The sequence below is a fragment of the Mastacembelus armatus genome, chromosome 13, assembly GCF_900324485.2.
Source record: "Mastacembelus armatus chromosome 13, fMasArm1.2, whole genome shotgun sequence".
NCBI lineage: Eukaryota > Metazoa > Chordata > Actinopteri > Synbranchiformes > Mastacembelidae > Mastacembelus > Mastacembelus armatus.
In genome coordinates, this window is record NC_046645.1 from 18736686 (window position 1) to 18849500 (window position 112815).

At 39.5% G+C, this 112815-nt stretch overlaps 6 protein-coding genes across 12 annotated transcripts in view; 1 reads left to right on the forward strand and 5 right to left on the reverse strand.

Moving 5' to 3' along the window:
* Positions 1-16846: 16846 nt before the first annotated feature.
* Positions 16847-21420, reverse strand: LOC113142465 (tapasin-related protein-like). Of its 2 annotated transcripts, XM_026327491.1 has the most exons (8): positions 21276-21420; positions 20533-20709; positions 20176-20451; positions 19733-20062; positions 19044-19391; positions 18658-18750; positions 18343-18362; positions 16847-18239 (listed from the first exon to the last, which is right to left on the reverse strand). In XM_026327491.1, the coding sequence occupies exons 1-8, from the start codon at positions 21319-21321 to the stop codon at positions 18225-18227; spliced, it is 1305 nt and encodes a 434-aa protein (XP_026183276.1). In that variant the 5' UTR covers positions 21322-21420; the 3' UTR covers positions 16847-18224. The 2 variants fall into 2 exon arrangements, with proteins under 2 accessions (XP_026183276.1, XP_026183277.1); XM_026327492.1 differs by lacking the exon at positions 18658-18750.
* Positions 21421-21502: 82 nt separating this feature from the next.
* Positions 21503-27537, forward strand: gemin4 (gem (nuclear organelle) associated protein 4). Its single transcript, XM_026327490.2, has 6 exons — positions 21503-21754; positions 22191-24257; positions 24752-24908; positions 25058-25328; positions 25866-26570; positions 26820-27537. The coding sequence occupies exons 1-6, from the start codon at positions 21733-21735 to the stop codon at positions 27039-27041; spliced, it is 3444 nt and encodes a 1147-aa protein (XP_026183275.1). The 5' UTR covers positions 21503-21732; the 3' UTR covers positions 27042-27537.
* A 6249-nt stretch (positions 27538-33786) lies between these two features.
* Positions 33787-65629, reverse strand: usp2a (ubiquitin specific peptidase 2a). Of its 5 annotated transcripts, none has more exons than XM_026293153.1 (14): positions 64140-64413; positions 63314-63429; positions 55607-56414; positions 40105-40155; positions 39095-39218; positions 38721-38832; positions 38485-38595; positions 37805-37869; positions 37485-37588; positions 37208-37288; positions 36798-36876; positions 36048-36152; positions 35798-35918; positions 34786-35090 (listed from the first exon to the last, which is right to left on the reverse strand). In XM_026293153.1, exons 3-14 carry the CDS (start codon positions 56354-56356, stop codon positions 35006-35008), a joined length of 1788 nt encoding a protein of 595 aa, XP_026148938.1. In that variant the 5' UTR covers positions 56357-56414; positions 63314-63429; positions 64140-64413; the 3' UTR covers positions 34786-35005. The 5 variants fall into 5 exon arrangements, with proteins under 5 accessions (XP_026148976.1, XP_026148938.1, XP_026148958.1 ...); XM_026293173.1 differs by having other exon boundaries at positions 37208-37285; positions 64140-64410; XM_026293163.2 differs by lacking the exon at positions 64140-64413 and adding an exon at positions 65471-65629 and having other exon boundaries at positions 35006-35090.
* Positions 65630-66406: 777 nt separating this feature from the next.
* tbcela (tubulin folding cofactor E-like a) lies at positions 66407-76656 on the reverse strand. Of its 2 annotated transcripts, XM_026299072.1 has the most exons (11): positions 76592-76656; positions 75273-75343; positions 75037-75107; positions 73344-73523; positions 73056-73195; positions 72668-72849; positions 72125-72381; positions 70658-70784; positions 70366-70482; positions 70143-70254; positions 66407-69981 (listed from the first exon to the last, which is right to left on the reverse strand). In XM_026299072.1, the coding sequence occupies exons 2-11, from the start codon at positions 75299-75301 to the stop codon at positions 69775-69777; spliced, it is 1422 nt and encodes a 473-aa protein (XP_026154857.1). In that variant the 5' UTR covers positions 75302-75343; positions 76592-76656; the 3' UTR covers positions 66407-69774. The 2 variants fall into 2 exon arrangements, with proteins under 2 accessions (XP_026154857.1, XP_026154858.1); XM_026299073.1 differs by lacking the exon at positions 75273-75343.
* A 4311-nt stretch (positions 76657-80967) lies between these two features.
* On the reverse strand, positions 80968-100623 carry LOC113136458 (alpha-2-macroglobulin-like). The gene is made up of 36 exons (XM_026317309.1): positions 100541-100623; positions 100204-100399; positions 99925-100081; positions 99468-99520; positions 99167-99187; positions 98751-98916; positions 98588-98672; positions 98388-98514; positions 97354-97471; positions 97111-97220; positions 96864-97031; positions 96360-96587; positions 95786-95849; positions 94943-95088; positions 94356-94505; positions 93811-93957; positions 93625-93718; positions 93383-93563; positions 92845-93070; positions 92498-92624; positions 92221-92342; positions 92026-92077; positions 91655-91738; positions 91372-91548; positions 90232-90304; positions 89882-90038; positions 89689-89763; positions 87356-87518; positions 87089-87276; positions 82721-82933; positions 82117-82238; positions 81778-81868; positions 81598-81666; positions 81398-81503; positions 81241-81282; positions 80968-80987 (listed from the first exon to the last, which is right to left on the reverse strand). Exons 1-36 carry the CDS (start codon positions 100621-100623, stop codon positions 80983-80985), a joined length of 4386 nt encoding a protein of 1461 aa, XP_026173094.1. The 3' UTR covers positions 80968-80982.
* Positions 100624-104774: 4151 nt separating this feature from the next.
* LOC113134640 (alpha-2-macroglobulin-P-like) overlaps positions 104775-112815 on the reverse strand; it is a 178759-nt gene continuing 170718 nt past the window's right edge. Inside the window, 6 exon segments of the mRNA XM_033325534.1 lie at positions 104775-104833; positions 104936-105041; positions 111148-111216; positions 111328-111418; positions 111667-111788; positions 112280-112492. Coding sequence (XP_033181425.1) covers positions 104775-104833; positions 104936-105041; positions 111148-111216; positions 111328-111418; positions 111667-111788; positions 112280-112492 — 660 coding nt within the window.

Genomic DNA, 112815 nt, shown 5'->3' on the forward strand with positions numbered 1-112815 from the left:
TTATATAAAAATTGTTTATAAAAAAACATTAATATGCAGTTTCTGCTGTTGTATGTTTATGTAGTCATATCATACTACTTCTTATATGTGTGTAGCATTGATGTGCACAACAATGGGGTTGGGTGGAGGTTAAACTGATTTTAGGTGGGTTTCCATTACACTCTTCCCCTGTACATATTCTTTACATTTTTCTATTATGACCCATTGTATTGTGCTGTATTTGATGGCAGAAAGACACAGACAGAAAGACAAGCTGGCTGCTGAGGACCACCACCCTCCCCTTTGTAATGGGACCCCAACAGAGCAAACATTCCACACCAGATAGCAATTGTGTGTGTGTGTGTGTGTGTGTGTGTGCCCATGCAAGTACTTGGACACCCTCCTGCTTACTGTCAACAGTGCATGTGTGTGTGTGTTAAGGAGCATGTGTGAGACAGTGGTGCAGCAGGGAAAGCTGGGAGACGAGGAGGGGGTTTGGTGAGGTGATTTACTGGAAGAATGCTCCCCCACCTTTCACACACACGCTCAAAACTCCCCTCTGGGTCTTATGTGAGTCTGCTGGGGGCAGTACAAGACACAGACGGCAACAGACCACTGTAGAGGTCAGAGGTCACGGGTATCAGCTTCATCAGTCATGTGAGGTTCTTAAAACAGAGTGCTGCAGTATCTGAGATTGTGTATTAATGCTGATAAATCTCTAAATGTGTCTTTACATCTTGAAAGACGAGCTTTTTTAAAATTCTCCAGAGTGGAAATATCTGAAAACATAACAAAGCTGATCATAGATAGAAGTTTAATTTAGTGTGCTTTAGCCAGAAATTACTGTTAGCTCTGATTGACAGGTAAAACCTACAACCTGCAATCTGATATTTCTGCAGTTATCTGCCAACATAAAAAGAAATACATGTCAAGGGCAGCTCCTTTACTGTGTGTTTCAGCACATAAATCAGTGCATGACATCAGTCATGTTTGAATAGTCACTTGCCTGTAAAGGTTATGTTGGCAGAGTAGGCAGCCTTTTCAGACACAGAATCTATATCTCTGGGTTATCAAAATGTTAAAATAACAACTTAGTTCTCCAACTGGATTTCAAACTGGTTTTACCTCATTTCTGTGTGCATGCACAATAATACTTTGTTACTTCTTAAAATTACAGATTTACTACAGTGCTTTCAAGAAAGCAGAAAAAGATGTGAGTTTAATATCACTTTAGTGCAAACACGTAACATCCTGTCACATACTGGGTTAGGAACTAGCTACTAAACATAGTGAAGTATTTTGCAGTTAAGAGAAATTTTTTAATTAGAAGCAAAAGACAGCCAACACTGAGCTTAGATTTATTCACTACCTAAATGCTACTGTCTACTGGATAGGTAATTTGATATCTATAACATCCAGGTAATATATGTCACTGTTGTATTTACTGTGTGTTCCAAGTGACAAATTATCTTAATATTTCTGTGAAATTAAGTTTTGTTAAGTGTATTTGCTAAGCAAAATCATGATTTAGCCTGTTACATCATGATCTGGTTTATTACGTTATTGTTTTAAAATAAATTAAAACTAAATATAATGAAATTAAAATATTTCTGATTTTGCTTGGGGAACCCTGAAAGCACTATCTATCTGAAAGAACTATTTAAAAGATTCCTAAGGGCATCTGGACCCCACGTTGAGAAATAGTGCCTTCCAGTAACAGTGAGTCAGCAAGTAATATGTTATGACCGCATGAATCAGAGAGGTACGAAATGAAAAACCTCAGCTGTCGTCATAACAACAGATTTCTTTCTATGTTCCCAGAATCCAAACTGAGCTTTTTCATCATTTTAAAAGTGACCCAATATGTTTTACGTCTCTGGGTTTAGCTTCTCCTGTGCAGGCCTAAGGTTTTAAATGTCTAGTGTGATTATTGAAGATGCAAGGTCACACATTTTAATTGTCTTTTCATTTGGTCTTGAACCAGTAAAACTATTTGTTAATCTTGCAGAGACATTTGGAAACACATGTCCTCCTCTGTTCAGGAAGACTGCCTGAACTGAATAAATGGAGAGTGGATCAAGTAGCAAGGTAGAAGATATTTTGGGATATATAGTACATTGAAGGACTAAAATCAGTCTGTAGGAGATTGAAACCTGATTTAAGTCAAAGTGTAATTATTACTTTGTTTGCATACTAAAAACTACAGAGCCCATAAAAGTTGAATTAAAATGATTCAATGGGTTCATCAGATACAGGAGTCTACATTTTTCTCTGCTTGATTCAAGAGATAAAACACTTATTTATGCCACTGTATATTTGCTGCCAAAATTAAAAAGCACAATTACCTCTAGTACAATTAACAGGAGTGCAACTGCTCTGAACAAAACTGGAAAGTATTTGACGTTGAATATAACAAAAGTGAAACAAACCATAAAGAACATGGATGAAATCAGTCCAAAGACACATCTCTGGTAATAATAACAACTGCCTTCAGGTGCACGTAATGTTGCTCAATAAGTCAAAACAAAAGCAGAATGAAAAGATGACACACACTGATACTGCCTCTGTAGGTTTAACAGGAAAATATGATGACTGCATGATACAGTTCAAAAAATGTCAACATTCAAAGACAAAACAACTCCATTCAAACCTGTTGTATGACTGCAAAATGAATATATGGTATATTAGTTTATGACTCAACATTCATCACATTTCCAGTTAAAGATTTACACAAAGGTGATAACCATTGTTGTGTGTTCTCAAAAATTCCATTTGTACCTATACTAGTTTTGCATATGTAAACTTGTGGTGTACACCTTGTATTGTTGTTAAATAGAGGCTGCTCTACTATACTATTACTATAAATTTACATTCAGTCAGGAAACATGGAAATGACAAATGAAAATCTCCATTAAAGTCCATTTTTAAGTAAGCAGGAAGGGCTTGTTTCCATCTTTTTCTGGCTTTTCAAAGAATCACTTATTTATACACTTTTCATGGCTTCAGTTTGCAGCAGATAATAATGTTTGATAGCTACTCATTATGGACACACTGTTTAGATTTAAGTTAATTGTATGTATGTTAGTATAAAATAGTGGAACTGTACAGCTAAAAATGCCAAACCTAACCACATACTTCCTTGGTTGTCTTTAATTTGTCCTCCATCACCATCCACAGCACACACACAGTCCCATGATGATTTTGGTCCCCACAGTGTGAGTAATACCACACACATGCACAACCACAAATTTTTACAGCTATCTTTGTGCAACCTTGACCATTATAACTAAATGCCTAATCCTAACCCTAACTAACTATTGTACCTAACCCTGACTCTAATCCGAAATTAAACTTTTATCCTAAATCCTAAATCCTAATCTTCAGGCTGCCCTTTGCAGCAAGGACAAAATATCCCCAGTTCCCTGGTATAAAGATCAAACTGTTCCTCACAATGTATAGCCACACAAGTACACACTTACTTTACTGCCCTCTATGTCAGCATTATCCCCAGAATTTATCTTAATTACACCCACACACTAGGACTGCTGGTTACAGACTGTAAATATTAACAAGAGGGCTCTGAGTTCACCCACAGAAAATAGTGTATGTCAGTGCCGCTTTAAACAGAACACAAATATGTCTGCGTGCCCTCAAACCCCCATAAACACACAAGCACTTACAGATGCAAACACTGCATGCAGAAAGAGGAGCAGCTGTATAAGAGAAAACTGCACAAATGCTAAAACATTAAATTAAACATAATTAAACATTAAAATTAGTCAGCCTACATGTGGGTTAGCATAAAATGATAGTGCTACTGAAAATCAACACATATTACAGTAGTTATAAAAGTTGCCTGCATGTCTGCTGAAATAGAAATTCTGAATGTGCATTTAATGGACCTGGACTGTACAGAAATATTTTTAGTTATTTCATAAGAGTTCACATATTTCATGGTATATATACAGTATATATGTACACTACCAGTGGAGATGTGTCTGAGCATGAGAAAATTTTGCAGAAATGAATATTTGTATTGCATTTGAGTTGCATGCATTGTTTGAAAAGTTTATATTGAGTTTTATTGACATTTTGATTGCACGGTATGGAATCAACAAATTCTCCAAGGTCAGTAACATCTGCAACCAACCTGCAAGTAAACACAGACAAACCTCAGACACCTTGAGGATTTTAGACTGGGTTTGTCTGGAGGAGTCATCAAATGTTAGCTCACTGACTAGTCTACAATGTTTGACACGTCATGGCTGAGTAATTAACATTCATACATGTCTAATATCAACAACTGTTCTGTTTTTCTATAAAAAGCTAAAGCTAGTGGTGCTAGTCGCCTTCACAGTTTAATTTCTCTTTGTGGGATCACTTTCCAAGGCAAGCAGCCAGGTCATTCCTCTATATCTCAGGCTTTAGCCCACAGTTAGTAAATTCAGGACAGTTTGGTGCTGATATCTTTCCATGGAAACCAGCAGTGAGGCACAATAACATGCAGTCAGTCTGTTGATGACGCTGACAGGCTACCTGCTGACTTTCGATCCCAGTCTGATGGCACACAGCTCTGTTGCGTGTCTGTCACTGTGTTAACAGATATTACATTTCATTGAAAAACAGGCCTGAAAACATAATCTACTCTAACATGCCTCGCCTCGACCCCCCATGACATCAGTGTTTCCATGGGAAACTGTCATGTCTGAACACTGCAACAGGGATGGCAGCCAAGTCATGATGTCACTGACACTTCAAAGCACAACTGTAATTAACTGCATATGGAGGTAAGAGAGGGAGAAGAGCAAAAGAGAAAGAAATGTAATGTTTTGAGTGCAATTAGTACAAAATTATAATCACATTTTCATGATTAGAATAGTTGGCATGGTGGAGCAGTGGTTGGCACTGTGGCCTCACAGCAAAGAAGATTCTGGGTTTGAGCCTGTGGGAGTTTGCATGTTCTCCCGGTGTCTGCATGGGCAGTCTGTGTTCCCCCTGCAGTCCAAGAACATGCAGTTTGGGGTTAGGTTAAATGGTGACTCTAAATTACCTCAAATGCAGTGACAGTAACTAGTCTGAATAAAATGAGTTTGCTCCATTGTGCTTTCTTCATAAGGGATTTATTGGGTTGCTATGCAAAGTGCCTTTGGGTGATTTTATTATGATTTGGTGCTGTTCAAATAAATTAATTGGAAATTGGACTAATAAAATTAGAATTGCTCCTGAACAGAAACTTTCCAGTCACAATTTAGCAAGTGTAACTTTTTCCATATGCTCAAACATGCATGGGCTTATAGAGTTTAGTGTCTTTTGAAAATCACCTTACTACTTCAAGCATGTTTTACACCTATGCATGTGATGCAGAGGGGATGGGATCCTTCCCTGAGATGGTGAAACCACAAGCAGCAGAGCGAGGGCAGGAGAGTACATCCCTGCTTTTGCTGTCACTCGTTGCCCTGCACAATAGTGGCCATATAAGCTGATGAGAAAAGTGGTACATAGTGTGGTACCACGCTAACACACCCCGACATGTTTGCTTTCTTGGATAAATGAAGTTTCCTTTGTTGAAAAACAGGACAATAGGATGGAGGAGGATAAGGGGAAGAAAGGGTGAGGGATGTGGTGTAAAAGTGGGTAAGAAGGAGGGAGGCTGACATAGACCAGACAAAGGGAGTGATGACTGAAACTGGAGATTTGAACAGATTCAGGCAGAGCTCTGGGGAGTTTAGTGTGTCTGATATAGTGTGTGTTTTGGGAAGTTTAAAGAGATCTACAGGATGAGATGGGAGGAAGGGAATTTGTGTATATCAGGACTATAAAACAATCATGCATGCTCACCTAGAGAAACTCTGTGTCAGTATTTGGTTTGTTTTTACAGCACCATCTTTGGCCTTCAAAAACAGAAAGAAGCCACAGCTCTCATGTCACTCTGCTAGTGTCTTTAATGCTTTATTACTTTATTGCCTTAACAAGAAATGTTGATAGAATTACCCAACATGAACAATGCAGCTTTTCCATCCCCACTGTGTGTGGATCACACTGTACATGTAACTGAAGCCACCAGTAACATGTTTTATATTGAACATGTTTCCATGGACGTCTCAATTTTTTCTCTTACCAGATTACAAGTGGCACCTTACCCAGACTTTGAACACTAAAAAAGGAAAGAAGTATATATATATATATATATATATATATGTATATGGTAATATATATACATATATATATACATATACATCAAGTGCGGCCTCTTCCAAGGAGATGCTCTGTCCCCGCTGCTGTTCTGCATAGGCCTGAACCCCTTCAGCCAGATCATCACTAAGACTGGCTTCGGAAATGGCTACGAAATGGAGCAACCATCAGCCACCTCCTGTACATGGATGACATCAAGCTGTATGCCAGGAGTGAGTGAGACATCGACTCACTGATCCACACCACCAGGATATACAGCAACGACACTGGAATGTCATTTGGACTGGACAAGTGTGGTCGAATGATAACAAAGAGAGGGAAGGTTGTCAGGACTGAATGAATTGAACTGCCAGGAGGCTGCATAGTGGATGTTGAAGAAAGCTACAAGTACCTTGGAATCCCACAGGCAAATGGGAACCAAGAAGAAGCCACAAGGAAAGCAGCCACAGACAAATACCTACAGAGAGTAAGGCAAGTCCTAAAAAGTCAGCTAAATGGGAAGAACAAGGTCCAAGCTATTACCACCTACGCCCTGCCGGTCATCAGATACCCCGCTGGCATAATAATCTGGCCAAAAGAGGAGATAGAGGCCACTGATGTCAAGACAAGGAAGCTCCTCACAATGCATGGAGGGTTTCACCCCAAATCCAGCTTCCTGAGACTGAACACTAAAAGGAAGGAAGGAGGCTGAGGACTGGTGAGCGTCAGAGACACCATCTGAGATGAAACAGCAATGATCCATGAGTACATCAGGAAGATCCAGCACATAACAGCAGGTTGATGCGGTGGTGGTGCGGAAGTGGCCGGCATAGTGTACAGGAACATCTGTGCCATGTATGGGCTGGAGGTCCCAAGGTCAAAATGGGACACGCCTCCAAAGGTGGTGGAGAATGACCAAGCTAAGATCCTGTGGGTCTTCCAGATACAGACCTACAAACTGGTGATGGCTAACCAACTGGACATAGTAGTGGTGGACAAACAGAAGATCCCAGGAACAACATCAGAGCTCTCAGTTCAGAAGAGCGCAGTACTAGGAACAGCTAAGATACTGCGAAGAATCCTCAAACTCCCAGGCCTCTGGTAGAGGACCCGAGATTGAGGAAGACACACACACACCAGCCGTAGCGGTGAGAAAAGTTATCACAGCAAAAATAATTTTATGAAAACTATGAGGTACACACTAGAAATACTATAAAGTAATCTGCCAACCATATGTGCTTGCATGTATTTGATAAGCCAGTGCAGCCAGTTTGATTAGCCACTGAAATGAATGTATGTCCAAACGTTCAGCTGGTACTGTAGTGCACCTCATACCCACAAATGTCATCAAAACCATTTCTATTGTTTAGCAACAATTAAAGGCCAAAGTTCGATTAATATACTAGCAAAGGACCAAAGAGGTATTGGGATTATCTACTGTAGTTCAGAATTTAAAACCAGGGCATAGGAGGCGCTATTGTTCAAAGTTTCACACTGCAGCTTTAAAGTATTTAAACTGAAGCTGTCCATACAGAGGATGATTGTCTCTGTGTTTTATTGACATTTAACAGATGTTTCCCAACAGCTACTGTGGAAAACTGAATGTGTACTTCCAGTATTTTGGTCCCACATAAAAACTTGATAAAATACAGCTGATTTATATTTAGTGGAATCGTGTCTGAAGCATGAACCCAAACTGGTACTCTCACACTGGCTGACACTGTCCACAGAGGAGAATGATATCAGATACAGTGAGAAGACAGGCAGTGAAGGAGTCCAGATGAGGTGTCCTCTGTGGGATGGCGTCAAGATTAGATAGGTGTGGAAGGAGACAGGCCCCTAATGTCAACAATAGAAAGCATACTGTGAACTGCTGTGAGGATGTGGCCTCAAGAACCGAATGGGGCTTTGGGAAGTTAAGTACACACGAGTAACCAAGAAGAGGCACTAAAACGCACACTAACCACATGTTAGGAAATGTTTTATCAGACACATATTTATATGATTTTTCTTAACGCAAACATTTTTGCTGAAATATGATGTTTTCACTTTGGAAAATGTAGTGCAGCACTCACTTGATCCAGTGGAGTTACTGACCAAAGCAAGAACACACACACACACACACACACACACACACACACACACACACACACACACACACACACACACACACACGGTGCACACAGTGTGAGAAAGTCATTAATTCTTCCCAAGAGTCAAATTGCTCAATCAGTCAGAAACTTAAAACACACACACTGATTACTGATGACTGATTCTGAAACAAAAGGATGTGTACCTGTGTCAAGATGATGTCATTTAACTAGACTCAGCCAAAACCAACTCAGTCATATCCATCAATTGTTCTTTCTCTGCATTCTGCACACACACACACACACACACGCACACGCACGCACGCACGCACGCACGCACGCACACACACGCACACACACACACACACACACACACACACACGCACACACGCACACACACACACACACAATGTTCAGCTGTATCAAACCTCACAGCATGACCAGATCAACCGTTCATTTGGCAGCGAGGCCCTGATTCAGCATTACATCACCCTTTTCTTGTCCAGGCCCTGCAGCCAAACACACACACAATCAACCACACACTTGCATGCATACATGAACAGAACCAGTTAACAGGGCTTTTAGAGAACATCCATCAAACTTAACTATTTCTCCTCAAAGCTTAAGATTGGAAAGACAACATCATTAGCTCTGGACAGCATCAGCACAATGTGTAATCTGTGAGCATGTCTGAAAGCACAGAGGGAGATTTAAAGTTGCTGGCTTTAAATAGAAGTCAAACTGTACTGCACCACTGCTGCAAGGACACAGTTGCAAAAATGTAAAATGAAAAAGACTAAATGTGCATCTAATGCAATTTTAATTTTAATTTACATCCAGCCCCAGAGTTTTATCCTTTGCAGGTTTAAATAAAAGCAAAAGTTCTATCAGGATTTTCAATATTATCAATATCATTTACATTTGACATTTTATCATGTACATAATCAACTTTGAGCCTCAACATGAAAAGCCAGTGATTTTAAGTAGCCAAAGTAGACAAGTCAGAGTGCTCAGAGTGGAAATTTTAACCTCTAAAGTTAAATGACACCTGAACGAACTCCACGAGATTATGTTATGTGATCAAAAGCTCCAGATCAATCACTAAATTGACCTTTTGGTGCAATTGTGTGAGCGTGTAAACAATTAAATATTATGTTGGAGAACTTTCATGAGAAGCAGTGGAGCCAATGTTGCGTAATTTGTCTGCATTCAGTGAATGTTAATGACACATTGCCCCAAATAACACCCTTATGAAGTGGAAAGTGAAATGTATTGCTGTAGCCAGTGTTAATAAAAGAGGCTTCATTATGCTGTAAAATTTTATGGGTTAATTTTTTGTTCGTTTTTTTTTTTTGCTTTTAATTGCTACAGTACATGTGTGGGCAGTACCATAGATATTTGTTTTTTAATTAATTAAGGTTGAATTGTCATGGGCGTTAAGACATGCAGTGACATTTTTATCAGCTATAGCAAATGTTGAGAGGCTGAATGCGTGAGGCACTGACACCTGCAAGTGACTGTTTCTTCGTGTAACTTACTTTTGGCAATATATCTGAATCGATTATAGTTTGACAGTTAAATACACACGCTTGTACATCCCTACCATCGAAAAACATCCACTGCAGCACAAGATATGGTTGCATTTGCTCCAGCTCTTACAAGTTTATCTAAATGTGGTGTCAGTGCTGAACATAAAAGTCTGTGGTTGCTTTCATGAGCCTGTAAATCCAGCTGAACCCCCTACTCACCCAGACAAGATAATAACTAATGTTGCATCATATCTCTGTAATGTAATCCAGTGGCTCACGATGGGATCTGTAAACACTGGAGATTAGCATACTTCTCCAAGATCTCTGATTTATACCTAGTGGACCTAGTGGATAAGGCGAGGAGAGAGGCCAGTTGTACAAGTGAAAACATATACAAACATGGAAAAGGTCAGAATCTTAAGTTGTCTAAAAATGCTAATTGTTTTGTGGGACCACTTTCACTCTGCTAGTGCTATAGTCTTTGACATTTTTGGCCTTACATTGGTTAGTTATACAAGTAATGAGTCCTCCACTGTTTTATGCCAGTATCATCTTAATGCTGGGTGTTGGCAAATCATCATATATACCTGAGTTGAGGAACATTGTGTCTGTGCATATTTCACACCAATACCTCCTTTTTCAGGTATGAGTGCTTCATAATGACTGTTTATGGTGGCATGTGTTTCAGTTGACGATGTATCGATGTCCAAGAACGCATTTGCAGTACTTTATATTTGTTTATCACAAAGAAACGGAGTAAATTACCCGACGCCAGCCACATTAGCCTTGGTATGCTAACCGCGCCCTCGCCTGTGTAGTAGCCATCTTAGCAGCCGTTTGTAACACGGTCAGTGTCATAGTTACATTGTCAAAATGCTAATTACTGAGTGAATGTGCCACTATTATTGTATGTATTTAAAACAAGCTGAGACATGTCTTAAGCGGGAACATGCTGAGTTGCAGTGTCTTTTTGGGATTTCTGTTTGTTTATTTTATGTTTTCACATAATTACTGGGATTCAGAGATTGAAACATTAATATCAGTGTTAGTGTTTATTGACAATGAACATGTTGCCTTACTGTTGGATGTACGTTTGTAATTGCGATCTCTCAGTACAACTTCTAGTGGTATTTGCTGTGCTATTGGTTCCTATTGTATGAGATTGTTGATGAACTACTCATGAAGTACGTGAACTGAGGAGAGTTGTGTCCGTGCATCTTTCACACTAATACCTCCCTTTTTGGGGCTTTAAAACAAACATCTGGCACCATCGTTACCAATTAAAACTGAGCCTAATCGTGGAGTCAATGGCGATAACCATGTGGTTTATACATGCTCTATAACCACAAAGTATTTTTCTCCTCTGAACCTCCTACCCTTCGGTTTTTTAGATCATCTCTCAGTATTGGATTCACCCCAAATACCACCTCCCCAGCAACAGATTCCACTTAAGTAGGAGTTGGACGTCTGCTTTTAAATTATAGTGTACAACATGTGGAGAGATGCTGTTTGGAAAAGAGAAGACAATCTTCAATCTTTGAGCCTCATCTTTTTTTTTTGGACATCAGCCTTCCTGCTGATCAAAGGCTGTTTGATAATTTAATTAGAAAAATGTTGGATTTACAGAGGCTTCCAGAGAGGCTTGGAAAATGTATAGTTATCTTTATGTCAGAGTGCAGGTATTCACATGCATAAAAATGATGGAAAAGTGTTGAAGGATTAGCATCCTGAGTTATAGCCGTGGTCCAGGTAACTATGGAGACTTTGAATCACATAAAAAACTACATGGTTTATCACTCCCTAGCTCTGAAATGTAGTTTTGTCTTACAAACCACTTTAGAAAAAAATGCCAAATTGGATATCTGTATTTGAAGGGTGATGTAACTGCGTCTAAATTCTGACATCATACATAATTCCTGTCTCTGAAGTTGTCATGTTGTCTTTCTTTTGACATCCTCAAAGTAACTGCTTAGGCAATTCTTTCACTTCCTTCAGATTCACATTTGGTGTTTAACTCTGCAATTACAAATCTTCAGTGGGCACTCCACTGATTTTAAACAGTTTCCATCCCATTTAGTCATCACGCAGAACACTACTCAGCCTGTGAAAACCATTGTAAAATGTCTTCTGTGGTTCTGGAGGATCTCTATAGAGGCTAAGAAAACATCAGGGTTATCTCAGCCTGACCTTAGAGACTACAACTTTAATGGAAAGTACATGTACAAGTACACTGGAGGTTTGGAAAGTCACAGATATCTATTTGTCCCATTGAACCAATGAGGAAAGCTATTGAGTTGCAACATAGCCACAGTATTAACAGAAGCTAATGAAGATCATATAAACAACAGTCATGAAGTGAATAATTTCAGGCATAATTTGTGCTTATCTCAAGGCTTTATGTCTCCAGTGTATAATGAAAAAGGAACAAGGTGAGATGATTAAAAAAACGCATACAGATATACATATAGATATAAGCATATCTACATCACATCACCATGGTTGCTGATGTTTTTTGATAACATCCTTAAAGCAAATAACTCCAATCTTGGAAATAGAACTAACATTTTAATATGCAATAATACTTCTATTGCTGCTTCAGGAAACATTGCACAGTCTCACTTTAAAGTTAAGGTTGATAAAATATGCCAGAATCATCTGTTAAGGTTGATAAAATATAAGAAGTGATAATGTCATTCATTTCCACAGAGTCACAGCCAACTGGCATATCAGGCAGATCAGAGTTCAGTTTTCAAATGTTGATGACCAACTCAAGGACAGATCTGTTACTGTGTTGAAATCAACAAACAACAGTTTACAAAGCAGAGCATGGTAGCCATGGATCCCCTTCATCATCTAACACTTCCCCTCAGTGGGTGACAACCTCATTGAACTATCCATGACGCTTTCAAAACCAGTTCTGTCCTCAGAGTCTTTATGCTACGTGCTTTGCAAGTGTGTGTGTCTACTCCATTAAACCATTACAGATGTACGGCACACACAATGAGGATATTTAAAACTCCATCAAGGACTTCATAGAAGTGGTAGTTAGATGTTGTAAACAGGCACTCATACACAACGTCTCACACACACTTCTGTGTCTGAGGACCACTATCAATTACAGTTATTCCCCCTCAGTTTCCATGTAAACACAAACAGACGGGGAAATAAAAGTTAAAAATACTCACAGTGTCATTAATCTCAAAACATTTTCTTCTCCAGCATGGCCCACTTTGTTGCAAGTAAGTCACCAGTTCTCATCTCAACATTGTCACCACATAAACTGAATTGCTTTGTGCTTATGATAGCACTACCCAAAACGTGCACGTTCTCTTTTAGCAGCAGTTTCCCAAAAACACAACCCAGAAATTCCCTTGTGAACTGATCCAGCTATTTTCTTCAAAGATTTTCTTAACGCTCACTGCATACCTACGCAATGACACATCCTCATTTTACGATCTGACTTAATCTTAGTTCATTGCATTGTATAAATCATATTTCACTCTTATGCAATTATGTTTCAACATTAAAACCCAGTGTCCATCACTGCTGGCTGATAGGAACACATCATCAGCCAGGCCAGAAACTGCACAGATGAGCTCATTGCTTCCAAGTTGCTGCATGTATTTCTTTTAATACTTGTTGAGAGTTCATGCAAACTGACCTCACCAAAGAAACTGACAGCGTAAATAGTTGAGTTTTAACATAAACCAAGTGAGTCAGGGTCTGTCAGTGAGAACAGTGATGGCAATTAGCTGATTTGCTTTTCCAAACACCCTTCGTGGTGAAAATCAGTCCGGTGTTATTCCTAATCTGTCACAACAGCTCGGGAGAGGAGGGCCAGACGGTCAGACACTCATTAGAGCTGTATATTATTTAAAGCTCCTAGGAAAGCTACACTTTTCTCTCTGAGCTGAAGTCAAGAAGCAGAAACAGAGCAATAAACGATGAGGAAGACATAAAACTATTTGTGGTGAAGAGAGTTGAAGCCATAGACAGAAAGCTCAAACAGAAAGACCAAAACACATGCACTTTCAAAACACACTGTGAATTTTCCACTAACTACATGGATCTTCATTACAAGTGCCGTAGTTAAATGTGTGGCCAGTGGTTTCGTACATACACAATTATGGCTATTCCTATTCTGTTGGCATGAAATTTCCACTCCATTTAAGGTAATATCTGTGGGAACACACTGGGATCAGGGGGCAGTCTACTAACCTTAAGACACACATACTGTGACACAGACACATAAACACAATGACACAGACACATATAAACAATAGACTTACACATCAGCTGAGTGACACACTAAAATGACACACTGTGGAGGCTCAAATACTGGTATAGAGAGAAAAACCTGGCAACCAAAGGTAAGTATGTACTTGAATGTAGGGGAAACAGCAGGAGATGGATGACTGGTAATCCGGCTCTCGCATGATTATTAACAGAAATCCAAAAACTCATATTAACATAATAACAGCCAAAAAAAGAAAAAAAATGCTTATGAGGCTGAGCGTTTACTATGAGGTTTTCGAGGATATATTACAGAACATTCTTGGACTGCTAGACTGCAAAAAGACACCACATTTATTACGATTTAGATGGTTAGTTCAATTAGTAATAAATACCAGACCTGGTATTGGTTTTTAATTTTCTAATCAAAGAAACAAGCAACAGGGAGTAACATTTCTGAAGACATTACCTTATAATATGTTACTGTTTTGAACATGTTGAATTTGATTCACTACAATAAGTAATTTAAGCCTCATAAGCAAACATAAACTGTCAACACTAAGTTAAGCTAATTGTGAATAAAAATTGCCTCTTTATAAAAAAAAAAGATCAGCTGTGTGACTGTATAGGTTAATGTGTTAAGTAGCCTAAAAGGTGCAGTGTGTAAAATGTGAATGATTTAGTTGTGAGATTACAGAAGACAGCCTTCTGAGTCCCCCCTCACACCTCACCCTCTGTTTCCAGGGGTGAGGGAGGGTACAGCAGGCGTCAACTGTAAAACAAAATGCAATTCCTCATCTAGAGTCAGTGTTTAATTTGTCCATTCTGGGCTACTGTAGAAGCATAGCAGTGCAACATGGCTGCCTGTGTCAAAGGAGACCCCCTCCCCATTGAAGGCGTGTGGCTTGTGTGTACATGTTTATAGTGAGCATGTTAGTATGAACAGGAAACGCATAACAGATTCAAAGTGACAATAGTGTGACTGTACCCACGAATAAATCTTTTTCATAGAGAACTGCAGTACATTGTCTTAAGATTTATAAACATAGGCACAAATCAATACTAATTAGACTTTTAAAGTTTCTAGACCTGTAACACCTGGCCTAGAGAGACAAGTAAGTCTTTACAAAAGTAAAGCAACAAGGGCAATACATCTGAAGCAGCATTAAAACAATATACTGAGCTAATTGTTCTCAGTACAGTTACAACATCCAGGGATCAGTGTGTGTGTGTTGTCCGGTACATTTACAATGAAGTCAAACCACCTCCAGCACGAGCCCTGGCTTGCCTGCTGGCCTGTAAACCAGCATATCGTATTAAGATCTGATGCAACATGTAGTGTCTCAGCTGGCATGTTCATCTGTTTTTTCTGGAATAATGAAGGAGAACCAGCGAGATCCTATTGTTATGGTTTCACCCTTACTTGAAGCTGCATGGTTTGTTTCTAAGAAAGTGAGGTTTTCCCAGCAGAGCTTTATACTGTTATTTTAAAACTCTCTTCAAATGTTAGAAACAAACCATCCCGATACAGTCCTTCTATGGCTGTTTGCTGAAGGCTGATACCAATATAGATACAGTTTCCAGTAAAGCTGCCTTGGCCAAGATTTGTCTATCAATTTTAAGTAGGCAGTTTTCATGCCAAATAAAATATTCAGTGTTCCCACACCATTTTAGTCTTGTCTGTGTGGAAAAACCTCTGAAACAGTATGTAAAGAAGGATAAAGTTACATGATCTGTGCAGGTCTTTAGTCACATTCTGGTAATTGAATAGCATCGTGTGTCTTATTTCAGTATGTTGTTCCATTTTGGGTTTAGCCAGGCCACACTGACCATGTAGGTATTTTGGATATTTACATCATATAACTATGTTGAAAGCCTTGGTTTCTGCAGTACAGTACTTTTCAGGAATGATGTGTCGTGTCTAATAATTTGTAGTTGTTGCACAATATAACTTGAGAGATGGCCTTAGTAGTCCAGCCATCAAATCAAACTGTATGGGTTTAATCCTAAGACATTAAACCTTAGGCCTTTTTTGGCTTCTAATTAACATTTTGCATTATGTATCAAATAATCACCCATTGTGGCCATCACATGGCATCTGAAGGCCACTTCTTCTTTAACTTATGTGAAATGCAAATTTTAAATTGTTTTCCAAAATGCTACTTTTTTTCTGTAAAGGAGAAAACACCTGCACTCAGAAGAGGACGACTGATAACATCTTCCTTGAAGAAGACTGTGTTAGGATTGTGGTAAATTTGGTTGTGCAACTGAAACTAAAACATTGTCAAGCCTGGTACCTGAAATGCTACATTAGCACCTTTATTTTGAAATATTAAGAACATCTATTCAGGCTACCATAGCTACTGATGTTGGACTTTACTGTTAACATGTGTCTGTGTTTGGAAGCTATCTGTGAATTTTTAGGACCACGTTTTTGTTCTGTCTTTTTGTTTTGGCATGACATTTCCTGTGAACATTTGTGATCAAATCTGGCCCACACACACAGTTTTAGCCCTAAAGGCAAAGGGTGCTGGCAGCACACACTCAGAAACACATCTGGTATTAGTCTAAGACTGTTTATTTCTGTAAATGGACTCAGACCTGACTGACCAGGTTAGCTGTATCCTCTATGTCTGCTTCAAAGTTGACCGCTGACATGTCGCAGCAGTGAGGGTCAGTATGTTTTTTTTGTGGATGGGCATGTGTTTCTACTGAGAGGGCCACAACAAATATGTAACACAAAAGCAGAAGACTTCTAGAGGTAGTCATGCAGAGCTGAGTGTATGCAGAGGAGAAATCAACAGAATAAGAACTAATTAGACATAAAATTCTCATTACATGATGTACTGTAGGGCCTATTTTATTAAAATAATTACACCTCAGAATACTGCAATATTAACATATAGGAATAAGCAACGATTAGCTAAAATAAAATAAAATACATGAGTATGTTAACTTTATTTGTATATGAAGTGCTCTAAAGTGAAGACAGTTTTTTTATAATATATTCATAAAGATGAAATAATAAAAAATGTCTAAAAAGTGTTTTTGGACATAGTGGATGATATACAACACCAACTGCAAAAAGTGTACTAAAAATATGTTGTATCAAATATTGTAAATCACTTCAAAACATGTCAGATGTCCACTAGCATTAGCTTCTGTGCTTTATCTGTGTCAAAACGTCTCAGCTCTATTAAAATTGAAAACTTTTGTATGTTAAAATAAATCTGTAAAATATATTTCTTTATTAATGTAAATAAAAAGGTTAAAGATTTTAATTTTGACCTTTCACCTGAGTTTAAAAAAAAATCACAGCAATTTCATATATATGGACTGAGAGCTGGTGAGCAACAAAGAGAGAAGGACATTATAGACAATCCTATTCCAACAACACTTTATTCACTTACACGGTGAACTGGTGACTATTTTTACTTCCTCATAAAACCTCACCATGCTAATTGTTAAACATTTTAAAAATGTACATTGCTGTCTTCACTGCCTTTGTTGGAGCTTTGTATTTTGATGCATTAGCACCACCTGTAGATGATTGTGTGAAACTCGCTACAAGAAAGTAAAACAAGGATCCATTCATACTCCAATGCACTACACCCTGAATCCTTTTTGAGAAGGTTAAACTTAGAAACGTAAGATTCCCTCCACCTTGACTTTTTCAAAAGGTAAAACTAACTTTAAAAAAAAGTTCAATTAACTAAAGATATTAAGCTGATTCAACTGTTTTGTTCAGATAGTTTTGACAGACTTTTGACAGTTTAAACAGTCATTTCTTCTTTTTACATGAAAAATTTACAGCTGCAGGCGTTGAAGCCATTTTGTACCAGAACATTTGAAGTTGCTCCCATCCAGTTAATCTTATATCCAGAGTATGAGTTTAAGGCCTAAATTCAATACTAACCATCATTGTGACACTGTTTTTATTATTATGAAAAGAAACAATCATGAACTAATTTAACCCTTACCTAGGGACATAGAAAGCTTCCATCATGAATGAAATTATTCAAACTACAAAGTGTTTGAATTCTGAAACAATGCATGCTGGGAAGTCTGCAAGGTTTGTTTTTTTAAAAACTTAATGAGTTAAGCAAACTCTCAGTTTTATAGTGATTCATCTTATTCATTGTCCTTAACAGAGAAGAGAGGTGAGACAGCCAGTCTGCTGTTGCTGATGCTTGTGATGTTCTGCTTTGACCAACAAAGGCACTCAGTATGGTTTTTTCTGCTCAGAACAAAAAGACATATTCAGACACTAATATTAAATTTTGGTTTGCACTGATCACGATGGTTAAATGAGATTAGTTGATATTTTCATATCATCTTACCTGCACTGATTTTTCTCTTGCTGTTGGGAAAACAGATTAGAATTACTCTCTTGGTGATTAAGACTTAATGTGTCAAAATGATATGAACAAAGTAGTTACCAATGATTTGGTATTGTCTGTAATTTGCCTACAATCTACAAGACATGACTGTAGTGGTGAGAGTGATACTTCTAATTAATTATTCTTAAACATTCTTTTGTTTCTAGCGTGTTCAACTGAAATGAAAAGATGAAAGTATTGACTAACTCCTACAGGCTATCATCATGTTCTCATTTCTTTACCTCATCCAGTCTATCTAATGACCTCCACACCCACCTGTGTGCAGGTAGCGCAGCATCACACACAGCAAGACCACCAGTGTGACCAAAATGATGCCAACAGTGACGTTAAAAATCCCGCTGCTTGGCTCTGAGCAGAGAAAACAGGCAGGACAGAACATTAGATCCCAGAAATGCTCCTCTGCTGCCGCTTTGTGGTCGGTCAAAGTACTGCAGGAAAACTAGCATGACGGGATCCTGCACAACTGACTCTAGTACCAGCTACAAACTAGAACTTAGGTTGTGAATTTTGTCTGTGTCAATCCTGTGATATTCTGATGTCTTGTCCAGGTTGTACCCCATCTTTTGTCCATTGTCATTTGGGATTGGCTCCCCACACCCACAAGCATTACAGCTAATAGACAGATGGTTTCCTGCACTCACCTTGTACATTCAAGATGAAGCTCTTTTTGATTGGCACTCTCAAAGATTTGTGGGAGACCGTGCATGTAAACTGTCTCCCCGAGTCCCTGAGTGAAGCCTGGAGGTAGAAGAAAGCTGAGACTGAGTAGGTCTTGTCGTGGTTGTGTTTATGGCTGGACATCAGAAGGTTTTGCACAGCCTTGGGGAGAGGCGCACCGACTCTATGGCCTGATGCTGTAGGGTCCTGCTCGTACCAAGCTATCTCCACATCCAGAGGGTAGTAGCCTTCTGCATCACAAACAACCTTCTGCTCCCCACCCTCCTGCAGCGAGAGAATAGGTCCAATATTGATGGAGACACGGGGAGGTTCTGAGGAAGAAGGGAAATAAATCAATCAACTGAAAACAAAACTACTCTTTTATGTGAACTATCTCCATGATGTGTTTATGTGACCGTGGCTTCAGGACATTTTGTTCATTGGACTCTTGTGGTGAAAATGGTGTGGAGATAACCATTATTGATCAAACATGTTCCCACACTAACAATCAATAAAAGAAAAAGCAACTTTTCTTTGTGTGTACAAACTTCTGCAAAATAAAAAAAAGCTGTTGTAGTGACCTGAGTATCCTAATGCTTTGCCCAGATAGAATAAAACAAACCAAAATGCCAAAATGTCCCTGATTCACAAACGTTTTGTGACTCTTCCTCACCTTCAATGTGCAGATTTATATCCACATGGGCAAACAGTGGATTCACTAAAACTGAGCAAGCATATGTCCCCTCACTGGTCATCTTGCTGAAGGGGAGGGTATAGGAAGCATCCCCACCTGCCAGGCTCTTCAGCCCAACCCCACTCCCCTGTGTCTGCCCTGAGCGACTGGTATGGCTGAAGAGTCTGGTTCTCTCTCCGCGATTTTGCCAGTGCCACTCCACAGTGACATTCGGACCTCTGTGGTCAACAGCAAACTGGCAGTGGAGCTTTTGTTGGGAGCCCAGGCTTGCTTTCACTGATGTAGATTGTGTTTTAATGACCAGGGCAACTATGGAAACAGATGTGACAAAACAGAGGCAGATCAGATGGAGATACAGTTAAAGTAAAATATGGGGTTAACATTAACCTAAGAACTAAATTATTAAAGGGATTGGTTGTTACCTGTTGTTGTGAGTATCTCCTTGTCCCCAATAGCAGGCCAGCTGCGGTAGTCCTCCTGTCCTGAGGGGGGTTGGTCAGATGGATGTCTGAGGTAACCAGAGACCATGAACAGGCCTTTGCTGTCTTTTAGAGTGCAGCTAAACCAGCGGTTGTACTCCTGATCCCTCTGGACAGGCCAGTGAACATGGATGCCCTTTGTGCTGTACCTGCGCATCTCACACTCCAACTGCTCTCCCTCCACCGTCTCCACATACCGCCGCAGGTCCAACCTGGATCCTGCAGAGGAACAGACCACCATAGAAAACAAAAGAATAGAACAATACACAGACTGTTTACATAATAGACTACAGGTCTTACCAGTGACCAGGAAAGTGATGGCATCTGGGTTAACAGGAGCATCTCCTTTTTGACCAAACTGCACCATGGCCTCTCTGTGAATGAGCTTAGTCTCTGTGTGTCCTTCATTATTCTGAAATACATGCTCATCAGTGAACTTACACGGCAGCCATGATACCTCATGGACACACAGAGCCCCTAAGACACACAAAATCAGTACAGTCAGGTAACATATTGTAAAGTATACTATAGTACAGTAGAAATGTATGATATGGCAAATAAGGTGGTAAAATTCAAAGCCCACTAAAAATAATTTATAACATATCTATACAAATAAAACTATCATATGAAATATTTAAGTATAGACAAGATTAATGAGACTGAGTCTTATTAAGATGAAAATAGACACGTTTTACATTTTTATGTTATCTAAATTCTTTAAATCATTCTAGAAATTAAAAGTGAAAGTGGAATATTACAGTGTATTGTAGACTAATAGTAACCTACACAATAATACAGTGAGTACTGTATAGTATAGCACAGTACAGTAGCATAGTATAGCATAGTGAGTCCAGTCCATAGTGATAATGAAAATATAGTGATTATAGTGTAATCTGCCATAGTATATTTGAATATTATGCTACAATAAATCTAGTGTAGAACATGTACAAGTCATTTAATGTGTTATGTGTCGATCCAGTTAACGACTCGACACAGATTAGCTCAGAAATACGCCTCACTCTTTAACAAAGTCAACAACTTACCTGCACAAAGATGGAAGTAAATAAGTATCTTTAAGATTAAACCCATGACGATTCATTGGTAGAAGCCCCCTTGTTGCTGAACTCCGCTCAGTCGCTCACTTTCACTTTCATTTCACACGAAAAAAAAGAAACACTTGCCTATAGCTCCTCCCGTCACTTTAATGCGGGCCTAACCTGCAGTACTCGGCGGGTCCTGGTGTGGCGCTGTGAAACACCTTGCGCACCTTTCAGCATCGTGCCCTTTTCGTTTTAAACACGTTGATGCGGAACAGCAGAAGCGATTTATATGAATTGTTGACATGCTGCTATAAACCTGTAAAAGCTTTCTATGGTGACGAACTCTGTCTGCAGAACACACTGCATTGTTGTTTATTTAAAGTGTTATTGATTGATCGGACTCTTCTGACCGACACGCCCTGGAACAGCGCATGAACAGGAACTGAACACGGGGCTAACTATGACATTAATGATGGACAAAGGTAACGTAAACTTTATAATATAAACAAATCGGAAGCACATTACTCGAATCCATTAAACAGGACGACTGGAGCTGACAACAGCGTTGACACACATTGTTAATGTGTTTGTCGTGCTCCGGGCATTTTTGAGATTGTTGACAAACAGTGACTGTTTATTCCAGCAGACTGTTTTGTGAATGCAAAATGAGTAAATGGGTTTCTGTCTTGGTTTGTATTCTATCAAAAGAAAAAAATAGATTTTCTTGAAGCCATGGTGAACTATTGTTTCATGATACGCTGCTAAAAACGAGCAGAAATTTGTTGTGTATCATATGCTAGTAAAAATAATGAATTAATTAATTGGTTGTGTAAACACAGCAAAACCTCAGAACTGGATGAATGGCAGTGCATGAAGGACTTATTGCCTTGCCTTAGTTTTGAATCTGCTCTCTTTCAGATTCAGCCATTCTTCATGGTGCTTTCCTCCTGGCTAATAAGCTTTGCCTCCCCTCATCCTTGTCCTCCGTTCACAAAGCTGACTGGATCAGGGTGGGCCTCCCAGTCATGGAGGCAGTCAGAGAAGTCTGTAGACAGGATGAAATTGGTGGTCCTCCCAACACAACAGCTATCTGCTGGAAAAAGAAGATCATCTGTGTTGTGTGGCTGAAGCTGCTGTGCAGGGAGGCTGGAGAGGACATAGACACAGCATGGAGAGAGAATCCTTTTTTCCCTCTCCAGAATAGCCTCCCTGAGGTCAGTCATGTTGTCTTGCTGGAGCTGGTGAAGTCAATGGAAGCTGCAGATATTTTTGCCCGTTTCCTGCTGTGTCTTTCTCGGTCTCATATCTGCACTGAGCTTGAAAGGTTGATGCGACATGTCAGGAGCAGTCCCACGGCGGAAGATGATGTTCAACTTTTTCTGGATGTGTGGTGGGAACTCTGGAAGGGTAGCAATGATCAGAAAACAGGAGAAGATTGCATAGAGGCAATGTTTGCAAACCAGTTGGGTCGTCTATCCTGTAAGTCCTCTAGTCTGTCCCCTCAGGCTGCTAAGAGGTTAAAGCTAGACACCTCAGATGAACAAGCATCATCTCCACCCACTGGTCTCTTGCACATTCTCCTTCATGCACTTAAAGACATCAAGGATTACATATCCTCAACAGACCTGTGTCTCAAAGCCCTGTCCATTTCTCTTGATTCTCTTTACACAACCTTCCTAATAGACCAAGAAGTCACACTTCCAACTGAAGAGAAGATGCACATCCTGTCTAAAGTTATCAGCCTCAGAAAAAATCCGCATGAGAAACTGAGCCCTGAACTTATTCAGGATGCTCAGAGAGATTTACGTGCTTCTCATACACCTTCTCAATTTCAACCCAGCAAGATGAAGCTTGATGAAGCCTTGAAGATTATAACAGAGCTTGTTCAGTTTTGGCTTAACAGTGGGCTACTGGAAATGTATAATAGCTCTAAATCGAGCTATGCTGCATTCAAACTACAACAAAGTCTCCAGAGAGTCCTGACAGGCCTGGATGAAGCACAGATGACTGAAATTATGGCTGGAATTCCCATTCAGGAGAATGTTAAGAACATACTCAGAGGATTGCTGGAGTCACTGGCTTTCCCTGCCATACAGAGCAGCTCTGAAGTGGAGGTAGAGATCACCACAATTATCATCAGTCATCATCTGGAGGACTACCAGAACTTTGCTATGTTATTTGCCAGCGAGAAGTCATGGGCAGCTAGTAATGAATGCTGGCTGGACTGTCTGGAAAAGAACCAGGCGACTTTTCAGCAGCATGACACACTCCTCAACCTCGCCTCTACCCTCATTAGTAAAATCCAGAGGGATAGCTCAAATGTGAACCAGTGCAGGAAATTAATGAAAGTGATTGCAGACATTTTCTCTGCCCTTCCATTAGAAGACAAGAACAAATCATTGGCTGCCATGCTGAAATTATCCAGCAGGGGTTTCTTTGGGTGCCCTGTCCCTTCTTCTGTGACTGATGGATTTGAACAGGAGCTCAACATGGCCTTCAATTGCATCATCCAGGGAAGAGGTGGAATATCAGCATCGCAGGGCAGTCTGGACACAGCAACCTCTTTAGTAGCGAGAATGGCCTTTCAGAACCCAGAGGCTGCCTTGAAGTCTTGCTGCCATTTGGCTGTGTCCAACAAGGGATTGTTCTCTCTTATGGCAAAGATCCTGCAGCAGCTGCCTGGACTCAGAGGACAGAGGGGGAGAAAAGAAGAAGCTCAAAGTAATGACAAGGAAAGAAAAGAGGCAGAGGAAAATACAAATCAAGGAAACAATGAGATGAGGGCTAGCAGCCTAATTTGCAGGTGTCTCCAGGAGATGCTGAAGACCAAATTATTGTTAGCTAGTGAAAAAGAGCAATTCCTCAAGTTTCTGGGTCTGTTGATGATGCCAGTTGTGACAATTGAGGGAGAAGAGTTGAGGCAAAGTTTTCTTCGACCACAGGAGGTTATTAATATCTTCGTCCTTCCTAATCTCTTCACTAAGGGTGAGCATCCTCTGATATGAATGTTTTAAGCAACTAATGTATCACTTACCAGGCTTACATGTTTGATTGGGAATCCTTTCTGTTTATAGAGGTGCATTTATTTAACTATATTATTTAATAAGTGAACTAATATGATGTTGATAATGGCCTTTTAATGAAAGTAAAATATCAGCTATATCATCCCTGACAGTTTAGTATTTTTAATTTTGACTGTCATCACTTTCATTTAACAGGTGTCAGCATTGATTCAACTAATTAATCTGAGTCCACTCAGTAGTTTGTTTTCTGAAACCTCATCTCTTCGTCAGCAGATTTACTAAGTTGTCTTGAAGGCTGATTTAAATCAGGGACAATGATAAAGTTTGATTATTCTGTAGCATAGAGGTAGAGCAGTAAATTACACCATTAATGTAGGAAGTCCTTTCACATTATGTGCTTGAGTAAATAAAATCATTTTGAGTCACTCTTATCCAATGCACTTTGTTTCCCTCCAGGTCACAGCTCCTTTGATTCAGAACTGAGTGTGCAACTTCTCCACGCTACTTTGTGTGTTGACGTCCAGGATCCGGTCTCTTCACCACACTGGGTGTTGGACTGCTCTCCCTTTCCCCTGCTTTACGTCCTAGCCCAGCTTCACAACGAGGCTCTCAGGTTTGCATCATGAGTGTTCTTGTAAACCTATTCCTCTCAAATTGGCTGTTATTATATTGTTTTCATTTCTGAAGCATTCACTTTTTTGTAATGGCAATAAAGTTAAATACGACCTTCCTTTGAACTCATATTTGTGAAACCCCTAACAGGTGTTGGGAGCAGCCAGTAGAGGGCACTGTCCACCACTGGTCTATGGATACCAAGGAACTGCTGGTGTCTGTGCTGACCACACTGGGCCAGGTGGTGGGTGCTGAGGTGGCAGCGGCCCCCAGCAGCTGGTCCAGAGCTCTGTTCTGGCTCTACAACAAGATGGAGGAATTGGACTGGTCAGTTAGATTCTACCTGAAGCCTGTGTGGGGAGAACACTTTAAAAACGAAGTTCCCTCGTCTCTTCTGACTGTGTGTGAGCTTCCTGAGCAGGTAAAACTTGTCAGGATGTAACTTAATATTGAGAATTTTCCAAGATTGATAAGGTAAAAAGACCATTTCCACTGAGGTTTCAGATAGCCCCAAAATCTATTGATGGCTTATTTTGCTGTGATATGTTTACACAGAGACTGAGTTAATTATAAAGCTGCTGCTTCATGTATGTTAGCTAAGTAATTCATCTCAAGAACATATGCTGATGGTCTTCACTATGTGTATTTACATGTGCAGCAATTTAGAGGCATAATAATTGTCAGAATTGACATATCCACCCCTTGTTTGTGAGTCTAGTCTTGTGTTCCATGTTGTTTCAGAAATGCATTAAAATAATTTTTGAATAGCTTGTGATAAGCGGTATGCCCTTGTGCTTTGAGATAGCTCAGACCAGGCTGCCAGGCAAAGGGATTAATAACTACTTACCTCAGCATCATTTGCGTAGAAACAAGGCATTGTTTTTGTTTGTCTTTTGGTCTGTAGCAAATGGTTTGAGCTGATCTATCGTTCTGTGTGCCTTGTTTCGATCCTCTGTAGGAGTGGTCGGGTTTGGACCTACCTCAGTATGGCCATGGCACCGGCCTTTTGGCCTGGATGGAGTGTTGCTCTATATCGGACTCCCTGCGGTCCATCATGCTGTCCCATCTTTCTCTGGACCAGCACTGTGCCGACCATGTTAGCATGTTCAGCAAAGGCCTGCTAGTGGCTCTGACCCAGATCTTGCCCTGGTGCTCAGTCTCCCAGTGGTCCAGGCTGCTGGGAGCCCTGAGGGAGCTGATCACCTCTGGTCGCCTCTATGTTCCTTTCTCACTTGAGTATGTGGACTATCTACCCCTCCTGGATCTGAGGAAGTTTTCATGCGAGCTCCGTCTGTCAGTACTCCTGCTTCGAGTCCTTCAGCTCCTCTGTGGGTCCAGCTGCTCACACTGGCTGTCAGCGGACGGGTGGGCACACGTTGGCAGGTTATACGCCCACACTGTGAGGGAGATGCTGACCTCAGTAAGAGCCAAGCTGCCTCTTCCTTCATCAGGTGCTTTGACTGCATCTGTATCAACACCTCCTAGAACACCACCATCTAAAGACTCAAGCCATTCCTGCATTTCAGTCAAAGTCTCTAAAATGTCCAGAGACTCTTTGAAAGAATTATCTCTTATGAAACCAGCTGAAGAAGAGGAGACAGTTCCCAGCCAGGAAGTCCTTTTTGTTCTCAGCCAGTTTTTCTGCCACGTGCAACACGTCCAGGTAAGAATGATCAGTATCAATCAGTAACCACTGGGAATACTAGGTTTTAATTTAAAGTCATTTTTGCCTTTGTGTAGTTTAACTAAATATATCAGTGAAAGCCATGATACTAATATTTAAAATTTAGGGTACCAGTAGATGATCTTTTGATTGTAAATGGTTTCGAGACATTGCGCAATATAGTTTAAAAAAAAAAAAAAAATGGTACTAACTTCATTACATTTTGCTGGTTAAACTTACTCCTCCCAGGTGATGATGCCCGGAGGCCAGTGTGAACCATTGTTCCTGTCCAGCCTGGAGATCCTCAGTCACTATGAAGCCATAATGGTTGCCTTTCCAGACACCAGAATTGTGCTGGAGAGTGACAACACCCGACACTTCTTCTCCACCATCACAGACAACCTAGAGAATGAGCAGATGAAGGCTGTATTGCAGCAGAAAATTGCTCAGCTTGTGACTTCAGCTGCTTGATAAGAGTTTTTAAATATATATTTCACTGGAAAAAGCTAAAATTGCTTTTGTTGATAAACAAAGGAATAACTTTTTTTGTAAATGCCATATGTTGTACTTCCGACTTTATTTTATTGCACAGTGACATGTTAGGGATCTGAGTGAAAAAGCCAACATTTCATATTAAACATATTTTTGTGTTGCTTCAGTAATATTCTTTTGTACTCTGAAGTTGATCTGTGCTTTTGGGTTAAAGTCTGGCTGCTGATTAACTAAGTTTACCATGCCCAAAAAGCCTGCTGTTCCTGTGACCATAGTTTCTAGTGTTATTAAGAATAAAATCTGTGGGACTATAGCAAAAAATAAGGTGGCTGTAAGAGGAAAGCTCAGCCCAGACTGAAAAGCAGTTTGAAAAAAGTAAAGCTTACAGTGGTGTACAAGCTGACCTCCAATATTAAAGTAGAGCAATGTCCAGTTGCACTATAACATCACTTTCTGAATGAGACTGGTTTCTATGGAAGAAGACCCAGGAAATCTGCATAACGAGACACAAAGCAGCTGGAGTTCGGCTTTTCTAAGATGCATGCTGAAAGCCTTAGTGCTTCTGGGTCCCATCAGCTCTATATTCACAGAAATAAACATTAAGCAAGAAAGCTCTGTTAGATTATGGGGCTGCTTTTCTGCCTCTGGGCACAGACATCCTTGAATCTGCATGACACAATAAAAGCAAAGGATTATACAGATGTTCTGGAGAGAAACATACTTTCCAGTGTCACAGGTCTGTCTCAGCTGTAGGCCATGGCTCATCCAGTAGGATAATGAACAAAAACATACATCTAAACGCACCAAGAATGGATAAGAATAAAACACCTTTTCTGTAGTTGCCTGTTATGAGTTCTGATCTTAATCCAATCAAACATCTATAGAAGGAGCTGCAAGTCACAGCTGTGGGAAAGCCCACATCAACCCTGAGAAAAATGGAGCAGGTTGCTCATGAAAAGTTGAGAATTAAAAAGAAAATTCATCAGTAGCTACAAGAAGTTCTTGATCGCAATGATTTACTGTGTTTCAAAATATTAAGGGTCCCCATATTTTTATCCATGCCATTTTTATTTGTTATATTAATTAAAATGTATTACACAGAAAAGCTAAAACAACACATCTTATCTTTTTTAACTCAGAGAAAATCGTTTTTTCTTTTTAAAGTGACACATCTGACCAGTAGATCAGATCGTCTTGGTAGGGAAACTGACACAGCAAGATTAAGTAATGACGTTATCCACGAGATTTACCTTAATGACCTTTCCTATTAAGACAAAAGGTGCTGAACAGGCAGACAATGAAGAAAACTCTTCTGAAGAACTGCAAATAAGGCAGCAGAGTCAAAGCCTGTCCAAGTTAATTGTGTGTGTTCATATGAAACAGACCCAGCCTGTGTAAAAAAACACCAGGGTGATGGCATTGAAAATAAGAAACAATGGCAAGTGAAGGACCACTATCCAGTGACTTTAATAGCAAACTCAGGGTGAGACCTTTCTAATACATGACATCCCTGTAGGATGTTACAACTGTTACTCCAGCTGCAACACAAAGATGAACAGATGACCAACACCAGCCTTAAAAAACAGGGGTGGCGAAACCGATTAGCTAACGCGTCATGCACAGAACTGGAAAAAGATGTAGACTTTGTAGATATATTCAAAATTGCTTTGGAATATATGGTAATTTATTTGACTTCTCACTTATTTCACCCATTACCTATTCACACATGCAATAAAAAGTTATATTTGCTGTCCTTGGTTGACATAAACGAGTGCACAATTTAGTGAAAACCCATTAGTGCCCCATAGTGTTGGGTAAGGCGAGAATGGTTGTAACGCTATTTGCACCTTGCTCATTTTTTTCAGAGACCATGTACACTATACTTAAATAATGTTCATATGTTAAATATATGTAGCGGACCTTCTTATTCTTTTCCTTTCAGCTGCTCCCTTCAGGGGTCGCCACAGCGAATCATCTGCCTCCATTCAACCCTATCCTCTGTATCCTCCTCACCCACACCAACTATCCTCATGTCCTCCTTCACTACATCCAGGAACCTCCTCTTTGGTCTTCCTCTAGACCTCCTTCCTGGCAGCTCTAACCTCAGCATCCTTTTACCAATGTATTCACTGTCCCTCCTCTGAACATGTCCAAACCATCATAATCTGGCTTCCCTGGCTTTTTCTCCAAAACATCTAACATGAGCTGTCCCTCTGATGTCCTCATTAGTGGTCCTATCCATCCTCGTCACTCCCAGAGAGAACCTCAACATCTTCAGCTCTGCTACCTCCAGCTCTGCCTCCTGTCTTTTTCTCAGTGCCACTGTCTCTAAACCAGACAACATTGCTGGTCTCACCACTGTCTTGTCCACCTTTCCTTTCATTCTTGCTGACACTCTTTTGTCACACATCACACCTGACACTTTCCTCCACCTGTTCCAACCTGCTTGCACACGTCTCTTCACTTCTTTTCCACACTCTCCGTTGCTCTGGACTGTTGACCCTAGGTACTTAAAATCCTCCACCTTCTTCACCTCTACTCCCTGTAACCTCACCGTTCTACTTGAGTCCCTCTCATTTCCACACACTCTGTTTTACTGCAGCTAAGCTTCAGTCCTCTCCTTTCCAGAGCAAACCTCCACCTCTAGATTTTCCTCCACCTGCTCCCTGCTCTCACTACAGATGACAATGTCATCTGCAAACATCAGTCCACGGAGATTCCTGTCTAACCTCACCTGTCAGCCTGTCCATCACCACAGCAAACACCCCTACAGCACACCTCACCACTGTCTTACAGCTCTCATACATGTCCTGCACCACCCGAACATACTTCTCTGCCACTCCAGTACACTTCTCCTCCATTCCTCAGGCATCCTCTCACTCTCCAAGTTCTTGTTAAGTAGCCCAGTCAAAAACTCTACCTCCACCTCTCCTAAACACTTCCATACTTCCACAGGTATATCGTCAGGACCAACTGCCTTTCCACTCTTCATCCTCTTCAACACCTTCCTCACTTCATCCTTATTGATCTTTGCTACTTCCTGCTCCACAACAGTCACCTCTTCTGGGTGCAAAAAGAAATTATTGTTCCCATCTTAGAAAAACATTCTTAAATCTTACAACACAATAAGTTACTCTCTTAATTCACACATGACCAGTGAGATTTAAACCAATCACCAGCAAGAACGCAGCACTTCCTGCACCAATCGCATCGTGTTATGCACAATGAAGGACTAATCAGATGCATTTCCCGCCCAGCGTGGCAACACACAAAAGACAGTACACAGACAGACACACACTGAGAACACTTGGAACTGAACTCTGAAAGAATGGATTCTCTGAAAAATGAACACCCTGAATAACAGAACACACTGAACAGAAATTGACAGAGTTCCAGACAGACTCAGCAAAAGTTAAGAGATTTTCAGACCCATCGAGTCCCTCTCTCTCCCTGAGGAGAAGATGAGGTAGAGACTGTTTTACTGCCCAGCAGAGGAGAAACGAAGACATTCTCCTTGCGTGTGTCTGTCCTCCAGCTGACCATCTCACATCAACCAACTCCATCAGACGACCCTGCAGCAGCCCTACGAGGAAGCGAGGAGAGCGAGGAAAGGCAACAAACAGACCCAGGCCTGAGGCCCAAGACTCCAGGGAACATCTACTCTCTCCTACTCCTGCCAGCAGACTGCAGTCGGACCAGCCCACAGACGAATAGACCGAGCCTCAGTAAACCTGAGGACAAGCAAGTAACCTGTGGCTGTGCTGGTTGTCTCACACTAATCTAGTTGGTCTCAGGTTCAAATCAAGTCTCAAATCACTGGTCACAAGCCAAGTCTCCAGTCTCTGGTCACAAGTCCAAATAAAGTCTCCAGTCTCTGGTCACAAGTCCAAGTCAGGTCTCAAGTCTCTGGTCACAAGTCACGTCTCAAGTGTTACGGTTGCTATGAACAATGTTTATTGTATGCTATGCAGACTGCAAAGCTCTACACAGTTAGTAACAAGTATTAGACTGACTGACCTGTCTGGGTGTGTTTTGAGGTGCCTGATAAAATTAGATATTGTCAATCCAGCATGTTTTATTTTTATACTCCACATCTTTCATGATGTTGCTTGTTTAGGCTTTGCAAGAAGTCATAATAACCAAGTTTGATAACAAACATGACTATACTGACACCATGTTCACGACACTAATTTCAGTTTACTGCAATTTACAGTCACCTGTGGCAATGGGTTTGTCCTGCCTACTGATAGAGGGCAGCAACACACCTTTTCTGCGCCTAATCTGCCACTTATTTACCAGAAGAAGAAGAAACTAGTAAACACACTGCCTGTCAGAAATTTACCTTAATGCGGTAAAAGGAAATTTAATAGTTGGAAACAAGCAGGATAGTGGTATAATATACTGTGTAGTACTGTATAGTACTGTGTCAGTATTGTGCTGGAATCGTCCCTGCATCTTGATACAACTCTGGATGCTAGCTTGCCACAGTAACTGTAACATATGCTGTTGGAGGAATTAAAAATGTTTACCCTCCTGTGACCTAATCCACCTTACTTTAGTATAACTGAAACACTTGTGAATGGGGCCTATTGTTTATTGTGGAAATATAATTGTTGCTCTCAGTGAGAACAGTTTGCGCTAACATTGACTATTTGATAAGGGCCCAGATGTCTTTATGTGAGAAATCACCTCCCTTTTGTGTTACCATGAAAACTGATGTGTTGGGCTACAAGCAGCCAGTGACCCTCATGCTGTACTAAGGTGCTGTGTGACTATTACTCCTTGCAAGTAAAACTTCTGTATAATCTTACCGAAGTTTGTCCGCTATTTGTTGGAAGAATTTACCTAACACATACCATTTAAAAACCAACAAAAACAATGAAACTTAACATAGGTTTTTTTTCATGCACACACTCATGACTGTATAACAAGAAATATGATTATGAAAACAAAATAAATATAACCTCGTACCTGTTTCCACATTGTTCCAGCAGCTAGTGGAGAGTCTGACCTTGTTGTCTTATGTGCTCCTGGATGGGTAAGCCTCCTGCAGCACTAATGACCTCAGTAGACAGCAGAGCCGGAGTCACAACTGGAGTAACAAGAGAGACCTACAGTAAGTACCTCACCGAGGATACAGGGCAAAGATACAGACACATGGATGAATGTCTGAATAATCTAAAACTGAATGACCGAATGAAATAAATGAAATCAGTACCTAGTCTGTCTCCATGTATGAAGAGGACAGCAGCCAGATGGGGGTTTCAAGCAGTCTGAGCTGGGCCTTGTGGCATTCCACTCCTGTTGGCCTTTGGTGGTGGTGGTGGGCATCACCAGGAGGATGGCATGGGGTTCTGGGTGGCAGAGGGTCAGACCTCTGCAGAGCTCTGGGAAGACTCTCTGGAGTGGTGGAGTGGGACACCCACCCTGGGGTGTCTACCACTGTCACCTGGTTGATCAAATTTAGTCAGGGTCAGAAAAGACTTAAAGATTTAGTAAAGATGACGAAAGTTTAAACTTGTGTCTCCACCTGCTTTCTAAAAGCAGTACTATTCTCTTTAGAGCTGTGAGTTGTTTTTTGGTAAAAGCATTTTTGCCCAGGATGGTGTTTCCTGCTGAGGTGTCTCACCCAGTAACAGTGCAACCACAGGGGACAGGTTCAGCTCTGAACATTTATTACAGTATATCCCAGCCATATATGCACAGGTAGAATTGTCCACAGTCCCTTTAAACTGGTATATTAGTATCCAATTGAAAACATAACATATAAGGTTGCCATATAAACTTTTCTGTTTTTTAATTATGAAAGCAATTTTTAGAAAAAAATCCACAGTCAGATTGTGTGTCAAAATGTCAGTCTGAAATCTTTCTCAAGCTTTTGGTAATTCCAGCTCTGCATTTACTTCCCGCTGCTGATTCAGTGTTGTTCTATATAACTGAGAAAGAATCCACAAATCATTCTACAGGTGGATCAAGGCTGGATGGTGTATCAGGTCAGACAGTGATGTGGGACCCTCCACACTGTCAGCCTATGGAACAATTCCTGACTGCTCTACCCTTTCATGGTATGAGATCACACTATGGGCCGTAAAGTTCAGACTGCAGAAATAGGCCACTAATGGATAATGGAGCAGCAGGAAGTAAGCCAGACCACCACACTTCTATAATGATTACTGAGCAATGCATTATTAAGAAAATGGTGCATGTCTAGTGTTCGGCTGATAAAACAGAAGGCTTAGCTGCATATATCACGAAAATGTGATTTCACTATGTGTAACATAGCATTTACCCAGCCACTGATACTTTCAGATAAAATTAGAGCTCTGTGTGAATTTTCAAGTGACAGAACCAACTTTTGAGTTACACTCTCTGATAGCTGTTACTGAGCATAGTTAAGTTTGATTATCACTTGAAAAAGCTGGACAGTATTCATATAAATAGTTTAATTTATAAATTAGTTTTACCTTAGTTCTGCTTTTCTTTGTGTTCTTCTCACTAATCTGAAGAGGCGAGGCTCAAAAAATGGATATATGTACAGCAATCAACACTTGAATCACACAAGACATTATACAGCTATTGTCACTGGCTGAGTAGTACTCATGATCCATCGAATAAAGTGAATTTGATGTAAATCTGGTCGAGTGTTCCTTACACATACAGTATGGTATCATTGCAAAGGTAAATTGTAAATGTCAAACCAAGAAAGACAGACTCAAAGTAAAACCACTGTTCGTTCTCTTTTATTCATGTATATATATATTAATATATATATATATATACCTATGTGTTTGACTGCCACTGTTAAAAAGTGTGATTCATCACATTATCACCTGTAAGCATAAATAATAACTTTTTTTTCTCTCTTGAAACCTGGTAAATAAACCAACTGAAAACAGTTATGGGTCATTTTCAGCACCATTGAATAGTACATTCTCTATATTGCATCAGGATATAAAAATATACAGATATAGTGTTATGTCTTCTTTAAAACATTCTTTCCATGTTGTTCAATGGCATGAAACAAGAGAGGAAGAAAAGACCTCATACTGACGATGAGGATTGTTACCGTCTATATTGTATCATCTATATTATTAACCCATAGCACATCTGTACTGAACTGTCCATTCATCCATTCACAGCAGTTTTAAAACATGAGTAGCAGCCACACGTGGGAGAAACCAATGAAATAAAACACAAGTTAGAATCCTCTGAAACATGTAATGCTCACAGTGCCACTGGCCTCCCAACCACAGAAAGAAAAAGAGCACACAGACATAGGAGTGTTTCAGCGTAGTGGAAGGGAAAACCATGAAAACCACTCAGGTCAGTGGGCCGTAATCTTCTTTGAACCATGACCACTTGTGTTACAGTCACACTCTAAGCACAGTTTACCCACAATACAAAGTGATGGTGATGATCATGATGCTGATGGTGCTGGGGTAACAAACTTCCCCACCCCTTTCCCGAAAAACATAAAAACAATATAAATTCAAAACCGGAAAAGTCAGAAATAAAATGCAATAAGTCAGTTTTAATAGTTTGACAGACATGAAGAAGTGAAGGCGCAGTCAGAGTGAGACTTCGGTTTGCAGTGCATAGAGAGGGACTTCTGAGGTGGAGACAGATTCAGCGGTTGGTCGATCAGATGGGATTATTGCCTTGTGTCAGCCTGGCTCACACACACACAAACACAACCACACATGCACAGTAAACACCCACCCAGAATGAGCAAGACAGTGAGAGAAAGAGAGCAGGGCTTGTTGATCAGATTCCTGTGGTTGTTCTCTCTAGTAGCCTCCAGGGTCTGGGAGTGTGTACCTTTGTATATGTGTGAGATATATGTCCAAACAAGTCCAAAAGAGGCCTGGCTCCACCCACAGTCTCATTTTCCATCCATCCATCAGTCAGAGTGGTGCTGCGGCCTGCTGTCCTCCGACAAGGCTTCACATTCGTGATGAGGAAGCCAGCTCGTAGAACAAGACGTAGGCGTCGCTACTGCGAACTTGGCTGGAGGACATTGGTGTTACTCTGGAAGAAGAGAGAGAGGGGAAAAGGTTGCATTGTAAGAAACAGAATAGTTATGGTGAACGCACAGCAAGTCATATTTTAACCGTGACTGAAGTCTTTTGCCATCTATGAAGAGAATAACTAAGGTACTGTAGATATTAAAACCATGGGTTAGTTTCAGTTATTTTTTCTTTACTTTTCTTACAGATTGATGTCTGCGAAGATTCTCAGTCGTACAGGTGAAGTTTAGGTCAAAATGTTTCACTACTCATCCAAGTAGCTTCATCAGTCTATGAGAAAGCTGGTATGGAACCTCAAATTTATCCTTCAGGTTGGTTTTACTCTACCCCTAGTCCAAATAGGCTCGTTAAATGAACTATGTAAATGGGGTGAGAGTCGATAGACCCACACTCCTGAGTTGGTTTCATTTCACACCTGGTCTGAATAGGCTCGTTAGGTAAACTGTAGATGTTTTATACCAGCTTTCTCTTAGACCAATGAAGCTACTTGGATGAGTAGTGAAACATTTCAACCTAAAAACTAGAAGTCCAGTTACCATGACTCAACTTAGACTGATGGTCATCGCTACTATGTTATTGAGTTTTTCCCACTAGGGTTCCTGGTCATGCTCTTGGTGATAGAAGTAGTAGCAAATCTTTGCATCTCTTTTATTATGATATAAACTACATTAATAAACCCTGATGTCTTGATAAAGTCCTCAAACTTACCTGGAGTCATTAAAGGTGTACCATTCTCCCGAGTTGGGATTGCGGCAGTAGGCTGTGTAGTGACCACCCATAGTGGTGCCTGAGTGGTTGGACACTGCATACAGATTGTACACTGCATTTACTGCAACAGCAAAAAAACAAAAACAAACCCAAAGCCCATAGTTACTTTTTCTTGTATACTGACATATTACAGTCTCTGGCCTATTATATATTCAAACATCAAAATCTGTATTTTTGAATCAGTACTTACTGCTGTTTTCTGAGGCAAACTCCCGCAGGTCAAGATCCTTCATGGGAAAGTTAACAAAGGTGGACAGTTTGCTGGTTCTACGTGCTTCAGAGAAGCGTTTCAGGTCTGGACAGAAGGGGGAGTCAAGGAACTGCTCTATCCAGTATATGCCTTTCAATACATAAAATCAACATCTTTTAGAGTTGTGTACAATGTTTCTCATTGGGTGGAATATAGAAAAATAAAAATGGAAAAATATCTTCATTCACAGCGTGTGCTCAGGTCACTGAGGTTTCAAAATGAGACATCAGTCAATTTATTGATTTGACAAAGGAAGCAGGGTCAATTACTAGCTCGCACAAACATTTGGTCATTTATGGATGTCACTGCTCATTACAGCTGATTATGGTCTACTGGGCTTCAAACACACCAGAGTTTCCTGGTTGTATGTCAGAGCTGTCTTTCAATAATTGCTCAGAGCATTTCTCAAAGCACCACTCAACGTTTAGGTGAGGTGACATTTCTACAAATTGGTCGCACAAAACCACTGTGATTATTCACAGGGTTGACATTTTTATAATCCACTACAAAATACTAATGCCCTGGCAAGTCTCAATAATTTTTGAATTTCAGTCAACTAGTGTATACTACAGTATATCCATAAACCACACACAATATCCTCTTGACACAGATACTGTATACGTTCTCCTATACACTCATTGCAAATGCATAATGAAACACATCAGTATCAGACACTAAAGGAAAGGATACGCAGCACTAAAATCTTGGGGAACTTCTGTATTGTGAATTTCTTAGTGCATCTTCTTCGGGCTTTACATCTGTAGCACGTCTGTGTAGTGAAAATACAGAGTTTATTGAATCATGGTTTACAAGGAGTTTCTATTTAGTTACAATCCAGTAAAAACTGTATATGCGTACAACTAGTAAAATTATTTGTATATGACAGTAGCATTGATCAAATGATTTCTAATACTTTCAAAAACTAATTCATATTTAAAAACCAAATAGGCAGAATAAAAAAATAACTGCAGGATACTATTAAATAACATGCAATGTATTTATTAAGGAAGATACAATAGATATAGTTTAACTAGGCTTGTTCAGCATTACTCCTTGAGGAAGGATAGCCCTCCAGGCTTTTTGCTGTAATGAATACCTACCGGCTTCTCGTCCCCATCAAGGATGTCCTCTTTGGTGAAGAGCCGCATGCAGTCCATCAGACTTACCTCACCATAGCCCTTCTGAGCACAAACATAGGCGCATTCACATTAGCATGAACATGAGCAACCACACAACACACAGGCACACACACATAAGCAGGAAGCAAAGCAAAGCACAAGCAGAGACAGAGGAAACAGAAAGCTCATGTTAAGAGCTGTGAACAGATATTAATTAACAAAGGGCTAACTGTGTTAGTGTGTGTGTGTGTGTGTGTACCTTGGAGATAGGTAGAGAGAGATCCCAGAAAGGGTCGAAGACAGTGGAACAGAAACCACAGTAACTGCAAGTCAGAGAGCTCTTCAGCTGCCCTACAAACAAGTCTGGAATAGCGAACACAACATCAAATAAACAGGTCACTAGAACAATGACATATGATTTAGTTTAAAAAAAAAAAAAAAAAAATTATAATATATATATATATATATATATATATATATATATATATATATATATATATATATATATATATATATATATATATATGCATGGATTTAGATTCTTCTGTACCTTGGCCATCTGAAGAATGTTCTACTCACCTACGATCTTACTGTCTTCCCTCTCCAGGTATTTGCTCCACATCTTCTTCCCTTTCTCTTCATCCCTGATGAAACATTAGAGTCTTTAGTTCCTATTATTAAATACAGTACAGAGTGACTGAAAAGATGTCAGGAAGGCATAATGACGATACAGTAAAAGTTTAATGGGACCTGACCTACTTTACATTTTTTTATATCATCCAGGTGACAGAATGTGGCTAAGGGGATTAAAAAGGCACTTTTCAAACCCTGAAACACAATATCAAGCTGGAAATAAATGCATGTGCTTATTTTGAAATGTTGAATAGTAAAGTTGCAGAGATTAATTCTGACCCTTAAATAAGCCCCTGTTAGATAACTGGTAATCATATCCAAGAACTGGAGCATTAAGCTGATCTGGTCCATAGAAATGCCACAACTGAACAGAGGAGGTGAAACCATTGCACACAATCTTAAATTTAAGCCTTAATGACTCATGTTGCTTTAAGTTACATACATGTATAATATAATCTATACCATTCCAGCATAGTTCATATTCATATTTACAGCACTAATTATTTCCCTGTTTTACAATACATAATAGTAGTTTTCATCAGGTCTGCTGATCCTGGACAGAATCATTTGCACCAAAGCATCAGTGCAGGTACACATACACACTCGCTATCAGGCAGATTACTTACAGCAAGTGGTCAAAGTCCTCCACAGTGCCTCTGGGCCTGACGGTGACTCTGTTGACCTCATTGTGCAGGCCATCCAGGAGGAACCGCAGGAACTCCTGAGCGTCCTGTTGGCTGCAATTCACACAGACTGGCAATCAGGTGCGTTATTCTCAGACAGTTCTTAGAAAATCCAAATACATGAAAACAGATGTTTGACAGTATGTCAATCTTAAAGTGTAGAGAGTAACAAAGCTTACTTGTATCCCACAAATCTGGGTGCATATCTCTGGATCTGAGTTTTGAATTCAGATGGGCTGACTGCCTCGCTGCTGGATGACGCCCACATGGTTTGTATCAGCTTGGCAAATTCTACCAACACAGGTATGAAATTCATGTAGTTAATCTTACAAAAAGGTATTCAGGTTAGTGTGTCGAACGTGACCTATTATAGGTCGCATTTTTTTTGCATATTTTAAGGCAATTCCATGGCATGCACATAACTTGCCTTGTTTCCCTGATTTACACAAGTAGAGAGATGCAAATTTAGAGGGACAGACTTGTGCGTTACTGTGAGGAACTCTGAGGAGTTGTTGTTTTGGACTCTAGGGGGCCTGTGTGACATGTCTCTCACCTTCCATGAGGGCTGTGTTTGTGCGGCTGTTGTTGTTAAGGTCTCTGCGGTGAGAGTTGTGCAGGCAGTAGTCTCGCAGGCTGTGAGTGTTACTGAGACACTGCAGGATACTGTTCATAAAACACTGCAAGGGAAAAAAAAAAAATATATATATATATGTATATATTTTTGGCCTATCTGATTACAGTGCACAGGTCAAAACAATCCAGACTTCTTCACAGATTCAATTCTTCCAGTTTTAATATTTGTGCCCTGCTATAGCTCTTATATGTAAAATATATGTCTATACAAGCATTTGGTCATATATTCATGATAACTACATTTTTCATAATTGTGGTAATATTAAAAATATGCTTTGTAGATCTGAAAAAGTTTGGTGAGATCAAGAGGGAGGAGTCCTCCCTGTTCCATAGTTCAGAGCTCTCTGATTAGGTTACGCACACATGCACACACACACACACACACACACGCACACACGCACACACAGTGACAGCGACATGCACACAGACATACACACACACACACACACACACACACAGTGACAGCGACATGCACACATGCGCACACACACACACACACACGCACAGTGACAGCGACATGCACACATGCACACACAGTGACAGCGACATGCACACAGACACACACACACACACAAACACACAGTGACAGCGACATGCACACATGCACACACACACACACACAGTGACAGCGACATGCACACATGCGCACACACAGTGACAGCGACATGCACACACACACACACACACACACAGTGACAGCGACATGCACACACGTGCGCACACACACACACACACACACACACACACACACACACAGTGACAGCGACATGCACACAGACACACACACACACACACAGTGACAGCGACATGCACGCAGACACAGCACATACTGTTTATTTTAAGAGGTGTCTTTCTGCCTGTTGCCTGGCAGATACTCTGCTGGACCACCACTCTTGTGTGGACTCCACCAGGTATCAGTGTTGTACTTACAGTGTTTCCCAGGTTCTTTAGTCCCACCAGACCTTGGGCACTCTTGGAGTTCTGAAATGCAAAAGACACGATATTTAGATTAAAGTCCAAAGGCAAATGCAGTGACTGTTTTAAACTTTAAATTTCCTTTTGTCTTATCCTTGTGTTTATGTGCATGAATAATATTACAATAATAATAATAACAACTTTTAGGGATAAATAATGTCTATTGGAACATTTTCAACATCCAACATTTACTGAAATGTTCTTTTCTTAGCTACTTTTCTTCTAGTTAGCCTACACTTCCCAAAATACCTCTGGACAAACTTCATGGATGGGAACTATATCTATTTAGCTATGACTGTAGACTTTTCAGACTTTTATGTATTTGACAAACGTAAAATTGTAGCTAGGCATTTCTCCACAAATAATTTGGAGCACATAAATACCTGCATTTCCATTAATAAAAGAGGAATAATAAATTAAAAAGAGTTTTTAAATACTAGAAAATAGGTTTTCTTTAGAAAGATACTTTAATCTCTCATATATTGACGCCACAAGTGGTTGAAAATTGTTACACCTCTTCATTTACCAGAGACATATTTACATTGTTGTGTTTTTCCATAATATTCTTTTTTTTGAACTTTTTCCTGAATAACCCATATTTGTACTGTACTTTGCCACCAGCTGATTTCTAACACTGCTTAAGTGTACCGAATCAAGGAAACCAGGACATGTGACAAAGATGTGATCTATCTACACACAGTTGAATGTGTGTGAATGTTTTGCCTGTCTGGGAAAAAACAGGAGGTTTATCCTGGTGAACATCGGCTGTAGAGAGGAACTTGTTATCTCACAGTAAGTTCCTCTCTTGGTAATTGCTCCCAAATGGCAGAGATCTCATCAACAACACTAGATAATATGGAATCACAGCACGTGAAGGATTTTCTACACTGCAGCATTTACTGTTGCAAATTCTCAGTGCATGAAGAGCATGAAATATTCACATTTCCTCTCAGTGACACACAACAGATGGAAAATCATATTATCATGGTTTCAAAACCTTAAAATGGTGTAAAGGGCTTTGCAGAACTTATGTCATCACTTGCTGCAGTTAAATTTCATTACATAAGTTGAGTGGTTATATAATTGCATTGCCAGAGGAAGAAATAACACAGAGGTGGTGGATAAGGAATGCATTTGTGCCCTTGTAGAGGCAGTAGACAATTATGCTTTAAAAAAAAAAAAAAAAAGAAAGAAAAAAAAAAGAAGCAGTGCCAACTTCAAATCATTTTCACGTCCTTCCATTTCACTTATGTTTTTCTTCATGGCACAGTCATGGTGTGACAATAACTGCATGACAATACAGTGATTTTAAATAAGAAACCAAAAAAATGCATAAAACAGGGTAACCTGTGGTTAGCCCACTGTACACAGAAACTAACAGGCTGGTAATCTGAGCTTGTATTTTCTAGGCAAAGAGCAACTCTTCATGGCTGGCAGCTTAGCACCAGTCACCTGATCTCACTGGAAATGGAAATCCATCTTTTCCTCATACTACCTGGTACCCTCACCTCTAATGAGTCTAAAGCACATCACCACCATTAAAATTGGGCAAATTCAAGAGGAGACCATGCAAAAGCTGCACCCATTTAACTATAACCACAACATGGAAAGATAAAGAAAGATTGGTTCCAGAGTTGACTTCAAAAGCATTAATTGGGGAAAAGGGACATAAAACCATATAAGAAAAATGGTTTAAAACTTGTTACCTTAGTATGAGACCAATTTTATATCAAAGAAAAATAACATGCTACATAAATTTGACTAAAAAAAGCAATCCTTCATAATCTGGTTTCAGGTCTTCTGAACAAAATAAAATCTACAATACGTGCTAGAGAGGCAGGAGGCAGCTCATACATACTAAGTCTTGTGGTCAGCAGCCTGACCACACCCTGGATGTGACCTGACAAACACCACATTTCAATAGACTGCACAGATTCATTTGCATACACTTAATGACCTTGCTGACACAAGAGAGTTGTCCACTGAGATCTTACCATATCAAAAGATATAGACAGACTCAAAACACATTATATGAGTGTCCTGAGAATTGTATTCTCAGTCCCCAATCATTTGTTTCAAAGCAAAATGTTTTTTAAAAAAGCTGTTGCAGCAGCACTACCAGCTCTACACTGATAAAACTGGTGCCCATAATACATTGATCAACTTGAAGTCAATGTAATTTGTCGGCTATTATTTTTTGATTGATCAATGGTGCTATTAAAGGTCAAAAATGTTCTCACAATTCACAGGCAATTTTTTACATTGCTTATTTAGACAACAAACAGTCCAAAAACCAAAGCAATTTAAATGATACATGTTTTCTTCATTTAAATTTTGCACTAATTTTTAGTGATGAACTTTTTAAAGCTGTCTTATATTGAAACTTGTAAACACAACACTAACATACTTGTTACCTTAAGGTACTATCTGAACATCTTCAGCAGGTAAAATTTGCCTATTTATAAATCCAGCAGATACAGAGCAACACTAGTATTCATTTACAATCATAATTGTACCCACCTAATGAATGCAAATCCAATGTGTTTATCCCCACCAACTCCTGAGGGAATTACTTTAAGATTCCAAATGATCCACTATGGTACTAGCTAGTTGCTAAATTTGTCTGTCTCATATTTGGTATTGGGCAGGTAATGCACAGTTGGCTCTTTCTTGCTGAAAACAACGTCCTCAGGACAGATGTTCTGAGAGTGAACCAAAATAATAAATTGGGCATAAAAACCAAAACACTGATCACACACAGGTTTAGAAAAAGGACATGAATGTGACAGCAGGAAAAAAAAAAAAGTCCTGTCTTGAGCTCTCTCTCTGGAGGTTCACATGATTTGAAGCATGTCTGTTCATCAGGAAGGTAAGCCTGCAACTTATGTAGTTATATGAAGTGATAAGGGAAAGGCTTTTTACTATTATATAGCCTGCTGTCTGCTATTGAGGAGAAAGAATGTCAGTATAATAGATGGAGGGAAAACTCCACTGCTTAATTAACTATGGCTTATCTACAGTAAATCCTCCATTCTGTAAATTCCCTTCTGTTGAATAAAAAACTTAATTATGGCTACATAATGTAAATATACCAACACCCACTTCCTGTTGTATGTTCAGCCGCATATCTCAGCGATGGTTCAGACAACATGCAGGACAAATCCTCTCTGGTCACCTCATATTTTATATCATAACACACCCAGCCACACAGGATCTTCCCTCACCACTGGAATGTGTATGACTGGCTTTGCTGCACTCTGCTGAGTAATGCAATGGCTGTTCCCAAAAATAGCAGCTTGCCTTTTAATAACGCCTGCTTGTCCACTTGCAATTGGCTGATCCTTTGGACAGCTTGGCAAACGTCACAATGATGAAACAACATTGCAGCTCTGTCTCCATAGCAACGTTTTTCTTACTTTTTCACAGATGCAAAGCTAGAGGACATGGTGACATCACAGTGACAGGGTTGAGTGTTGAGAGGTCGTGTGTATGAGAGGTAAGCGTATGCAGAGCTACAGTAGCTGGGAATGACAAGGAGAAGATGTGACTTAAATACTGAGAATATTTTTAGATTGAAGCTGAAAGACAATATTTTATTCTGATATTCAGCATTTCAATTTTACAATCACACACTAAAAAAAGGAACTGCAAAAGATCAGTCTCCATCCATTATTATAAAAAACAAAATCACAGGAGTTGCCTCATCCAAATAAACAACTGGTGACGCTAATTTTCCAGTTGGATGCCATTACAAATACAAAATGACCTAACAAAGAGTGCCAGTCAAACCTCAAACCATATGAAAACATGATGTACATATGGGATTTTGTTCTGCCCCCCCCGGAGCAGTACTGCTCTGGTATTTCCCTTCTCTTCAGTGGAAGCCACATGATTTGTGTATTCAGATCTAAAGCAGTGTGTTTTAGACCCTTTAATATATGTGTGCACTGATCCATGAATCACTGGCTCAAGCTATAATACCACCCTGTAGCATGACTATAATGCTATAAAGGTACTTCTGTTGTGGAAGTTCTGCTGGGAGTCAGACACTCAGGCTGGGTTTTTCAAGCAAGTAGAGATGGAAAAGATGGAAGCATAATATTTATATTGTTACTGAGCACTTAGAGCTCATGACTGCAGTATCACATGCTCCTGGGATTCATCCATTGTCTAAATTACCAAATAAAATACACAAATTATCACTGTTATAAGAGACCACTGGAGATCTTATATGTATCAGTATTGGGTGTAATTGTAACTGTATTATAAGATTTCAGTTTGACTGTTGTGACCATGTGCTACCAGATACTGTATTTTGACTCAAGGTAACCCCCTACATTAAGTGCAGAATTGGGAAGCAGCCACTGGCTGATCATGAGCCTGATCAAAACAAATACATTAATTACAATTAATACAGCTAAAGTATTTAACAATATAATAATATGGTTTAGCAAATAACAACCTTACATGTCAAAAGTAAACATTAGTTTATCCATCTAATTTTCTTGGTGGCAATAAAATTGAAGTAGAGTATTAAAGTAGAGGAGTTCCATCACAGTATCACTGCATGACAGAAAATGACTTTTTTTGGTCAGAAAAAGATATGAAAAGGTGGATGAAATAAAGTAAGAGGAAAGATATACAAAACCACCAATCACATGAAGGAATATACATGCTCTGGCCATTTTCCAGCAAGGCAGCCTAGAGAGGGTAGGTTTATATAAATACTTTATTTATAAATGACGGGAACAGCATAGGCAACTAGCAAGCTACTTTGGAAATTCTACTCCTTTGAGGCTAAAAACACATCTTGAATAGAGAGATGGCGTTAAAAAGCATTCCAGGGACCAGGTTGAATTGCTTCCTAAAGCCGGGAATATGAGACAGCGGAAATGTCCATTTGGCATGTGCCCAGCTCAGTGGAAGTAAAATCTGTTCATCCACTGCTCAGTTAAATGTGGGACTGTTGTTCTGAGAGATGGAGTGTGGTGTTAGAGAAAATGGGTCAAAGCGAGGTAAAGAGCCTGGAAGAAATGAATAATCCCTGATTCTGGCTCTGCGAGCTGTAACGTAAGAAAACCTAAGACATTTAATTACTACAGTTTTTTTAGAACGCATTCAACACCTTTGATATGTCTGACAGATACAGTATAGGCAATCAGATTTGATGAGAAACATAAACATAACATTTCTTTGTTGACATAGGGTACTGAACATTTAATTCCTACTTTGGCAAGAAATGTTTCAGCAGATATGTTTGATAGAGTGACATTAAAGCATGACTCCTACGCTATTAAACTACACTGGCTAGTAACAATTTGTGTATGTTGCATTTTGTCATACATTGGTTGCTAGCACCAAAGGACAAAAATGTTTCTTTGCTGTTTGCACTGAAGAGAAGCTAACATTAAACCTAACCTTTTAAAGACACACATCCTCCAACAACCTGCACACACTTGTTGCTACAGCACCTCCTTAGTAATTTAAACCTTGTGGAGGCTGGAGGTGGCATGAGAAAATAACAAGCTCAGAGCTCAAGTGATATAGCCTAATGAAATCCCAGAGGGAAGCTAATTCCAACCTACAAATGCATGAAACTCACTGTACCATCTGCTATTAGATTCAACTTCTCTTTGGCCAATGAAATTATGACCATTTTTTATCTCTGTATGTGTGCCCATAATTAGAGTTTAAGTAGAAAGCAAGTCTGCGTAATATAGAAAATAGTATGGAAAATCTTGGGTGACTGACATTTATATTGTCTCACGGCAACAAATTTTGGACCACTCAAGTAGTCTAGAAACCCCATGAAACAACTTCTAGACCATCATGGGACACCAGAACACATAAAACATTAATATTAAAAATATTAATGGATCCTGACAGGAGCTCAAAATGTTAATACACAATCGTTGTGGATGACTAATATCTAATTGCAGCTGTTGCATTGTTATAATAACATGCTGCCCAGCTCAAAAGCAATAACTAGTGCCACTTCCCTTCCTCTGCTCTGCTGTGTCTCTGGGATTGTAAACTAAACTTCACACTACCAGCAGCAGGATGCCGAGGTCCACCTGGCAGTGCAGAATGCCAACTGCTGATTGTCTGGCAAAGACACGTGAGAGAGAGCAACAGAACAGACTGTTCTAACCTGTCTCTCCGTTTGGCAGATCGTCATAAACAATCCATCTCACCGTCTCTCAGAGAGTTACTTCTTTTGCTGCTATTGTTTCTCCCATGTGACATGTTTGCTCACACACCAATTAGTGTGTGAATGTGCGCACACACACACGCGCACACACACACGCACACACACCATTTGATAAAGAGAGGTAGTCTATGAATTTCCCCCTTCCAAAAAGCACAGAGGAATGAATTCAGTAATCAGAGCTTGTTGAGCCAGTATTTCCAGTGACATGGAGCCACAGTTCATCTCTCTCACACACGCTCACATGCAAACAGTGGGTTCCGCATACTGAGAAGAACGGCTTTCTTTCTGAGAAATCTAAATAAATACAGTTTATGATTCTATGAACTAGCCCCTTGGTTGCTTTCATTAGATGAGAGACTGTGAGAAGAAAATCTTCACACACTGTCTTCACACACAGGGGCTATCAAGCTAAAATCCACCACTAAATAACAGACTAAAGAGCATGTATCCATAAAGCAATGTATTGCCTTATGTAACAGTTTTGTTCATCTTCACAGCTATGCAACTGTTATGCTTTTCTTATTTTTAGTCACTATATACTCCAGTGGAAAATCATACCACAGCATTCAATAAGTACACTGAAGATAACCAAGTACTACTGTACAGCAAAGTGCCTACATTACTGTAGAAATATCACACATGATAACCTTATCAAAGCTCTACAGCCAAGTTACCACCATTCAAGTGAAAACCAGCATGGAACATTCAGGTTCTGAAATGAACCCTCACCACATGCACAAAATATTTGTCTTTGGCTGAAAAAAATCAATAGAGATAACATTGCATTTCTGAGAAAAATGGCTTTCAGATGGCAAAATATATTATTAGTCAAACATTTTGGTTTATCTGTCATAGGTTAAAACAGATTTTTTTTCAAATTAAATCTGTAGTTATTTCATTACAGATTAATTTGCTGATTCTATTTTAGATTAAGTAACAAACAGTGATTGTAAAAATCTAGTAATACATAGTTCAGCCCATTAAAGAATAGAAAAAAAAAAAATCTCATTGTGTCAAAGATTATTTCTCAAGCCCTAACTGGCATCTTTATCCTGATTTTCAGAACATAACAACATAATATGTTATTGTTCTGCTGTACAAATTAACTATTTTAAGCTACTTGGAATAAAGAAAAAATGAGTTTATCAGCATGATGCATAACAGTGTTATTGCTAATTCCAATACAACATCAATGTGATCATGTCTAAATATAATTTTGCATGTATCTCAATATTTTGAAACTGGAAAAATATCTGTTAAAGTAATGAATACTGTGATAATGTTAATTTTCAGATTCATCAACCCAATAATCTATTATTTCAATTTTAATTCTGAGCTATACTAGAGTAAAAGGTATAACGTTACAGCAGAAAGCAACCTTTAACCTTACTGCTGTGAGAGCTCATGTGTTGAGAGCCAGATGTGCAGAATCATGTGCATGTCTATGGATAACCACACACCCACACACTCATATAGTTCAGGTTCATGTGAACATTCTGTACACCCATTTCTATCATGCAAAAATTCACATACAGACATAAAAAGAAAGACAAGGCATGTTTTCCTGCCATGTATGTGGTGGTCTATATAAAGAGAGGAGTAGAGGACAGATTATGAAAAAGGAAAAGGACAGGCCAGGAAGAGCAGGTGGGTGGTGACAACAAAACACAAAGTGTGCCAAGCTTCAAGATATGGCCAGCATTAAAGTGCATTCTAATTTGATTTCTTATTACATAACAGAAGCTGGAACACTGCAGCTCCACAAACTAGAAGTCATTCATTGTTTTCTTTGCATATCAGGCCAAATACAGCTGACAAGTGGGTTTTTAAATCTGACTTTACCCAGTAATGTACGCACAACTTAGCATCTATTTATCTACACAAGGTGTGGACAGTAACAACAGCTTTAGGGCAAAGAATACATATTTGTATATTGAGCAAACATGACATGAGCAAATCAATATCAGACCATTCCAGTACCATTTGTACTGAATATTGCAAATTTCTCCACCAAATTTTCTGTTCTTTGTTTAAGGGCCACAATTACTTAAAAAGCCAATGACTACTGTATATAATCTACTCAGACACACACTTGTGGGAGCAGCCAGAATCAACACATATATCCAATGCATAAAAGAAGCCCTGTCGTAACGGGTTACTACTATATTCATTTCCATTAGATACGTACAGGGAGATACATAAGAGCAGTGTAATAAGAACAGCTGTAATGCATGAGAAGGATTAACCGGTTGTTATATAATCAGTGACCTGCCAGTGTAGGCCTACTGATCCTGGCACAGCGGAGTACAGCGGCTTAAGAGAGCGGCTTACCTCCGTAAATGACTCAAATCAACGTTAAACTAACATCATATTTTGAAAGGCACATAACATCATCACTATAATAAACGTGTCCTCGTTACAATGACAAAAGGCTTCATTTCTGCCTGCAACGAACCACAACTCTCCTAAAAAGGAATACCATGATATTTTTCCTCCCACAGACCTTCACCTCCAACATAAAATATAACCTTTCAGACAGTATAAAGTAACGAGCTTTCAATAAATTCGGCATAACAATAAACACAACACTTCATAGGCTTATATATTTTTTACTGTACATTCACACAGCTTGTTACGACCCTCCATGGAGTATTTTGAAGACACGGTGGATATTACACAGCAACCAATGTCTGTGGAACTGAATGCTTATATGCTTGGCATATTATATTTACCTAATTTCATAGTTAATAATAGTCTTAAGCAAAACGTATTAATTACTGCCTTACGAGTTTTACAGCTCGGTCGAAAAGAAAGCAGTAGTATGGGTTTTAACATTAAATTGCCTAATTTCTGAATGTAGTTTGGGGTTCTTTTTCAGACATGGATAACGGAAAATAGCAAGCACAATCTCTTACCTTGGCTTGATTTATGAGAAGCCCTACGAAAGTAGACACCAGTACCGACCCAGACACGCTACCTTTTCTGCGCATCTCTTGCTTCAGAAAGGGGAAAGCGGCGGCCGGGGGCTCCTCAGGTACGGTCACCGTGTAGGACTGCCGCATGCTCGGCATGCTGGAAGGGCAATGTAGCCGACTACCGGTGCAAGTTATTCAGACGCCAACAAAGGATTTCTCAGCACTCTTGCTCTTTGGTTATTGTGTCGTGTTGTAATGTACTAAGGCGAATTATACGTTCCACTTCGTTTCTGATTTTCAGCCTCTGTGCCTGTTGTCATTCATTCATTCATGTAACGGTACAAATCTCACAAATCACGCAGTACAGAAGACCTGCAGCGTTCCCTTTAAATTATTCTACTTAAAGTATAACAGCCCCATAGAAAACGATGAAACGTCAACACAGTTGAAATGGATTTTAAAAAAAGACCTGGTAACATAAAAGCAGCTGATCCCTGTCATTCCACGTAAACAATGCGCGTTCAGTCAATAGAGTCGGGCTGTAAATGGAAATAAAAGTATGTTCCCATTCCATTTGACAGGACTGGAGGTCCGCCCCTTTTGGCTCGAGTTAAAACCGGCCTACAACAAACGTCAGCGACCGCCTCCAGCCGTGCTGTCAACGTCAGAGTCCATCCTTCTCCACGCTCCAGTAACACTCTGAAGGACTAATGTCGTGGAGCAAGGAGACTACTCATATCCATGATGATCACGACGAAAACTAACCAGGCGATGACTTATATACCACAATATATTACATTAAAAACAATTAAACACAATGACGAGCTAGATGAAAGACACACCAAATATAAATGTGACAACAGGGGTGTTAGTTCACCTCAATCAGACCTAGTTGTTCTAAAATCTAAAATCCAGCCCTACAAACAGTTTTCAACTTCACAAGCAACACAAAGAATAGAGTTCAGGTAGTTTCACTCTTTCACAAAAGACAACGAGTTTTTGCACTCTAGTAAAATAATATGAATATATTGCTGTTAACCTTGTCACAAGTGACATAGTCTGTAGTAAAGTAAACCATTAGATATCAAATTCACACAGCACAGTAGTCAGAAAAGTGTAAAAAAAAAATCATTAAATATGAACCACAATATATTTTGTCACTTGTTCAATATCTTAGACCTGCAATAATTGAGGTTTTTTTGTGCAATTTTTGAAGACGGCACCCTCATATTGTTTTTAGGAAAAGAAGACAAATCCATTTGGATGGTGTAAAACTGTCACGACAAAGAACTGTTTAGCAAATATTAGGTGTAGGAGGCTGTAGTACTACCGGTGGTTACATAAGATTATTGACTACAAGCATCTAATGACTGTTGAAAGCTTTAATGACAAATAGTCTAAGGCCAGACCTTTTACACAGTTTTTAAGAAGTTTCCAAACCAGTGCAACTTAGTGTAAACCATCAATTCTTGAATGCTCAAAATTATTATCACTTAACTAAAGAATACCATGACGAGATGAGAATGTGCTGCACCTGCACCTGAACAGGCAATTCAGGATCATCAAAATTATGACAATTATTAATTACAATAGAACTTTTCATGAACGTACAGTTTACTTTGTTTACTTTCAGCTACTGACTGTGTCATTACAATAAGTAATCTACAATACTTTTTCATTTCAGCTAAACTGATGTCTGAGGTAACGAATATGCAACATGTCCCCAGGAACAACCTCATGTCCCAGGCTCCAGTGTGTGTGTACACAACAAATAGCCAGGAAGCACATTCCATCATAGGAAGCTTACCATGCATGAGTGTGTGTACTGAATGTCTTAATGTCTAAATCCTTGAGGTAGAAGACTACAAAATGAGAATGAGGCATAGGGCCTGTGTTTGTATTCTGATATCTGATGCAAAACACTAAGAAGTTTGGAATAAAAATGGGGAAAATACATTTTCTGTACAATGTTATCACGAGGTCTGACTAGAATTACCTAGGGATAGCTGTGCCATTCCCTAAGCTAAATTAGACATGTCAGACTGATTATCTCTTCACTTTAAATTTAACCTAACCTAACATATTGCTTTGGAGGGAATAAAATAATTGCGCCTTTATCTGCATTCCTACAAAGTACATAGCATTCCTAATGATGCTACCTGCTGACCTCACCTCATATGTAGTACAGGGGAGAGTTCAGTGGAGTATGTGAGAGAGCCCCTGAACTTAATTAACTCTCCTGTACAGTCATTTAAGAAGTGGACATCAGATAATGTTTGGATACAAAACCATTATAGTTGGAAAATGATCAAGCTATTATCTACATGACCTTTTAGTCAGTTTAGTCAGCTAGGTGTGGACATACTCATGATTATGAAGTCTCGGTGCAAATCAGAGGTTCTCACACACACATTGAGACAACTGTGCACTTGTCTGATGTATATGTTCAAAGGTTTCCCACACAGTGCAAATATCTGAGGCGAGTCCTTGATTTATTTACTTTTAGTTTTCATCGACCCTCAGCTGTAGCTATGAACTTTGGCTCTGGTTAAGAGTCTTAGGCTGGGGGCAAGGCTCACTGTCCACAAGCAGGCAAAGACTTCTTTAATTTAGGAGGATCCCAGGGTTGATCCTCTCTGTCAGTTTGTTTGGGTGGCTGATAAAGAGGCCTTCCAAGTACAAATGATCAAATAATGAAGGTTAAAGTGTTTAAGGGTCTCCAGAGGAAGTCAGAAAGAACATCTGGGCTGCTGCACACCCAACTACCATGACCTTGACCTGGATAAGCAGCTAAAAAGTAAAAGAACCAAGTGAGTAGTTAGTGCATAATAGAGTTCTAAAACATACTACAGGTCTGAATAACTAAGTAATAAGGCTTTGAAGTCCTGTCATTGACCATTGCATCGATTGTGGTGTAGTGATAGAATGTTACATTAAAATAAACGGACAGCAGCTTTAGTGTAATGTAAGAATAATGGGCTCAAAACCTACCAGACAAGCAGACCCATGAAAACAGGTTACAAAACTGAGCCAAATGACAAAGTAAAGCTCCAACTTGTTTTTTCATGAAACCATAAGCTGTCTGACCAAAGTGGTGAACTGAGTGTCAGACAGTCTACAATTATTGTTGACTCAACAAAACATCTAGATACAAAGCCTGAGCAGAATCACTTGGGCTAAAATCAGACAGGTTACACTGCGTTCATTAATTGCTTTGTTTTTTGTGCTGTGAGTAACAGTAAAACTACACACAGTAAGCCAAACACTGTCAGTTTTATGCTTCATAATATGAATGGTTACATCATATGTTTTTGACATGTCCTGGTTTGCTCTGAATCTTAGGCATGAAAAACAAGAGTGATGATGGTCATGTTAGCCAGCCTGCCTTACTCATAAACATGGCACAAGGACAGAACCATGTGGCACAAGCAGCTGCTATTTTTGTGTTGCAAGCTTCTGTGAAACTATCAGGATTGGGTGTACCTTGCCTGTTGCCAATGCTATTTCAACTGACCCTGTCATAACACGGGCATAATTGAGTTTATACATTCAACAAGAGGAGAGGGAATGTTAAGTTCTTTTAGTGAGTATAATGAGAATAAGGTGGTGGTTCTCTTGAAAAGAAAACACTTAAACTTGAAGCCAAGAAGTGATCATCCAAACTGTGTATAGTAGGAACACTGCTTATGCATTTCAACAAAGCAGGAAAAAAAAAGGGAAAAAAATGAACATATTTTCAAATACTGCTCACTCTTGCCATATCACAATTTCTGGTTTCTCCAGGTAGCTCTGTAGGGCTACCATTGTGTCTAAAATGTGGGGATGTACAAACAACTTAAAATGCAGCATATTGAGATTAATCAAATGGATAGCTGCAGATCAATTGATAGCTGTACAAAATACAAAATCAAGAAGACTAAGTACCACTCCACTATGTTGTCTGAGGATAGCTAACTTAATATGACATAAGGGTTTGATAAGTGGTCACAGGGCTGTCATCATGATGCTCATCAATCCTGATATAATTTCTGAAATTCCTCCCCCACCCCCCAAAATGTGTCAGGCAATATGTATTACGCACATCCTGCATAGGTCAGTACACTCTCATTCCATATCACTGTTACATTCTAGGGATTTCTAATAGGTGACACAATGTCACGGAGATATTTACACAGACTCTAGCTAATAAATTAGGAATTACCAACCTTAGAGCTTATGTACTATTTATGTACTGACCAACAAAATTTAGTTATTTTTATATTAGTATTTTTACCATTAGTGTGACAGAGTTATAAGAAAAGACTAATGCTGCTCTCATATTATGCTAAATGTGTAGTGTGAGCCTACCCAGTGTAAAGACTTGAAACAGAGGGAAACTGTTAGAGACCATGTGAGGATGAACAATTTTTACAAAGATATAACAAATTCATCCCCTAACAAATAACAAGGTGAAGTCATAAGAAATAAAATGCACTCAGTCCAATACACTCACAGGTTTTTCTGTTATAACCTTGCATGTTCTGGTATGACCAGTAGCTTATGGTGGCCGATGTTAGCAAACCTAAACGAGCTCGGCCTGGAGAAGGGACTGGATCATTTGCTTGATTTGAATATTATAATATACTAAAAATGACATTATTCTATAACTGTCACTTGTGGTTGCTGTTTCACAAAAGCTGAAAAGTCTTGCTTCAACTGACAAACTTTGAGCACAATACATTATTTATAAGTATATATATTGTAAACACAACATAATATGAAATTCAGGACCCTCACTGAGGCTGGTTTCTGCAGAATGAGTTGCACTTGACCAGTCCTGGGGGATGAAGGTGTTAAATGTGCTTGGAATAAAACAGGTCTGGGGTTAATTAACAGTACAAATAGCCCAGCTGGTGACATCCAGCCATGTACTTCTTTGTCTGAGCGTGATTGATTGGTGCTGATTATTTTAATAGGCTAAATGAGAATACAAGTCAAGTTCAGGCTTGCCAGTTCCATTTTAGGAAAGGGTCACTTATACTTCATTGTCTCTTTATTTTCCTTGCGCAATGCTTATATCTTTAAATATAAATATCTGGGTCATAGCTCAAGTACAAAGGTTAATTGTAATTAATTCTGTGGTACATTACCAGTTGTCAGTTTTGGGTTTTGTTGTTGTAACAATTAATTTTATTATCTGCCCATACTTTTATTTAATTGATTACTGGTAGTTCTTTTATCTATAAAATGTCAGAATTATAAAGTCAAATTTCTCCAAACCTCGGGATGATGTAAACAATAATATATGAGAGAACATAAGCAAATTCTCACATTGAAATGAACAAATATTTGCCAGTTCAGTTTGAGTATTGCAGTATTGTTCTGCATTTACATATATGGTAATGCAAGTTTTTGCATGTATTCTTTAGTAGAAGTGTTGTTTTATGAGGTTTGTATCACAGGTCCTTACTAGAGAATGAGTCTTGCCTTTAATGTAATAACCAGTCATGAAAAACAATCTCACAGACAGACATATTAATAAGTTACACGACATGGTTTACTAAAAACGATAAAGCTTTGGAAGCAATAGAATAACAGTAAAAGCAATCTGAGAGTTCATGGTATTTACTGTACTTCAAAATAAACTCCACCCTCTTTTACACTCTCCCCAACTTCCTGCCTTCATGTAAGTGGTTATATGGATTAATCTGGAAGTGAAGTTGGTCAGATGTGCTTTCTGACCTCATTAATACTGATCTTAGACATGAGGCTAATGACTCGCAGACCCATCCCAGTCCTGGAGCTTATTCAGCGAGGTGTAAGTTAGGGAATTTGCTGTAGCAGTCCAAGTCAGATCCATGCTTGTTTGTCACATAAAATTGGAAATACTCACCTCCAGTTTGCATATGGCTGGACTTTCCTTATTATGTTTTTACAAAATATGACATATTAAATATGTTAACCAATTATTTAAAAAAAAAAAAAAAAAAAAAAAAAAAAACATATATATATATATATATATATATATATATATATTAAACAGCTCGCTAAAGGACATTAAATATTTGAGAGAGTGTTATATATCTAGTATATAATTGTAAAGCAACACTTCAAGTGCACTGAAATTAATTTAAGCAGCAGTGCCCCCACTTGGTTAAAAATCGTAGTCCTAGAAGCCACATAGCGTTTTAGGACTTGAGTATGAACCTAAAAATTAAACCAATGTGCGTCCACAATGATGATTGATTCTACTTAGCCTTACTCAGCCCCTGGATATTGATTCCATTTTGAGCAGTATATCCCCATTAAAAAAAAACAGAAATTACATTTGTAAGTGAGAATTTCATCTTACCGTGGAGTTCCTGCTCGGTGAGTCAGACAGACCCTTACTGCTTGGCTCCCAGGTCGAAGAACTGAACGCTCTGCTGCTGAAGGCTTCCTGGGTGGAGTTCTGTGAGAGGGCCTCTTGAGTAGAGCTCCGTGACAGACCTGAGTAGCCTGTGCGTGAGCTAGTGCCATATGAGTCAGCCACATCACTGGTTCGACTGCGGTAGCTCCGCAGGGCACTGGTGGAAGAAGAAGGGGTGGAGGAAGAAGAGGAGGAGGCATCGTTGAGGATCAGAGAGGCCAAGTCCCTGCTCAAGTCACTCTGGGATACAGATTTTCGTCGATTAAGTGAGATGCTGGAGGCCACCGGTGAAGAGGAGAGGTAGCTGGCCTGGGCTGAGGACGAAGAATAGGAAGTGTACCCAGTATATGTCGACCCACCACTAAGCCCTGACCCTCCATAGCTCTTGACAGGAGCTCTGCTAAGGCTCTCACTCCGGCGGCTGCTGCTGCTGCTGCTGCTTCCTAGGATGTCTCTACGTGGAATTGTTCGACCCCGTTCGCGATCAGGCTCTGATGAGGTGCTATAGTTTCGGTTGCGGGTGGTGGAGCTGCTCAGATAGTTATTGGAGGAGGTGGGGGATTTGTAGGAGGACAGCCTGTCCCGCTCGCTGTAGGAGCTAAGGCCAGGAGTCAGAGAGGAGCCATAGGAGCTGTAGTGGCTAGTGTAAGAGGGGCCAGCATAGCGCCTGGCAGTGGAGGAGATGCGGGACATGCTGCTGCTGCTGGTTTCTCAGCCACAAGGAGGGAGAGCCTCTGGAAGACTGCATCGACTGCAGCAACAGCAAAGAGACATGAGAATTAGTTCATCAGACACAATCAAATCAATAAGTCCACTATGGCAACAATGTAGGAAGCAGCTGGGACATCATTATCCCTGCTTAACCAAGCATCTGGTTATCAAGACAAAAAATGACTCAAGACTGTGCAATACTGATTACAAAATGCCCATCTTTTTGGCTTAATATTGTGATAGCTTGAAATCCAAAATCCAAGTCCAAATACACAACACTATCTTATACTGATACTCACTGTTGTAATAACTGAGGCATCAGGTTGAACAACAATGCCTGTAATATGAATACTTTCCCAAAATCACATAACTCAGAAAAGCACAATACACAACCCTGTGGACACATGTAGTGACACAATTAGCATTAGCGAGCATGCTTGTTGATACTCTAATTAAATGTGACCTAATGCTCAAAAAAGGTCCAGCATCTTCTACTGGACTTCAGCCACTTGAACTTCTTTTTTTGTACTAACTTTGTGCTTTTCAACCATCATGTCTCACATGCTATAACAGGAGAGTCAAGCTGGGTGTTGGAGGTTAAACCTAGGCAGGCAGCACAATGTGTTCATGCAGCCCAGGCAGAGAGAGGCTCTTGTTCACATGCATAACAGCATCTGAATAAATAAAAGTATCTGGTGTTGCTGATACGTGTTGTGTTCAGCAGGGGAGGCTCCTATTTCTTTAATCTGCCTCTCTCCCCACATCCTTCTCTCTTACTGCTCCCTATCCTCCCTCAGTCTTTCTTCATCCTTGGTGACCTGCCTTCTCTCTGGCTGTACCTACTTCTCGTCAGTGCAATTTCCCTTCCTTCTGGGTCTCTATCGCTTTCTCCTTCTGGCTCTTCATGTGCCCACATGTTTATCAATAATTCAGCATATGGATCTGGAATAGGCAGACAGGCAGTGTGCTGGAGACAGGCCAACATGCACTGCTGGCCAAAAGAACAAAAAGGCAGGTGGCTGTCACCATTCAGTTGAGTAGTGCTAAGCCAGGCTAATAGCACCAAGAACCTGACCTTGCCTTAAATAAAGCCAGGATTAGTAGAAGTATGAGGGCTGTTTCTATAATTTGGCATCATTAGTAGAAGTATGAGGGATGTTTCTATAATTTGGCAGCAGTGGTTTTTGGAGAGTTGTTTTGATTTTGGCACGAAAATGCCTATGGCAACAGTAAAACATGGATAATATGGTTCAGACATCACCCATAGTATTCTAATGGTATGAACCCCAGATCTGGATTTAATCTCCATCTCCACCTTTGTCAGTCAGGGCTTCAATGGAGATGTGCTAGTCTGAGTCACTTTCCATTGGAGACAAATCAGCCCGCAAACAGTTATTTTTAACCAGTAATCAGTACATGAATGTACAAGTCTGTAACACTGAATTCTGAAACTTACAGTGCTTTCTCCAGTATAGCTCCTCTGACCGATGGATGAAAGTGCCAACAATCAGCTCTGAGCTCAGATGTGATATGCAGTATGGGCATATTACATACTTATGGGCATAAATGTTATGTAAATGATACTACACAAACAAAATAAATTATTTTTTTCAATAATTTAAGAAAAGTGTATCTATGGTTCTAATGAGCTTATAATCTGAGTGAAATTCTGAAGTATAAACTCCAGTGAAATACCGTACAACCACAAGCCAAATTACTATCCAGATACTTTTTTACAGTGCACTTTCTTTTTGTAATTTCACCATTTGTGAATGCAGAGAAAACACTAAACAAGCACCATTTAGAAAGCTTGTATCTGACTTTGATTGAAGCAAAACATTCATTGCTGTAATTTCCACTGGTTAGCCCTCTTCATCCTTATCATCACACTAGCTCAAACCTTCAGTATTTGATATTATGAGTAAACACAAGGATAAAAAAACAAAAAAGACCAATAAACAACAAAGACATATGGAGCTTTGTGGTTTGGTTAACATATTGGAATGCTACACTTCTCAAATAAGAGCAGCCAGTATGCCATTGAATGCATTCCTGCATCACCTTGGCCTTGGTTGAATCTTACCCTAACTGCCTCGTGCTTGCACCTTTCTGTGTTCCCACAGCTGTCAAAGCCAAAGAACCAGGGCAGTTAAGTGAAACAAGTTCAAGTTAACCTGGTTTTTGAGAGTGAAGTTCACACAGCCAGTTACACCTGTGGGGGTAATATCACACAACATTGACGTAAAGGAGTGCTAAGATAATAGCAAATTATGGATTTCACTTTTGAGAGGAGATGTCTCCATAGAAACAGCAAGACATGCAAAGGCATGAGAATGCACAAGTCATACATGCCTGCATACATACACACACACACGCACAAATCTGGATGCGCTGCATTTTCAGCCTCCCCTGAGGTTGTGTTAACCAGTAGTTACCATAGCTACTGTGGCAACAAGCTGCATTTTTTCATTTTCTACCAAGGCATAAGGGACTTAAAAGTAGCAGCAGGACATATTACGTAGCCAATTTACATTTATTATCAGAGCTAAAGCCTTTTCAGTCTATATGCTCTGCATTCTCTTGCTTCCTTTAGAGAAGCACCAAAGAAATGGGGGGGGGGGGGGGGGGCTACAGCTAGTTGGGGGGACTGTAACAAACCTCTGCTGCTGGAAAATGCAAGAACAGGAAAACACAGAATCTAATGTGAGAGGTCAGAGATAAAACCAAGTGAAAATATGTCAGGGTGAAAATAAATTTCCCCTTATGTGATCACATTGATTTGTCCATGGAGCGACTGCATGAGTGCAGTGGAAGAGAAGATTTTAGCAGCCGACTGGCAGTCCTTAGCAAGGACGTGGAGGGATGAGGTTTAATTTACAGGGCAGGTTTCAGAAAACCAAGCTACAAACTTTTTATGAGCCTCACTTTTAGTAGCTCACTTTAATAAGTGAATTTAAAATAATTAAAAGAAAAAAAATGGGAAACAAGACATACAAACTATAATACTACTAAAACAACTACTGTTTAATATGCATGTTCGTGTCAAGCACCAGCACCTGGTGGTGGTCACCTTTTAATCCTGCATCATTCAATATGTTTATGTTAAGAATGGAATAGTGACTCTGTTTAATACAAACTGGATGACCTGTAGTGACAAATAAATAAACAGATAAATATTGTCCAACTCTACTCTACTACTACTCTGTAGCTCATCATTTTGGTTTTACAGCACACAACTTTCATGTTTTGATTCTCTTTCACCACTCTGAAACCTGGCTTGTATGGAGAAACAATTTCAGATTAAGTTAATAACTCCCTAAATTTGTATATGATTGTTTATAAATTTATGTGGATTTGTAGGAGATTTTGTTGATTTTGATCAGGTTATCTTGCAGACTTGTGCCTCTGTAGAAAAAAAATTATTCTATTGAGTGAGTAAGTGAGATCACTTATCACACATATTGTCCTTCCAGTTCTCCCTGTGGCCTATTACAGAGTAGAGCCAATCTCAAGTGCGTTAGAAGAGTCTGTGTGATGACGCAGGATACCACAGCCGCTGTGCCCCAGGATAATATTGCATGAAAGTAACATCACCACGGTCTGTGGTGATTTGTAGTTAGAATATTTGCTTCTGTGTGTGTGCAAGTATGTGAAGGTGCTCTACTGCATTAATTCTTAGCTCAGTCTCAGATGAGTCATTGCAGTTTTAAAGTAAGTAAAAGGCAAATTCTGTGCTGAATCAGAAACAGGTACAAAAACCATATAAGCAACTTAAGATGTAGTTTAATATTTCATTCATTTCCAGAGCACAATTTAACTGTAATACAGTATATCTGTAGTGAGTCAATAAAGACTACTGATCAGTACTGTTTAATCATTACATGATTACAGTTGCTGGTTGCTTCTACAAGCAACCAGCACAACTGTAAATACAATACTGACATGTGATCAATGTATTAAGTAAAATATGATAACAAATAGTTGCCTATTTACAAATTTTGCAGATACAGAGCAACATTAACATTCACTTGGAGTCATGTCACCAGCTACTTGATTAATTCCAATATTCATTCCCATTTCCAACTCTGTTTTTATCTCTGCCAACTCTTGAGTGAAATATCTGGCTCTTGTGCAGCTAAATGCTCCACTGTGTTCACCAGCTAGATAATAAAATATTCTAACTGTTATTTGGTGCTGGGCAGGTATTGTAGCGACTAAACAACATCAGGTCGGTAGAGGCTTTTCACTGAAAACAGCTGCCTGCTACTGGAAACGAGGAAAAAGTGACTAACCAAATAAATTATGTTGAGAGCTATAAAATGCAGTTGTTTTTGCCTTTCCTATACTACTTCAAAATCTGTAAGACATTCTCTTGTTTAATTTAAAACATTGTAGAAGCAGCAATGGATACTTGACATCAGGCAACAAAACTAACATAATGCAGCCATAGTGTGTTTTCATGGGACTTAATGATAGGGGCTATCAGGAGGTCTCATAGCTGTAGTGGGTGTGGCTTGGTCTTTACTGGCAGCTATATATACCCCGAAATGTGAGCAGATAAGAGACTGTGAGGGCCACACTGACGCCTCTGCTGTCTCTGTTTGTTACAGCTAGTTGGCAAGCACACTCAAACTAGTCTTGACAAATTGGCTATTCTGATAACCCATAGTTAGATCTACTCTAGACGCTATGGGTTAAACTCCACTGAACACTAGAAAAAAAAAGAAGCTAAAGCAGAGGAATGCGCAATGTTGGCACAAGAGTGACTGCCATTAAAACCACTAAATCAAAGTGGCAACTAAGAACATCTGGTTCGTCAAAATACTATTAAAGAAAAGATTTTATATCAATGATTTTGCTTGTCTGACTGTAACAGTTCAGTCCACTTTATTATCCATACATCAACATAAATCAAACTCTATAAAAGGGTCACACCTCAAAACACACCAAGAAAACATGCTTTTTATATCGCACACATAATTTTCTGCAATAAAGAATTTAGAATTTGCCTCTATAATTCAATTTTCTATTATATGAAAACCCAAATAGAAGCAACCAATTAGCATTTACCATTATCACGATCTGTTGGAGACTCACATCAGAGGCAATAACAGCAGCAGTCACCTCAGATCTACAGGCCTCAGTGATTGATGCTCCAACCTCTGCAGCTGACTGGGGTAATTCTTTATTCATTGACCTAATCATTTGGTCAGTTAGACACATTATTATTTGAAACATCTATGAGTCTTTGCCATTCCATGAACTGATGGTGATATATGCATTACAAAGAGGTAGCATAAAGCAATTAGTAGCTAAATCATGAATTTACAGTTATGGAATAGTTTCACTCTTTAACACATACTGTATGTTTATCAAGTCACAGACTGGATCAATTTTTTTCAACTTCCAAACATCATCTAGACATAAAAATCCAGTACTGGTCAGGCTATAGTTCAAATGTTATTTGTCCAAATGTTTTCTGTTCCCATAAATAATCACGTTTCATTGTTGATCATAAATTATTAAGTGATAAAATATGTCACTGAAATCTCTTGCCATTGTTATTATTGACTCACTTTTGTGGCAATAATATCTGTGGAGTAGACATAAATGAAAATTGTCCCACTAGGAGAATGGCAGTGTCTATTCTACAGGTTAACTGTGACAAAACAGAAATCAAAGCCCAACCAATACTGCATTTTTTTAGGTACTAATATCAGTGTTCTTGAATTTAAAAATCTGAAGACACAACACCAAACAATCTTGATGAAATTTGTTTATGTCATTAAGTTAAAAAATGAGTGGGAGATTCACTATCGAAAAATGAACTTGCCACCGCTGTCTGATGGACAAACTATATGATAGTGGCACTGTATTTAAATTACTTGAAATTTAAGTTTAGAATTTCTGTACTACTGGTTACTGGCTAACACAAACACTACACAAAAACTGAACTATTTATTTATTTATTGAAACTAAACTCGGCAATGAGCTTATACTGACCCATAAATCAGCTGAGTCAATTAATCAGTCTACAACATACTGCCATGCACAGTAACTTCAATTTAATTGCCTAAAATCCTAAACTCTGTGTAAACAAAAAAAAATCATTTCAAGCTCCATATGAAATCAGTGCCTTAATTGAGATTTTCTTGATTAAGGAACATTGAAAAAAAATCTGATCTCCCCCTTCAGTCTAAATGTATGGAAAGAGTCATCCACTCTTTCATCACAACACACTTTGCCTACTGTAAAATCTTTGCCTCTGAAAATTGTTTCTTGAGTGTAGCTGACAAATTGGGACACATCTTTTAAAAAGCACCTTAAAACATGTTTGTTCTCTATAGCTGTCTCACAATTTTGCACATTTTATTCAATTTCTTCTACATGTAAAATCTGAATTTTTACCAATTCTACTACATAAACTGGTTTGTATTAGAAATCTAAATATTACTGCCAATGTTTTGTATAATAGATGCACCACAAAGCAGTTTTGGTATATCATAGTAGAAATCTGTTGATAATATGTGTGTGTGCTGATAAATGTATTTTCCATTTGTTGTTTTTTTTATGCTAACATTTTAGCAGTGCAAGCTGCAATATAAATGTTTATTAGTGTTATAGTCTAAATGTCTACATGGCAGTAATGGTGCAAACTGAGAAGGAACTGACATGCAGCATTGCTTTTCTAATTTAGTCATTTGTGTGAGTCATTAGTAAGCTAATAAAACATAACACATAACTTTTTCTGACTGATTTTAATGAACGTACTGGCCAAATCTGCTGTGATATATCTGAACAATGCAGCAGTGTGAAATTCTGCTCTAACATGCAACAGTAGGAATGGCTTTTGTAGACCACATATACTTGAGGATAGTTGAGACATCAGATCATCGGTGAGTGTTTGTGTGTCATGGCATTTGTGTTTTAAGTAGTTACCTGCTGTATTTGTAGCTCTGTGTCAGTCCCCACAGACTGTGATAGCGCTGCGGCAGCTCATCCTATTGTTGTTTCCCCACGGTGTACACACATACGCTATGTAACACTGATCACGCCTGTAAAAACACACATGACAAGTTCATGTCACACCACTCAACACATAGGAAGGCATATCATTTTAGGAAATGTGTTTGAGACAAGTGTAATCTGAAACAAACAGGAACATATCACTACATTAATGCTGTTAGTTATATTTTGTCTATAGGCCCATAAATTCACCAATATAACACATATCAGTGTCTTCTTGATATGTTTTGTGTCATCTTTTATGCAAACATATTTCAGAGTTAGCAGAAAGTGAGCATACAAGCTGCTCAACACATTCTCTTGATTTTATGTCCGAGCATTAAAAATGCATCTTTCAGCTCGTATTATCAAATCTTGAAGAGTTGCTCAATTATGAAGTTCAGACAAAGAAAGGTTAGGTCATATTTTGACTCCATCTTTATAAGCCTAATTCTGTGGCTCCTCCAGCACCAGATTGAAAGCTCACATTTTCCATTGTATCTATTATGAATTGTTTTCACTACAAACGCAAGACTTGTGCATATCAATTGACTTTACCCTGGAAAGCTGTTCTCAACTCATGCTAGGAAAAACCAGAACTTTCTGAAACATCATCCCCTATCTTCTATGATCGAATCCTTACATACACTCCATTTGAGCAAAAAGCGAACACCATCTTCATTCGGTTGAAAAGCAGGTACATAAATGAGAAAAAAAAGGGAGGAAGAGTGGCAGTTAAGTTGATTTGTAACAGACTCACCCTTGTTGTACTGAGCTGCCAGGCCAAGAGACAGAAAGCACTGGGGTGCAATGGGGAAGCTGTGGCCCCAGAGTGTGAGAGGATAGTATGAGCACAGCAAACCAGAGTGCCATAGATCAAATTACAGGCTGGTAAATATAGCAGGGGCCTATGACTTCTACAGGTCACTCAATGCTCAGTGGCATTCCAATTTGCTCTTAAAGGACTATCATTTAGGCTTTTTATAAGCTAAGCTGGGTAAGCATGAATTCCACCACAGTGCTGTAGCCAGCAGATTGGCTGTTTCCACATAAATTAAACGTCTGAAGGGGCAAGCTTCACAGGATTATGATGATCCGCACACATGTCTGAATTCAGTACATACGGTATACGCTGTCATACTGAGCCAGCTGCTCGGAAATGTCATATATCAAAGACATATTCGTTTAAATGCATTCAGCCTGGTACTGTAGTGGATGGTCTCTGTGAAGGGTACAGCAGAAGCGATGAGAATGGCAGACAAATCATGGAAGATGCACTGCAGTTGCTGCTTCGTGCGTCTGAACAAACTGACTTGAGGCAAAAAATATCGTGCATTTGAAGGGTTCCTCACAAAGTACAGGTGTAACGTTATTCCACACGTGATTAGATAAACACCCGGACGCCAACAGCGTTGCTCGGTAATCAGTCCCTTCTCAGTGAAGGGGGCGGAGAAGGGACTGAAACAGAAGAATCTCACCATATCTCAAATCCCATGAACCAGGGAGTAACGAATTATAGAGTTAATACGAAGTTTATTAAGGAACTTGCATGATTATTTCGTCCATGTAACCTCGGTGAACGTCCCACATCGGTGAATATTAGTTAAGTAGCTATGTGGCTAGCTAACGTTAGCGTTTAACAGTAACTGTTAGCTGCCGTGTCAACGCCAGTGTATAGAGAGACCACCATTTAACGCAACAACACAACTAGGACCTTATGACTTACTAACTTATTGCAGAATTCCTCCCTTTGGTGCAACAAACGTTATATCCGACAGAATAAGCAAGACTTAATTCGACACAATCTGTGCTGAAACAACTTTCAGCTTTTATTCAATCTGGGATTATCTCCGCATCTTATCCGACCGCTCGGCGGTGGTATTTTTGCCGAATGTTTTGGTGATTCATTGTAACTTCTACAATGTTTTCTGAATTGTTATGACAGATATATAGCTATTATTTCTCGACAAGTAAGGGAAAGTAAAATTGCCAAGGTCTGGTAGGAGTCTGGTAAGGGCTTCCGTCCCCAACATAGAACAGCACCTAGCGTTACCAGGGTTATGGTGGTATAAGGTAATTGCATTCACTTACCTCACAGTTGGAGATCATTCCGATCCAAACAGGCTGAGTAAACGCCCCTAAAAGTGTGTTTTTGGCTGGTTTGAGCCGCTTTTATACCATTTCTTAAGTTGCTGTGAAATATGACCGATAAAGTTAGACGGAAGACAACACTGACACTGACTAAACCAAGTAACGGTTCTTTTCGCTTTAACAGTGACGTCAGTCCGGTAACAGCGCTAATTTCTGATTGGTTCACACCTCACAGTGCGCGTCACTAGCCACAGCAACAAGCCGCATCCCACACTGTCGCCATAGTGACGAACGTAAACATCAGAGATTTCGTTGAAGACATGCTATGTTCACGCGTATGGGAAAGGCGATCATTTGTTGGCAAAAATTAATTTTCATCACATCCTTTTGATCCTAGGCATACACATTAGCTGAAATATTAGTTTATTTGCTGGTAAATACTATCTAATGGTATTTTTACTCCATCCACTAAGTGCACGTGTACATCTGTCATGTTGTTTGACGACTTTGAATTTCTATATGCCAACGGATATAAATGCAACTAATAACTGTTAAAAAAATACAGTGATTTTAAAGATTTTTTTATCTATCTATCTATCTATCTATCTATCTATCTATCTATCTATCTATCTATCTATCTATTTATCACAGGGATTCTAAGAATGTATTTTAATACAAAGTATATATTTTTATAATATTTTATGAACAGTTGTTTGGATCAAATATTAAAGGAGACTGTCTAAAATTGTTTATTTTAATTATTCCAAGTTACAGCACTCAAGTAGGCATTCGTGCTGGAGTGTGCAAGTGTCTGCCTCAGAGACTGAGTCATAAAATCATGCTGCACTATAACCATCTGCAACATTAAACACATCTTGATACTTAAAATGCCGCTGTCCCATTCAGCTGCTGCTGTGAATAAAACAATGTCATAGATTGAGGAAAGAGACTTATTTATTACCATCAGTATCACATCTTTCTACATATATCATAAGAAAGATGGCCAATTCTGTTCCACTCAATATCTCATAGGTTTCTACAAAAATGCTTTAAACACCTCATATTATGAACAGTCCTGTGTTATATAGTGCGTAAACTGATTAGCTTAAATACTGGTTTGTAAGTCTGAGCAAGGATGAAACCGTGGCCTACTGCGCATTTATTCGAAACAAAATCTATCACACTATAATCAAAGTCAAATATAGTCTTCTGAGATTCACATGAGCTCTGGTGCACTGCTGTAGACAGATCATGGCTCAAGCAATTTATTTTAATCTCTCCAGAGTATCAATATATGTTTAATTTAACATTTTTCGATTCAAACAAGATGTGCTGTAGTAAAGCTGCCAGATGACTACTTTTATGTGTTGTGTATGTAACTAAGCAAAGAAAATATAGAGCTTTACAATGTATGAATTTCCTTCATTTCAGCAGACAAGTCAAGTGTCCTATTATAAGTTATGGGGTGTTAGACAAGCACTTTGTTTTCTGCCCAGCAACTTTGATAATTTCACATTAGTGGTTTCTGACTTTTTCTTTTAGTTTTTCTCACCAGTTCAAATGGGTAGGTGTTACTGGGGTATATTTGGATCAATCAGAATTTGAATCAAAATGTGATGACATTTGGGGTTGTTTTTGCTGGTAGGCCACTGTCAATCACACACAAACAGTCCAGGTGAAGCAGTTCAGCAAAGCCTTGGACTGTAAACCTGTTCTCAATGTTTTCCCCCAAAACAAAAGCACTGGTTGTTGCTTTATTAGTCATGAATCTTCAGTGTTACAGAAAAATACTTTAAAAACATGAAATAAATTATTTTAGGGGCTTTAAGGACTTTAAAAATGGCTCAGCCAATATTTTTGGCCTGCAATAGGGTTGACATACATATATATATATATATATATATATATATATATATACACACATATACATATATATATATATACATATGTGCATACAAGCATAGTAGTAGTATTAGTAACTCATAGAAGAGATGTTGCATACTTGATGCTTTTGAAGGCTAACAACGTTACAAACAGGACAAAGCACACTGAGCTGAGTTTTCTACTGACAATAAATCAACTGAATACACAGAGCATGTTTCCAAACAACTGCTAAATATGAATACTTATGTCTGTTTCCTTTGCTGTAAAACAGTGTCAGGAATCCGTTACTCTGCTAAGTTGCTTGTTACAGGAAAAATCAATAGCACCAGACATCTAATATTAATGCTCTTCTTATACATGTTGCTGTTGTATATTGAAATCAATACATATATTCTGAATATATTCCACATTATAACATGAATATCCTAATGAACTATCTTTGGTGAAAGTATTTCTGTCCAGGATGGACTAATATGTAAAATTCACTTGTATGTGGGAGATAAAACCTTAATGTAAAGGCTTAAAGAAATATTTGATCAAATAGTTGTAGTTTAATCTTGCCCGCATTATTTAATATTGTACCAACTATTAGACCCTAGTATGGCTGAAATTACAAAAACACTGGATCCCACCTAATGCAAATGGATAGCATATTTTGTAACAGATCTTTTCAAGTCCCTGGACATGTAAATAAATACATTAAATTGAGATCAGTGTCTTTTCCAAAAACTGATTACTGATCATATATTTGTAAAGAAAGAACACTGGTTAATTTAAACTTTCATACAGAAAAATTTTTGCAAGTAAGAAATTAAGCAATGATAAACCTTACATCAACATGTAGCCCAGAAAAATGAATTGAACTACTGAAATGCAAAATAATAACTTGAATCTGACACCAGCAAAAAAAGAATTGTAAAATTATATTTCCATGTGTGCAAACTCAGAGGAACTGTTCAAACTGCATGGCTACCATATGTCATTAAAATGGCCAGAAAAATAAAGTTCTTGTTCTGAAGAATGTGTCCAACTGAAATGAGATGGTTTGAATGCAATCAAGAGATATTTCAAATGTAGATGTTATCACTTTATAGTGATTGTAAACGTGCACCAGAAATGGACTTTTAAGTACCCTGGTGTGTTTGTGTGTGGCATTTCTTTCCTCACAAAGACCCTCATTTAGTGAGTTTACTGTAGTGGCTGAGCACAACTATTAAAGACACATATGAAGCCTCTAGAGGGCAGCACACATCACAACACAACAGCTGCTCTGTGGTAGCCTGAGTAGCATGTGTGAGTGTATAAATATATGCATACAGTATGTGAATTGTGATAAGAAACACAGAAACACCAGATCTTGGTCAGTGCTGAAGTAAACATAAACCCTTAGATAACCTTTATAGTGTTAGTTATCATCAGTTCATAATCGTAAGACTTCTGAAGAGGGAAGTGTGATTTTTATTCCTAATATGCCTCATCTTTTTTTCTGTTTACTTGAAGCCCTCCTTCATTCAAACCTGTAGCCATGGTTTGATGCTGTTGCTGTAATTGTGGCTGTGGCCATGGCTGTCCTTCACTTGTTATAATTATGGCTGTGACACCATGGTGAATAAAACACTAACTACATGGATGCCATCTCCATAGCCACGAATATTATGGAAAACAATCATGGTCAAATATGCAACTTAAACATGTGTAATGTAAAAACTGGAAGCCTCCAGTGCATATACAATAAGAATATGATCCCTTGCCCTTTGACAATGTGTATGACACTATTTTGCCAAACAATGTGAATGTGTATGTTCTAACATTGCCTACTATCCACAGAAATAGAAAAAACACATTTGATCAACAAAACAGAACCAAAATGCACCATCCGCTGCATTTGACAGTATACTTTTCTCTTTCTGATATTGTGCCTACGGTACAGTAGAAGTGATTGAGAACAAGAATTAATTCCTCTACAAGCACTGCCTCACCACTAATTAGGGTAACTTTTGCAAGTGTTTGTATGCTAGTGGTGTTGGATACTTGCCCGTGGAGGTGCTATGGTATATGCTGTGTACTAAGAAATAGAGCTGCAGCTAAGCCTTGCTGGTACAGCAGCGGCTTCCCCTCCGCTTAAGCTGCTAGCTGACTGCAGCTGCTTTCTTGTCCTGTTCTCCATTGAGATGTGTCCACTAACTTCAGTGGATGCCCTCAAATAAAGCTGAAATAAATAAAGACATGATAGTCTCCAGAACTGACTGCTTTTCCATACAGAACTTCACAGCAGCCCATGTTTTCATGTTTCACTTTCTTGCCAATCCACTAAATGGGCAGCTGATGCTATTCCATATGCATCTTCCAGTTATTTTGCAATGTCACATAATCCAATAAATTAATCAAGGAGTCACTCTAATCAGTTGGACCCCTGCTATTCATTTGGTCTTTGGTACCACAAGTATTTCGTCACCATCTTGGATGCTGTACGAGTGGAGGGCCCGGGTGTTATACTTCAATTCCTCTGGACCGAAGGCACTGCCCTTGTCGATATAGTAGAGCCTCATGCTGTTGGTGGACAGCTGAACCACTGTTGCCAGCTGCTTCTTCAGTTCAGCTACTGTCTGGTCCAATCGGATGGTCAACTGACACAAAAGAGCAACAGTACCTACATTTTAGGCATTAAATTCATTTTACTCAGAATAAATACAGTAGTACAATAAGCCATGTAGCAATGGTTGATAACTACGTTAGTACTGATGGTAAAAACAAAACATACTATAACCATGGTTCATGCTTAGCACACCTGTTCCACTTTGTCCTCATAGTGAACCTCCACTTGGGCATGGCAACGAGGTCGGAGATCAATCTCGGCGAGTGGTTCCAGCTTCCCATATTTGCTTATCAGGGAATGGTATCTGAAGAGGAAAAGAGAAGGTTGTGCTTTCAGTTTACACTGCACACACCTATTTGACATAAACATTCATATCACTATAGTTACAGTGTCGACATAGGTGAGCGCAGTGTACCTATAAGGCAGCTCCTCCTCAGGGTAGTCTAAGTGGTAACGGATAAAGAACCTCTCTGCATCTTCTCTCTCACTATCACTCACAACACTGCCGTTAAGCAGTGATATTGAGGGAAGCCTGAGGAGAAGCACATACATAGTGTAAAATGCAGTTGTGTAGCATGCAATTTTTAAATGCACCGGTGTGTCACCTCCTGTTGCTTGGAGATGTCAAGCACTCTGCAGGGCTTTTAGAAACAGCACAACCACTCCATTTACTGTAGAGGAGGCCCATTCTAATTGATGGAACTTACTGTGCTATCATCAGGCTGCGACGCTCTGCATTGGTGTAAGTTTGCAGTAAGGGAATGCCCTGCAGTCGTACCTCCTCCAACTTAGGGAAGAAGTTTAGCTTTTCAATATCCTCCCATCGATTAAGACCTGGCATGAGTTGGACACAGTTAGGTCAAAGAAACAGCAAGAGTAGACAAGTACTAGAAGAAGGTGTATGGTGTATCCTTTAGATAGCTCTGTCCAAACCATATGGTTACATTTTACTGTACAGTATGATAAGCAACAGCATGATGTTAAAAGGTTAAAAATTACAAGTTAAGGCAGATTTATAAAAGCAAGACAACACTTCCATTCTTTCAACTGACCAGCAACATCTAAAAAGACAAGTTAAACAAGGTAAATAAGCCTGGCTAAAATGTGAGAAGTATGTTTCTAGTTCAGAAATAAGCCTGGTAATATTCTAGGATTAATTTATTGTCAAGAAATGAATTTATCCTACTAACAAGAACTAAAGCCTGAAGCACCCAGAACCACCACTGTTAAGAAAAAAATATCAATAAGTTGCAGCATTACACTGGGTGACATCATCATCAGCACAAACACTGCAACTTAATATAACTTTATTCCACATATGCTGTCCTGATGAAAATATTCAGACAGAACAGACAAAACAGTACCAACTGTGTATCAATCCATCACTGAAAGCAGTGGCCAACCAAAGGTACCATTTACTTGTGTTTGGTAAAAAACTGCTTTCTAGCCATTTTAGAACATTACCTCTTTAATAAAATAATCCTCAGTCAATCTCTTGGTTATGGACGGAATACCACTAACTGGATAAAGGTTCAGTTTGCCTTTTTCTTGGGCTTTTAATTGGAGAGAATATAAAGCCTATAATTAAAGTGTGTCAATGTGTCAAATTCATACGGTTTTATAATCTCTTCTATGGCATTCAATTCTCAAAAAAAAAAAAAAAAAAAAATCCTGCTCCAGTAACAATTGACATTTTAGGAAAAACATGTCTTGAAAGCCGAATCTGGGACAAAGTAACTTGGAATTAGATTTTTCATGAGCCTTTAAAAGAGCAAATATAAAAAGTAATGTAGTTTTTGTGTTTGAAGTTTTTTTCCTCTATGCTCTGAATAGAACTCTAAAAATAGATTCATCACTGATATTCCCCAAAATAGAAATAGAGAGATAAAAGCTGACTTGGAGAAGAATTTGTTGTAATAGTCCATAAATAACACAAAGCTTTCAGAACACAGTACTGTTTGCTTGTGTAAATTTTACTGTTAAATTATGGCATACAGAAGCTGACATTGACATTCTAAAAAAAAAAAACCTGAAGAAATTCAGTGTTTAGTCCAGGAATTAAACCATCATTAAACACTAAATTAAACCATTATGTAGATACTAAAACACCCCGTCTAAACTTTTAGACACATCTAATACAAACACACACAACAGGCCACAGTCAGATTTCTGACCTGAGTTGTGCAGGTTGATGCTGCGTAGATTGGGAAAGAGCCGTTGCAGGATATCCTTGTTGTCCTGAATGGAAGCCAAGTTATTGTTGGCCATGACCAGAGTGTCCAGGCTGGGGAACATGGAGCCAAACTTGCGGACCTCAGCCCAGTCCTGGAGGCTGTTGTCAGTGATATGAAGCAGGCGCAGGTTGGGGCAGGCCGCGCTGGAGGCACTCACACTACTGTACTCATTAAGGCACAGGAACAGCTCCTCCAGCCTGCAGGACAACACAGGGCAAAGCAGGGTAGAGAGTGAAGGGGAATGTGGAGCTGTGTGGTAAAACAGCACAACACTCTGAGGACAATGTGTATCTTGAGGAGAAAGTAGTTCCTTAACAACTTATTAACCCTATAAAAAATTAAACTCCCTCTGTAGCAAACAAACCATTTCTCAACCCCACACCTTAACTTTGCAGGATGCTTTACAGATGCAGTAGGCACTCTGTTTTTTTTTTTGGAAATATGTTGCTGTTCAGTTTTTGTTGGTCATTTTTCAGTGCTTACTCAGGTATTTTCCGAGTGAGCAGCAGCACAGTGTCCCAGGACACTTGAGTGTTGTTGAGGACAAGACGTCGGACCCGGGAAAAGGCTTCGGCACACCGTGGCTTGAGGGTCATTCCTGCCAGGGGGTTGGAGCTCAGGTTCAGAAACGCCAGGTTAGGAATGCTGGAGACAATTTTACTGATCTGAAAATGAGATAATGTTTGTGTTTACATCATATAATTTCAGTGTAGAACCTAGACTGACGGTGGAACAGCATAGCACAAACACTTGTTTGTGGATCAGTTTATTTTGGTTTTTATCTTTTCACAGGATTTGTTGACAGTGAGTAAAATATAGAGCATGGCCAGACTTGTTCATGATACTACTGTAATAAACCCAGAAACAGTACCTCATGCCAGTCTTGCAGCTTGTTATCGGACAGGTCCAGTTCTATGACATGGGCACAGAAAGCAGCAATCTCAGCCTGGTCTCCTGCCCTGCTTATGCCACAGCCATTCAACACCAGCACACTGGGTACGTTTAGACGGTCTGGAGGTGAGGAGGGTGAGGGTGAGGGTGAAGGGCAGAATTAATGAAGATTAGTCGGACAGAAGGGAAGTTTCATATAGGACAAAGAGAACTAACTTAGGGTTACCGTTTGTTCAACAAATCCTGTAATTTTCCTTCGCCAGCTCACCTTTCATAGGGGAACCTTGAGGGGCTGCAGTAGGCACGACCACCACCCCCATACCAGGTGCTCTGCGACATGGGAAGTTCTCTGGGCTGTACTTTTCACTAATCACCTCTACAAAGGTGCGGCCATCATTATCCTCTGCTGGCTCCATGGCTCCGTCCTGCTGAACAGCTTTCCCCTCAGCTGGTCAGAAGTGCGGGAAAGAGTCATCCACAGTGATCACTGTCAGCTTGTAAAGTACATCTGAGTATATTTGCAGAGTTTTTACATAGGTGTAGCAATCACAACATTGCAGGACAAAAAATAAAGACATTCCAGACTAGGATGCAACAATTAATTGACTGATCATGCAGCTACCAATTATATTCTTGAATAATTATGAAACACTCAGTATAATGCATCACTAAATAGTGAAAAATGGCCCACACAATCATTCAGAACTAAAGGCAACCTCCTAAAATCTTCATATTTTTGTTCAAAGTCCAAATATATTAAATAAAAAATTAAAGAAAAACTGACGCTCTTCATATTTGAGAGGCTGGAAAGACTCAAGTGTTTTAATCATAATTATTATTATTATTAATAATAATAATAATAATTATTATTAATAATAATAATAATAATAATAATAATAATAATAATAAAAGTACATAAAAGACATTGTGAAAAAATTCTCCATAGTATGTCAGTGTCTGTGACACTCCTTTTACTGTCTGGCATGCACCTGACAAAGTTCTGTGACATGCCAGAAATTTCTTGACTAGCAGAGCACTTTATTAGTTTATCAGCTAGTTTCACACAGGCTGGTCTAAAATCCCAAACAACTATTGCTCTGTTACTCAGTACTAGTGTAGTACAATACTAAACTATAAGGACGACAATTATCAATTCATTCATAGAACAAGTCATTTACAGTTTTACTGGAGGTCTGAATTCCATGTTTATTAAAACACTATACATAACACTACATTTCATCACAAAACAAAATAAAACAGCACAGTAGCTTACATTACAGTAGGTTTCAAGAAGAACACAACAGTCTCATCTACATTGGAAAGACTGTGAGGGCACAAAGTCCAGTGTGATAAATGTCTGCTTTTATTTAGAGAGTTGCATAAGGATAGTGGAAGCAGGAATGGCACAAGTTCAGACTTGCTGTCCTATTTACATATGCCTGAAGGTGCCCAAACAAGACAAACATAATAGCTCATCTATATGTTTATCAAAGATACAGAAAATGTGAAGATGGCCTTTTTGACCAACGTATCACTTAGGTTTCTATAATTAAAATGACAAGTGTCTGTGTGTGTCTTAAAATGCCTGGTGAGAAGAGCCTTGCTGTGAAGTCTGCTGCTACAAAGCATGAATTATGTAGTAGTTTTGCTGAAATAAAAAAATAAAAGGATCCTATTACAATATCATATTTGACAAAAATGGATTGCAGTAAATTGTGGCAATGTATGAAAGCGATTTGTTACTCATCGCAATGCATAAATATTTGCTCTGACGCCATAGTTATTTTTACACGTCAGACAAATATAATCTAGTTACAATAAATATATGACATGCATGTTAGGGGTTTGAACCAATGTCCTGTTTGAGATTAATCACTTGTTTCTTTAAAATGTTCTGTATTCTCCAACTGTATATGGTTATAGTTAGGTAAGATATAGGTAAGATATGGCAAAAATCTTACCTGAAGAGACGTTTCCTTTGATTTGACCACTGTCCCTGCTCACTATTTTCTTTTGTTTCTGTACTGATGGCCTGTTAAAGAAATCAGGAGTCTGAGTCGTTTTCAATCCACTGACACATTAATTTCTTCATTCATTTTTAGTACAACAGAAAGAAAATTTCAGAATTTTAGAAATTTTTTACACAAGACAAAGATGTTTGGAAATATGAAAGGTCCTATAGCATTGTCTGTCTTACTCCAGAATAGCTGGTAGGCCTGTCCCCATAAGAAATACTGGTCTTTCTGTGGTGAGCTGTCAGGATTTGGTCTGTACAGGCCAGAAATGTGTGTCATATGGTGATAGTGACAGTGGATACAACAAGGTCAGGGACCAGTTCCCTTCTAATCCATTTGCCAACATCAATATAATCACAAACTGCCTTCACAGCATGGACACAAACCAGAGATTTCCCGGACAGTGCTGACAAAGTAAGACACAATCATCTATCAGTGACATTATAACAGTAGCCTACACAGTTTGCAAAACATAATGGGAAGCGACTGAGCAGGACGATATTTGAATTCGACATAATCTTATCAACAAAGCACCACTGTGATTCATATGTCACCTTTTATAGATGGTTTATCAATAAACTGGAGCTTCTCTGTTATACTTACTTCATCTGGGTAAAAAAATTGTAATTTACGCCGATCGGATATGTAACTCCAGGTGATGCGGAAAATATAATAAGTGGCGTTGTTATGTTGTCCAAAGGCCCATAATGTACAGGCAACTATAACAATGACATGTTTTTTTAAAGGAATCAGGCTGTTTCACTGGGAGGCTGCCTTGCCAACCCTCCTTGAAAAGTCTTGTAATTTTATATTTCTTTGCTTATGAATAAATATATACACCCGACGGTTTGTAAAACACGACAACATGCGATTTAGGACGATGTTCTTATTCATTCGGCATATACCTTTATGACAAAGCGATAATTATCTAGAGACATTTTTAACTTATATACGTGCCTTATCGCATTAGCCCCTCACATTAGCTTGGTGAAAAAAATGCTTTTTAGATCCATAGAAAGTTGATATTTTACTTCTAAAAGTGATGTGTTTTCTGTGACATTAAAACCCATCTTACTTATAACTTGCTGCTGAAGAAAAGGTCCTAAGGTGCTATTGTTACGTCACACATCTGGACGATAAGTGTCCTAAACCACAGAATTGAGACATTTTTTGAATGGAGTTTGGATTGTGTTACACTAGAACGTGCATAATTAACCAAATACAGCCAAAAAATGACACATTTTCAATGACAACTGCAGCTACATGGGCTAACTTATAACCTAGCTGGGATATTGTAAGTCCAAGACGCCATGCAGAAGACAGTGTCCAGTCCAGACTCGGTAACAGTGAATCTGACCCCCAGCAGCAGCTCGATGGAGCCCGAGATGGATTACAGATGGCAGCGATATAAATATACTTTCAGTAATCACCATCTGATGACAGTACGCTACTTAAAACGTCTCACAACATGGTAAAAAAACAATGTCATCTTTCTACATACCTTTAATGTCTACTTTGCATTTTCCTTGTTGATGAAAACAAACCAGCTGTCATTTTGCTCACCCCTACATCCCGGAAGTGACGTAACTTCAAGGGTGAAAACGCGTGTTATTTAAATTATTTATTTTATTTTTTACTTACACCATATATACTGTATTTTATGGGGTATTATCATATTGTACCGAAAGTTACAAATAAAACAAAATACACAAGGTTCCCTCTCAGAAGCATAGGCCCATGATGTCATTGTGTTAATGGTATTAGTGCTGATAATAAACATGATTTGGCTTGTCGTGTAGCCAGATGTCTACCGTTGAAGACACTTTGACATATTATGGTAGGGAAAGAGCAGGTGTAAGTAATACCATAAATGAGGGCTGAATTCAATTTACTGCAGGGGTTAAGGTTCAGGACCCTGGTATACTGCAGCATTATTGTAACATATAACAGAGCCAATTAATGTTGTTAGTAACACCTGTGTGCTACCTGCTATGTCAGCTTAACATGTCTGTGAAAAAGGCCTAAGAATGTGAGTAGTCTAAAGTGATGACAATCCAGTGGTAATCAGGGACATACTGTATTATTTTGAAACCTGAAGATTTTGGTTTTTGAATAAGATTGTAATAAATTGGCGGCCATAGGCTGAATACATTGTGAGAATTAGTAATAAAATACACTGTGTGCAGGGCATGCAATGACAATGCATTATAGCCAAGAAACAACAGAATGTAAATCAAATAAAATTAAGGTAGCCTACTCTGCATTCTCAATGGTGGATAGAGATAAGGCAGTTAGAGACATTATAGCTCACTTTCTGTCTCACAGGCTAATGACCATTAAATCTGTATATGTGGGCAGAAACAAAGCCTCAAAGGAAATATAAAATTATCAACCACAGTATACACACATACATACACGTGACTCCTAAGACTGCTTTGAGTCATCAAGAATATTTTCAATTTCCTGCATGTCAAAAAAGAGCAAACATTTGCAAATGAACTAAATGGAGACAATGTATAGTAATTTTACTATCAAAGAGGAATGTCTCACTAACATATGCCCACTTCAGCAGTAAACATGGACATGTTTACTACTAAAGCTATTTTGAAGGGCTGTGGCACAGTTTCTGTCATATTTAACCTGCTCTTAAAAGCACAGCACTTTAAACACTCTCCTCCTTTCAGCCTACTCACTAGCTTTCCATCATTTTGTGCACATGAGCCCTCTAGTGTTTGTGTGGGGAATTAATACATATTTTGCTTATTTGCACATAACACACAAGTGTCTACAAAATAATTCAACCATGTAGCCAATATATTTACTCATGGGTGATTGCTGCTTTAAGACAGGGAGAATTTAAGAGAGAAGAGTTTTTAACATGCTAACCAGGTGTGGTTTTGAGTAGCAGTGACCAACTAATCTTTAATGGGCCGGCAGTCAGTGAAAAACCTATAGAAATCTTTTTAGTCTGATAATTTCAACTTATCTATCTTCAGATCCTTTTTGTGTATGCTTTGATTGTTTTGCTTGAATTTTCTTCAGCTGGTAGACATATCTACTTACACAAAAATTTAAAAACACAAAAATTAAAATTTTTATTTGTCACATACGCAGTCATACACAGTATGATATGCAGTGAAATGCTTGCACAACTGCCCATGACCTCAATTAACGTACACATAAAGAAATAAGAGCACAAGAATAAGCATAAGAAAGAAAAAAAAAATAACAATAACAAATGTGCCAAATATATAAGATAAAATAAACAATGAATTTGCAAGTGCAATTATAACTTTGCAAATGTACAATAAGATAAGATAAAAATAGAATAAAAATAAAAAATATACAGATTTGCAATGTGGATAAAAAACAATTTACAGTGTTCAGTATGTACAGTATTGGAAGGAATGGGAATGATGGGTGCAATGTCCAGTGCTCCCCTGTTGTAGTGTGCAAATGTACAATGAGTACAGCATTATGTGTTTGAGTGTGCAAAAGTGCAATGTGCAATGTCCAGTCTCATGTGCAAATATTTTCTAAGTGCTAACTGTTTGTATATGTTGGTGTATGTTTACATGATTAGATATGGAGCTGCACAAAGCACATCAAATTTATCTTTAATAAAATGTGGATCTTCTGAAATTACATTGGAAACAGTGACAACCTGAGGACTGTCCATTCATTCAAGCTGAAAAAATGAACAACAGCATAATTATTTACTATAAAGAATACAAAAAAAGAAAAAATAATAATGAAAAGTCAAACTTTCTTGATGCGCCCAACCTATTTTAAGCTTGTAATAATTTTCTGATTATTCTCATAACATTTGTTGTACAGCTCTACTTAGGACCACGGTTAGTATGTTCTATGGTCTGTATGGTGTATGGGAGATTCAAGTGTCTGTTTTACTTGGCTGGTTGTAGTCATAGATCTTGACCACAGCTGACTTCAGGTTCTCCACTGGGAGCTCCTGTATGAGCTCTAACTGGTGGTTGATTGGTGTGTCCTCTGTTAACTTCATCACTGTTCTCTTAAGATAGAAGACAGACTCTTTCCAACAATATTCTTTTTCCAGGTGAAAGTTTCTGTGTTATCTCACCCTCTTTAAGGACTCTGGGTCTGGGACAAATCCAGAGAGCATTTTGATATCCAGGATCACCATGTTTGTACTTAACTCCTTTCCACTATATCTGTAATGGAACCACAAAAATGTCACATTACTTTGTGAGAAATACATAGTATTTATTTTATTTTTATTCTTTATTCTTCTTTCTAGTTTATTATGAAATTATGGACATACTCCGTACCTGTGTATATGCTTGCTCCAAAATTCAAGCATGGACAAATTCCTAGTACTGTAAAATGTCCTTTTTCTGTGTATAGTAATGTTCACATTTGAGTCTTTGTTCCTCATGATTAGAAGTTCAGTTCCATGATCTTGTGAAGTTTCTGACATGATTGGTGCTGAAATAGGCACACAGCTGGTAGACGAGGATCTCTACCATGAGCCAAAAAATAAGGTGAGTATCCAGTGTGGAGTTAAAGGAAAGAACCACAGCTGGCAAATACTGGTCCCACTTCCCATCATTCCCATGTATGAGTTTGGCCTGCAGTTTTTCTTTTACAATCCTATTAAACCACTCATTACTTCCATAACACACACACACAAATAGTGTCTGAAGTATCTGACAGACCAGACAATGACCCAAAGCTCTTCGTCATACTTTCCACGTTCTCGCTGTGCGAAAAGATGACTTGCACATGCCATTTTGAATTTCAGCAAGCACTGCTTCCACTGCACAGTTAGATGCATCTGTGCTCAGAATAAAAGGCTCATTAAAGTTAGGAAAAGCCATTATAGGAAATGTTAGTGCTTATTTCAGAGTTCTGAATGCAACTGAGCACTCTTTTGTCCATTCAAAAGGCCAGTTTCTGTGTGAGTTTGTATAGAGGATGAGCAATAAATGCATACTTGTGAATAAAACGCCTGTAATAAGAGCACAGTCCAAGAAACGCTCGTACTTCAGTGGGTTATGTTGGAACAGGCCACTCACATATACCCTGACTATTTACTGGGTCCAGTGACAATATCTGGTGCAGCCCTACACACATCACACAAGTCCTCTATTAACCCCTATTAACATATATATATTAAACATTTGTAGATTTTATTGTGATGTCATGTCTACAGCTGAATTTTATTAATTCCAACAACTTATTCAGGTGAGGTTCCTAAAAGTGCACAAGAACGGAATATATATGTATTATTTATAATATATATATTTTCATAAATTAGTTAATGCACTTTATACAGTATGTCATTGTGAGAGATTTTAATATATCCTCTTGGATATTCCTTCTTTTTAAAGAATTTGGTTTTGCAATATCAGTTCATGGCATCAATGCCAGGATTGAAGCGTTATAACCTTTAGTCTAACAAGTGGTTTTACTGAATCTCAGTAGATGTAAGTGTTACACTAACCTGAGTCCATTGCCCTTTACCTAGCGTGGGATGTTTGATTTTAAAATGAAAACAACTCTTGCCCTGATTACTATTGACAAAGTAAATACAATTTCTCATAAGTAAACTTTTGTGGACTCAAACACTGCTGTTAGTTTAAAAACACAGTAAGGATACTTGCTTTCTCTTTCAAATTGTGCAATAGTAAGACAAAACTGACCTAAAAAATATGGACAATCTGTACAGCCACTTTTTAATGATATATTAGGCAAACATTTTAGATTTTAATTATATACCATTATTTTTCTTTAAATCATTGCCAGTTCATTACTTAAGGAAGTGACAAGACCAGTTTTAGTGGGACAGTCATATTTTTATTGTCCATTACACATGAATACATGATAATTTGCCAACTATCCAAACTTCACTCTTTAAGCTGTAAAAGAAAAACAGACCTTACTGGACAGTAAATTACAGGTATAGGCTCCATATGTAATACATAAATGACATGATTAATGTTCACTGTTCTTTAACAATCTCTTTAATCATCAGCTGATTTCCAAAATGTTACACATATTGTAGGATTGATACATTTAAGATTTTGTAGCTGGGTCAAAATGCTGTTGGTTTGTTGCTTTAATTACTTGTGAAAAGTGTTGTGGTGTTCCTGTATTACTGTGGACTGTTACCTGCAGCACAACGGAAGCTGTATTCTGTCTCAGCCTGGTCACCTGAGGAGGGAAAAGGAATGTCAAACTTTCATTAAGTGTCCACTAGTCACATGTATTGCTTATACTTGTAATAGCTTTTGTCATTTAGTCAGTGTGAATTGAGTATCTGTCTTACTTGGCTGGTAGTAGTCATAGATCTTGACCACAGCTGGCTTCAGGTTTTCCACTGGGAGCTCCTGTATGAGCTCTAACTGGTGGTTGACTGATATGTTCTTCTTTAACTGTGTGGTGTTGGAAAATAACTATCAATCAATATCGATCAATAACTAACCTGGAGAGCACCATTTATTGTTCCCCACTGTAAATTCCTCTCACCTCTGTAATGTACACCAGAACATGATCTTCATTTTGCTCAACACGAGCCACCAGCAGGGCACCTTTGAGCTGTGAGGAGACAATATTTAGCTGGGTTATAATTATTGTTCTCTTAAGATCGAAGACAGACTCTTTCCAACAATATTCTTTTTCCAGGTGAAAGTTTCTGTGTTATCTCACCCTCTTTAAGGACTCTGGGTCTGGGACAAACCCAGAGAGCATTTTGATATCCAGGATCACCATGTTTGTACTTGTCTCCTTTCCACTATATCTGCAATGGAACCACAAATACGTCACGTTACTTTGTGAGAGTTCACTCAGCTCTTCATAGTTCTACTGACTGTATGCATACAGTCTGTGGCAGGGTTTCATTTACAGTTAGGATGTCTGAACTGAGCAAACATTTCACACATTTCCATCCACCAACAGTCACTTCATACACTCTGATGGCTGCAGAGGATTGTTTGTCTAAAATTACAGCTTTCTTCTCTCATGCTGATTTGCTTGTTGATTCCTTACAGGGATTGTAGCTTCAGAGTGAGTTTGGGTCTGTGAGATTTGGTGCAGTCAACTTCTGGTGTGACCTCCACACTGAGAGTGGTGGCATCAGTAGGAGTTGGGATGTTATAGTGAAGAGAAATCTGGAAAACAGGAAAACATGTAAAGTTTAATATTAAGAAAAAATAATAATGTCCTCTACTCAGTTGTGTTCAAACTTATGACCTCTCACAATATAGGTTGTTGACTGGCTGATAGTGAGGCATTTACATGAGATGTAATATTTATATTGCAATCATCATCATTAAACATCTGAAGGAATATCAATGATTAATTTACATTGCACATAAATGAGAAGCAGTGGAATGTGCTGCATTTTTCCTTCTGTGAAACATTAAACAGTTAAACTAAATATATTTACAAATTTCTGTATTTATTTCAGTCCCAGTCAACAATCACTATTTCATAGTAGTGTAAATCGTAAGACGATGCATTTTATTTGAATAGTAACTTGTCATTAAATATATAAAATAGAGACAAATAAGGGAATTGTTGTATTAGCACTGTTGGTGGTGGTGTACATATATGAAAAGCAGAAAGAGGAAGAGATCTGTCGATGACTGACCTGCATTGAAACACATGCGGTGCCCTTCACCTCCAGGCTGTACTTTCCTGTTAGGTCCTGTAGCATCTTCTCCTGGTAGACCAGTTTGTTGGTCTTGCTCAAATAAAATGTCAGATGACCACTTGGAGACTGGACTGTCACTGTGCTTGAACCCTCTGCACTGAACACTAGAGTGGCATAGAGAGCCAGGGCCTGGAGGGCCACCACTGTGTCCTATAAAAAACAATACCAAATACTGTGTGTGCTCAGATTTACAAAGAAGAACACACTGACTAATCCATATAGCAGGTTTCACATGTAGAATTCAATTTCAAGTATTATTTTTCAGGACACCAACTTCTGTTTGCATTCATATATACATATATACATATGAATGCAAACAGAAGTTGGTGTCAGCCTGGATATAAAAAAAAAAAATAAAAAATTTTCCTTCTCACCCCTATGGGTGGTGTATGTGTCTTCCTCAATCTCGGGTCCTCTACCAGAGGCCTGGGAGTTTGAGGGTTCTTCTCAGTAGGAAGCTAAGAAGCTGTTCCTAGGACTGCACTCTCCTGGACTGAGAGCTCTGATGTTGATCCTGGGATCTGTTGGAGCCACTCTCCCAGTTTGGGGGTCACAGCCTCGAGGGTGCCGATTACCATGGGGACCACTGTTGCTTTTACCTTCCACATCTTTTCAGAGCTCTTCTTTCAGCCCTTGGTGTTTCTCAAGCTTCTCGTTCCTTCTTTCTGATGTTGCCATCACTTGGGATTACTACATCTACCACTACGGCCTATTTGGTTGGTTAGCCATCACCAGTTTGTAGGTCTGTATCTGGATGTCCCACACTATCTCAGCTTGGTCATTCTCCACCACCTTTGGAGGTGTGTCCCATTTTGACCTTGGGACCTCCAGCCCATACTCGGCACAGATGTTCCTGTACACTATGCCGGCCACTTGGTTATGGCGTTCCATGTATGCCCTGCCTACTAGCATCTTACAACCTGCTGTTATGTGCTGGATTGTCTCAGGACATCTTTGCACAGCCTGCACCTGGGGTCCTGTCTGGTGTGGTAGACCGCAGCATCTATTGATCTTGTGCTCAGGGCCTGTTCTTGTGCCGCTGCGATTAGTGCCTCTGTGCTGTCTTTCAGTCCAGCTTTTTCCAGCCACTGGTAGGACTTTTCGATATCAGCCACTTTTTGTATCTGTCGATGGCACATACCATGCAGGGGTTTGGCCTGCCATGATGGTTCTTGGTCCTCTTCCTCTGCATCGGGCTTCTGTTGCCTGAGATATTCACTAAGTATTCCATCGCTTGGGGCCATCTTCCTGATGTACTCATGGATCTTTGCTGTTTCATCTCGGATGGTAGCTCTGACACTCACCAGTCCTCGGCCTCCTTCCTTCCTCTTAGTGTACAGTCTCAGGATGCTGGATTTGGGGTGAAGTCCACTAGGGTTGTTTTCCACAGTCCCATTGAGTTCCCTATGAAGGTTCTTAGAGTCCAATTGATGTCGTATAGCTCCAGGCAGTTAGCTTCTTCAGCTAGTAGGTGTGGATCATGTCAGGCCCAGGTGCTGTCCGGTTCTTCATGTTTGAGACCCTTTCTCGGATATCTGCCATTGTGATGGTTACTGGTTCCAGTGGCCTGCTCTCAGGTCTGCCAGCCACTGGGCATTGGTGTTATGTGATGCCTCCCTCTCCCATATGTTTTTCCAGTATTGTTCAGTCTCCAGTCTTGGTGGGTCTGTCCTCATGTTACTACCCTGCCACTGAGAGTACATTTTGGATGGTTCAGTGGAGAACACCCTGTTTATTCTCCTTGCTTCTATTTCTCTGGTGTACCTCTTCAGGAGTGTGGCCAGGGCTGTGAGTCGTTGTTTGGCAGTCTCCAGGGCCTCTGGTATGGACAGCTTGCTGTACTTCTTATCCAACTTCATCCCACCCCTCTGCAGTTCTGATAGTTGGCTAACTTCTCTCTGTGTTGCCCTTATTTTTGCCTCTAACCTCCTTCTCCATGCAGGATACTGCGCCTTGGTGTTGGTGTGTATTTTGTGGCCAAGAATCTTAAGGATCACTGTTGCCATGGTGTGCGGATGTTGGAACACACATCCTCTTCATGTAACCCCTATAGCTGGGGTTTCTCATACAGTAGCATTCCAACAGTTCTCTATTCTCAGCCCTCGTCCATGAGTGTCATGTTCCAGTAGCCCATTACTCCTCAGGTTGCCCTGGTCCCCTAGCACCTGACGCAGACCTTGTTGACCCAGGCGACGTCCGAGCCGATATGACTCCAGTATTTCTATCGCTCATTTGTAATGAGGTACGCAAGGCAAGGCAAGGCAAGGCAAATTTATTTGTATAGCACCATTCATACAGTATGCAATTCAAAGTGCTTTACAAGGCATATAATTACATTAAAAGCATGGAAAAGAGCATTTAAAAACAAGGACATTTCAAATAAAATAAATTTAAATGAAATAAAGTAAATTAAAATAAGACGTAAAAGCACATTAAGAAAACAAGGATGAACAATTATTTGAAGGCAGCAGTGAACAACAGTTTTCAGTCCTGATTTGAATGAGCTGACAGTTTGAGCAGACCTCAGGTGTTCAGGAAGTTTGTTCCAGAAGTGAGGAGCATAGTAACTGAATGCTGCTTCACTTTGTTTGGTTCTGGTTCTGGGAACACACAGTAGACCTGTCCCAGATGATCTGAGGGGTCTGGAAACCCCACTAATATATCTTGAATATATTTTGGTCCACAACCATTTAGTGCTTTATAAACTAGCAATAAGATTTTAAAATCTATCCTTTGACTAACGGGAAGCCAGTGTAGTGATCTGAGAACTGATATGGTCCAGTTTGATGGTGTTTGTAAGGACTCTGGCAGCAGCATTCTGGATAAGCTGCAGCTGCCTGATTCACTTTTTGCTAAGACCTGTAAACAAACCATTACAATAATCTAACCTACTGAAGATGAATGCATGAACAAGTTTTTCTGCATCTTGTTTAGACAGAAAACCTTTTATTCTAGCAATGTTATTCAGGTGGTAATAGGCAGATTTAGTGATGGATTTGATGCGGTTGTTAAAGTTCAGGTCTGAGTCAATGATTACACCAAGGTTTCTGGCTTGATTTGTAGCTTTCAATGACATGGAGTCAAGGTGAGCAATGACCTTTGACCTTTCATTTTTGGGGCCAAAAACAATCACTTCTGTCTTGTCTGTATTGAGCTGGAGAAAATTCTGGCACATCCATTCTTTGACTTGATTATTACACTCACATAATGAAATTAGAGGACTATAATCATGAGGTGATACTGATATATAAAGTTGGGTGTCATCTGCATAGGTATGGTAGTCAATGTTGTAGTATTCCATAATCTGAGCCAGGGGCAACATGTAGATATTGAATAAGAGAGGACCAAGAATAGACCCTTGAGAAACCCCACATTTAATTTTTGTTTGCTTAGACTTGTAATTACCAAGTGAGACAAAATAGTCTCTATCTTGTAAGATTTTAGCCAATTTAACACGGTGCCAGTAACTCCCACCCACGTTTCTAGTCTATCAAGCAGCACATCATGATCAACTGTGTCAAATGCAGCACTGAGATCCAGTAGTACTAAAACAGAGGTTTTGGATTCATCATTATTCAAATGTAAATCACTTAAAATTTTAATAAGTGCAGTCTCGGTGCTGTGGTGTGCGTGAAATCCAGACTGAAGTGCATTAAAAAGATTGTTTTGCACCATAAAACTGTGAATTTGTTGAAAAACTACTTTTTCAATTATTTTTCCCACAAATGGAAGATTTGATATTGGCCTGTAGTTACTTACTGCTGAAGCATCTAGATTAGGCTTTTGAAGAAGAGGTTTTATAACAGCAGTTTTTAAGGCCTGGGGAAACTGCCCTGACTGAAGAGAACTATTGACAATCTGCAATACATCTGGAGCTAAGCTGTTAAAAACATTTTTTAAAAAATTTGTTGGTAAAATATCAAGGCAGCATGATGTAGATTTTAATTGTAGAAGCGTTTCTGCCAGAGCTCTGTGATCAAGGAGATCAAAATGTTCTAGATTCACTGGAGAACAAGGAGGCACAGGTGATATTGTCATGTTCCTAGGACTGCAGCTAGAAAGCTTATCTTTGATATTTTGTCTGTGAAAAAAGCTGCAAAAGCATTGCATGACTTTTTGGACAGCAGTTCAGAAGGAACAGAGGGTGCTGGGTTTGTGAGTCTGTCTACAACAGAAAACAATGTGCGGGCATTATTGCTGTTTCTATTGATAACCTCTGAGAAAAATGATTGCCTAGTAGCTAGTAGCGTTAAGGACCTTAAGGATCTGCATGTTAAATTTAATATGCAGCTGTCTGGGCTGTACCTGTGTAGAGGAGAAGCCTCCATAATGGTTCTGCTGGCTTGTCAACCACCTGACGATGTGGGAGGCATAGCCCAGGTCTTCATTTGAAGGGGAGGCACTGAGTTTGGCCAGCAGCACATAGGAACTGATCTCCACTGACAGAGAGGCTGATGTTTCTGTTGAGGTCTGGGACCAGTAGAGAAATCCTCCTAAAACACAAACAGGCACCATATTAATTTTATTCACAATAATGAAGGGAGAACCATTTCCTTCAGGAGGATGAGTCACCTTGTCTTATTGCGACTGTGTCTAGGTGCTGCAGAAGGTGAGCACGGGTCTCCATGTCTCCTGCTACAGTGAAGACATATGCCAGCAGAGCTGTAGTGTAGGTGTTATTGAGGTTACTGATAGACTCCTTGAGGCAGGACAGGCTGTTGGTCATCACAGAATTCTTTAACAGATTAAAACAATATGTTAAATCATTTCATGACATTTATAAATCTTTTTATTTTTCAAGCTTAGTTTTTAGATTTTTGTTCTTATTCTTATTTAGAAAATTTCCCTACATTATTCTGAAAAACAGACATTTGCTACTATTACATTTACATAAGAGTCTTTGTTTGCATTTAACAACTACAGTCACAGGATCTGTGCTATATAGTACATAATAATAACAACAACACAATATATTTTTGAAAATTATTCCTAGTGAGCATTTTCATTAACAAGGAGTCCACAAAAGGAGTTCACAAGGAGTCTAGTATTGGAAACATTTAAGACCTACTGAAGGGGAAGGTGTGATGAAAGTTGAAAAACCTTTTGAGAATAATGCAATAATTTGTCCATGAAAGATTATTATAAGCATAAAAACCTGCACCAACTGTCTTAATCTCTGTTAAATATGTAAAAGTTACTGTTCTGTGTATAGAGTTTGCGTTACAGGGTGCCAGTGGAAATTGGACTACTGTTGGTTGAAGAAGGAGAGGAGGAAGGTGTGTTTGTAGGCAAAGAGAGAAGAGGAAGGGCAGGAATGTATGACTTAGAGTATGGACTTTGAATGTGGGGACTTTGTCAGGGAAAACTAGAGAGTTGGCTGATATGATGGAGAGAAGAAAGGTGGCTATCTTGTGTGTTCAGGAGACCAGGTGGAAAGGTAGCAGGGCCTATAGATTAGGAACAGGGTTCAAGCTGTTTTATCATGGTGTGGATGGAAAGAGGAATGGAGTAGGAGTTATCCTGAAGGAGGATTTTGCTACGAATGTTCTGGAGGTGAAGAGTCAGAGAAGTGTCAGATAGGGTGATGAGTCTGAAGCTGGAAGTTGAAGGTGTGATGTTGGGTAAGTTTGGTGCGCAAGACAGGAATGCAGAAGGATAGATGGTGGTAGACTTCGCAAAAAGGATGGAAATGGCTGTAGTGAACACATTTTTCCAGAAAAGGAAGGAGCATGGTGTGACATATAGGAGTGGAGGCAGGAGCACACAAGTTGATTACATCTTGTGCAGACGTTTCAACCTGAAAGAGATCAGTGACTGCAAAGTAGTGACTGGGGAGAGTGTAGCCGGACAGCATAGGATGGTGGTGCGTAGGATAACTCTGGTGGTGAGGAAGATGAAGAGGACAAGGGCAGTTTGTACAGGTTGGCGAGGCAGAAAGACAGAGATGGGAAGGATGTGCAGCAGGTTAGGGTGATTAAGGACAGGGAAGGAAATGTGTTGAAAGATGGAAGGAATACTTTGAAGAGTTGATGAATGAGGAAAATGTTAGAGAGAACAGAGTAGAAGAGGTGACTGTTGTGGAGCAGGAAGTAGCAAAGATCAGTAAGGATGAAGTGAGGAAGGCGTTGATGAGGATGAAGAGTTTTGACGGGGCTACTTAACAAGATCTTGGAGAGTGAGAGGATGCCTGAGGAATGGGAGGAGAAGTGTACTGGTGCCTGTACTGGAGGAGAAGTGTACTGAAGTGGCAGAGAAGTATGTTCGAGTGGTGCAGGACATGTATGAGAGCTGTAAGACAGTGGTGAGGTGTGCTGTAGGGGTGACAGAGGAGTTCAAGGTGGAGGTGGGACTGCACCAAGGATCAGCTCTGAACCCCTTCTTGTTTGCTGTGGTGATGGACAGGCTGACAGATGAGGTTAGACAGGAATCTCCGTGGACCATAATGTTTGCAGATGACATTGTCATCTGTAGTGAGAGCAGGGAGCAGGTGGAGGAAAATCTAGAGAGGTGGAGGTTTGCTCTGGAAAGGAGAGGAATGAAGGTTAGCCGCAGTAAAACAGAGTACATGTGTGTAAATGAGAAGGACTCAAGTAGAACGGTGAGGTTACAGGGAGTAGAGGTGAAGAAGGTGGAGGATTTTAAGTACCTAGGGTCAACAGTCCAGAGCAGGATGCTGAGGTTAGAGATGCCAGGAAGGAGGCCTAGAGGAAGACCAAAGAGGAGGTTCTTGGATGTAGTGAAGGAAGACATGAGGATAGTTGGTGTGGGTGAGGAGGATACAGAGGATAGGGTTAAATGGAGGCAGATGATTCGCTGTGGCGACCCCTGAAGGGAGCAGCTGAAAGGAGAAGAAGAAGGTCACAGTAAAACAGCATAATATAATTGTTAGAGCAGATTGTACTCACATTCACAGGCATTTTCATCTCCAAGAACACAGCAGTGATGTAAGCACTGAGTGTCACTTCATCAGACACACCACCCTGTGGAGAGGAAGTGTCATTCTCACATGATCAACAATGTGAAAATAAACATGTATAACCTTCTTCACTCTGAATTATCATTGTTTTCATCTAAACTGCAAACGATCTGTCACTTTACCTTCATTCTGTTGTTAAAGAGTTTTCCTGACTGTAGAAAACAGCCAGTTTGTCGTTGCTGTTGCAGCAGCCAGGTCTTAGACTCTTCAATCTTTTGTGGGTCAATGTAGATGAAAGACTGGGCTTTGGTAAAAGATCTCAGCACAAAAGCAGTCAGCCTGAGGAAAAGCAGAACAAGCTTTGACATTAAGCACCAAAATAAGATATGGTGATGTATTAAGTATGTTCTACAGTGAAATCCAATCATCTACTCGCTTGGCTTTTTTTTCTTAAGACACTGTATAATCAAGGGTAAATATAACAGACTTTGCACAATTATTGTAAGTGGAAGACTGATTGTAATTTTCTCACCAAGCGTTCCCTGGTCCTGATCCAAATGTACTGTAAGCACCAGCATGTTTGTAGTTTAGCTGTCTCTGGTAGCCTGCACACCAATAGAAATTCACTTATTAGAGTGTAAAAAATACACATATTGTCAGTTTCGTTCGTTTTTGCATCATTTGAACTGTATTCACTTTTGAGAGTTTTGCTGCATCCTCAACTCATTGATGAACTGAGCTTTAGAGTGAGGGACATTAATTCCTTCCTGCGCATGATTTCAGTGCACTTGTTAGTGCGCGAGAATGTGCAAATGAGGTGGAAGTGAATTTCTCAGTGTTTAAATTTTTTGCATTTCTGTCGAGACTGTCCATCGTCTACGATCAGTTTGCTTTTGGGAAACACTTTTGTGACCGAGTCAGTGTGTGCTGTGGCTCAGCTGAGCTCCAGAAAGTTCCTGAATTTTTCCTGGGCCTCGCCTCTGTATTTTTTTTTTTTTTGGCTCATGTTTTGTTGTTATTATCCTCGTTGTCCTGCCACAGATCTTCATTTCACTATTGCAACTCATCTCATCAAATTCTTTGTTGCTATGGACTGGTATCGACGTTCTTTGCACACGCACACACACACGCACACACACACACACACACACACACACACACACACACACACACACGCACGCACGCACGCGCGCACACATACACACCCACACACACATGCACGCACACACATGAACTCATTACTGAAACAGGCTGAACTGAGAACTTGAATTAGGTGAGTGTGAATTGTTACTATTCTATTGCCTCAAACGTTTACACTTCAGGCAGCCACCGAACTAATATAAGAATTGATAAACTTACCTGAAGCCAGACTCTCTGGTCCTTTTAGTATATTATACAACAAACTAAGCTAACACGTATACATAACATACATACATAACATGGACAGATGACAGTACAGAGATGACAGGAAGTAAAAGAGATTGGGGGAATGACATGCAACAAACTAACTAGATATGAGGCAGAAAAACTGTGCTGAGGAACATGTATTCCTGATCTGTGGTGTCTTATTGGAATTATGTGCTTTGTTCAGAACCAGATAGATGGTGGGTCAGGCATCCTATAGTTTCTATATTCATGTGTTCTTAAGTTACAAAGGGAAACAAAGACTCACCACTGGTGAGGAAGGTGGTGGCCTTCTCCTTGATGGCTGGGGTCAGCTGCTGTGTGTTTGTCAGGTACTCGAGGATGTAGATGTTGGGGGCCAGGAGCGCCATGTTCTGCTCCCCGCATCCATACGGCATCTTCAGCAGTCCATCCAAGTTTTTCAGGGCTCGGCCCAGAATATCACCTGCACAATTACATTTTACTTATTGATGCCATTATTCATGATGCTTGAAGAGACAGAAGCCAGATAATTTGCCAGAATATGTTTGGTCAAAGATTTATTTGTTTACCCATGACTGATATTGAAGCACGAGCAGATCCAGGAATCACATTCTTGGAAAGTCGTATGTCTATTTCCTCTGTCAACGCTTTTCCTGTGTACAGACAGAAAACACTCACAGAGAGAAACTCTAGTAGTAGTATCATTTAATAAATCCTTAGTCTTGTAAATCTATAGGAAAGGTCTCTTTTAATGGAGTCATACCTGTTGCTCCTCCATGTTTCTACAGTGGCCCAGAATAATCAAACCTGTGCTATACCTGGAACAATTGCTATGACCATCAGAAAAATGAGTAGCACTCTTTTGACAGTAATCAACTTTTAAAGTAACAGCTGACTCTCCTTCAAAATGTTCCACTGATCATGTCTGTTGTAAACTCACCTTTTGGACAGAGCAGCCAGTTGGAAGTCTTTTCCACCTCGATTCCCTCAGCCTGGGAGGGACAAGATGGAAATATAAGCCATATAATGAGAAAAACTGTCAGTACTAACAGTAAAAATATGTTAAACTCTTATTAAATACAAACAATTATGTTAATAAATAAACCTGTTTTTTTTTTTTTGTCAAAGCACCAACCTTTACAATAAGAGATTTTGTGACCACATCAATACGACCTCTCTCTGGCACGCTCACAATCTCATTGTCACATGAAGCTTGAGATGCTACAGCCTCAGCAGTTACAGACACATTCACAGTCCCTAAAAAAAAATCAGATTTTTAGGTCCTGCAAATTCCTGCAAATTTGAGTTATATTATTTTATCATCACATTTATCTTTGTGTTGTTAAAGCATGAGCAGAAGTTCATTCACTTTTCACATCTTACAACAGTGTGGCAGAAAGTTTGATCCTCACCTAAGGTTGATGGGGTCATGGTCCAGCTGAGGGTCTTGCGCTCACTGCCACACAGACAGGATGTGTACTGGTCACCAGACAGGGGGGTGAGGGTGTAGTCTAAAGAGGGTGCAGGTGTCACAGTGACCTGTTCAAGAGATGAAAATATATTTCAAAACTGGTAAATAGAAACAACTGTTAATTGTTCACCATCATTAATTGTGAAGACACTATCATGTGAAGAAAATGGCCTGGATAAAACAAAAGCACGACTAACAAATTTTTCATTTGAAATATTTAATAAAACACTGTCACAAGTTGTTATGAGCAGAAAGAGAAATGTGGGGTCATGTGAAAACATTGTTTACCATAATGCAGCTTGTCAGGTAGCTGAAGGTGGTTGCCTTCAGTTCAAAGTGTTCCCCCCGGATGATGGAGTAGGGCAGGGTGAGCTCAAGGAAGAAGGGCTGGAAGACGGTGATTTCTTTACGAGGAGCCAAACCAAAGCCCTGAGGAGACAAACAGAAAGCCTCGGTCTCCCAGGTGGTGATGGTGTCAGGGACAGTGAGAGACACATCCTTCGTTCCAGACTCTCTGGATTAGCAGATACAGACAAACACATTCTGTGTGAGAGGGTAAAACATACTGTAATTCATTAAACAAAAACAGCATGCACAGATTACTAATGTGTGGGATGAATAACAGTAGTTAATGTGAAGTAAAATATATTGAGCAAATATTAAATTCTATGCTGAATTTTTCAGATCTCAGAAAGTCAGAGAATTTTAAAAAATCCAGTATCAGCCATATTGCTGAAGTAATTTAAAGTCTTTAAGACAGTCAAATATGAATTTTTATTCATATCATTATCATTATCATCAAATACCTTTTGCAATCGAAACTCACCCAACTTCCACCAGGTCCCATATCCAAGTCTCAGGAAAGAAAGTGCGGACTGTCACTATTGGTGGAGGTTCACTTGCATATACCCTTTTCCTTTGAGGAGTCAATCTTGCGTTGATATGATCAATTGGAGGACGATAATCTGAGATGAAACCAGAGGACAGCAGTGACTCAGTACTCAGTACTTTAACACTGTACCGAAAAATATTCTGTATTTAATGCTAAGAGTAAAAGAAATACGTTACATAGCCTGTAGTTAGTGTTATGGCTGTATTTTCTTAACATAAGACATGGAGGCATCCGAAAAAACAAGTTTGTTGCCATCTTCAGTCCTACACTCTATATAAACCAACAACATACAAACATGACTGTATTTATCATATACACTGTACATCAACAAATTTTTTGTTAATAGTATGATTGCTGTTTACCTGGAAAGCTGCACGAGCATCATTTTTCACAACATGTTCTGCATATGGCAAAGCATTTCTTCTTGTTCTTATTATAAAGCATCCTGTAGGATCGTTAAGTTCATATGGAATACTAGATACTTTCCTGACAGGCAGCAAGTTAAATATCTGAGGAAAAAAAATATTACAACATAAACTTCCAAAAGTTTGGCATTCTGTGCAGATCTGATGATTGGTTAAATCTGTCAAAACAGATCATCCGTTAGAATACGCCTCACTCAAAATATTAGCAGCGACACTGTACATGGTATGTCAGCCCACTTAGCTTTACAAGTTTCTCTACAGTGATTTCTGCTGTTGTTGTGGTGCATCACAAATTCTGTGGTGACCTCAATTTTTTCCTCCACAGGAAATGTGGAAGTGTAACGTTAATTCCTGATGATGTGCATAACAAACACTCCTAAGGAATGAAGGACCTAATGCACATCGAATTGTGTAGGTAAAACTAAGAAGATCTGCAGTTTAAAGGTTGCATGCATGTAGTTGTGTCTGATTCCAGATGTTACCTTATCTGCATCAAGACCCTTCCCTGGCTCTTCAATGAGGACACTCCGGTCAACTGCACTCACACCACACAGAGAGTCTGGATCAGCTCTGACCTGCATGGTGGTCTCCTCTCCCGGGACAGCTGAGGATGGAGAAAACTCCAACGACACCTGACACATGCACGCACATACATACACACACTTCTTTGTAAAAACAGTACATCTCTAATGTGATGTCAGGCTCTTAGTAGTTGATCTGTATCTTAAGGCTTAATCATACTTACCCGGAGACAATGGGCATCCAAACACCTCTGACCCTTCTCATCCTTTCTAATTATCAATACTTGTTAATCTGAATACTTATGACCATGTGATATTTCAGTTTTTCTTTTTTAATAAATTTGCAAAAATTTCTACATTTCTGTTTTTTTCTGTCAAGATGGGGTGCTGAGTGTACATTAATGAGAAATAAAATGAACTTTTTTGATTTTGGCAAATGGCTGCAATGACACAAAGAGTGAAAAATTTAAAGGGGTCTGAATACTTTCCGTACCCACTGTACATCTGACAAGTGCAGTTTGTGCCACATGTCTTCTTCCAATACTGACCTTGTTACTGAAGCATTTCTCAGTGGAAAAGTCGGCACTTTTGGCGATCATAGTCTTACTGGGGAGAACTGCATAAGCCACAACCTGGACAAATGGTGCCATCTCTGGAGATACTTTCAACTTAAAGGACACCTCACTCTCAGTCACTGAAACTACAAACCAACTGTGAGGAACCTTCTTTTCATGAGTCCATAGAGCAATAAAATGGCGGTTAAAAATAATTCCACAGCAATTCCATTATATGTTGCTGTCAGGTTAAAAGGTTTCTTTTAATTAGCTATTTTAGCCTTTAAATAGTCCCAAACCACCTGCTATAGAAACTTTAAATATCAAAACATTTGGCTTGTTTTGTTGGAAGACCACTAAAATTAGTCAATAGACTGTTGAAAGAATTGAGGGCATGAAGCGTTAACCTCTGTTTTTAAAGTTATCACACAGTTTCCACTCTTGTCTCATATATATTTTGTTAATCACACCATGAATAAATATGATATTGTGAATATATTTCACAATATGGGAGTATTTAGGCAGATTGACTCACATTTTGCATTATGACTTTCAAAGTGAAAGTAATACCATTCAAGAGGCTCATAGACTCCAGTGTTAGTTAACTGGATTTTCAATAGGAAACTGAAAAAGGAACTTTGTATTCCTGCATTCATTTGCATGAACATTTTGCATTTATCCCACATCCCAGACATCTACCAAGCAGTGCAGTGTTGTGAAAGCTTTCAGAATTTATAGCAGGAGCAATCCTACTTTTTCAGAAATTGTATTATAGTTCAAAGAGTAATTTTAGGATTTCATAATCCAAAGTCATGAGTAAAGCTGGTCTTTGCCCACCTGTTTTATCTTGCACTTCAACCTGTTTAAATCCTTGCATGGTAATGGCTCCTCTGGATAACACCTGGGGAGTTTGTGAGAAAATGACATAAATAATGAATAATGCAGTAGTTTTTCAACAGCGTATTTTATAACACTGTTGTTATGTTTTGGTTATTTTTTTTATGTTATTTGTAGTGGAATATACACATGGTGGAATGTACATGGTCATGTCCAAGTGTTGATGTGAAGCTAAGGTTTGTTTTGGAGGAGATAAAAATATGGTTGCTCAGCTAAAATGGATTTGGTTGAAACACTGATCTAATATGATACAGGAACCGTTTTAGAAAGCAAGTAGTATTGGTTTGAGAGGATGTCAGTCTGTGATGTGTTGTACTAAATTATACAGCGCACACCTAAAAGTTAGCTTTTGTTAGACCAACTTCACTGCTACTATCTCCTTCAACCTGGAACTGTTCCTATAACAACAGACATCAATAATTCATGTAGAGTAATTTTTAAAACACCTTCATGGTGTTTGTTTTTGAAAAGAAAAACTGACAACAAGCTGAGAAACAGGTCACTTGCCACTCACCAGATACATCACATCCACAGAGCCCTGGGCCTCTCCAACTATAGTGTACTGGATGAAGATTTCCTCTTCTTTGTCACAGGAAAGTGGTTTATCCTTATTCTTCACCTGCAGGCTGCTGACTGTTTTAACATCAGGAGAAAACTGTTGGACTGCAGATACTGTGTGATCTTGAGTCTCATAGTAGGGAACTCTGTAACCAGGGTATCCCAGTCTTGGTTTGTTGCTAATCTAGATTATACAGAAGAAACATTACAAATTAGATCATGGTGGTTGAAGTAGTAGAAGACATTGCAAAGTGAGCTCAGCTTTGTAAACAAGGCAAATATTGAGGTGTAGAAACACAAAATAGAATCAAACTATTCCAACATGGTCACTAGCTGATATGGAGACACCTTGTCCAATTGCAGCATCCAGAGAAAAGATTTCAGGCAGTGATTTCATCTTCATGAGAATGTTTTGATGTGACTGACAAATGTTGGTGTACAGGTTGTAGTTCTTACTTACATGGAGGTGGATGTTCCCGGTACGGTCACCTGTGCTAATTGAAAAAGCAGCAACACCATCGCTGTCAGTTGTGAGATTCTGTAGCAGACGAGCTGAGTACACTTCCCCCTCAAACAGGTGGACTGGCATGTCAGCAATGGGTGTATTATTGTGAAAAACTGCTTTAACCTGTTGGAAACAGTCATTTTAGTAACTATTCTCATTGTTTCAGCTGTACTGTGAAGTGAAGACAACATTGTGCACTTACTTTTCCCTCCACATTTGATCCTTGTTCATACACACTGGGTGTGTCAATAAAGGACAGCTTTCCAACCACATATGAAATCCTTATTTTCTTCTGTTGTGCCTGTGAAATACCTACATGAGAAAGTCTCCATGTTATGGTTAATAAATAATATATATTAATATTTACTGTAAACTACACTGTCTGAATTACTGTCATATTATTTTAATACACTCTAACCATTCTATAAAATACAAGAAAACTTGCCTGTCCCCTCCTCTTCCATGTTGACCTTGAGATCCAGGACATCCTCAAGCACCATTTTGTCAAGCTTTGTGAAAGTTGACATCATGAAAGTAAAAGTGGCACAGCCTTTCTTGTCTGTCTAGAAAGTAAAATAAAATAATAAAACCTTTGACACACTAATTCAGTAGTTTACATGAATAGTTCATCTAGATAATGTAGATGCAGCTAAATAACATCTAGCAGCCATTTAGTGAGACATTCTAGAACTAGAGTTAAACACAACTATAATACAAGTTACTGGGATTTCACAACTGCTGAGGTCCTGATATGTCTGTCTCACAGAGAGTTAAAGAATGAAAGGCAAAACACATACACAACAATTTACTCTGTGCTGAAGATGCAAGATACACAAAACACTTTGAGAAACAAATAAGTTTTCAGTCAAACTAATAATTATATAGGATTGTGCCAAACGTTAGCATCATTAGAATGATCTTCCTGCCTAAAATGAGGACCATACAGCACCAGGTTTTATGTGACAGATGCAGCAATGAAGTCCTGTCATGTCACCTGCACAGGCACATGATGAATCAAAGCTAGCTCTGTTTCACTTCCTGTGAGGAAGACTGGAATTCATGGATGGAGTATTTTTTCCTCCACAATGACTCATAAATCCAATAAAAATGCATTTATTTTTCAAATAATCAGTTCCAAGAAATACTGAACCTTTTGTACAAAAGTTTACCTGCAAGTTGCATTTTAAGTTCCTCACTAAACAAACTCCATTTGCTGAATGAGATGTGGTTGAAAGCAGCTCAGAAAATGGTCCTCAGCTTGAATAAAACCTTTCAAATTACTGTTCATTGAACACAAATGTACTTCGCAGCTGTAGATTAGAATGACAATAAGGATGGATAGTATTTTACTGTATTTTCTAATGTAGTACCACATGTGTACATGTATGTTGTACATACAGCATGCATACACTGCACAGGTATATGGTTCCTACATCTGGTTTAAGCAGAAAGGTGAGACTGTTGCTACAGCAACTGTACCTGCTTTATCTCATGGTGACAAGGGGCATCTGTATTTGAAGAGCTGTGTTGATTATGCACATTGTGTTTAAGACGTCGACAAATTTCAACTTGAACATTTCCTGGCACAGACTGTCCATATGTGTATCTAATTAGACAGAAAAAAACATCAACATGACTCATTCACTCACTTTGTAATTTGTTAAAGGGTTTTCACTTACTTTGCACATGCTTCAGTTTGGAATTCTTCCTGGTCAATATTTACTTCTTCAACTGTGTCTATTTTTACCTCAAATTTAGGCAAAACTGGGAAGAAAGTATGGTTACTGGCATTCATGCTTTGTTAAAGATGGATAGAAAATGAATTTATTTCTCATAACGTACCATATTTCTTCACCTTGAATTGGTGAGTTACTTGAGTTTCACCAGCTGCAACTCTGATTTGGTAGGTTCCTTCTCGAGCCTCAGAGCTCAAAGTGTAAGAAAGCTGCAATATTTTACTGTTGGATGTTTCATTCAGCCACTGTCCAATCCGGTTATTGTTAGCATCCTGTCAAATAACATAAATGTGAACATTTATGGCATAAAAAAGCTCCCTTTTCTCCTTCAATAAAATTGAACCATACCATAATGTTTTAGCATATCCTTGCTCAAACAGTCCAGTGAAAAATATGCATCCACAGAACATACAACTATAGGGGTCTTTACTATCATTTAAAAAATAAAGCTTAAAGTTTAGATGTGTCCAACAGGCTGACATGCCGAATTAAGCAAAAAATTATGCGTCAATATTTTCTTACCTCAATTTCAATCAACTTGTACTGTAAAAAACAAAAAACAAACAAACAACAACAAAAAAAAGTTTCTTAGCAGGCAGCATTGACCTGAGCTCTTAAGATTTCTAATATGAAATAGGTTCACTGCATAATAACATGAAGAAATTCCACATAACATTTGTAATTGTGATTTTTAACAATAACATTTGTACAGTTTCACCACTGATTCTTTTTCAGAAATGTACTGATTAGAGTCATGTAGTACCCAGCTCTGGTTGTATTTCCTAGTACACTCACTGATATTGTTTTTTGTGAAATCTCTCACCAGTTGATTAGCAGGTCTGAACTTGGTGTCCAGTGTTACAACTCTGAAATGCACTGAGAAGAAAGAGACTACTGGTCTTTAACAGTTACAGTATGTTATCTTTATTTTTTTAAAAACATTTTTCTCCTTGCAAACTGGTTGTTTCTGGGTTCCAGTCATCAGTACTGCCATTTGACACTTGGACATGCACATTACTAACTGTATGTATTTTGGATTGTAATTATTCCTGCTACTTGCTGGTGTTTCTCAATGATCATGTTAGCTAGCTGGAGCTGAGAGATGTGTGGTATGTAATGAAAACAGTTTGAAAAGTGCAAGAAAATGTCCATATAACAGACATGATGATATTGTGGGAATGAGCCACAGCTGTGTATGTATCATCAGTTGATAGTAAAACTGCAAACCTGTTGGTAAATATCACGTTGTTGTACATAATAAATCATCAACCTGAGGTTACCAGTTTGTCCAGGGAGGTAGAGTGGTTTGTCTGTCTGGACAAATGTCATCGGCTGATAGACTTGGATCATAACTTTCCTGACTTCTTTTGAGTAAAATGTGTCACCTCGTACCTCCACCTCAAACGTCTGCACCTCTTGTTTCTTCACTAGAGGAACCTGTGACAAACAGATGTTTTATAGATAAGAGTTTACAAAGTCAAGTCTTACCAAAATAAGTGTGTTCCCCAAACTTTTTTGGGTAAAGAACAAATGAATCACATCCTATTTCAGCAGCTGACCTTAAACTGAGCACAGATATGAAACTCTACACTGGCTCTTTGCTTGAGAAGGGTTGAGCCTCTTCTTCTTCTTCTTCTTTCTTCTGATGTCAAACTAACAGTCATGACCAGAGTCTCATTTGGCTGCAGGAGACTGGCACAGAATTTGGTTTCAGCCCCAGCTTCAAGAACTGCAGGCACAGCCACCATGTACTGTCTGCAGACACATATCCACAAAGATTATTAGTCACTGGATCTGATGTTGATCAACTGCTACAATATTCATGAAAATTAGTTAGAACTACAAACATAAAACACAACCTCATATTATTATTTCAGACAGTACAGGGAAACTTACGGTCCTGCCAACACTTGCTCCCCACACATCCAGCTTAAGACACACAGTGTCCATGTCCAGATCTGAACCCCAGGACGACCCATGACTGACTAAGAACCGTTAAGTCAGCGTATGTTAAATATCTGCTGATCCAGAAACAACACCTCCCCTTTGACACACAGGTACACACACATCACACAGGCCCTCTATTAACCCTTATTATCCCTTATATCAAACATTTGTAGATTTTATGTCATGTCTAAGGCTGAAACGGCTTATTCAGGTGAGGTTCCTACAGGACAAGTGTAAAGATTTTTTAATATACATTTTTTCTAAAGGATTTGATAATGCACTAATATTGTCATTGTTTTTGATATATTCTCTTGGATATTCTGTCATTTTAAAGCATTTTGTTTTGCAATATCATTTCATGGCATCAATCTTAGAGTTGCACCTGTCATCTGTAATAAGTGGTTTTACTGAAACTCAGATGTCAGTGCTACACTAAATTGAGTCTGTTGCCCTTTACCCAGCATGGGATGTTCTATTTTGTCATGCAAACAACCGTGGCCCTGATTTAGGCAGAAAGTAAATACAATTTCCCATAAGTAAACGTTTGTGGACCCAAGCACTGCTGATCACTTAAAGTGCTACAAGATATAAAAATGAATTAAAAAAGTAAAAATTTAACATTTTACATTTCATTATATACCATCATTTTTCTTTAAATCATTGCCAAATACATTAATTAAGGAAGTGGATAATAATATGTGACTGAAAATGTGCTGGTGGAATTTAAACCAAGTTTTATGAAGTTGATCTCTCTTGCTAGTTCCTGTCAGGACTCTGGCTGCGGCATTCTGGATTAACTGGAGGCTTTTATGGAGATACTGGGACATCCAGATAGTAATGAGTTACAGTAATCTAGCCTTGAGGTAACAAATGCATGGACTAGTTTTTCTGCATCATTTTGAGACAGGATGTTCCTAATTTTGGAAATGTTGCGCAGGTGAAAGAATGCAGTTCTAGAGATTTGTTTTATGTGTGAGTTAAAGGACATGTCCTGGTCAAAAATAACTCCAAGGTTTTTCACAGTAGTGCAGGAGGCCAGGGCTATTAATTTATTTCTGATGTCTAAATGACATCATCAAAATGTTCACCCCTGACCTCTTAGCAGTAAAACAAATCTGAAAAATATTATATATTATGTTCCCCTCATAAAACTTAAACTTATACATTGTCAAAACATAGAATTTCTAAAATATCTCTAGGTCGCAACACTAGGATGAAACTCAGCTGTAAATAGCCATTTTCATCTTCTGATCTCAGGTAAGCAACAGCTCCATAGGCCTGTTCAGAAGCATCACAGAATTGGAGTTCTTCCCCCCATGATTTCCAAGCTGTTAGAAGGTCCTGTGGAAAAAGGGGATCATCGCATTCTCGCTCCTTTCTCCATAACTGTTACACAAGAATTTTTGCACCAGTTATGAACGGTAAGCGGTAACCTAATAGGTCATAGAGGTGAGCAAGAACTCTGTAGATGTGTCACATTATTATGGCAAGATGTGGGTTTTGTACTTGAGAATGTCAGGCTTGCAGTTCCATAGCATTCCCAGTGTATGTTCTTGGGGTTCAAACTGGTCTCCAGAGAGCCAGAGTTCACTGCTTTCGGACGTGGCTTCAGATGGTAGATGGCTGATAACAGATCATTGCTTGCCCATTGGCGGAGTTCAAAACCTCCTGCTGAGAGTGCAGCTCACAGTTTATCAAGAACTGTTCTAGCTGCTACTGATGATGGAAAGCTTTGTAAGCAATTATCAACATAGAAACACCAGGTTCGGGGCCGCAGGCGGCGTAGCGCTAGTGTGCCCGTCCATATACGCAGGCCGTCATGTATGCCTGCATTTCGTCCCTTCCTCTCTGCCATAGTTTCCTGTCTCTCTCCACTGTCCTGTCAAATAATGGCAAAAAAAAAAAGAAACACTGGGTTACTGAACACTTCACATCTTCATCAGGTTGGTTGTCTTTGCATAAATTGCATAGCAGGGACTACAAGTGGTACCAAAGGGAAGGCTCTGCCATTGATACACTGAGGGAGGGGCCTCTGTTCATATTACGCCATAAGGATCAAAGAAGAGGTCTGTCATGAGGAAGGAGACAAACTTGGTGGAACATGCCTTTTATATCACCACTTATCGCTACCGAATGTTGCCTGAACCGTAGCAGTACGCCAAGTAGTGACGGTCCGAAGATGGATCCGGGTAATAAATACTTATTAAGGCATTGCTCTTGGAAGGTGACTGAGCAGAATACTTGAATACTATACAATCCTTATCATTATGTGTTACCATTTTGATGGGGAATGTACCAAGATTCTTTGGTGCTGTGAATCTCATCCAATGTCAATTTGGTTACGTAACCAGCCTGTTTTGAAATCTGCTCATTATATGATGTAGCTTTGTCTAGATCTAGAGGAACTGAGATTCAGTGTTTCAGAGTCCTGACATCACTGCTGACTGAGGAATGTTCAAGAGAGGAAAATTTCTTACTCTGAGCGAAGGAGTGACGTAGTGTTTAACATCATTTACTTGAACTCTTTTTGCGCCCTGCTCAAGAAGATCTATAGCTTGTTGATCTTGTTTTGATCTAGTAACTGCTTTCACATTGTGCACAGGTAAAGCATTGAGTTTCCAAAGTCTCTTAACATGGTGACGCAGTTCATCTGCAGGGGAGCTGAACTGAGTAAACAGAAACTGAACAGGCATGGAGGAAGTCTGAGAAGAAGACTTTGTTTCAAAATCTGTGGTGGGGCCTTGGCGTGTCCATCCGAGACAGGTCTTTAATAATAAGGTGGAGATGATCTGAGCCTATGAATAGTAGTGGTGATGCCTTGTGGACAAATGGTAAGGGAGCACCCGTAGACGCTTATATTTCCTCGGGAGTGATAATACACGATAAGAGTGTTCTGAAAATGCTAACTAGTTTGCAGTAAATGCATGTTTGATCATGAATATCTTTTCAGGGTGTGCAACAGGAGATATCTGAAACCTGACAGATGAACCACGAAGAGTTTCAATGTCTTGGTGACTGAAACTTTCTCAGTTGTACCATTCAGGTGAAGATGCTGAGCAGCTGATTGCCATAGAATAGTACATTGTGAACAATCAAGAATGGCATATGTTTCCAAGGATTGTTTCCCATTATGGAGAAGTACTTTTGCAACTTACAAAAGTATACCATTACAATCATCATTACAGGGTCCCACTGATCAAGGTATAATGATCTCAGAACTGAACTAGCAGGATTACTAGAGCTTTGATTTACATCATACAGTATTTGCAGATGTCTTTTGCTGCAAGTAGCACAAGATTTCTTCAGATCACACTTAGAAGCCAGATGAGTTCGAGCACAGCGCCAATGTTTGTTCTCCTTTATCCAGTGCACCTTTTCCTCTTTTGTCATATTAGTGAACAATGTCTATATTGTGGAAGAGTAAATCCACAGTATAGACGTCTCCTTTCTTAGCTGACAGCAAGGATCAGTTTGCAACCATGCAGATAACATGAATAAATCATACTTCATGACACCTTGACTCCTATAAACATGGCATCTGAAGCGACTCGCATTTTCTGTGGGCAGCTTTTCAAGGAGCAATCCACTAGTGCACTTGCTGTTTATACAAACACATAAAAAGTGCCTGACTCTGCAGAAAGCTCTTTACAGCTACTGAATATGTGCTGGTTTAATTTAAACCACTGTTAATGATTCTTCATTTTTGCTTTTTAAACATAGCAATGCAATTGTTTTTGTGTCATGTATTTTGTTTAATTAACTCCTAAGAAAGCCATAACACCAACTTCCCACACTAAGATGACTTGCAAAACTTTGTTCCTGCTGTGGATAAAAACCAAAGAGCAGAAAACAAGGAGAAAGATTAAACACGTTTTAGTGGGACATTCATATTTTTATTGTCCATTACACATGATAATTTGACAACTGTCCAAACTTCACTCTTTAAGCTGTAAAAGAAAAACAGACCTTACTGGACAGTAAATTACAGGTATAGGCTCCATATGTAATACATAAATGACATGATTAATGTTCACTGTTCTTTAACAATCTCTTGAATCATCAGCTGATTTCCAAAATGTTACACATATTGTAAAACTGATACATTTAAGATTTTGTAGCTGGGTCAAAATGCTGTTGGTTTGTTGCTTTAATTACTTGTGAAAAGTGTTGTGGTGTTCCTGTATTACTGTGGACTGTTACCTGCAGCACAACGGAAGCTGTATTCTGTCTCAGCCCTGTCACCTGAGGAGGAAAACAAATAAATCAGACTTTCCTCTAGTAAAACTTTTTCTCATTCAGTCAGTATATGGAGCTGTGTATTGGAGGTCTGAGTATCTGTCTTACTTGGCTGGTAGTAGTCGTAGATCTTGACCACAGCTGGCTTCAGGTTTTCCACTGGGAGCTCCTGTATGAGCTCTAACTGGTGGTTGATTGTTGTGTCCTTCGTTAACTGTTTGTGAAAAGGAGTGTTGGTTCTAATCAAACATCTACACAGAGACTTTCTTTTCTAGGTTGAGCTCGTGACTTTTAGGAGATGCACACTTGGTGCTATCCCCGGCTGCAGCCCCGAGCCCGCTTAGAACACTTTAATTTATATCTGGAGGTGGTTACATGGGTTCCAGGCACCGTCTCACTTTACACAACAGGGGAAAGTTGAAACATAGGTTAACTTCAGAGTTCATACAGAGTTCACATCCATACATTTACATGTCTTGGTGATTTGCACAGAAAACCTGGGTTTCCTCAACTATGACATGCCTGGTTACACCCTTTACATAAATCTGTCTGCAAAATGACAATTCTCATAACACAGTTAGCAATTTACAATGCCCTTATTCTAACATTTCCCTCCTGTTTGTCATTTTCACCATAGTATCAGAGTTTTCCATCTTCCTTGTAGGATTTTCTGGAAACTCGTCATTATGACTAAACAAGATTTGGAGAAGCAAGGCTCTGTGAGGGGTTGGGCGAAAACCTTCTGTAAAGGAAAAATTCCCAACCGGCCCCCAGGCTCCTGGGCGACCACCTCTGGTCCTCTATCAGAGCACAAACAGTTCACACATAATCAGTATTTACACAACCTGTAGCATGTCTGCAAGAGGATACTTGGTAGGTCCTGATCCGTAGTTTTTGTAGCTGTATGCCAAATTGGAAACCCCTTTGTTGGGAGCAAGTGGTATTTACAGTCTTGTAAATATTTACAGTCTGTGCTTGCATAACAGACAATACTTAGTGTCCCTAGACACAGAATCAGCCGATGGAGAGCCATAGCTGGGAGTAAGGATCAGATGGTCTCTTCAGCAGCCAAGGGTTTTGATACCGGCCGACTTCCACCTTACTCGGCTCCTAGTGGCTGTAGTATCTTGCAGTGGCTCTGATGAATCCACGTAGGTCTCTCCTGAATCTTCACTGCAGTGGGAGTGGTCAGGATCACTGTGTAGGGCCCCTCCCACTTAGGAGTGGACCAAGTCTTCCTCTTGATGACCTTTATCAGGACTTGGTCACCAGGCTTGACTCTCTGCACCTGTGGAGACAAAACATCTCTTGGCAGATTATTTGCACTCATGACTTCTCTAGTTTGCAACATCTTGCTCATCCATTCAGCTAGAGTAGTTTCTCCTTGAGGTTTTTCACACACATTTTCACAAATGGGAAGTGTAAAAGGTCTTCCATAAAGGATTTCAAATGGGGTCAGGCCTCTGTCTGTTGGCGTGACCCTCATATACATTTTCACCAGGGGGAGACATTCCACCCATGTTCTTCCCGTTTGCTCCATAGTTTTCCTCAGTCTCATCTTTATAGTGCCATTAGTTCTTTCTACCAGGCCTGCACTTTGGGGATGGTATGAACAGTGGTTCTTCAACTCAAAACCCAGATGTTTAGACATCTGCGTAACTACTTCATTTACAAAATGTGGACCATTATCACTGTAGACTCGCTGTGGGATTCCATGATCTGGAATAATGTTTTTGCACAGCGCTTTAGCCACTGTCAGTGCATCAGCACTTTTGCTGGGCACAATCTCAACCCACTTAGAGTATGCATCTATCAAAACAAGACAATACTTGTATGTCTGACATTGTGACAACTCTATGAAATCCATGTGAATAACTTGGAATGGATAGTCCGGATTGGGGAATCTCCCTCTCTTTGGTCTGAGATTTCCCTGTGGGTTATGCTTACAGCAAGTCAAACAGGATTTACAAAAATTTTTTGAGTAGTTATTAAAACCTGGTGCATGAAAATACTTTTCCACTGCATATACCATCCCTCCTGTTGACACATGGCAGGGCCCATGTGTCAAAATAGCTGCCGTATGATAGAGACTTCTAGGCAGACAAAGTTTGTCTTTAATTTTAAAAAGGTCTTGCTCAATTATGGCTCCTTCTCTGAGCCAAAGTTGCTGTTCAGCCGGTGGAGCTCTTTTCTGCATGTCTGAAAGTACTTCATGATCTATAGGCTGTTTCACTCCTTCCATGAGGTAAAGGTTACATTTTCCAAACTGTCCCTGCGCCGCTGCTTTTGCTATAGCATCCGCTCTATTGTTTCCTTTAGATATTGGATCTAATTTCCTCGTATGTGCGGCACATATACAGACAGCGAGTCGTTTTGGTAACATGACAGCTTGTAATAACTCTTTTAAGAGTGGGGCATGTCTAACTGACTGTCCTCCAGCTGTCTTCATTCCTCTGCGAGCCCATTGTATTTCCTGCTTCATGGCCATCGGTGTTTCATAAATCAAGTCTAACAGCGGTTGTGTTACACTGAGCCTCTGGTGCTCTCACCAGGATCCCTGCATCAAGCATCTCTTGTACCACAGGCCTGATTCCCTGAAGCGCGTCTGGTTTAAGGGGATACTGCTTTATCCTAGGTCTATAATCAGATTTAGCCTTAATAATAACTTCTGGAGCTGTGGTCATTAGGCCTACATCAGTTTTGCTACGAGACCAGAAACTGTCAGGCACCTCAGCCAAACACGGATCTAACTCCTCCAGAAGTAACACTCATTCTCGGTCATCCTCCCCCATGTGAGCACGGGGAGTGGCCGTTACAACCCAATTTAAGTTTTTGTAAAAACAGCTTCCCACACTATTACTAAACCAGCCTCCTTCTTCTTCATGCCAATCACAAATACTCTCAGCTTTATTCAAAAACTGCTTTAACTCCTCCCAGTGCATGTCATTCGTCTTAGACACTGACAAGTGAGGATTAGGTGACCATCCCATCAAGAGGCGCTTAGCTTCTGGAGGAAGACTAACAGAGCAGACTGCCTTTCCTTTCCTATCAGTATAAAGGGTCTTAAGCGTTATTCTCTGTGGCCCTAACTTCTCAAACTTCCGTACATAGTCAAAATCTGGACCTGGGGTGTGTTTATAATAGAGGGTGACATGCATCTGCTCTGGGGAGAGGCTTTCTGAGCGTGGTGGTTGAGGATCAGGCAGCAGGCGCAGGAGCTGCTCTCCTGTGCGTCCAGGGTCAGGCATGGGCAGATCTAGGGACCACTAGTAATGTGGCGCCCCTTGTTTCAGCACTACATAAGAGGGGATCTCCTCCCCCGGGCCTATGGCTGCCATCCCGTTTGTAGTAGGTACTAGAGATATTTTTAACTTACTCAACAGATCTCTGCCCAATAAATTCACAGGACAGTTAGGACACAAAACTGCCATTACCTTTTCCTGAAAGCCAGATGCCTCATCCTCAATCACAAAACTTTGGGAGAAACTGCAAGGGGTGACCTGTCCATTTGCTGACTTTACAAAAATATTTTTATCACCTTTTGTCACTCCAGGAATTCTATCCCTCAAAACTGTTCTGTCTGCTCCTGTGTCACACAAAAACTCTATTTTCACTCCATTAATTTTTAACATTCTAATGGGCATTACCTTATTCCCTTCTGCACTATAATAAGTTTCTACAATTTCTTCAAGGTCCAGCATTTCATCTACAGTGGGGCCTAGTCATGCTTGGGGGTTAAAGGGTCCCGGTCTCCTATACTCTTCTGATCGTCTGCCTTCATCTCTCCCTGAGCTCTGTTTCTGCTCATCACAATCACGGGCAAAGTGTCCTGGTCTACCGCAATTATAGTATACATCATCCTTCCATTTCCTATTTCCAGAACCTCTTCCTGAGCTCCCTCTACCTCTGCCTCTTCCTCTAAACCTCTCCTGTTGTACTGTAAAGGACCTCCTCCTCCCCTGTCACTCATGACATCCAGTAGTGCAAACACTGCAGCTTTTGATTGTTGTTCTGATTTATGTTTCTGTAAGTCTTGGGCATGCTGTGCATAATTCATTATTTGAGTCACTCCATCTGTGGGTGTATTAATATTTAGCTTTCGGATGTGGTGGGTGATGGACGGAAGAAACCCACTCAGCAAGGCCTGTTTCAGTTGTTGCTGATAGGGGGAAGCGACAGTGTCAGAGGGGTCCAAACCACTGTTTGTCTTAAACACTTCCTCTAGCCGTCCTCTATAGTCCTGCACATCCTCACCTTCTTTCTGTTTACATTGGGCAATAGCTTGGTAATCAGGAGGTTTAACAAATGCATTTTTTACTCTATCTGTCAGTAATGTAACTTGGTTGTCTAAGACTGGGTCTCCGGGGGCCAAAACCTCCCCCGCCGGAGTCCGCCCTGTATATCCTCCCCTCACTCCTCCATATCTGTGTCCTAAAGCTTTCCTGCACACTGAGTCAATCTCCTGCCCGTCCAAATTGTAAGTTTGTCTAAGTTGTTGCAGATTTTCAATCCATTGACGAACATTAACGAAGGGGTCCCCTAGCCCTTTTACTGCATCCTCCAGCTCCTTACCAGGAGAAGGGGCCTGTTGTCATTCCCTACTCCAAAATGGGGGTTAGGCACTTCTATGGCTGGAAAGATGCTGGCTGGGTCGATCAATGGTGGCCAGGGCGGCGGATCAGGACGGGGCCCCATCCTTGACCCATCGCCCTGGAGGTCCCTAAACGGGCTTAATTTTGACATGGCCTCTGCCAGTCCTTGGACCTCATCAATTAAAGGACCATACAGATTTCCTGATCTAGTGCGGCTAGGACTGATTAGAGCAGGTCCAGCCGTAGGAGGCGGGTTCGCAGCTGTCCTCGCTGCCCCCATCACAGGTGCGGCAGCCGCAGCAGCCGCTTCTTCTTGTTGAATTAACGCTTGTGGACGCCCTACAAAATCAGCTGGGTCCTCTTGGAGGGCTGCTATGAGGGACTTTTTATCTCTTCTCTTCTCAGCTTGCTCTTGCCACTTTACTGCCTCAATGAGCTGAAGTTTAAATTTATCAATTTTCCTAGGTTCTACTATGGCCATTTCTGCTTTTAACTGAGTTACCAATTTATCGCATGCGCAGGTTTCCAATTTTCCAGGAAACTCATACTTTTTCTTCCATTCTCCTAAATATCTCGCTGATCCAGGAGAATAAGTGTTCATAAATTTAGGATCCCCCATTAATTGGGGTTTACTGTTTCCCTTTCCCATAGTTGCAACTTTTGGCACAAGCAAACGATCAGTCACAACAGCGCGGGGATCGTCCACTGTATCAAGCTTCTACAGGTACTAATTACCTGCGGATACAGCCGTCCACCACACTCAACTTTTCAATTTTTACTTGTGCCCAACAAATAACACACAGTTTTAATAGGTAGTGACGCTGCTCTATTCAGCCGACAATAGTCCGTCAACTACCATCAATCACACGTTCTCATTCACTCACACGTGTTTCAGTATCCCTGATACTTTCTTTTCGTCCCTGACGAATAGCGCTTTTACTTTTCAAGTGTCCCTGACACTACTATGTCCCTGACATAGGGTTCGTCCCTGACGAACTTACAGCTGCTTTCTAGTGTCCCTGACACTGCTATGTCCCAGACATAGAAGTCAACGCAGCTCACCTATTTCTGCAGATACGTCTCTTGTCCGGCTTCCGTCAAGCAGCAGAAGTGAAGAGGATCTTTCAGGCGAGTAGACACCGACCTCCCGTCGAATTCACGAGGGTGGATTTTCCTCGGTCCCCTATGGGACCGACTGTGCACAGTTTTCCAGCGTCCTCGTCCTCCTCTTCACCGTTGATGCTGTATTGGAAACCGGGCGGAAACACCAATAAATGTTGGTTCTAATCAAACATCTACACAGAGACTTTCTTTTCTAGGTTGAGCTCGTGACTTTTAGGAGATGCACACTTGGTGCTATCCCCGGCTGCAGCCCCGAGCCCGCTTAGAACACTTTAATTTATATCTGGAGGTGGTTACATGGGTTCCAGGCACCGTCTCACTTTACACAACAGGGGAAAGTTGAAACATAGGTTAACTTCAGAGTTCATACAGAGTTCACATCCATACATTTACATGTCTTGGTGATTTGCACAGAAAACCTGGGTTTCCTCAACTATGACATGCCTGGTTACACCCTTTACATAAATCTGTCTGCAAAATGACAATTCTCATAACACAGTTAGCAATTTACAATGCCCTTATTCTAACAAGGAGTGAAAAAAAAAACATTATTATAACTAAACTAGAGAGCAGCATCTATTGTTCCCCACTGTAAATTCCTCTCACCTCTGTAATGTACACCAGAACATGATCTTCATTTTGCTCAACACGAGCCACCAGCAGGGCACCTTTGAGCTGTGAGGAGACAATATTTAGCTGGGTTATAATTATTGTTCTCTTAAGATCGAAGACAGACTCTTTCCAACAATATTCTTTTTCCAGGTGAAAGTTTCTGTGTTATCTCACCCTCTTTAAGGACTCTGGGTCTGGGACAAACCCAGAGAGCATTTTGATATCCAGGATCACCATGTTTGTACTTGTCTCCTTTCCACTATATCTGCAATGGAACCACAAATATGTCACGTTACTTTGTGAGAGTTCACTCAGCTCTTCATAGTTCTACTGACTGTATGCATACAGTCTGTGGCAGGGTTTCATTTACAGTTAGGATGTCTGAACTGAGCAAACATTTCACACATTTCCATCCACCAACAGTCACTTCATACACTCTGATGGCTGCAGAGGATTGTTTGTCTAAAATTACAGCTTTCTTCTCTCATGCTGATTTGCTTGTTGATTCCTTACAGGGATTGTAGCTTCAGAGTGAGTTTGGGTCTGTGAGATTTGGTGCAGTCAACTTCTGGTGTGACCTCCACACTGAGAGTGGTGGCATCAGTAGGAGTTGGGATGTTATAGTGAAGAGAAATCTGGAACACAGGAAAACATGTAAAGTTTAATATTAAGAAAAAATAATAATGTCCTCTACTCAGTTGTGTTCAAACTTATGACCTCTCACAATATAGGTTGTTGACTGGCTGATAGTGAGGCATTTACATGAGATGTAATATTTATATTGCAATCACCATCATTAAACATCTGAAGGAATATCAATGATTAATTTACATTGCACATAAATGAGAAACAGTGGAATGTGCTGCATTTTTTTATTCTGTAAAAGATTGAAGTTTAATGAAATATAAATATATTTACAAATTTCTCTATTCATGTCACGGCATCCCAGTCAACAATCAGTATTCCATAATAGCGAAAATAGTAAGATATTACATTTTATTTGAATAGTAACTTGTAATTAAATATATAAAATAGAGACAAATAAGGGAATTGTTATATTAGCACTGTTGGTGGTGGTGTACATATATGAAAAGCAGAAAGAGGAAGAGATCTGTCGATGACTGACCTGCATTGAAACACATGCGGTGCCCTTCACCTCCAGGCTGTACTTCCCTGTCAGGTCCTGTAGCATCTTCTCCTGGTAGAGCAGCTTGTTGTTCTGGTTGACATCAAATGTCAGCTGGCCACTGGGAGACTGGACTGTCACTGTGCTTGAACCCTCTGGACTGAACACTAGAGTGGAGTAGAGAGCCAGAGCCTGGAGGGCCACCACTGTGTCCTACAATACAAACCCACAATACAAAACATACTTAACTCCACTACTACAAATGAAAACACAGTTTTATACATACAGCAGGTTTGACACATAGAATTCACATTTATCAATTTCAGATTTCATATAAAAATATACTGATAGTAATGACTATCAGTGAGAAAATTACAATTTAAAACAGCAGTATACTCAGTAAGTACCTACATATATATATATTTATAGGTTTTACAAACATTGGAAATGCCGTTTTAAATACAATGAGGTCAGAGTCCGATAAAAGCATTTCAGTTAACTTTGATTTTATTGAATTTGTGCCAGAGAAGAATCCT

What these genes read in the sequence shown, in the direction of transcription:
- LOC113142465 (XM_026327491.1), bottom strand. Translation starts at nt 21,321, where the DNA reads ATGGGTTTAATCTTAAAGATACTTATTTACTTCCATCTTTGTGCAG. An exon ending in TTACTTCCATCTTTGTGCAG is followed by an intron (nt 20,710 to 21,275) that starts GTAAGTTGTTGA and finishes TGTGTGTCTTAG; the next exon opens with GGGCTCTGTGTGTCCATGAG. An exon ending in GCTGCGCTACCTGCACACAG is followed by an intron (nt 18,363 to 18,657) that starts GTGGGTGTGGAG and finishes TTTTCCCAACAG; the next exon opens with CAAGAGAAAAATCAGTGCAG.
- gemin4 (XM_026327490.2), top strand. Translation starts at nt 21,733, where the DNA reads ATGACATTAATGATGGACAAAG. An exon ending in CTTCACAACGAGGCTCTCAG is followed by an intron (nt 24,909 to 25,057) that starts GTTTGCATCATG and finishes AACCCCTAACAG; the next exon opens with GTGTTGGGAGCAGCCAGTAG. An exon ending in GCCACGTGCAACACGTCCAG is followed by an intron (nt 26,571 to 26,819) that starts GTAAGAATGATC and finishes TACTCCTCCCAG; the next exon opens with GTGATGATGCCCGGAGGCCA.
- usp2a (XM_026293153.1), bottom strand. Translation starts at nt 56,356, where the DNA reads ATGTCCCGCATCTCCTCCACTGCCAGGCGCTATGCTGGCCCCTCTTAC. An exon ending in AAACACAGCCCTCATGGAAG is followed by an intron (nt 38,833 to 39,094) that starts GTGAGAGACATG and finishes CTGTGTTGGTAG; the next exon opens with AATTTGCCAAGCTGATACAA. An exon ending in CCCCAAGATTTTAGTGCTGC is followed by an intron (nt 36,153 to 36,797) that starts GTATCCTTTCCT and finishes CCTTCTGTCCAG; the next exon opens with ACCTGAAACGCTTCTCTGAA.
- tbcela (XM_026299072.1), bottom strand. Translation starts at nt 75,301, where the DNA reads ATGGGGACAGGCCTACCAGCTATTCTGGA. An exon ending in GGCCTACCAGCTATTCTGGA is followed by an intron (nt 75,108 to 75,272) that starts GTAAGACAGACA and finishes TTTCTTTAACAG; the next exon opens with GCCATCAGTACAGAAACAAA. An exon ending in TCAAGGTTCCCCTATGAAAG is followed by an intron (nt 73,196 to 73,343) that starts GTGAGCTGGCGA and finishes CCTCACCTCCAG; the next exon opens with ACCGTCTAAACGTACCCAGT.
- LOC113136458 (XM_026317309.1), bottom strand. Translation starts at nt 100,623, where the DNA reads ATGGGTCGTCCTGGGGTTCAGATCTGGACATGGACACTGTGTGTCTTA. An exon ending in CCGGGAACATCCACCTCCAT is followed by an intron (nt 96,588 to 96,863) that starts GTAAGTAAGAAC and finishes TGTATAATCTAG; the next exon opens with ATTAGCAACAAACCAAGACT. An exon ending in ACCCAGAGTCCTTAAAGAGG is followed by an intron (nt 81,667 to 81,777) that starts GTGAGATAACAC and finishes GTCTCCTCACAG; the next exon opens with CTCAAAGGTGCCCTGCTGGT.